Raw genomic sequence first — 141,212 nt, 5'->3', positions numbered from 1 at the left:
AGCCCCAATGTTAATGGAAAGTATCGCAGGCGGGGACCAACTTGACCGCCACACAAGGTGCACCTATCTAAGTCACATTCAGCTAAATGGTGAACCACTGCTGGTCCCCGCCTGCGATACTTTCCATTAACATTTGGGCTTGTTTTCATCTTTTTAGCGAGCAGTCGGGTTTTTTGTTTGTTTATAATTATTATTTATCTGTGGTCATAGTTTCATTCTGTACTTTTTTAGCAAATGAGCCGTTTGTAAAAAAAAAAAGTTTTCATTTTTGGAGAAACAGATGGCGTTGTCTGAGTTGTACTAACTGTCAAACCCTCAGAACACAGATTTTGTGTCAGCTCACATCTTATTTCCACGGAGGAAATTCTATATCTGCCCTCAGGCGTTCTCTACAGCAACGACACTTGAAAAATACACATTCTGAACATATATTCTTCTTCTTCTTCCTTACCTTATATTTAGGGTCGGCTTTGTTGGTCATGTCACATTCTGAACATATAAATTAGACTAAATAGAAGTACTATAAAAAGGAGTGAGTTCTTATTCTGAGTTTAATACTTCAACCTCTTTGCTCTCTGTGTGCAATATTTGACGTTTGGTACAACTCAGATGCACTATGTTTTCACGACATCTATCGGCTTTATACTCTAAGATCGGTTTGAACTCATTGAACTTGAACTGAACAAAAACTCAACTGACAGCTGTCAAGGAAAACGGCTCATCCTAACTATATCCTAACTATATAATATTATAAATGCGAAAGTAACTGTGTCTGTCTGTCTGTTACTCTTTCACGCCAAAACTACTGAACGGATTTGAATGAAATTTGATATACATGTGGGATGAAAATTAAAGCCGCCGATGCACTTAAACAATCTTTATTTAATTTATTTACACCCAAGAAACAGAGAACAATCTTTCGTGCTAGACGCCATATTTACCAGAGACAGTTTATAAAGGGAACACCATAACCAATAATAATTCTATAATCTATTACTCTATGTTCCTACTCCTACAACCCGGCCATCCTGCAGATAGTCTGCCCTCAGACTATTACAAAGATCGAAAATTTAACAACATAAAAATCTTTACTAACTACATTCTTAAGACAATATAACAACTCTATAATGTAAACTTCAGAACAAACAAATATACATAACATTACAACACCGAAACTAACGCAAACAACAACTTACATAACTTCTTTGAAAATAAAAATGTGCCCCAGACTAAAATACAACTTCAATAAAAATATACTCATTCCTCGTCATTCATTCATCGTCATCATCATCACACAAATAAAAACTTATAAAAATCACCTAGACCTTCCTCAGTGTCATATCTAGGCAATGGCTTCATGTACTCAGCGTAGTACATGGTAATCTTTTTCCATTGCGTCTTTCATAATCCTATCAGAGAAATTACAATTCTCGCCCACTCTCCTTGCTCTTTCTATCTCCATAGCTCTTGCCACCATGACTTCCTTCTCGATTGGCTGTCTTATACCGTTTATTTCAGTATGTATACACCTTCGTATTCATTATCCTATTATCGATATATCTCCTTGTCGAGCCATCTTTCTCCTTCACCAAACTAGGAAACTCGCCTGAAAAATGCTCCTTTTTAACTACCTTTTCAACTTTTTCTTCCACCTTTTCAACTTGTTCTTCCACAATCTTTGTCTCACATACCTCTTCAACTTTATGTTCAACAATCTTTTCCTCCTTAATACTCTCCAGCTCTATTGGTACTTCTTTGCTACTTTTCTCCTTTTTAGGGTTCCGTAGCCAAAATGGCAAAAACGGAACCCTTATAGTTTCGTCATGTCCGTCTGTCCGTCTGTCCGTCTGTCACAGCCGATTTACTCGGAAACTATAAGTACTACAGTGATGAAATTTGATGGGAATATGTGTTGTATGAACCGCTACAAAAATATGACACTAAATAGTAAAAAAAAGAATTGGGGGTGGGGCCCCCCATACATGTAACTGAGGGATGAAATTTTTTTTTTCGATGTACATACCCGTGTGGGGTATCAATGGAAAGGTCTTTTAAAATGATATAAAGTTTTCTAAAAAACATTTTTCTTAAAGTGAACGGTTTTTGAGATATCAGCTCTCAAAGTCGTAAAAAGTATGTCCCCCCCCCTCTATTTTTATAACTACGGGGTATAAAATTCTAAAAAAAATAGAGGTGATGCATGCTAATTAACTCTTTCAACGATTTTTGGTTTGATCAAAGTATCTCTTATAGTTTTTGAGATAGGTTGATTTAAGCTACGGAACCCTTTGTGCGCGAGCCCGACTCGCACTTGGCCGGTTTTTTATTCTGTAAAACTTGCTTATTATTTACATTATTTACAACTTCCGTCTGACGTTGACATTTCTCGTATTCGTTCTTTATCGCTGTCACTTCTGTTTCCTTCGAATAATCATTATTCCATTTGTTGGCCTCGTCCATCCTGACTTCGAACATACTCGAGTGCTGTTTTACCGACACCACCGACTTGTCTCCGCATCCGCTGCTCTGTTGCTGTTCGGGGTCCTGCTTTACCGACACGTCGTCTATCGGTCGTTCGCCTCCTGTGCAGCTGTAACACCATCTAGCTGGGCTTTCTCTTCTCGTTCGTGCACTCATCTCCATCTTTCTTTTCATATATTCGTAAATTTTCAGCTTTTCCTTCAGGTCCGGATATGTGGTGACACCATACAGCATGGCTTTGTGTAACACACAGTCTTCGATACCATCGACTATATATTGTATGGCCACGTAGTCTTCAAATCCACCGCGCTTCCCCAGCTCCTTCATCACCAGCATGTACTCATAACAGCTCTCCTCGCGCTTCTTCTTGCGGTTAGTCATGAGCTCGTGGATCACCTTCGGGTTGACATCGTAGGGAAACTCCTCCAGCAGAGCCCGCTGCAGTTCTTCAAAGGTCTTGAATGTATTCTCCGTACGGAGCCACAGACCTGCCACACCAGTCAGTGCCCGTCGCGCCATCAGCAGCTTTTGTGAAGGTGACCAGCCGAACACCTCCGCATTGTCGGTGATCTCCTCCACCCACCTTGCCGCCGGGTATGTCGGGTCTGCTCCCGAGAACCGTGGGATTGTCGCTGCCGCCATCATCATGTCGTCTTAGTAATAAATTTTTCACCTTTTTCTTTTCACCTTCACCGTATTTACATTATTATCACCTTCTATGTTTTCACCTTAATTTAATTCACCATTATTAATTTTTAATTTTCACCATAATTTCGCTTTAGTGCGCGCCGCCATCTTTTCCGTGTGTGAAATCCTTCACCAACATGAACCCGTATTTACAACGTTATTTACACCCTTATGTACATCTTCAGCACCTTTGGCTTATTTCCATCCCGGACGAGCCCCCAAAAGTTGTGGGATGAAAATTAAAGCCGCCGATGCACTTAAACAATCTTTATTTAATTTATTTACACCCAAGAAACAGAACAATCTTTCGTGCTAGACGCCATATTTACCAGAGACAGTTTATAAAGGGAACACCATAACCAATAATAATTCTATAATCTATTACTCTATGTTCCTACTCCTACATACATACGGTCTAGCTAGACCCTGGGAAAGAACATAGGATACTTTTTATCCCGGAATTCCCACGGGAAAACTTTTTAAGGCGAAGCGAAGCGCGCGGGAACAGCTAGTTTGGTATTAATGTGGTCTGTGGATAGCCTGAGAGCTTACAATAATAATTCCTTAGAACTAGTGCAGCCACTTACCGCCAGATGGCGACTCTCCCCGTGCTTTAAAGGTTCACGTTCATATTTATTTATTAACTAGATGAAAACCCGGCTTCGCTCGGGTGAAATTTGACTCATAATACACGTAATAGTTAATAGTCAGAAAAGTATTATAAAAAAAAAAACACGCACTCACGCCTTGTACTAATGTACCTACTCCCTTGCGGGGTAGGCAGAGGTGCATTGCTGCACCCACTTTTCGCCAGAGTGTTATGTTAGTCCCAATGTAATAGGGGGCGGGCCTATTGCCATTTTACGGGCACATCCAAGACCCGAGATCAAATATCTGTGTTTAAACAAATATCTGCCCCAGCCGGGAAATGAACCCGGGACCATCGGCTCAGTAGTCAGGGTCACTAACCACTACGCCATTCGGTCGTCACTAACCACTACGCCATTCGGTCGTCAAAAAAAAAGTACCTATTATGTAACAAAATATTTTAAACATTTATTTATTGATGTCAATATTTACTTAAAACTAAGTTAAACGCGCGGTTCCAAAGCGCAAGCGTCGAAGAACCGCAAACAAACTCCATCGCATATTTTTAAGGTTTACTCTCTAAAAATCTCTTTGTTCTAAACATTCAGTCTTTTTTCTACTTTAACAGGTAGGTAGATAAGTACACATCTGCTGAATTAATTGGAATTTTAAATCGCGAGTGTTCTACCACCATCTAACACTAACAGAGTTGCTGCAATACCAGAAAACGCTACGGGTAGGCATAATTTGTTTTCAGTAAAATATGTAAAATAGTTGTAAATACAAAAGTCTTGCCAGTTCCTCCTGAGCCGCCGGCCGTCCAGGTAAAACAGCTTTCTCTCTGTGGGATTATTCCCAGCATTTAGTATTGTATCGAGCATTTGCTTTTTTAATTTCAGTCATAAACGGGATCAGATAAAAACATACTATTTTCATCAATATCTGGCTTCCGAAGTCCGAAATCTGTTAGTCTCTTTCCGTGGAGTTTTAATGTTTCATCAATTTCTTGCAAAGCCAACTGTTTGGATAATATTAGGTCCTTACATATGAAATTGGCGTTTTCTATAGGAGGAACATGAAGTCGTTTTTTTTTTAAATGAAATATATTGTCCAAGAGATTAGGGACATGAGAAATAAGTAGATCATTTATGGTTTGATCCGTATATTGAGTACTAATTTCACTTCAATCGCGGGAACGTGCGTTCAGTAGCGCGATGGTTGGAGGTCTGCTGTTGGGTGAGGCTTGAGGTGAGGGGCCGGAGGGGCGGCCGCCGAACCGGCTAGCCGCGTCTACGTCACGGCGTAGACATCCTCCCGCCCGTTGAAGGCTCCTTGCCTTCAACACTCGTCGTCTGGTCGATGGAGAAGGCAGATGCGGTTTAGGGCCCTTCTCATGATCCCGTTGCTGGTGGATATGTCGGCCACACGTGGGATGCCATCAGGTCCAGGGAAGATCTGGTGCACGCGCCCGAGGCGCCAGTGGAGAGGAGATGTGTCTTCCTTTAGCAGGACCAGATCGTTGAGCTTGAGTTCGTTGGACTTGACTCGCCATTTGGTACGCTGTTGAAGTTGAGAAATATACTCATTAGCCCAGCGCTGCCAAAAATGTTGCCTTAGTTGTTCCAGGCGTTGAAATCGGTCTAGGCGATTGAAGTTGATGTCAATCAAGCTCGGAGTGGGTAAAGACGTCAGCGGCCTGCCTATTAAGAAGTGTCCCGGGGTTAGGGCTTGGAAGTCTAGAGGAGAGGTGCTTAGGGGACATAGGGGACGGCTGTTGAGTATGGCTTCTATTTGGGCAAACATGGAGGATAGCTCCTCAAACGTAAGGTGGTTATTGCCTAATATTCGCTGGAGGTGAAACTTGGCTGATTTGACACCAGCTTCAACCAGGCCGTTGAAGTGAGGAGCGTATACAGGTGAAAACTTGAACTCTATGCCCTTTTGAGCTGCAAAGTCAGCAATTGAGTTCTTGTTGGAATTGAGGAAGGTACTGATTTCTTTCGCTGCCGAAACAAAGTTTTTACCATTGTCGCAATATACTACGCTAGGTAGGCCTCGTCTAGCAATAAATCTAGACAAAGTCATAATAAAGGCATCCTTTGTTAGTTCACTGACCGTTTCTAAGTGGATACATTTAAAACGAAAACAGACGAAAACGCACAGATAACATTTTGTTATCTTGCATCCTCGGCCCTTACGATCAGTGATGTAGAATGGACCAGCGTAGTCGATGCCGACAGTGTTAAAGGGATAGTCCGCTTGAAGGCGCTCGTTAGGTATGTCACCCATAATGTTAGACATAGGTTGCGCGTTGAAACGACGGCAGACTATACATTGGCGAGTGACCTTTCTTGCTAGATTTCGACCACTAATAGGCCAATATTCTTCTCTCATGGATGCAAGTAGGTGAGAGGGGCCGGCATGAAAGAGAAGTTTGTGTTTTTGCTCAAAAATAAGTTTAGTCAGATGATGATCAGCCTTTAATAAAATTTGATGTTTTTTATCAAAGGGGTAAGTAGAATTTGAAATTCTTCCTCCAACTCGAAGTAGTCCATCAGTGTGGATAAAGGGGTTGAGGGAGAGAATTGAACATTTTGCATGTAAAGGTGTGCCTGATTTTAATTGATTAATTTCTTTTGAAAAGGACTCTGATTGAGCTATTTTAAGTAGGATGTCGAGTGCAGCTTTTAGTTCAGTAGATGTTAATGGATCAATAATTTTGTTGTTTGGATTTCTACAGTTATGTATATATCTCAAGATTGTTGCGTAGACTCTTAGTAAATGTGATAGATTAGAATACTTTGTAAATTCGATTTTAGGCGCTGAAGGCGCAGCCTCCCCCACGATAGCGGAGTACGCTTTCAGTTCAGGTACGTCTTTGGGTATAGAGACGACTTGAGTAGGCCAATGAGATTCTGGTTGAGATAGAAAGGTAGGTCCACGCCACCAAAGCGTAGATTCATTGCTTGACTGTGGATCGATACCACGTGATGCAAGATCTGCTGGGTTTTCAGACGTATGAATATAGCGCCAAGAAGAAGATTTGGTAAGCTCATTTATGGCGGCTACCCTATTCGCAACAAATGTCATAGTCGCGCGCTCCGACTTCAGCCAGGCAAGTACGACCTGTGAGTCAGTCCAAAACACTTGACTGTCAATAGTACACCTTAGGCCTTTAGTAACTGCAGCGCTTAACTGTGACCCAAGTAGTGCAGCGCAAAGCTCAAGGCGTGGGATCGTCGTCGGTTTTGTTGGAGCTACGCGAGCCTTAGCAGTTAGGAGTGCGGTATGAATCTGTGATTGGTCATTGTACGATCGAAGATAGATACAAGCACCATAAGCTTGTTGGGATGCATCGCAAAAACAATGCATTTGTATATTTATAGGGTTGTCAACAAGCACTCTTCTATTTATTTCTAAATTTGATAGTTCATGAAGTGGATTGGAAAATTTGGACCACGCGGTTTGAATTTCTTTGGGCACTGGAGTGTCCCAATCACATTTTAGTTTCCATAGGTTTTGCAAAATTATTTTAGGTTTAATGATATAGAGAGATAGTAATCCGAGAGGGTCGAATATTTTAAATGTAGTCGATAAGATAGATCGTTTTGTCGTTTCATTAGTTTTAGGTATGTGTTGAACTTTAAAATGTAGTTGATCTGAAGTAGGATCCCACCCAATCCCTAGTGTGCTAGTGGAGTTGCTTATCATTAATTTATCTTGCTCTAGAGCTTGTGATTTTGATGGAAAGAGATCAGGTAAGTTTGAACGATATTTTCTTAGGTGAAAGCGGCCTCGTTGAAGTTCTTTCGATACTGAGCCTTGAATTAGCCGCAGCTCTTCTTCTGTGTTTGCGCCAGTCAGTAAATCGTCGCAGTAAATATCGTTTTGAATAATAGTTTTAATGCTCGGATTCTCGCACTCTTCGCCAAGTTGCCAAATGCACCGGCTTGTTAGAAAACTAGCACTAGCGAAACCGTACGTTACCGTATTAAGGCGAAGAATTTCAAGTGGGTCGGTTTCATTATCACGCCATAAAATCAATTGATAGTTACGATCAGTATCCCTAACCAAAACTTGACGGAACATTTTCTCCATGTCTCCGGATAGGACATATCTGTAAAGTCTGAATCGTAACAAAATGTTGAAAAGTGAATCCTGTATAGACGGTCCTATCATTTGAAGGTCATTGATTGATAAACCGGAAGTGCTACGCGCGCTTGCGTCAAATACTACGCGTAAACGAGTGGATTCACTCTCTTCTCGCAAGACTGGGTGATGTGGTAGAAAATAGCATTGACTGTAAGGTGGGATATCGGTAGGTGATCTAGAGAGATGGTGGAGAGATTCATACTCATGTATAAAATCTGAATAGAGCTCTTTTAGTTGTGGCTGTTTTCTAAAGCGACATTCTAGATTGAAGAACCTCTTTTTTGCTAAGTTGTAAGAATCACCTAGACAAGTACTGGGATCAGTACGTAAAGGCAGAGCTACGCAGAAACGCCCATCATCATCTCTTGTAGTATTAGATAAGAAGTGCCTTTCACACAGCGCATCTTCTTTAGATATAGGTTTAGTTTCAGGTAAACTTTCCAGTTTCCAGAATTTTGTTAGGTTTTCATCAATTGATTGTAGTGAGTCATCTTGACGAAGAAAGTTACATAGGGTAGTTTTATGTTTTTCATTAGGTTTGGAATTAGATTTAATAGGTAGTGGTCCCGCGATAAGCCAACCCAGTTTAGAACTCCTAAGAGTTAAGTTGCTATTCGCTAGAGGGAGCTGTTTGGATCCTAATATGTCCCAAAACAAATCCGCACCAATGAGCATATCAACTGTTGATGGTTCAAAGAAAGTGGGATCTGCTAGTTCGACATTAGGTAGGTTTAGGTAGGATGTGTCCACTGCATTTTTAGGCAGTCTATCGGAAATTATAGGCAATACTAGGCAATAGGTCGTGACATTGAATTTGGAGTCACGAGATTGTAGGCTTACAGCGCATCGCTGTGTATTTAGGTTCAAGGGAGTGTTAGCGATACCAATAATATTTATATCGGAGCTTTCGGGTTGTAGGTTAAGTTTGTCTTGAACATGCTTGGTGATGAACGTTGACTGGCTGCCGCAGTCTAGTAACGCTCGAGCAGTTATGCTTTGGTTGGTATTAGGATTTGTTAATGTTATCATTGCAGTACATAACAATGTTTCGGTTGAGGAAAGGGCAGACATTGCAACTGATTGGTTAGTTTGTGTGTTATTATTATTATTAGGCGTTATGTGTAGAAGTGTGTTGTGTCGTTGTTTGCAGAATTTACAATGACCTAACAACTTACAAACATTGGCGGTGTGACCGCTCTTTAGGCAATTGTTGCATAATTTATTAGAAGAAACAATTGAGTTTCTTTCACTGGGACTCTTGGCCCTGAAGTCCGAGCACTCATGTAGGAAGTGCCCCCCCTGACACAAAATGCATGTCACGGAACCTTTAGACTGGGACTGAGATGGATCTTTAGTTGTAGTAACATTGAGTACTTTAGTTTGATTTTTGGAAGAAGGAATTATATTATTTGGTTTGGTAACTTTGTCCTGCCTACCTCTGTTAACTGTCTCGAGGACATCGGCCCGATTTTTCAGAAACTCGAAAAAGTCTTGTAGTGTAGGTATTTCAGGTAAAGAATTCTTTCTTTCCTCCCATTTAAACAACGTACTGTTATCTAGTTTAGTGCTAGTTAGGTACATAATCAAAACGTCCCAATGTTCGGTAGGTAGGCCTAGTGTTTTTAGAGCTCGTAGATTTTTATTTATGTGGTCAATTACATAACGCAATGATTTATCCGACTCACGAATGTTATCAATACTCAATAATGATTTAAGGTGGTTAGCTATCAGCTGTCTTTTGTTATCGTAGCGACTGCATAATAATTCCCACGCTTGAGAATAGTTTTGGTCGGTAACTTCTAAGTTGCAAACGACTCGAGCTGCTTCACCTTCCAGATAGGATTGTAAATATTTAAATTTGTAAATATTTTTTATGTTTTCGTTTTTATGAATTAAAGATGTGAAGGTTTCTTTAAACTCAAGCCACTTGAAATATGTTCCGTCGAAAACGGGAATATTAATTACCGGTAAACGGAAGCCCAGAGTGTTGTGATCATCGTGGTGACATTGGGAATGGGAAGTACATGAACTGGCTTGATCATCATTGCTAGGAGGAGTATTATTTTTTATAATATCTTGGGCAGTTGCAATACAATGGTAGAAATCTTGTTCCAACAAATCCCGGGTTGCTAGTTCAGCATCTTGACTACTATAGTTCAGAATCTCAATCTGACCCTGCAGCTCATCAAACTCGATAAATAAGGCTTCGAATTTTGATAGTTTCATCACTAATTTGTTTATTTCAATAGTAGAAATGTTTTGTACAGGTTGCAAAATGTCTAAAGTATTTTTAAATTTGGTAATGCGGCCTTTAATTGAACTACGTTTGGCCATTAAATCTTTAACATCGGTACTCATTGCGCCTTTTCCGTCCGACGCCATTATGTGATGAAACTATCAATAGAAAATTATTAGTTAGGTATTTAAAATTGTTACGGTACGCTCCTGACTTCAGCGGCACGGAGATCAGCTGGGGCTCGGCGGTCAAGGTCAGCGGCGCGTGGAGGGGGTCAGTCTCGGCGCGCGACGCGCGGAGTGCACAGCTCCAGGCTTGGCCCGCTGCGGGCTGATAGGTATGAGCCGACCACTGGAATAGAATGTTGTTCCGTCTAAAGCGAAGCAAAGCGAGCGAATAGAAAGGTGATTTGGTAGGATGCGAGATAAGAAGGTTGAATAAACTGTAGGTAACAAATTGAAGAAGATAGGTCAATGGATTGGGTTGATCAGCTGTTATAGATTATAGACATACAAGTTATAGGTGCATAGGTAGGCCTGTATGTGAAATAGTTAGGTAGGTTGGTAGGTGATAGGTTTAATTGAGTAGAATTTAGGCAAAGCTAGTGCAATGTAAATAGGCAATCGATATGGTCAAATACCGGTTGTAAGCATTGCATTAGATGTAAATAGGTTTTATTTAGTACGTAGGTACCTAATTGGGTAAGATAAGATTGAGTGTAGCTTACGCGTATTTATAACTAGCAAATAAATTGTGAAAGCTATGTACTTATAGGCAAAGTGAATTTTCTATAGGTAGGAAATATAGAAACGATTTATAATTAAGTTGAAAGCAAGGGTATTAGGTAAGTGCTCAGTAAATGTAATTAGAACTTAGCGTAATGGTTTCATTTGCTTACTGTAGACTTGTACTACTTTGTAGCTTGAAAATTTTGAATACTATAGGAAGTAGAATTTAGGTAGCAATAGTAAGAGAACCTAGCCTCCAGTCTGCACAAGTAAAAGCCACAGGGAAAGGAGTAGAAAGAAATAGAAAGGAACGGGCTCACTCGATTAGGCAGGCGAAGCGTTGTCTGGTAGTGGCAACTTCAACTCCTCGTAGAATGGCTCCGCGGGCAGGTAGGTGTGCAGGCGTTGCAGGTAGGTGTTCTCCAGGTATGCCTCTGCAGTAAGGTGCCTTTCCAACGTTCAGGCTCCTCGTGGTAGAAAGTTAGGTAGGTTATGGCTTCTCGTGTTCGGAGTTAGGCTCTGCGCCCAGGTAGGCACGTCAGCAGCAGCAGATTGGTCTTGATTGGTCTTCCTGACGACGTCCAGTGATTTAGGCAGTAGGTAAGTAGTGGTATCTCCACTGGGTGCAGCAGGAATCGACTCGAAGTGGAGGTTACAACGTGGTTGCTTGTTGCGTAACCAACGTGGCGGCTGCCGCGCGCTCTGGAATGTTCGTCTTGCTGCGTAGTTTATAGTTTGACCCGATGATTTCTAGTTGCAGGTCCTGTCACGGTCGCCACTTCATGTCCAGGAGATTAGGGACATGAGAAATAAGTAGATGATTTATGGTTTGATCCGTATATTGAGTACTAATTTCACTTCAATCGCGGGAACGTGCGTTCAGTAGCGCGATGGTTGGAGGTCTGCTGTTGGGTGAGGCTTGAGGTGAGGGGCCGGAGGGGCGGCCGCCGAACCGGCTAGCCGCGTCTACGTCACGGCGTAGACATATATTAAATTAATCAAAGTATGCACTTTTGCCATGTCATAGGTAGTTCATTGATCCCCTTACTAGAAAAACCATTCGGGCGGGAATCAATAAAATCTTTGAAGGCGGTTTGGACTGCCCCATCGGAGTTGAATTTTTAGGGTTCCGTAGCCAAAATGGCAAAAACGGAACCCTTATAGTTTCGTCATGTCCGTCTGTCCGTCTGTCACAGCCGATTTACTCGGAAACTATAAGTACTACAGTGATGAAATTTGATGGGAATATGTGTTGTATGAACCGCTACAAAAATATGACACTAAATAGTAAAAAAAGAATTGGGGGTGGGGCCCCCCATACATGTAACTGAGGGATGAAATTTTTTTTTTCGATGTACATACCCGTGTGGGGTATCAATGGAAAGGTCTTTTAAAATGATATAAACTTTTCTAAAAAACATTTTTCTTAAAGTGAACGGTTTTTGAGATATCAGCTCTCAAAGTCGTAAAAAGTATGTCCCCCCCCCTCTATTTTTATAACTACGGGGTATAAAATTCTAAAAAAAATAGAGGTGATGCATGCTAATTAACTCTTTCAACGATTTTTGGTTTGATCAAAGTATCTCTTATAGTTTTTGAGATAGGTTGATTTAACTGTAATTTTGCTGCTACGGAACCCTTTGTGCGCGAGCCCGACTCGCACTTGGCCGGTTTTTTTCCTTGCAAGTAGTTATCCAAATTGCGAAAAAAATGGTAATCTGTTGGAGCAAGGTCCGGAGAGTACGGTGGATGTCTAAGACATTCTAATTGAAGCTCCTCTAATTTGGTAGCCGTCTGTTGTGCAGTGTGTGGTCTAGCGTTGTCCTGAAGCAGCAGTGGCCTAGAGCGATTGACCAGCCTCGGTTGTTTAGCAGCTAGCTTTTCCATCATGGTTTGCAGTTGCTGACAATAGATATCTGCCGTAATTGTCTGGCCAGATTTAAGAAAGCTGTAGTGAACGACACCGGCACTAGTCCACCAAACACTTACAAGCAACTTTTTTTAGTCAATTTTCGCTTAGGGCAGGATTTGTCTGGTTCGCCAGGGTTCAGCCATTGCGATGAGCGCTTCCGATTATCGTAGAGGATCCACTTTTCATTACAGGTAATGATTCGATTTAAAATTCCTTCATTATTGTGCCGGTTGAGTAACGTAACGCAGCAGTCGACGCGCGTTTATCGGTTTGCTTCACTCAATTCATGAGGTACCCACCTTTCAAGCTTTTTCACCTTCCCAATTTGCTTCAAGTGGATTAGAATAGTTTTATCACTAACACCGGAGCCTGCAGCTAACTCGGACGTGGTTTGCGATGGATCCGCTTCCACAATAGCCTTCAATTCTTCATTATCAACTTTGGTCTCCGGCCGTCCACGAGGCTTGTTCTGCAGGTCGAAATTTCCAGAACGAAAACGTTGGAACCAAAAACGCACTGTGTTTTCTTTTGCGACACCGTCATCATACACATCATTAATCCTCTGAGCCGTTTCTGCAGCACTGGTGCCACGGTGGAACTCATACTCGTAAATAACGCGATATTTCAAGTTTTCCATTTTGTAAACAGAGTGACACAAAGAAAAAAACAAATGAATTAGGGGGTTTGAAACACAAATGCATGAGTAAATAGCTGTATGAATTTGAATTTGGAATTCCTAACCATAAAGGTAATATTTGAGATCAAAGTGGCCAGTACGACAAAACGCCAATTTCATATGTAAGGACCTAATATTTCAGGGCGGGATCTTGTAAAGTCTTTGATCCCATCAAAAACAATACTTGTCAAAAAAAACCAAGTCTCGTAACTCAGTTGTTCTACGGTAAAAAGTTGTGAGATCCATGTAATACCAAGTCTTATCCACGCACGTATCTCAATCTTAAAAATCTAGTCTTTACAATGCCTGCATGGTTAGTGAAAATTCAGTCTTCTAGTTTTATCCACAACGAAGTTACAGGGGGTCGAAAATGGCCTGAATTGCTTCGAGAAAAGGATGGTACGGCCGTGCCGCTTTATTGCTCGACTTGGTGGGGGCACTGCCGTGCCCCCAGATCCGCAAAGGATGGATTATACCTACCTACGGACAAAGCACATCAGGCTACCAGTGCTACCACTTATAGTCAAATTTTCTTAATGTACAATGAACTTTGTGTATTGGAAACTAAGGTTGAAATTTAATTAGGGAAATTTGATGCAGTACGAAGTATCAAAGTTACGTTTATTCATTACGTAGCCAAAAATAAAGATTCTTGATTCTTACCTCAAGTTTGCGATTTATGTACGTAGGTATCTAACAAACTAAGTTAACGCACCTACGTACCTAGAAGGTATCGAAAAGAAAAAAAAATAGAACTGTCTACAAAATACAAAAAGAAATTAGATCCCATCAAAAACAATACTTTTCAAAAAAAAACCAAGTCTCGTAACTCAGTTGTTCTACGGTAAAAAGTTGTGAGATCCATGTAATACCAAGTCTTATCCACGCACGCATCTCAATCTTAAAAATCTTTAATGTTTTTTTTTTATTGATTTAGTGCGATGACCAAGTCAATATATTTATATAAAACATTAAAGATTTTTAAGATTGAGATGCGTGCGTGGATAAGACTTGGTATTACATGGATCTCACAACTTTTTACCGTATTGTTCTTGATGGGATGACAATAAATACAAATACTTAGATATACCTAGTTCATTATTACAAACTAGAGACCAGAGCCACATTTGTAAGTTATAAGAAACCAGTGCCAGTGAGGCCCCTTATGTTTGCAAAATGTATATAAATAACTTAATCAGATATACATTTTTTTTCTATATATTACAGACAAATGATATGTTACCTATATATTTGTAAGTGTGTGACAAAAATAAAAAAAATAAAAAACCGACTTCAAAAAACCACTAAAATGTAAGTAATAATTTAAGGTTTACACAAATTATATGTGACAGTACAAATATACCTAAGCAGGAACTGTTCTTTTTAGGGTTCCGTAGCCAAAATGGCAAAAACGGAACCCTTATAGTTTCGTCATGTCCGTCTGTCCGTCTGTCACAGCCGATTTACTCGGAAACTATAAGTACTACAAACTACAGTGATGAAATTTGATGGGAATATGTGTTGTATGAACCACTACAAAAATATGACACTAAATAGTAAAAAAAAGAATTGGGGGTGGGGCCCCCCATACATGTAACTGAGGGATGAAAATTTTTTTTTCGATGTACATACCCGTGTGGGGTATCAATGGAAAGGTCTTTTAAAATGATATAAAGTTTTCTAAAAAACATTTTTCTTAAAGTGAACGGTTTTTGAGATATCAGCTCTCAAAGTCGTAAAAAGTAAGTCCCCCCCCCCCTCTATTTTTATAACTACGGGGTATAAAATTCTAAAAAAAATAGAGGTGATGCATGCTAATTAACTCTTTCAACGATTTTTGGTTTGATCAAAGTATCTCTTATAGTTTTTGAGATAGGTTGATTTAACTGTAATTTTGCTGCTACGGAACCCTTTGTGCGCGAGCCCGACTCGCACTTGGCCGGTTTTTTGATGTTGGTGCAGTGACAAAGTAATCTGAAGAAATATGGCACCAACTTCAAAAAAGAACAGTTCCTGCTTAGGTATATTTGTACTGTCACATATAATTTGTGTAAACCTTAAATTATTACTTACATTTTAGTGGTTTTTTGAAGTCGGTTTTTTATTTTTTTTAATTATTATTTTATTTTATAGTTTTTAGTTTATTTGCAATAATTTTTATGCAAATGATACCAAAAAGTCATACTAATCAATACGAATCATTCAAGCCTAAACACGAGGTAGTTGCTATATACCGTTGAGGAGTTCCCTTGACTGCCTTCCGTTTCCATCATCAGATTAGCTCAAGGTCACCATCATATTTTATTGTTATAAGAACTATATTTACGTTCTTAATTTCATTAGAATCGGTTAATATGTGTCCAAAATGGAAATTCATACCCTGTTTTTACCCCTTTACCCACCCTTAGGGGTGAGATAAAATTCTGAAAAAAAAATGGGACCACCTGGAAGCTCAACCCAATACAACAAAAAAAGAATTTTCAAAATCGGTTCATAAACGGCGGAGTTATCGGTGAACATACATAAAAAAATATCCCGACGAATTGAGAACCTCCTCCTTTTTTAGGGTTCCGTAGCCAAAATGGCAAAAACGGAACCCTTATAGTTTCGTCATGTCCGTCTGTCCGTCTGTCCGTCTGTCACAGCCGATTTACTCGGAAACTATAAGTACTACAGTGATGAAATTTGATGGGAATATGTGTTGTATGAACCGCTACAAAAATATGACACTAAATAGTAAAAAAAAGAATTGGGGGTGGGGCCCCCCATACATGTAACTGAGGGATGAAATTTTTTTTTTCGATGTACATACCCGTGTGGGGTATCAATGGAAAGGTCTTTTAAAATGATATAAAGTTTTCTAAAAAACATTTTTCTTAAAGTGAACGGTTTTTGAGATATCAGCTCTCAAAGTCGTAAAAAGTATGTCCCCCCCCCCTCTATTTTTATAACTACGGGGTATAAAATTCTAAAAAAAATAGAGGTGATGCATGCTAATTAACTCTTTCAACGATTTTTGGTTTGATCAAAGTATCTCTTATAGTTTTTGAGATAGGTTGATTTAACTGTAATTTTGCTGCTACGGAACCCTTTGTGCGCGAGCCCGACTCGCACTTGGCCGGTTTTTTATTTGAAGTCTGTTAATAAATAAATAAATGAATGCCAACATTGCAGATTTTCAAGTAGTAAGTGGTGTGTTTGTGTTGTGTGCAGGTCAGAACCGGTTCCCGGGCTGCCGCTGCAAGGCGTCGTGCAACACGAAGCAGTGCCCGTGCTACCTCGGCGTGCGCGAGTGCGACCCCGACCTGTGCGGCTCGTGCGCCGCCGCCGAGGAACTCGTTCTTGGTCGCGCCCTCCTTCAGGAAGATGCCCCAGCCCGCCACGTCCGACGGCGCCAGCAGCAGGTGCTTGTGCAGATCTCTGACAATCACACATGGGTTTACTATGTTAATTATTTGATTCTTTATTGCACAAATACTTAGACAAGTAAACCATTGGACACGAAGCGCTTCCCGATTTCGCCCTTACCCCTCTGCCACCAACGTTGCCATTTAACCAACGTGTTCACTTTCACTATGTCAGTGTCAATTCACTTCCCAAGGAATAACAAGCTATGAAAAATGGGCAAATGTGTCGTATTGTTTTGTAAATGTTATTCTGGCGGATCGCAAAATGTTTCTTTTCACGATTAAGTACCATTTCGTCTTATTTTCAACACAATTCTTCGATAAATTTATAAAATTAGGTTTGTAAACAAAGCAATACACGGCAAAATTATCTGTCATCACTAGTCATGATGTCTATGTATATGATGTATACGGGATACGTCTGATATATATGGGAGGTAAATGAAAGAGGTAGGTAAGTCCAACGAAAATAATTTATTAGTGGCCGCAGGCCACCTCAATCAGTAATAAACGGGTTGTGGTGTGTCGGCCTAGCATCTGATATCATTTCGTAATTTAAGTTAAAGTTAAATTATATAAAGTATTTATATAATATAACTAGTTTATATAATATAATATTTAATAGTTAAGTGTTAAAATTAAGAAAATATGCTAGTTTTAGTTTAAAAAAATAAGTTTTATTTAAAGACATGTACATCTATTAATATGATGGACAGGGTATAATGAATAGTTAAATTATACATAGGTATTTAATTTAAACTAAATAATTTAATTAACACGTGTTTCCATGCGATGGTTGAGTCAATATATTTATATAAAACATTAAAGATTTTTAAGATTGAGATGCGTGCGTGGATATTACATGGATCTCACAACTTTTTACCGCAGAACAACTGAGTTACGAGACTTGGTTTTTTTGACAAGTATTGTTTTTGATGGGATACTTATTATGAATTATCGAATCAAATTTCGTTACTGATAAATCAATATCTCTTTTAGCACCAAATACATTATTTATTCTACTAAAATTGCATGAAGAAAATGCACTTAACCACTCTAAATACATAATAGTTTTCTAACGCTTGGGATATACGACCGTTGCCGAACAATGACGAAGATTTCTATGCGCATTATCAATTTTGGGGAACTGTATGTCTATCGAATTACACAAGAAAATAATTATAAACAAACAAAAAACCCGACTGCACGCTAAAAAGATGAAAACAATCCCCAATGTTAATGGAAAGTATCGTAGGCGGGAACCAGGAGAGGGTTCACAATTTAGCTGAATGTTACTTAGGTACTTTGTGTGGCGGTCAAGTTGGTCATTAAACATTGGGGCTTGTTTTCAGCTTTACCTACAATATGCATATTTTTGTAATGCCCTTTCATTTGATACCCTATACGGCATAGTTGGAAAAATATTATTTTTTCGATCATCACTTTATGGCCTCTAGAGGGCGCTATATACATTTTAATGTAACGTAGCATAGCCTATAACCATCGCGCAATCAATACGATTCTAACAATACCTCATACATCAATATCTATCAAGCCGTTTAGGCTACAGGAGGGAACAAAGAAACAGACATACAAACATACAATCGAAAAACATTACCCTCCTACTTCGGCAGTCGGGTAAATATAGTCTTGAAGCAGATAAACATAAAAAAACAAACAAGATGTGCCTGTTGCACATCTTGCCACTAACGCCGCGCCATCATATGCAAATCATGCTCTCCGCCCGACAGTATTTCTCGGGGTGCCCGTACTGCTGGCATTTATTGCAGCATGTTACCCGCAGATAGTCATATACTTTTGCTTCGTCCCAGCCAATCAATACGGTTCCCATGGAGATGAGTTTATCACGCAGTGGATTTGTGCACTCTAATATCACCGTCGTCCTGGACAAGCCCTGCCTGCCCTTTTTGAAGGCGACTTTACAAGATGCGCGGAATTTCTCCATTGGCCAGTCCGGGTCGTCGCACAGGTTCACATTGTTAAGGGCCGCTAACAACGCCTCCGGGGTAGGGTCGTTCCGAAGATTCCGTAGGGCAACAAGTGGCAGCTTTTGCTTCGGCTCCGAGATCCTAGGAGATGCCGGGGCAGCGTCCTTAAGCTTCTGGGCAGCACTGCCATTAGCCGTTCTGACGACAACGCCAGAGTTACCCACTTTACGGACGCCGGTCACGGCAATCCCCATTTCTCCGGGATTCACCACCTTCTGCAGTTCATGTTTGGTCTCCTCTGACGACTTGATTGTCCCCTGGTCGTTCGGGTAGAAGACAAGCACTGGGCCCTTGTTGGCACTGATTGCCATTGGCTGTTGACCCTTAGGCAGTTTGAGTGCAGACGCATATGATGGCGCGGCGTTGGCAACAGGATGTCCAGCAGTGCAGGAAGCACTGCAGGAAGATGCAGATGCATAGTTGAGCTCCATCGAGGCAACCTTCAGCTTCATAGCGGTCACAGCGTGCTCTGCTTCTGCCAACTGCAGTTCTAATACCGCTACCACGGCCAAGATCTCCTGGCTGTGATTATTGATGGCGCTCTTGTCTCCAATATTTAATTTGTTGGTCCCCTGAGACACGGTAGCCTCCTTTTAACGCTGCGTGTACCTTATCTATTAAGGCTGCCTTGTTGAGAGACGACAGGTCGGAAGCAGGTGCATCGGGTACTTGTGCCTCTTTGGCCGCAGGTGGTTTATTGGCAGTCATGCGACGCCGCATAGCTTCCTGCACTTCCTCGGGAGACTGAAGTGGCCGTTTAGAATTATCGGTGCGCTGCTCTGGAGTGTTGAAGCGCTTTGGCGGAGTGCGCAGCAGCGAAGATGTCGGCGAAAAATGAGCCATAGATATATAGTGCATTGTGCAGCATGTAGTGGCTGGAGAGAATGAACCTTTCCACCTGGTTTCGCCGGTGTTCTGTGTCTGGGCCACGGCCCGTGTATTGAACCAGAGTGGAGAGTGGGCGTTTGAGTCCATCCCAATGATCAACTTTCTCCCGCGCAGCTGGTACACGATGCGTTCCAGTTGGTGCAGATGTATTGAAATGTCATGGCTGTATTGGCCGTAAACGGAGACGGTGTAGAGGTCAGCCTCCCTGCCGCTGATGTGGGCGCAGACTACGTGGTCAGTACAGAGGTGGTGCAGCACGGTGATGGCTACGCTCCGTTTGTACATGTATATGCCGGCCATCGCGTTGGTGCTGCTGGATATGACCAGGTTGACACCCCTGTACTGTTCCTGGACTAGTATGAGGTCCAAGCCATATTCTTCAGCTATGGCCTGGGAGCTCCATGGTAGCCTGTGCCATCCCTTGCAGGTTTAGCTGCCCCATCTTCAGTTGTTTGTTGGCCATAGTTCGTCATGCTCACCTGCCTTTGTTCGGCGTATAGGCGTGCGGGGCAGCTGGGTGCGGCCGTTTTGTGGGAGGCTGACTCCTTGCGGCCAAATTTGTGGCACGTGGCACAGACTTTTTCCGCTGTGCAGTCACTCCTGGTGTGGCCGTCCTTGCCGCACCGGCCGCAGGTGTCTATTGCCGCTTTGCAGTGCTTGACGGCGTGGCCATACATTTGGCACTTGGTGCAGCAGACGACCTTGATAAAATCTTCCACCGAGGCCACGTGCCAGCCGACGTAGATACGCTCCTTTGAAAGCAGCAACTCCCTAAGTGCTGGGCTGCACTCGACGACGTAAACCGTCTCCGTCCTGCGGTACCGCCACTTTTTGAAGGCCAGCTTAATGTTGGCCTTCATCTTGTCCATAGGCCAGGCGTCGTAGTCGGCAAGTATCTGGGTTTTGATCCCTTCCACTACCGTTTCAAACGGTAGGTCATCCGAGATGCCGACGATGGCCATCAGTGGTCTCTTTTCTGCGGTTCCACTGCCTTAAGGTTGGAGGGGATTGCCTCCTTGAGCCTGTCTGCGGCCGCTCTATTTGCCGCTTGAACCACGACGCCGGCGTTTCCAATCTTTCTTATCTACCTGCACCTGGATCTTTCCGGGGTCGGGGATGGCATGTTTCAGTGCCATTTTTGTTTCTTCCGCCGTTTTCAGGGGTGCTGAGTCCGCCGGGTAGATGACAATGGCCACACTGTCTTTATAGTCGGTGCCTCGTTTGGCCTTCACCGCCGACGAGTATGAAAATGCTGGTGCGGAGGTGGCTGCTGCTTGCACAGACGCAGGTGCCCTGGCAGCCGATCGAAGCCACGTCCGCCTTATTCATTTTAGAACTGCACCCTGTGACGGCCTTCATTATGCCGACTATACAGGTCGCCCCAAACTCCACCAAGCTTCCTCGGCTTGCCGTTGCAAAATTCCACCTCCCGTTCGTACCCTCCGGTTGGTCCTTGTTGGCAGCCGGTGTCGCGGTAAGTATTCCGCCTATGGGATGAGCCGTCGAGGTTGCAGGCCGTCTTCGCATGTTCCTGGCAGCCACCTCCTCGGGCGACTCCAGGGCTCTCTTCTCCGGCTGTGTCGGCACCACTGTCGACATGCCGCTCGGTGGGGTTCGTAAAATGGACGAACGTTCGTTTGGTGAATGGATTCTCCACCAGTTCGTCCTCAGCCATCACAGTAGGCGGCTCCTCCATGTCACCCTATTGTCCACGCGCACACAGTACACAAAAAAGTCACAAAAAGTCAAAAGAAAACAAATAAATAGCGTCTTTTCGCACAAGCACACACGAGCGTCTATTTCGCAAAAAAATTGTCAAACACTGGCGTCCATTTATCGCAAAAGTCTTACACGTGTTTACGCGTATCGGCCCCAGGGAAAAGGTTCCGCCCAATACGAAAAAGTACGCAGCTACGGCCTCTACGATGCTACGAGCTACGCCGTATGCTACTACGCCGTATCGAGCTACGTAGGGCCGATTTTTCGGACCTAGGGCGGTCGGGAAGTTGGGCGGGGCCCACGGGTGTGGGCGGGTTCTACGTGCTGTCTCACGGGGAGGAGTCACCGTAATAGAGCACGTCGCAGGCGAGAGCAGGAGGGTCCGATGTCCAGCACGATGAGGGCGGAGTCCAGACAGCCGTCCAAAATGGGCGTGAACACTATTACGGGCACACACGAGAGTGTTCGGCGTCGCAGCTCGACACCAAGTAGATAGGGACACTCTCCCACCACCTCCCATGGTCCTTCCCGCCTTCTCGGCATAACGGACCGAATCGCGGAAGAGGGGCGCAGTACTTGCTCGAAGCTCTTTCCCGCGCTCACCCTTGCTTGATCTTCCTACATACATTCTTTTGTTTTTTGTGTCCCCTCTGTCTTTCGCTTCTCCCCCTTCTGGGGTGCGACGTCACAGCACATTGACTTCGGCGTCGGCAGCTTTATTTAATTTCGTGCTCTTTTTCTATGACTTTCTACTTGCTGTGCCATTTGCTCGTAAATACTTTGAAAAGTTGAAAATTCCTCTTCGAAGCAGTCAGATCCTAATGGTAAACTGGTCCGTATTCCTTCCGCTCCAGTGCATTAAGCATTTCCTCACGCTCTTTCTCGTACAGCTCGCAGTGCCACAGAATGTGCTCCCGCGTTTCCACGGAGGTCCCGCAGTAGCACTTGTCGTCCTCCCGTAATGCGAGCTTCTTCAGACGGCCGTTGAAGCACCCGTGTCCCGAGAGCATCTGAGAAGACACGTAGTCGGGCTCAATCCATCCACACTTCAGCCTCGTGCCAATATTTGGAAAGAACATTTACAGCTCTCTGCCATCCTGACTCGCGTCCCATCGCTCCTGCCATTGGGTCACAACATCCGCTATCACTTCCCGCTTGAGTTTTTTGCGCTCCTTGCCTGTTAGCTTTGATCCCTCCACGGCGATTCGTCCCGCGCGAACTACTTCGAGATCAGCTGGTAGCATTCCCGCGAGCACACGCAACGCTGCGGTACTGGTGCTTCTGTAAGCTTTGGTTAGTAGCATTAGTGCCGGCCTCTGAGTGCGGAGTAGCGCGCTCCTCACAGAATAAAAGGACGAGCGTCGGTACCATACGGCAGCAGCGTAGACAACGGTGGCCACATAGGTCCCGATATACAGAACCCTCAGTATTCGGTATTTCACTCCCCAGGTCGATGTCGACACACGGGAGACTTTACCGAAGCAGTTCGACGCCTTTTCGCCAATAAATAGAGCATGCTGCACGTAGGACCTAGCCTCGTCAATGATGACACCTACCAATCGGGCTTGCGACACGTGTGGGATAGAGACCCCATTCATGAGTATCGCGGGGGATCGCTTGAACTTTCCCTTAATCGTCATTGTTAGAGACTTCGCCGGAGAGAAGCCCAACCGGTTGCGGATTCCCTAATCCACAGCCGCTGACAGGGTCGATGCAGCGCTACGTTCAATCTGCGCACGTGATGAGGCCTCTATCAACACCGTAACATCGTCAGCATAAGCCACCATGCTGACTCCCTCAGGCACCGGCATGCGCAGGAGGTCATCGAGGAGGAGACACCAAAGTGTTGGACCTAACACCGAGCCTTGTGGGCAGCCCATCGTAGACGTCTTCCACACCACCCGGCGGCCAGCGAACAGGCCAATGCGCCTCTGCAGGAAGTAGCTCACCGACAATCTATAGATGTTTGGTGCACAACCTACCTGCTTGGCTTTGACCAGGATCATTGGCCACCAGGCATTGTCGAAGGCGCCCGAGATATCGAGCATGGCCAGCTGGCAGTACGCAGCAGTGGTATTGTGGGCGGTATCCATCACGGCATTTATAGCCGTTACTGTTGATCGGCCACGGGTAAAGCCATACTGCGCACTAGAGTTCTGTTTGAACAGGCAAGGAGCGCAGTGAATAATCAAACGCTCCAATAGTTTCCCTAGTACAGGCAGTAATGTAATGGGTCTGTAAGCTTTTGGGTCGGTTAGCGGCTTGTCGTTTCCCTTTGGTATGTCGACGAGTTTTACCGGACTTCCAAATCTCTGGAAACACTCCCTCCTTAATGCAGGCCGCAAACACTATACATCTCGTGCGCAGTCGACCTCCAAGCATTTTTGAGGATTCGAGCTGTTATTCCGTCTAGTCCCGGCGCAGTGTTTGGCAGAGAGCGCACAATCCTATCGAAGGTTTCCAACGAGGGCATATCCACGTCCTGTCCGGACGGAGGACACGCCGCTGCAACTCTGACGGTTCGGTGGTACGGTGAATCCTTGGTCGGGTCGTCGTCGGGACACAGGGCCCGGAGTAATCCTGACATTGTGTCGCCTGTGGTAGCAGTGAACCCCCTGAGACAGATTGACGCTGTGGAGAACGTTACTGGGCGGGCGCACCCTGCCGCTTGCGACACGGTACGCCAACCCCCATGGGTCCTGGTTTCCCGACTCGGAGACAGTCTTGAAGTGGGTGATCTCAGCTTCCTTCATAGCATGCTTGTATTGAAGCCGAAGCTCGCGTAGCGATTTCAAAAGGTCTGACTCCACAACTCCGCCTACCTTTCGTGAATCTTGCCATCGGCGACGGGCGCACTGCACGTCTCTCCGGAGACTGTCCAACTCAGGGGTCCACCACTCGTAGCCGGCGGGCTTGCGGGTCTTCCGTTGTCCTAAGCATTCCATGGCTGTTCGTGTCAGAATTTCGGAATATTCCCTGCTGAGTACTTCCGCGGGCTTCCACAACCGAAGCTTACCCATGCGGGCGTGCATGGTTGACTCGAATTTGAACCAGTTTACTGCTCGTTCCCGAATGGCTAAGATCTCCTCAGCTTCTTCAGAGTCCTGAATTGTCAAACCGGCTCCTAACCTCACATGAAAGGTGATAAGCTGATGATTTCTTATGCTCGCACCCGCGTGCACTCTCCACTCGGAGACTGACAAACGTCTCGTGGACAAAATCGACGTTGGAATACCCATTCGGTCCAGAAAAGGTCGGCGGTTGTCCTTCCACATTGTTGATGCGCAGTCCACGGCTTGTAATGAAGCCTTCCATCTGGTTCCTCCTATATTCGGTGTCCGGTCCTCGTCCAATGTACTGGCGGCGTTCGCCAAACCAAAGTGGAGAGTGCGCGTTGCTATATAATATAGTAACCTGTGATTCCCGACGACTTGGTCATAAAGTACAGGCACTATACCTTCAGTCAGAGTCGCCTCGGGGTGGTGAGATAGATAGGGAGATCGAAAGGGACAGAACCCACCAACCTCTCATGGCCCCTCCGACATCTAGGTCATATGGACCGAATCACGGAAGAGAACACCGCTGTCATGCCAAGCCGGCGGCGGTGTTCCTTCTTGACTTCCTACTTTCCTACAAGTTATTTTTATCACCTTGTCCCTATTACTATCGCCACCCCTGAGGTAAGGACACCATAATTACGGCGACTTGGTGCCGGCTTCTGCGACGCGTTCTGCCTTTTCGTCTGCGCTTCTCTTGTCGTGCCATGATGCGGCGAATTTGCGCAGCCTCTTGAAATTTGCCTCTGAGGAGACGAGATCGCCGAAGTAAACCGGCCCGGGATCCGCAGTCCGCACGACATATGCCCTCCATCGTCTCCAGCCTATCCTCTTCATACAGCTCGCATTCCCACAAAATGTGGTCTCGGTCTTCGTCAGCCATTCCGCAGTCACACTCGCTTCTTTCACACAGTTTCATGTCATACAGTCTCTTTCGAAAACACCCGTGGCCCGTGAGAATCTGCGAGACTTTGTAGTCCGGCTCCACCCACGTTGATTGCAACCTTGTTGCTACATCCGGAAAGAAACGGTATAGGTCCCTTCCTTTCGTCTCCGCATCCCATCGCTCCTGCCAAAGGGCGACGACACTTGACCCGACAGCCCTCACCGCAGCCCTCAGCTCAGTTGGGGCGGCCCCCTCCTTCGCCTCGAAGCATTGGCCAGCACGACTTACCTCGAGATCTGCCGGCAACACCCCCGCCAGGACCGAAAGCACTGCGGAGCTACACGACCTGTAGGCCTTCGTCAGGAGAATCAACGCAGGACGCTGTGTCCTGAGAAGGCCAGCACGCACAGTGTGGAAGGATACCCGCCTGAACCAGCACGCAGCTGCATACGTTACCGTGGCCACGTATGTGCCGTAATATATCGCCTTAAGGGCTCGGTAGCAGACGCCCCAGTACGAGGCTGAAACGCGGGACATCTTGCCGAAACACTTTGTCACCAATCGACAATGCATGCGGTGCAAGACAGGCCTGCGTCGAGAACCACGCCCAGCACCGTAGCCTGCGTCCCGCTCTTCACCGAGTCGCCGCCCATGCGGATAGTTGGTGGTCTTTGGAACTTCCCTTTCACAGTCATAGATTGCGACTTTGCTGCAGAGAAGTTGAGGCGATTTCGCTAACCCCAGTCGGCGGCCTTAACGAGAATATCGTCAGCGGCTCGCTCTATCCCTGATCTGCTCTGAGACTCAATGAGAATCGTCACCTCATCCGCGAAGGCCGTTAGCTCCGTGTCCTGTGGAAGTGGCAATCGCAGCAGGTCGTCCATCAGCAGGTTCCATAGCGAGGGTCCAACCACCGATCCTTGGGCGCATCCCATGGTGGCAACCTTCCACTCTACCCGGTCACCGGCGAACAGGCCTACTCGGCGGTTAGTGAAGTAGCCCACCAGCATCCTGTAGATGTTTGGAGGGCAACCTTCACGTTTCGCCTTGACCAAGATCATCGGCCACCAGGCATTGTCAAAGGCTCCCGAGATGTCCAGAAGGATCAGCTGTACGTACTTGAACGTGGAGCTCCGCACCCTGTCGATTCAGGGCGGTGACGGTCGACCGACCCCGCACGAAGCCGTGCTGGCAGTCTGAAAGGCTTCTACGAAGTTGTGGCGCACACTCCAGGAGAACTCTCTCCAGCACCTTACCGAGGACCGAGAGGAGGGTGATCGGGCGGTATGCCTTTGGATCGTCCGGCGGCTTGTCGCCCCCCTTTGGCAGGATTATCAGCCTTCTTTCCTTCCATACTTGAGGGAAATCTCCCTCTATCACGCAATTATTATACATCACTGTCATTTCATTCCAGGCAACCTTCCATACTCGTCTCACAATCCCCGACCCGATACCGTCGATTCCCGGAGCAGTGTTTTGGAACGACCCAATAATCCTATTAAGAGTCTCACGGGTCACGGGTGGAGCATCCTCCCCTGATGGCACACACACCGCCATGGCGCGCACCTGCCGGTAGAATGTGGTGTCTCTGCTCGGATCATCGTCCGGGCAGAGGGCACTCAGGAGCCCTGCCATAGCGGCGCGCGTGTCCCCCGCGGAGGTACCGTCGGCAAGTTTGATACCGGAGATTACGTTGGGAGGCGGTCTACGTCGGCCGCTGGCCTCCCTGTAGCCCCAGTGGTCCTCGTTGCCGTAATCGGCCATTGCCTTAAAGAAGGCCAGCTGTCGCGCAGCCATCTCCCTCCGGTACGCCGATCGCAGGATTAGGTATTCGCTCTTACGTTCATCCAGGTCCCATCCATCCCTACTCTTACATCTCTGCCAAGCCTTACGTGCCTTTCCTTGGTTTTTACGCATCCTCTCCAAGTTTTCATCCCACCATTCATATCGCTTATTAACGGTTGCAGCCTTCCTCACTCCCAAACATTCCATCGCCGTACGCTCAATCAGTCTCGTGAATTCGCAACTTAATCTTTCAGCACCGTTATTAAGGTTCAGCCGTCCCGCTCTCGCATGCATGGCCGATTCGAACCCGGACCAGTCCACACCACGGTCCCGATACCTAATTGGCTCTATCACAGGCTCTGCCGACACCGCCCCGCCCGAATCTGTTCTTGATCCTGCATCGCGGACAATGAATGTTGCCAACTGGTGGTCCGCTAGGCTTGCTCCTTCATGGATTGTCCATTGGCTAACATGTAGGCTGCGCGTGGATAACGTCAAGTCAACGTTTGACTCGCCGTTGGGCCCTCGGAAAGTTGGTGGTTGGCCAGGTGCATTGTGCAGAATGTAGTTGCTGGAGAGGATGAACCCTTCCACCTGGTTTCGCCGGTATTCTGTGTCTGGGCCACGGCCCGTATATTGCCTCTTCGGACAGAACCAGAGTGGAGAGTGGGCGTTGGAGTCCATCCCAATGATCACCTTTCTCCCGCGCAGCTGGTCCACGATGCGTTCTAGTTGGTGCAGGTGTATAGATATATCGTGACTGTATTGTCCGTAAACGGAGACGGTGTAGAGGTCAGCCTCCCTGCCGCTGATGTGGGCGCAGACTACGTGGTCAGTACAGAGGTGGTGCAGCACGGTGATGGCTAGGCGCCGGTTGTGCATATATATGCCGGCCATCGCGTTGGTGCTGCTGGATGTCACTAGGTTGACACCCCTGTACCAGTATTAGGTCCAAGCCTTATTCTTCGGCTATGGCCGGGAGCTCCATGGTAGCCTGCGCCATCCCTTGTAGGTTTAGCTGCCCCATCTTCAGGTTCCTCCTATCCATAATTCGTCATGCTCATCTGCCTCTGTTCGGCGTATAAGCGTGCGGGGCAGCTGGGTGCGGCCGTTTTGTGGGAGGCTGACTCCTTGCGGCCAAATTTGTGGCACGTGGCACAGACTTCTTCCGCTGTGCAGTCACTCCTTGCCGCACCGGCCGCAGGTGTCTATTGCCGCTTTGCAGAGCTTGACGGCGTGGCCATACATTTGGCACTTGGTGCAGCAGACGACCTTGATGAAGTCTTCCACCGAGGCCACGTGCCAGCCGACGTAGATACGCTCCTTAAGCAGCAACTCCCTAAGTGCTGGGCTGCACTCGACGACGTAAACCGTCTCCGTCCTGCGGTACCGCCACTTTTTGAAGGCCAGCTTAATGTTGGCCTTTATCTTGTCCATAGGCCAGGCGTCGTGGTCGGCAAGATTTTGGGTTTTAATCCCCTCCACTACCGTTTCAAACGGTAGGTCATCCGAGATGCCGACGATGGCCATCAGTGGCCTCTTCTTTTGTGGTTCTACTGCCTTTAGGTTGAAGGGGATTGCCTCCTTGAGCCTGTCTGCGGCCGCTCTATTTGCCGCTTGAACCACGACGCCGGCGTTTCCAATCTTCCTAAGCTTGTCTACCTGCACCTGGATCTTTCCGGGGTCGGGGATCGCATGTTTCAGCGCCATTTTTGTTTCTTCTGCCGTTTTCAGGGGTGCTGAGTCCGCCGGGTAGATGGCAATGGCCACGCTGTCTCTGGAGTCGCCGCTTCGTTTGGCCTACACCGCCGACGAGTATGAGAATGCTGCTGGTGCGGAGGTTGCTGCTGCTTGCGCGGACACAGGTGCCCTGGCATGTGCCACTTTTATTTCGGCCATTTCGACTTCCATGCTGGCCAGGCGCGACTCTAGCGCCGAGATGAGGCCCGACAGCTGTGCCGTGTGTGAGCCGATCGAAGCCACGTCCGCCTTGTTCATTTTAGAGCTGCACCCTGTGACGGCCTTCATTATGCCGTCTATACAGGTCGCCCCAAACTCCACCAAGCTTCCTCGGCTTGCTGTTAAGAAATTCGGCCTACCGTTCGTACCCTCCGGTTGGTCCTTGCTGGCAGCCGGTGTCGAGGTGAGTATTCCGCCTATGGGAGGAGCCGTCGAGGTTGCAGGCCGTCTTCGCATGTTCCTGGCAGCCACCTCCTCGGGCGACTCCAGGGCTCTCTTCTCCGGCTGAGTCGGCACCACTGTCGACATGCCGCTCGGTGGGGTTCGTAAAATGGACGGACGTTTGGTGAATGGATTCTCCACCAGTTCGTCTTCAGCCATCACAGTAGGCGGAGATGGTGGGGTAGGAGGCGGCTCCTCCAACGCCATCTAAGGGCATCACAGACCTGTTATTGCTCAATCTCGTGCGGCTCGAAGCCGACGGTCCCTCTAAGAAGAATTTTAATACGTCGCCAGCGAGTTGCGCGACCTAAGTCACGCACACCTAAATAACGACGCCTATTTAGCAGGCTAGAGTCTCGTTCGTTACTGGAATTAACCAGACAAATCGCTCCACCAACTAAGAACGGTCATGCACCACCACCCACCGAATCAAGAAAGAGCTGTTAATCTGTCAATCCTTCCGGTGTCCGGGCCTGGTGAGATTTCCCGTGTTGAGTCAGCAGGCTCCACTCCTGGTGGTGCCCTTCCGTCAATCCCTTTAAGTTTCAGCTTTTCAATCATACTTCCCCCGGAGTCCAAAATCTTTGGTTTCCCGGAAGCTGCCCGCCGAGCCATTGTAGTAACGTCGGCGGATCGCTAGATGACATATTTACGGTTAGAACTAGGGCGGTATCTAATCGCCTTCGAACCTCTAACTTTCGTTCTTGATCGATGAAAACACCTTTGGCAAATGCTTTCGCGCACACTCCAGGAGAACTCTCCAGCACCTTACCAAGGACCGAGAGGAGGGTGATCGGGCGGTATGCCTTGGGGTCGTCCGGCGGCTTGTCGCCCCCCTTTGGCAGGATTATCAGCCTTCGTCCCCCGCGGAGGTACCGTCGGCAAGTTTGATACCGGAGATTACGTTGGGAGGCGGTCTACATCGACCGCTGGCCTTCCTATAGGCCAAGCCCCAGTGGTCCTCGTTGTCGGAATCGGCCATAGCCTTAAAGAAGGCCAGCTGTCGCGCAGCCATCTCCCTCCGGTACGCCGATCGCAGGATTAGGTATTCGCTCTTACGTTCATCCAGGTCCCATCCATCCCTACTCTTACATCTCTGCCAAGCCTTACGTGCCTTTCCTTGGTTTTTACGCATCCTCTCCAAGTTTTCATTCCACCATTCATATCGCTTATTAACGGTTGCAGCCTTCCTCACTCCCAAACATTCCATCGCCGTACGCTCAATCAGTCTCGTGAATTCGCAACTTAATCTTTCAGCACCGTTATTAAGGTTCAGCCGTCCCGCTCTCGCATGCATGGCCGGTTCGAACCCGGACCAGTCCACACCACGGTCCCGGTACCTAATTGGCTCTATCACAGGCTCTGCCGGCACCGCCCCGCCCGAATCTGTTCTTGATCCTGCATCGCGGACAATGAATGTTGCCAACTGGTTGTCCGCTAGGCTTGCTCCTTCATGGATTGTCCATTGGCTAACATGTAGCCTGCGCGTGGATAACGTCAAGTCAACGTTTGACTCGCCGTTGGGCCCTCGGAATGTTGGTGGTTGGCCAGGTGCATTGTGCAGCATGTAGTCGCTGGAGAGGATGAACCCTTCCACCTGGTTTCGCCGGTATTCTGTATCTGGGCCACGGCCTGTGTATTGCCTCTTCGGATAGAACCAGAGTGAAGAGTTGGCGTTTGAGTCCATCCCAATGATCACCTTTCTCCCGCGCAGCTGGTCCACGATGCGTTCCAGTTGGTGCAGGTGTATCGAGATGTCATGGCTGTATTGGCAGTAAACGGAGACGGTGTAGAGGTCAGCCTCCCTGCCGCTGATGTGGGCGCAGACTACGTGGTCAGTACAGAGGTGTTGCAGCACGGTGATGGCTAGGCGCCGGTTGTGCATGTATATGCCGGCCATCGCGTTGGTGCTGCTCGATGTGACCAGGTTGACACCCCTGTACTGTTCCTGGACCAGTATGAGGTCCAAGCCATATTCTTCAGCTATGGCCGGGAGCTCCATGGTAGCCTGTGCCATCCCTTGCGGGTTTAGGTGCCCCATCTTCAGTCGTATGTTAGCCATAGTTCGTCATGCTCACCTGCCTCTGTTCGGCGTATAGGCGTGCGGGGCAGCTGGGTGCGGCCGTTTTGTGGCAGGCTGACTCCTTGCGGCCAAATTTGGGGCACCTGGCACAGACTTCTTCCGCTGTGCAGTCACTCCTGGTGTAGCCGTCCTTGCCGCACCGGCCGCAGGTGTCTATTGCCGCTTTGCACTGCTTGACGGCGTGGCCATACATTTGGCACTTGGTGCAGCAGACGACCTTGATAAAATCTTCCACCGAGGCCACGTGCCAGCCGACGTAGACACGCTCCTTTGAAAGCAGCAACTCCCTAAGTGCTGGGCTGCACTCGACGACGTAAACCGTCTCCGTCCTGCGGTACCGCCACTTTTTGAAGGCCAGCTTAATGTTGGGCTTTATCCTGTCCATAGGCCAGGCGTCGTGGTCGGCAAGATTTTGGGTTTTAATCCCCTAAATTACCGTTTCGAACGGTAGGTCGTCCGAGATGCCGACGATGGCCATCAGTGGTCTCTTCTTCTACGGTTCCACTGCCTTTAGGTTGGTTGTGCCGTGTGTGAGCCGATCGAAGCCACGTCCGCCTTATTCATTTTCGAGCTGCACCCTGTGACGGCCTTCATTATGCCGTCTATACAGGTTGCCCCAAACTCCACCAAGCTTCCTCGGCTTGCCGTTGAGAAATTCGGCCTCCCGTTCGTACCCTCCGGTTGGTCCTTGCTGGCAGCCGGTGTCGAGGTGAGTATTCCGCCTATGGGAGGAGCCGTCGAGGTTGCAGGCCGTCTTCGCATGTTCCTGGCAGCCACCTTCTCGGGCGACTCCTGGGCTCTCTTCTCCGGCTGTGTCGGCACCACTGTCGACATGCCGCTCGGTGGGGTTCGTAAAATGGACGGACGTGAATGGATTCTCCACCAGTTCGTCTTCAGCCATCACAGTAGGCGGCTCCTCCATGTCACCCTATTGTCCACGCGCACACAGTACACAAAAAAGTCACAAAAAGTCAAAAGAAAACAAATTAATAGCGTCTTTTCGCACAAGCACACAAGAGCGTCTGTTTCGCAACAAGAGCGTCTAATTCGCAAAAAAATTGTCAAACACTGGCGTCCATTTATCGCAGAAGTCTTACACGTGTTTACGCGTATCGGCCCCAGGGAAAAAGTTCCGCCCAATACGAAAAAGTACGCAGCTACGGCCTCTACGATGCTACGAGCTACGCCGTAGGCTACTAGGGCGGGGTGCTAGGTAGGGCGGAATTTTCGGACCTAGGGCGGGCGGGAAGTTAGGCGGGTCTTACGTGCTGTCTCACGGGGAGGAGTCACCGTAATGGAGCACGTCGCAGGCGAGAGCAGGAGGGTCCGATGTCCAGCACGATGGGGGCGGAGTCCAGACAGCCGTCCAAAATGGGCGTGATCACTATAACGGGCACACACACGAGAGTTAGCGAGAGGTACCTTGACCAATCAGAGCGCGAGAAATTACTCGGAGTAGCGCGGAGACACACGTCTGTTCGGCGTCGCAGCTCGACACCAAGATAGATAGGGACACTCCCACCACCTCCCATGGTCCTTCCGCCTTCTCGGCATAACGGACCGAATCGCGGAAGAGGGGCGCAGTACTTGCTCGAGGCTCTTTCCCGCCTCACCCTTGCTCGATCTTCCTACATACAATCTTTTGGTTTTTGTGTCCCCTCTGTCTTTCGCTTCTCCCCCTTCTAGGGTGCGACGTCACAGCACATTGCCTTCGGCGTCGGCAGCTCTATTTCATATCGTGCTCTTGTTCCATGGCTGTGCCATTTGCTCGCAAATTGTTTGAAGAGTTGGAAATTCCTCTTCGAAGCAGTCAGATCCTGATGGTAAACTGGTCCGCATTCCTTCCGCCCCAGTGCATCGAGCATTTCCTCACGCTCTTCCTCGTACAGCTCGCAGTGCCACAGAATGTGCTCCCGCGTTTCCACGGAGGCCCCGCAGTAGCAGATAGGGACAGAACCCACCAACCTCCCATGGCCCCCCGACATCTAGGTCATATGGGCCGAATCACGGAAGAGAACACCGCTGTCATGCCAAGCCGGCGGCGGTGTTCCTTCTTGACTTCCTACAAGTTATTTTTATCAACCTTGTCCCCACTACTACAGCCACCCCTGAGGGAAGGACACCACAATTACGGCGACGCGTTCTGCCTTTTCGGCTGCGCTTCTCTTGTCGTGCCATGATGCGGCGAATTTGCGCAGCCTCTTAAAGTTCGCCTCTGAGGAGACGAGATCGCCGAAGTAAACCGGCCCGGGCTCAGCACGGCATATGCCCTCCATCATCTCCAGCCTATCCTCTTCATACAGCTCGCATTCCCACAAAACGTGGTCTCGGTCTTCGTCAGCCATTCCGCAGTCACACACTGGTCCACGATGCGTTCCAGTTGGTGCAGGTGTATGGAAATGTCATGGCTGTATTGGCAGTAAACGGAGACGGTGTAGAGGTCAGCCTCCCTGCCACTGATGTGGGCGCAGACTACGTGGTCAGTACAGAGGTGGTGCAGCACGGTGATGGCTAGGCGCCGGTTGTGCATATATATGCCGGCCATCGCGTTGGTGCTGCTGGTTGTCACTAGGTTGACACCCCTGTACTGTTCCTGGACCAGTATTAGGTCCAAGCCATATTCTTCGGCTATGGTCGGGAGCTCCATGGTAGCCTGCGCCATCCCTTGTAGGTTTAGCTGCCCCATGCTCAGGTTCCTCCTATCCATAATTCGTCATGCTTACCTGCCTCTGTTCGGCGTATAAGCGTGCGGGGCAGCTGGGTGCGGCCGTTTTGTGGGAGGCTGACTCCTTGCGGCCAAATTTGTGGCACGTGGCACAGACCTCTTCCGCTGTGCAGTCACTCCTGGTGTGGCCGTCCTTGCCGCACCGGCCGCAGGTGTTTATTGCCGCATTACAGTGTTTGACGGCGTGGCCATACATTTGGCACTTGGTGTAGCAGACGACCTTGATGAAGTCTTCCACCGAGGCCACGTGCCAGCCGACGTAGATGCGCTCCTTTGAGAGGAGCAACTCCCTAAGTGCTGGGCTGCACTCGACGACGTAGACCGTCTCCGTCCTGCGGTACCGCCACTTTTTGAAGGCCAGCTTAATGTTGGCCTTTATCCTGTCCATAGGCCAGGCGTCGTGGTCGGCAAGATTTTGGGTTTTAATCCCCTCTACTACCGTTTCAAACGGTAGGTCATCTGAGATGCCGACGATGGCCATCAGTGGCCTCTTCTTTTGCGGCTCTACTGCCTTTAGATTGGAGGGGATTGCCTCCTTGACCGACTGCAGACAGGCGTCTGCGGCCGCTCTATTTGCCGCTTGAACCACAGGGGCGGCTCCTCCAACGCCATCTAAGGGCATCACAGACCTGTTATTGCTCAATCTCGTGCGGCTCGAAGCCGCCGGTCCCTCTAAGAAGAATTTTAATACGTCGCCAGCGAGTTGCGCGACCGAAGTCACGCACACCTAAATGACGACGCCTATTTAGCAGGCTAGAGTCTCGTTCGTTACTGGAATTAACCAGACAAATCCCTCCACCAACTAAGAACGGCCATGCACCACCACCCACCGAATCAAGAAAGAGCTGTTAATCTGTCAATCCTTCCGGTGTCCGGGCCTGGTGAGATTTCCCGTGTTGAGTCAGCAGGCTCCACTCCTGGTGGTGCCCTTCCGTCAATTCCTTTAAGTTTCAGCTTTTCAATCATACTTCCCCCGGAGTCCAAAATCTTTGGTTTCCCGGAAGCTGCCCGCCGAACCGAGTAGTAACGTCGGCGGATCGCTAGATGACATATTTACGGTTAGAACTAGGGCGGTATCTAATCGCCTTCGAACCTCTAACTTTCGTTCTTGATTGATGAAAACACCTTTGGCAAATGCTTTCGCTGATGTTCGTCTTGCGACGATCCAAGAATTTCACCTCTAACGTCGCAATACGAATGCCCAAAGTTATCCCTATTAATCATTACCTCGGAGTTCTGAAAACCAACAAAATAGAACCGAGATCATATTTTATTATTCCATGCACGAAATATTCAAGCAGTATTTTGAGCCCGCTTTGAGCACTCTAATTAGTTCAAAGTAAAATTGTCGGCCCATCTCGACACTCACTGAAGAGCACCGCGATAGGATTTTGAATTATACTGCGTTTGGTTCATCCCACAGCGCCAGTTCTGCTTACCAAAATTGGCCCACTTGGCACCGTCATCAGATCTCCGGCTTCATCATTCGAGTAAGCCGGAGTTCTCACCCATTTAAAGTTTGAGAATATGTTGAGGTCGTTTCGGCCCCAATGCCTCTAATCATTCGCTCTACCGGATGAGACTGTTGCACATCGACGCCAGCTATCCTGAGTGAAACTTCGGACGGAACCAGCTACTAGATGGTTCGATTAGTCTTTCGCCCCTATACCCAGTTCCGACGATCGATTTGCACGTCAGAATCGCTACGGTCCTCCATCAGGGTTTCCCCTGACTTCGACTTTTTACCCGACTGCCGAATTTTCGATTGTATGTTTGTATGTATGTTTGTCTGTTTCTTTGTTCCCTCCTGTAGCCTAAACGGCTTGATAGATTTTGGTGTATGAGGTATCGTTAGAAGCGTATTGATTGCGCGATGGTTATAGGCTATGCGACGTTACATTAAAATGTATATAGCGCCCTCTAGAGGCCATAAAGTGATGATCGAAAAAATAATAATTTTCCAACTATGCCGTGTAGGGTATCAAATGAAAGGGCTTGTTGAGCACATAACAAAAATATGCATATTGTAGGTATTTAAATCACAAAACCAAAATTATTGAAATAAAAAATGATCATAAAATAAAACCCGACTACTGACATAAAATTTCATAAAATAAAAACAACTAAAAAGTTACAAATAAAAAAATAATTTTAAACAAACAAAAAACCCGACTGCACGCTAAAAAGATGAAAACAAGCCCAATGTTAATGGAAAGTATCGGAGGCGGGGACCAACCACCACACAAAGTACCTAAGTAACATTCAGCTAAATGATGAACCCTCTGCTGGTCCCCGCCTGCAGTCGGGTTTTTTGTTTGTTTATAATTCTTCTTCTATCGTGTAAAATGCACTAAGCTAACTTCCTCCAGTGTTTATAATTAAAAAAAATTAAAACCATTTAAAATATACAGTTTCTCCCACACCCTTTTATGAATTCTTGCAAACCACAGCTAGAATCTTATCAACTGATGCTGGTAATCTCACATTGTTATGTGCATACAGTCCACCTACTAATAACAACCAACGTAGGTTCTTAGGCTCGTAGGATTCTTCAAGGATTTTTTTTTAAATGATTTACCTAAACCTATTATGCTATCAGGCGACCTTAATGCACATCATGTTGCCTTTGGTTGCCTTTCCACTAAATCCAGAGGTAGTGAAATATACAATATTATAGATGAATATGACTTATGTATTCTAAATACTGGAACTCCAACCACAGTAGGTAGCCCTAATAAAAATACCCTCAGCAATAGATATATCCTGCATAAGTCCATCCTTAGCTTCACTCTGCCACTGGAGAGTTCATGATGACTCCATGGGCAGCTATCACTTTCCCACTATTATTGATATACAGACTTCAGTACATAAATATGAAATAGGTGTCCCATTGATCGTTTCGTGTACGGTCAGGTGCAGAGAAACCTGACCCCCCTCTCATAGTAAAAATGCTTCTGATCATCATACAGCAAAGCTGACTGGCTGAAGTACTTATCTGAAACAGAACATAAATTGGGAGACTTAGTAATAAATAATTCTTGTCCTCTTGAAAGTTACAATAAATTTTGCAATAAATTAAACGAAATCAAAGAAATTTGTATACCTAAATTTAAGAAAACAACACAATTTATATTTAAAAAAAAAAGCCTGTTCCCTGGTGGGATACTGAATGTAGTGAGGGCGTCCAAAAAAGTAATGAGGCTTTATATTTGTACAGATCAAACTCTTCAATAGATTCTTACATTTAATATTAGAAGACTAGATGCATTAAAAAAGAAATTACTAGCAGAAAAAAAGAAAATTGGATGGAGTGATTCAAATGAGTCATTCAATAGATATACACCAGTCAGTACAATTTGGAATTATATAAGAAGATTTAAACGTGTAGCCTTACCCAAAACACCCAAAAATTATGAGTGGATCCCCTCTGTTCTGGATAAATATGCACCTCAATCTCCTCCTGAGAAACAAATAGATGAAGCTTCATTAAATAAATACTTGAAATAATTTTTATAGTAATGATTTTCTCTCAGTCGTTCTCCTTCAATGAGTTCTTAGCAGCAAAACAAACCCGGTGAGATACTTCTCCTGGTCTAGATGATACTCCATACATACTTATTCGCCACATGCACATAACTGCACAAAAAACTTTACTTAACATTTTTAATTTGCTATGGATATCTAATTCTATCCCTGACACATGGAAAACACAGTGTGCTATCTGTTATACCAATTTTGAAGCAAGATAAACCAGAAAACGATTTTAATACCTACAGACCAATTGCACTTTCTTCATGCGTAGGTAAACTATTTGAATTCATGCTTAAAACAATATTAGACCATTTTGTAGAAACAAATAAAATATTACCTGAACAACAATTTGGATTTCGAAAGGGGTGTAGTGCTGCAGAAAGTTTCACTTCTCTTGTAGAAGACATTAAGAATTATTTTCATGGTCACTCAGCAACTGTTTGTGCATTTCTTGATGTCCAAGGTGCCTTCGACAACGGCAATCCATCTGTACTAATGCAAATCTTGTCCGAAATTGGCATACCAGGTCATATCTGTAAATGGATATTTAATTTTTTATATAACAGAACAATGTATGTCAAATTTAATAATAATATACATGGACCAGGACATGTGTACAAAGGGACAATGCAAGGGGCCACAATTTCCCCTCTCTTGTATAGCATATACCTCACAAATCAATATATACTTAACCCTAACAAATGTTAAATTTTTGCAGTTTGCAGATGATTTGTTAATATGCACTGTAAATAGAAATGTAAATATTGTTGTAAATAACTTGCTTGATGCCCTGGAACAGGTGCATTCTTTCTATTTTGGAAAACTCAAATTGAACATAAGTCGTAATAAAAGTGGAGTCATGCTATTTAGTAAAAAACATACCTTATGTAACTCTTAGTAATTTATAATGAAACATACCTTATGTAGCTCTTAGTAATTTATATGGTTAGAAGATAAGATTTTTTTTGGAATATGGTTCGATTTCAACCTCATTAACTATATAATTAAAAATGCTTGTAAAGGGCTCAATATATTGAAATCTCTTGTTGGAGTGCATTGGGGATCTGACCCAAAGATATTATCAATGTACTAAAGCATAGTTCGTAGTCACTGACTACAGTTCATTAGCTTATATGAATGCAAATATCACTAAGTACCTTAAAGAAATTGGATATCATACAAAATAAAGCATTAAGAATAATTTCTGGTGCTATGTGGTCCACCCCCATTAATGCTATGCAATGCGAAACCTGCATTCCCCCTCTGCATTTCAGAAGATTTCAAAAAGCTGAACGTTTTCGCCTTAAGATAATAGCATTAGATAATAGTTGTGCCTTAAATAGAATTCTTCCAACTCAACATAATATTTCATTAAATAGCTTGGGCTCATATATAAATAGATCTCAATTATTATTGGGTAATATCCCTGAATTACTTTGTACCATAATTCACTTAAAGTCTATTACTGTAAGTATGTACAACGACTCTTTATGGCCATTTTACAGACATGGCTATAATATTCATTTTAATAGTATTATTGTAAATAATCAGGCTGAGCTACTACTGCAATTTTTTTTTGATAATAATAACTTGTATTCTCTGTATACTGATGGGTCTAAGTCAGCAGATAGAGTAACATCAGCATTTTATGATCCTCAAATCTACCAAATGTTTTAGTTGGACAGTAAATGTAGCATTTTACAGCTGAAAGCTATGCCATTTATCAAGCTCTTTTGTATTCTAAAAATATTGTATATAAAAACTTTATTATTTTCCAAGATTCCTTAAGTGTTTTAACTGCAATAAAAAGTAATTGTTCTAAATATTCTGTAAATTAATTAGTAATTAATATTAAGAATGTAATTAACGATTTGAACAACACTGGTAAAACTAGTTTGTATGGGTACCATCTCATAGAGGATTCACTGGAAATGAGATAGTTGACCAAGCAACCAGAAATGAACACAATGAAGATCACTCCACAGACCTGAAGATTCCTTTTACTGACTACCACTCTCAACTCAAGCACAAAATAAAATTACTGTGGCATGATTATTGGAAAGAGACGAGCAAAGAAAAGGGAAGATGGCATGCTGATATACAAGGAAGCCCGCCCGCCCAACCTTGGTACCACCGCAATAAAACAACTGATTGTCGCAAATTCATTACCACCATAAAAAGAATGAGATTTGGCCATTGCCAGAAGAGCTCAATTCCGGAGGTTCGGAGATTCATCTCGGATGCCTAGATGACGTTTATCTCGGTAGAAAATTGAAAAATGCTATTCTAGTGATCTCGAAACATCAAAATCCCACCAGCAAAAGCACCGAAATTTCCACAAATGTGTCAAGTGGTCATGAGCAGCCGAGATGTCATTCTCCCTTGTGAGACGGTCAAATTGACAACATATTAATGTTTTTTACGTCACTTTGCGTGAATTGTTTGAGGTGTCTGCAGTGATATTTTATTGAATAATTTGACTTGGCTACGTATAACGGACTACGGACTCGATATTTCTCACAAGAATTCATTCTTGGCGAATTTTATCCCGGAGTTTGTCGAAGCAGCTGAAGCTGCTGTGGCGGCCCCTCGCCGGCGAGCTGCATGGCGAGTAAATCCTATGGACGTGGGAGATGCGGACTTTAAAAAGTCATATCGACTTTCGAAGGCATTAGCGGCTGACCTCATAAACGCTTTGGATCCGCTTGTGGCCACACATTCCATCGACATCAAAACTAAGGTATGTACATAAGTAGGTACTTACTAATTTGACTACTTTCAACTACGTAACTTAACTACGCGCTATAGGATAAATTAAATGCTTGTTGACTTCTTAGCTTTTGTATCTGGTTGTTAATTAATATCATAAGTAACATTAAGTATAGTTACTTACCTAAGTACTTATTTTATTTTTTCAGGTGCTGTGTTCCCTGAACCATTTTGCAACTGGTTGTTACCAAACTCCCATAGCCAAAAGTAACTCCATAAACCTGTCACAGCCAACGGTATCCAGGTGCATTGGAGAGGTGGTAGATGCATTAAACCATCCATCTATTGAAAATAGATGGATCCATATGCCAGAGTCAATACAACAAATAAATGAAACAGTGACAGGGTAAGTTGCCTTCAATTATATTCCTCCATTAAATTAGGTACTCTCTCAACTTACAAGTTTTTAACAATTTTCTTAATTTTATTTTAGATTTTATAGAGAGTTTGGTGTTCCTGGTGTCGTTGGTGCAATAGATTGCACACATGTTGCTATTGTACCACCCGCAGCCACACAATATGATGAGAGGAGTTATGTGAACAGAAAGTTGTATCACTCCATAAACACACAGCTGGTATGTATAATATGAGAGTTGCTAATTTTAAACCTTTGTATTTGAATACATGATAGGTTGGATTGGAAACAGAATGAAAATTTTAGTTAGATTGTATGTACATTACATTAATTATGTTACTTGTGTATATATACAGGGTGTTGCAAAAAGGGTATACTAAGCCGAAACCTACATGTGCAGCATGGTATATCTAAGCCTGAAACTAAAATCAGAATTTGAAAAATCGCGAAAAAAAAATTTTCTTTTCCATAGAAACTTTGTTGGTCACGTGAATTTTTACTATGGAAAATTACTATTATTTTTCGCGAATTTCCAAATTCTGATTTCAGTTTCGGGCTTAGATATACCATGCTGCACATGTAGGTTTCGGCTTAGTATACCAATTTTGCAACACCCTGTAGAAACTCAACTATTTCATGAAGGAATTATGTTTTTTTCAGATTTGCGACCACAACCTAAAAAAAAAATGCCCTGTTTCCGGGGGAAACCCATGACTCCCATTCATGGAACACCGGCATAATCAAAACCATACCAACTATCATTTGATAGGTAAGTTGTGATTAGGGAATACAAGCCCGGGATCCCGCTCCCCGGGATCCCGGGATCCCGGTCATTTTCCAGTCCCGATATTTTTGGGATTAAAATTTGCCAATCCCGGGATTTTCGGGATTGACAAAAAAGGGTAAATTAGTATGTAAGGGTATTCTCGTAGCTTTGTTGTCATTAGTTAAATGTCAAATGATTGTTTTCTACCCGTGTGACGTCACAGATGTGATAATTTATAAACAAATATGGCTGACACCGTTTTCACCTGTTTATGAAAAATAGAACTTTTAAGTTAAAGTTTTGCAATTGGCAAAGGTGGGTCTACGCTAGACGAACCGAGCACGAGCGGAGCATGAGCCGAACACAATTCGTATAGTGTGGACCGACCTACAAGCCTCGAACGAGCGCACTGCGAACATTTCGTTCGTTGCTCGCCTGCGTTCCGCCTGTTGTCGGTTTTTTGACGTACACAAAGGGTTTTGCTTCGCGCTCGCAGTGTTCGAGGACAGTGATCGTTGTAGGTTCGTTGTACATAAGTCCACACCTGACACCGTGAACGACGAAACCTTGAATGGCTTCGCTCTTGCTCGGTTCGTCTAGCGTAGACCCACCTTAGGTCCAAAAAAATAATAGATTATTTTGTTTGGTCTAATACAGAAATTATTAATCATATTAGACCTACTTTAAAAAAGAGTCAAGCAGCCTATTGTTTATCTTTTTTAAGAAGTATATATTTTTTTCAACTAAGTATGGTCTGACAAAGTTAAATTATAAATACTGTCCCCCTTATTCATAGAGAAGTTACAAAACGTTTTAACTAATAAACTGTTTTGTCCCTCTCCAACAAAGAACAATTTGTTCTTTGACAGAGAGGGACAAAACAGTTTATTAGTTAAAACGTATTGTAACTTTTCTATGAATAAGGGGGTGTGTCTCCAATAAACCTAAAAACGTTGATTCATTAGACGTGTTTTTGTTTGTGACCTTAATCCCGGGACTATCCCGGGATCCCGGGATTGTCTTCATCCAGTCCCGAAATCCCGGGATCCCAAATAAAGGCCGGGATTGTATTCCCTAGTTGTGATACAAATCCATTGTAGCATTAGATATCCCTAAACTTGCTGAGTGAATTCAGCATCCATGTTCCTGCATCTGCATCACCACAGACAGCACTGTATGATGACTTAGTGTAATATGTATAGTGCCACAATCTTATCTGTTCCGGTGGCGACTTCGCTGTGATCGAATCCAGTGATGCCATCGATTAAATTTTGCCTATTTCTGGTTTAAACGACAATGCATTTCTGCTATTACCTATTGTTATAATTAGGTACATTCCTAAGTATAGATAAATCAAAATATAGGGTCGATAGTAAATGAAAGAGGATATAATATATCAAACGACATTTGTTGTATGGAAAATTTGTCCACGGCGAACAGAAATAAAATTAGTTCTGATTAGGTATGTTCTGATATACGAGATTAAATCTAGATTACAATGGTATAGGAAATATATGTGGGTCGTGGGAATAACGAGATACGACCTAAAAAAAAACTATTAATTATTATTTTTGAACACTTTATTTAACATTTTTAAAGTAAATAGAAACAAGAGCATACAATTAAAAGAAATTCAGACAGTGTGCAAAGGTTAATTCATCATCATCATCATCACGACCCATCACGTCCCCACTACTGGGGTACTGGGGCACGGGTCTCCTTCCAAAGGCTAATTGCCAAAAAGCAATTTCTTTCAGCCAACTCTTGATAGGTTGGGAAAACAATGACTTGTCATAAATCATCATTATTTCGTCTAAAATCGCTGCAGGTGCGATAAATTCTTCTTGGTATACTGCATAAGATTTAAAGTATCATGTCATGTCCTCACACCTGTAATCAAAGAAAAATAAAGATTATATACTTTTCATCACGAGTATCACGACTATTCACGACCCATCCCGTCCTCACTGCTGGTGCTGGGGCACGGGCCTCTCCGCTCTCGGGAAAATATTTAATAAAATTACATGGAGTATATGGGTAAAATTATTCGTCATATTTGGCAACACTAACCTGTAGCCGCTGCAACTCGTTCATCCAATTTTTCAAACGGAATTAAAGGCGCCTGAATATGTTATTCTTCCTGCATAAAAGCCAATATATATAGTACTACTTTTCTTGCATCACATTACAGCGCTTTTGGCATTATTTCACCCAGAAAATCACAAAACAAATTAAATAACGTAGCGTCAGCCTCTTCGCAGAAATTGACAACTCAAATAACGCACAGAGTGCCACAGAGTATGAAATGACGTTTGACAATGACGTCTCGTTAGTTGCACTTTTTGACCACCGGAACAGATAAGATTGTGGCACTATATATATAAAATAAGAAATTGCTACCATATAGGTACTACTCTGTGTAAAAAGTATCGAGACTGATAAAACAAAAAATGTTTGTTATTCATCCAAATTTATTTTATCACCTTCAAAGTATGCTCCTTCAGAAACGATACACATACGCCAACGAATTATCCAATCATCACAACATTTTTTTAAACGCTGTTTCCAGAGTTGTGTTTAGTACTCGCGGCGATTTTTCCTTTTTGTCTTCCATCGATTGTTAGTCAAAGTCATGTTGACTGTTTTCTTTGACTACTGTGTTGTTGTGCACTCGGAATTCTTGCCAGAAAGTCAAACGGTAGGAAAAGAATATTATTTACGGGTTATGTTGAATTTAATACAGCAAATTCGACAAAGAAGGCCAGATTTATGGAAAAAAATTTAGAAAGATTTTCACCGCGATAATGCGCCTTCGCACAAGGATCATCATTGTGAATGAATTTTTGAGCAAAAACTCAACAAATACCATGGAGCATCCACCATATTAACCAGGTATCACAGCTCTAGCTTCTTTTTTTCCAAAACTCAAATTACCACTTCGAGGCACTCTTTTCAATCGATAGAAGACAAAATCGGAAAATGTAAGGAAAAATCGCCGCGAGTACTAAACACAACTCTGAAATATGCGTTGTGCGAAAAATGTTGTGATGATTGGATAATTCGTTGGCCTATGTGTATCGTTTCTGAAGGAGCATACTTTGAAGGTGATAAAATAAATTTGGATGAATAACAAACATTTTTTGTTTTATTGACCCAGTCCCGATACTTTTTACACAGAATGTACATATTATTTCCAGGTGATAGTGGTTATGCGCTTAGACCGTGGATGATGACACCAATAGCCAACCCTGAAGAGGACACTGCTGAGTCCTGCTACAACTAGGCATTTACCACGGCAAGGTGCACCATAGGACGGTGTAATGGTGTCCTTAAAGCAAGATTTAGGTGTCTGCTAAAAGACCGTGTTTTGCACTACGTGCCAATTAAGGTATAATATGTGCATAGCCCGAAATGATATTAACCAGGCGCTTTTAGCAAATCTCAACAATGATGAGCTTGGGATCATAAACGGGCTGCCGATGCCGCCACCACCAGCAGGAGCAGAAGGAGAGCAAAGGCAAAGAAATTTGCTGCTATTGAGAGGAATGGCAAAACAGAACAGAATCATTAATAATTACTTTTAATGATTCTGTTCTGTTATTTAGTAGTTAGTTAGTGTTTTCAGTGTTTGTTAGAATCATGAATACTTATGTATAATTTAATGCCTAACTAACCTAATTTCAAAAATTACTTATGTATGTAGGTACTAATTTTATTTGGCGATTCAAATTGTACAGCGAATAACGGCCGCCTCTGACTACCTCTTCAGGAATTACAATCGTGAGCATAATAGGTAGGTACTTATGTATGTAAATGATGTCGATTGCTTTAAGAAATTATATTGATAAAACAAGTCATGAATACTTCTTTTTATTTTACCTCTATATCACATCATTATCGCAAAATCATCTGAAATATTATATAAGAACTTACTAAATTTAAAGAACTTAAAAATAATTAGCATCATACTCTCAAGCCTGTCTTCTAGATGCGTAGGAGTTTCATAATCATCATCTCAGCCATAGGACATCCACTGCTGAATATAGGTCTCCCCTAATGTTTTGATAGGAGTTTAATAAAACACAAATTATCACAGAATCATCTTAAATATAATTGGCACAGGAACTTCAACGTCATTATCATAACTCAAGAATTACAAATAACTTGCAAATATATAGTAGTTATTTTGAGGTATTGTGTGTAATTTAAGTCGAATAATGCTCATTTAATTAGTTTATTAAGGTGTTACTTATGCAAAACAACCAAAAAAAATATTGAAGTATGGCTAGTTGTTTTTATTTTCGGTTTTAAGCATAAAATTTTGGCAAAAAATTAAAAAAAAAAACCTTAAAAATTCAATACCTTAGAAATGGTTAAGTTTAGGATAATGCATTATTGGGTTCAATCAACTGGAAATGCCTTCCTCTATCACCTCCTGAAAGGATCAGGTCTACTTACCAATAACCCTGTATAACGGCTCTTAAGCGATACTTACTTTGAGTTGTTTCTGAAGATGTTCCTGGTGCAGGTTCCATTGCAGGTGGTTCGGTCACTATAATTTGGACATTTTGGTCCAATTCAACAATGATTGGTTCTATGTCATTTGTTGGTTCATGGTGAAAGTCTGGAAATCAAAATACCCAAATGCATTATTTTTATTTAAAAATATCATAGTTTATCTATTTAATTTGAGTAAACTTACTTATGAGTCTAGCACTTGACTCTTGGCTGTCTGAATGTCCAGACAATGCAGACACACTCAGTCTACAATAGGTAACTATTCTATTGTAGACAATATTATTTGATCTACCGTCTCCGGCTGTACATCGGGGGGGGCCTCCACCCGTTCTTTGCATGGACCTTTTGCGGACAAAGGTCCACATACTTTTTTTTCGTGTAGGTTTTCATATCTCCCAAAGTCTGAAAAAACAAAATGCAATGGTTTCAAACAGTACAGGATAGTGAAGAGAAACATTGGTAAGAAACCTAACCTGCACATTAAGATAAAATCTGGTAAACTAAGTTCTGTTGTACTTACTGTGCGCCATTCTTTGATTTTTTAGCTCCAGTGAGCGAGTTTAGCTCCAACGCTATCGTCTCCCATCTTTCAGAGGCTGTCTTATTGGTGAAATTTGCCGTTCCGCAATTCCTCGTTTGCTTCCGCCAAGACCTGTGTGAGAGCCGTAATTTTTGTGCACCCGACGGATACTGCCGTTTTACTTTTTCCAGCGGCTGGTCCATGTTGACTTTGAAACCGCACACAAGAATAAGTCAAATTATTCGGATGAAAATGATGAAATGAAATATCCCGATCCGAAACTAAAACGAAATTCAACTTTCAACGTTTATTTGCTTTGACAGTCTTGTTCACAGAATACTATACTCTCTACCGGTCTTGACCACAGAGTAAAAAATACTAAGTAAGATGTAAATGTAAAGTATAAAAGCATAAAACTAACGATGCCATTAAAATCCTTGTTTGTTTTGACTGCTTTTTATTAGCGTTTTTGGTTTTGGATATTTTTTGATTGAAAACTGCCGTTATTTTAACGAAAAGAATAAATGAATATTTATCGATTATATAAAATTTAATCGATGGAAACCAAACGACTTTTCGGGTATGAAGTTCTATCTAGGTCGTGAATCATGAATGTATCTCCTTATTCTCCTTGTACCGCGAGAATACGGTTTAAGCCTAGTTCCGAGATTTGAAGCGGACATGTTAGGGTAGATTTCAAACTGAGATATATCTCGGGTTCTGAGATTTATCTCTGAACCTCCGGAATAGGGAATATGCATAATTTTTTTTAATACTTTTATTGGATAGTTTTACATCACTTTATTATAGTAAAAAAAAATTCAACGCCAAAATAAGTAATTTAAGCTATTTTAAAGAAAGTTAAAAAATTACAACCATCACGAAAGCTTTGAAATTCCCGTGGATGGCGGGCTGGTGTGACGTCATAAACTTTTAATTTCACGGCTCAGAATAATGAGTCCCGTCAGTCGGCATAGATTTTTTACCTAATCAAGTAATCACAGAGTACTTTTGTATTTTCAACAAACCAATGTTGTCATGGTAACAAAGGAAAAAGGAAGTGTATAGTGCCACAAACTTATCTGTTCCGGTGAGAGCGAACTAAATTGGTCCATATAATCTATGTCAATATGAAATTCATTTAGTAAGTAATGAGGTATGGACCAATTTAGTTCGCTCTCACCGGAACAGATAAGTTTGTGGCACTATATAAAGTGTGATCAGTGGCTGTTTTGTAATGGTAATAAAGTGTGACCAGTGGCTGTTTTGTAATGGGAGCTCGTAAATAGCTACTAGTAGCTCTTTTGAAATGGGAGCTCGCAAACCAGACGACCTTTGTGCACAATATTACGCTATTATGGCAATATGAATATAAAGTAATATTTGTATTGTATGTAAGTACTTACTGTAACTTTGGTTCTCAGTAAGAGAGACGAGGGTTAGTGGGTCATTCTATTCTATTATCTGTGGGGGTTTAAGTACATGCACCTGGCTCTCTCGAGTGGAACCTTTGTGCATATCCCGAAGGTCTAAACTGCCTTCCTAAGCTTGGACCTTTTCCCACCACGCTGGTCCACTGCGGGTTGGTGGGTTCACATATCTAGATGTGCTAAGTCTAGATATGCAGGTTTCCTCACGATGTTTTCCTTCACCGTAAGAGCGATGGTATAAATTGTACTTAAATTCAAAGAACTCATTGGTACATGTCAGCGCCGGGATTCGAACCCGCATCTCTTGCGTGAGAAGCGGGCGCTCACCCGACTGAGCTACCACCGCTCTCCGATTCCGATGTGGTAAATTATAGATTATAAGTACTCAAATTGCTTGAAACGAATATCAAAGCGTGCTATATGCGTGCTGGCGATCGGGGCGTGCGCTTAGCGGGCGCGTGTCGTCTGAACGCAGCCTTAGGCTATAGGTACTGATTCGAAAAGTATGAACTATTGGTCATAGTGTCATGTAACATGTTTCGTAATTTTGATATTCAATAAGTTAAAACGTAGAGGGAGTATGTATGGGAGATTTCTCTGTCTGAAGTCTGAATGACTTTAATACTTACGTTAAAGTGATCTTCACAACAATAAAAAGAAGTTGATGGAGATACCATGTCTCTGTTCATAATTTTACACCACTTTCTCTTTTGATCGGCATCTCTCGGTTCAAAAAAAATACTTTGTCGGGTCCACTTCTTCTTGTATTTCTGCAACTTGGCACAATGCAGTACTTGTAGGACTCTTTTTTGGATTTTTCCATATAAGTAGGAAGTTCCATGTTGTACAACCTTGTAAATGGCAGCACAGCTTGATTGAGAGCACAGACGGTACAAATTCGATGGAGAGCACATAAAAATTATTCAAATAGCCTCCTATAACCTCTCAACTTGTTCTATGCTTGTTTGTTTGCAAGGAATTTTTATATGTTTTGTTTGTTTGTTGCCATGACAACATTGGTTTGTTGAAAATACAAAAGTACTCTGTGATTATTTGATCAGGTAAAAAATCTATTCCCACGAACCGTAAAACTGAGCGTAGGCGCGACTGGCGGGACTCATTATTCTGAGCCGTGGAACTAGAAGGTTATGACGTCACTCTCAGCCCATAGTGACGGTCATTTTAAAGTGGTCATAATGCTTGTAAATTTTTAACTTTCTTTTAATACCTTAAATTACTTTTTTTGGCGTTGATTTTTTTTACTAACTATTAAAAAGTGATGTAAAACTATCGAATAAGAGTATAAAAAAAATATATGCATACTAGCTGTCCCCGCGCGCTTCGCTTCGCCTTAAAAAGTTTTCCCGTGGGAATTCCGGGATAAAAAGTAGCCTATGTTCTTTCCCAGGGTCTAGACCGTATGTATACCAAATTTCATTCAAATCCGTTCAGTAGTTTTGGCGTGAAAGAGTAACAGACAGACAGACAGACAGACAGACAGACAGACAGACAGACAGACACAGTTACTTTCGCATTTATAATATTAGTTAGGATTCCCTAATATTTGGGCACACGGCTCTCGACTTTTCAATAGTCTTTGCTGTCTTTTTCCGCAGCTGGCCACAGTTTACTCGTTCATACTGCGTAATTAATTTAATGTGTCCAGTTATTTTGATTACGAGAATTCTTCCATAACTTAATTTAGAAAAAAATAACAACTTTTGAAATATACTAACGACTGCTATTATAACCTAAAAGTAGAAAGAGCAACTTGTGTCATGTTCATATCATAATACTTACAATACAAATTTAATTTTATTGTGTTGCAATATGGAGTATATTTGAGTGGCACGTTGACTAGCGAATGGCTGTTCAGGCCTCATTACAATAGAACAACTAGTGGCAGCCCATACACTACCAACAAAAAATATAAAAATTCCTAAACTTTGCAAACAAACAAGCATATCAAACAAGAAGTGGAGAGGTTAATACTACAAAGTCCTTGAATACAATAAACAAACTGTGAAGTTAAGTGAACTAACAAGTGTTGGCTCAAAAGGACACGTATCCAGGGCCGTTAAACCTAATATAAAAAAATATATATAGGTATTATTTTATTATTTTGCTGTTTGCTTGCTAACCTAAAACGGTTTTCTAATAAAGTTTGAGTTCTGAGTGATACGCGTACATAGCGTTACTACAAAGTATATAAAACACAACACAAACGATTGTCGTCACATACATTTTGACACACATACGATGTCGGGACGAGGTAAGCAAACTTGGCAATTGTTGTTTGTTTGTTTATTGTTTATTTATTTATAATATTTCTTAATAATATATACAGTGCTCTTAAACCTATTAATACTTTATGATCAATCTTGTAATGTCGGGTCCGACCTAATGTGTATGATTGTGTGTCAGGTGGCGGGCGGCACCGGCAGCGCGCGCGCGGCGGGCGGGCGGCGCGGGAGGGCGGGCCTCCGGGGGCAGGCGGGCCGGTGGACGCGGCCGCCGCGGGCCCAGTGCTGGCGCAGTTCCGCGCCGCCGCCGCCGCGCTCAACGACCGCCACGACCGACACGAGCGCCTCGTCAAGCTCTCCAGAGACATCACTATCGAGAGCAAGAGAATTATATTCTTGCTACATTCAGCCATCAGGTCTGTCGCTGTCCCACTCCCATCTCCACCATTCTCTTACGTTCCTTCTATTCACCTCTATAGGTCATTGCTAAACCCATGTTTCTTTCACAGCGTTGAGGAGCAAGAGAAGGCCACAATGGATGCCATGGACAGACTGAATGCTCTCATAGCGGGCCCCATTAAAGCCATAGGTATAGAGCTCGAGCAGAAACCTGCATATCTGCATGCTCGAGCTGTCTCTCCTGGATTTCAGGAATTCTGTGAAGCATATACCTTCTGCTACCTAATGAAACATAAGGAGCTTCCACCATGGTCAAAACTTCAAAATGATTTTACATATCAGATTAAAAACATAGAAGTGGAGGAGCAACCAGAGAGAACCGTGGTGACGATGCTGACTCAGAGCGACTTCCTGCTGGGGCTGGCAGACCTCAGCGGGGAGCTAATGCGCCGCGCCATCAACAGCATCTCCCGAGGCATCGCCAGCGACAACCAGGAGTGCCACAGCTGCTGCCAGACCACCCGGGACCTGTTCACTGGATTTGTTGGTAATACTATATCCATACTCACATCATTTTATGAGCATGTTGGTGTGACCCTTAAAATTAAAATATTAGTTTCAAGTTGTTGGTTCTAGCATCAGACGTTTCTAGCATCAGACGTTTACTCCTATACCTAACCTGCTGGGGAAGGGTAGATATTATAGTGAAAATCATCCTCCCTTCAGAGAACCCTAATATAATAACACTAGCTGATGCCCGCGAGCTTAGCTTTGCCTTAAATTATTATTAAAGCCTATGTTCTTTCTCAGGGTCTAACTCTAGACCATATATGTATACCAAATTTCATTCAAATCCGTTCAGTTTTGGCGTGAAAGAGTAACAGACAGACAGTTCCGGACACAACCAACAGATGGCACTAAAAGCGCAATACAGAGAGCATGTATGGAACCGAGGCAAATTACTATGAAATCCTATATCAGTTGTCTGCAATAAATATAAAACCTATTATCTTAAATTTATTCTATACTAAGAGAGTCAGACATTTACTTTCGCATTTATAATATTAGTTAGGATAACATTGATAATGAAAGTACAGTATGAAGGGGTTGTGTGTATGTGACAGTGTGTTGTTGTGTGCAGGTCTGTTCGGCGCGAGCAAGGAGGTGTCGCGCAAGCTGTGCGTGACGCGCGCCAACGTGGGCAAGGTGGAGGCGGCGCTGTACGCGCTGGCGCTGCGGCCAGCGGGGGCGGGGGACGCGGGGGCGGGCGGGGCCGGGGGCGCGGGGACGGCGCGCCTGCGGGACTGGGCCGAGCCGCCCGCGCTCTCCGACGACGAAGGCTTCTACTGATCTCATTACTGCGAAGTGTGTGTCCTCCAATTGGAATGGAAGAATGATCCAAATGATTGAATATCTAAAACAGGGATATGATGTCGGCGGATTTGGAGCGTCTTCAGTGGCCATCCTTATAGCCTGAGTACATGTTTATGATTATCGTTCTTTAATCCTTGAATACATATTTTTGTTTGATTTTTATGTTTTTTTACCATTATAGACCTAATTACCCTGTCGACAGAGGCGCGCGCTAGCGCAATGGAAGTAATAAATACTTACGTTAAGTATGGACACTGTATACTTATTTGCCGCTATCTACAATGTCGGGAACATAGGATATTTTTTTGAGGGGTTGTAGTAGAAAAATAATTAAAATTGTTATGATTTAATCTGAGGGCACGGCAGTGCCCCAGCCAAGTCTCGAGCAAAACGGGCACGGCCGTACCATCTTTTCTCGAAGCGATTCGCGGCAGTTTCGCACCCCCCATATCGTCGATGTGGACAAAGCTAGGAGTTTAGGTTTTCGGTGAATAATAGTAGGCATTATAACAAGCTTAATTTCGAAATTACATGCCAATTGAATTAATAGTTTAGGAGTTACGGTCGATCAAAGGTACACCATTTTGTCACTCACTGACTCACTGACTAAGTGACAGATCATTAAAAAGTTTAAGGTACTTCTAGCAGACTTAGAAACTTAAAATTTTGCACCAAAATAGGTCATTAGCCACATATAAAGGAAAAATAATAAAAACAAAAAAAATATGTACCACAGAAAACAATTTTATATTTGCGGTTTGGCAAGAACATTGTGTATGGATTTCGACTGCAACTTTGTTCGTTGTTTAAGTATTCAATTGAACATAAGAATAGAATATAATAGTATAATTCATGTAATACATATACTGTCATCATCAGCCAAAATAGGCCATAATTAATGCAAATTACCAAATACATAAAGTTCATAATTTATAATTTATTACATTAATAAACTTAAACTAGATGACATTGCCGGATGCATTCTACATCGCGGTATGGTTTCGTTACAGAACGCAGTCTAAGTAGTACTGTCAACACTTACAAAAAATAAATGAGATCCCACCAAAACATTAATGTAAAAAAATGCCAAGTCTCTAGATGCAGTCGAGTAGTAATAGTCAATTAGTAATGTTATCAATAGTTTTCTTTTTGGCAATGAGTAGTGGTGGGAAAAACGGCTACATTTTGATAACACGCTACAGACGCTATGTTACACATTTATAGCAGGTTATTTAATCCACTACGTTATAACAATATTGAAGAGCAAAAAAAAAAAATTTATGAAAAAAAGAAATTATGAAAAAACCAATGAACTTTCCTTCATACTTTACAGGCTTAGGACTGTCTATAATGGCACATCACTGTTTCTCTTCATTTTTATGAATTATTGTCAAACGTTCTTTAATTGCAATAACTATTTACACAAAACACTTTAAAACCACAAAGTAATATCCTTTCAATGTTTCATCCACTTACGAAAACACACGTAAAGTAAAGATAGGTAAATTGTCCAGTCAAAGTTCAATCACACACAATCACAAAACATTTAAAATACGAAATTGTCCTCAGAACCAAATTGTCCGTTAGAAAGTACCTATTTACACTTACACAAACACTATTTATTTTCAATTTTACACTAAACCTAAATAAACACTATACCTATTTTAATACGTTACTATTTAAACTATTTATTATTATGTATATTTATTTACAGCACGCAAATGCAACAAAACAAACAACGCGATCGTAATTCGTAACGTTGCGCGAGGCACAATTAGCATAGCGGCCACCCGTGGCCGTTGCCAAATCGCGACTGCGGAGCTAATTTCAGCAGATAGCGGAGCGCTATTGCGTAGTGAAGCTTGCAGCTTCGCAGCGTCTCGCTCTCTCACACGCGAGTCGCGCGACGTTGCACCGTTGAGAGAGCGAGACGCTACAAAGCAAGTGAATATCGCCTGCACGGTTATCACGCGCCACGTCTCGCGGCTGCGAGAAATAGCGGAGCCGCTCCGCTATTTCTAGCAGTAGCGTCGTGGCAACGGCCGCGGGCAGACGCTGTCCAATTTTGCGAGCTAAGATCGCGAGGGCGCGTCGCGTTATAATTATAGCAGCATTTGCGCGTTCATAAAGCGAATGCTATTCGTTGCGAGCAAATCACTTGCTATGTTTTTTAGCTATATGTTATATTAACCTCCACTAGCAATGAGCACAAACTAAAAGCTGCAAGGCTGCAGGCAGCAAGCCTGGAATTATGTGCAAATGTTACTACTGACGATCTGTGATTAGATTAAGTATACTTATTTATTTTTTATGTTTATCATGATGGTCACTACCGACTTACCGACTACACATGCCCTAATACAGTAATTAAGATTATGTACTAATGTTTACGTATGCGGTTTGAGTAACCTAAAATGCCGTTCTATTTGTTTCATCTTGTGCTCATTGCCAAGTCACTGTAATAATTATAATATAAAGAAAACTATTGATAAAATTACTAAATGTTGATTTATAACTAACAAATAATTTGAATAGGACTTGGCTTCTATGAGATCTCATAACTTTTTACGATGGAAAGACTGCATCGAGAGACTTGGCATTTTTTTACATTGAATGTTTTGGTGGGATTCATTTATTTCGATTCGCTGTGTGTGTCACGCGGGCAGCCAGTCGTCCTCGTCGTCCGTGTGGAAGGGGTCCTCGGCGGCGCTGTCGGGCGAGGCGGGGGCGAGGGCGGGGGCGCGCGGGGCGGGGCGGCGGCGAGGAGGGGGCGAGGCGGGCGCGGGGGAGCCGCCCGGGCTCGGTGGGTCGCTGCTCGACGAGCGCCGGGGGCGGCCTCGCGCGCCCGGCTTCACTTTTCCTGCAACACACATAAACACTGATATTGCACGAGAAGAGAATGGGTAGGGCCCTAGGGGATCAGCTAGAGGCTAGACATCGATATCATAGTTCAGTCGACGCTTTATAATATTGGAGTACTAATGGTGCACAGTGGAAGCTATGCTAATGGTATGTTGCGGTGTTCACCTTGTGGCGAGTGGTGGCGCTATGATGTCGATGCTAGAACTCGTAGTCCTGGTCGACGCTGCGGTCGAGGCCGCTCTCGTAGTCGAGCTCGTCCTCGAACTCGTTGTCGAGCTCGTCGTAGAGCTCGTCTTGCAGCTCGTCGCGTGGGTGGATGTGCAGGCAGACGGCGTGCACGCGCAGCGCGGGCCGCGGCCGCGACGTGCCTAAATCACAGAAAAATCGAGACAGTAAGGGTCAATTTATACTGGGGCAGAGTCGAAGCGCAGCGAAGCGTCAAATTCTTCACAAGTAAAGCAAAGCCGCACGAATGGTTGGTTGCGTTGGTCACGCGTGGACGCGCGAATCGCGAAGAATGCGCGCGACTTTTTAAAATCTCGTAGCAATGTGTGCGTTATGCTGTGGAGTAATGTTCAGTATTGAATAGACGCTTCGATGCGCTTCGACTCTGTACTAGTATAAATTGACCCTAAGCGTGGTGCTCGCTGCGCACTGAGAGAGTGGACAGTCGGCGTCGTAGTCGCTCGCGGAACCCAGACGAGCCCCGGCATTCTAACTTATCCCTGAACGAAACCAAATATTTTTTTTAGTAAGTGAGATGTAGTGGTGTGCCCACCTGGTGGATGATGGGCCTGCTCCCAGTGCCGCGGGTCCCGGCGCCGGCACGCCGCGCCCCAGCGGCACGGCTCGCCCCCCGCGCCCGCGCCCGCCCAGTCCGCGTCGCCCGGGTGCCGGTACGTGGCGCGGTGCACTGGGTTCTTCCTGGAGTTGCAAACACATTAGTAGGTATTTCATTGTTATAATGTTCAAGAACTCGTTCTTATGTCTATAGAAATTGTTTGGATACATATGTATGCACAACGGGTACACTACATAAATCCGAATTACTTTTTTACGAATATGAAAATAACGATTTTTAAAATTAAGAATTTCATAGTTCCGAATAATTCACAATCCCGAATTTCAAGTTTCCGAATAACGAAAATCACGATTAGTCAATAAACGAAATTTCAAACAACATATTTATTAAAATCACGAAAGTCAATTTTCCGAATATTATTATTTCGATGTTTTAAAAGTACGACCTTTTATTATAACGAATTATTAAAATTACGAATCCCGAAGTTTTTTAATATTCCGAAAATACAAATTCCCGAATGTATCTTAGTTAACAAGAAATAGTTACTAAGAATAGTGTGTTTATTAACAGCATAATCCGTATACAATTAAACAATATTTTTTAAGCTATATTATGTGAAACGCTCCGCTCCGCTTCGCTGCGCTCCGCTTTGTTTTTCGATATCTATGTGCACCTAACACGCTCCTCCTCGCTTTGCTCGTCGTCGCACCTATCTTTAGATTTAGGTCCTAAGGTTTTTAAGGTTCATCACCGTAAAAATCCGAGCAATTTCATTGCTTTGTTGTGTTACTTAACAACAAATACTACAAATAGTTTTCTATTTACAATATTTTTACTCTATATTTGAAACGCTCCGCTCCGCTTCGTTTTTCAATATCTATGTGCACCTAACACGCTCCTCCTCGCTTTGCTCGTCGTCGCACCTATCTTTAGGTTTAGGTCCTAAGGTTTTTAAGGTTAAACACCATAAAATTCCGAGCAATTGTTTTGCTCTATATTTGAAACGCTCCGCTCCGCTTCGCTGCGCTCCGCTTTGTTTTTCGATATCTATGTGCACCTAACACGCTCCTCCTCGCTTTGCTCGTCGTCGCACCTATCTTTAGGTTTTGGGTCTAAGGTTGTTAAGACGTTTACGGTTTTTTTGTCAAAATCACGAATAAATCGGTATTTTATTTTTCGTATGCTTGAGTAATCGTATTTTTTAACGTTCGTGTATTTGACAATCGTAATAACAAATCTTCGTGATTATAATATTCGAAATTATAATTTACGTGATTTTTAGAATTCGGCATTTAAAAAAATCGGTATTGCAATATTTCGTAAATTACATATTCGGTGTTTTCAAATTCGGAAAAAAGTTTTTCGGAATATTTGGGTGTTCCCATGCACAACACTTTTGATACTTTTACAGGAATAAAATAGGATAGCATGCGGAATCCAGTCAACTAATCTATCTATCTATGTATAATTTGGAACTGTTAAAAAACCTGTAGCAGTCAGCCCCGTAGAAGCATCTCTCGCGCGGGAAGCCGTCGTCCGGGGGCGCGGGGGACGCGCCGGCGGGGGGCGCGGGGGGCGGCGCCGCTGTCGACGGACCCTGCAACAGATAGTTTACCATTTACAATGGGCATCGACTTATATGCAAAGTGTTAGGAAAGGAATTACAATAAAATAATTACTGGAGCAGACGCGCCAATGTCGATTTTGCTCACATCTGGCTTGACATCGGGAGAATCAGGCTTTACGTCGGGAGCGTCTAACTTGGCTTCCAGAACATCTGGCTTTAGTTCAGGGACATCTGGCATTCCGTCTGGCGGCTCAGTCTTGACTGGCCAGTGACTGCTGGCGGTGCGCGGTCGCTTGCCCGCCGCCTCCTCATCGCTGGTCGCGTGCCGTCGCTTGCCCGCCGCCTGGCCGGCTTCGCAGTCACTCTCACACGTCACAGCAGCCGCGCCTGCACTTTGCTCATCTCTACCTGAAAAAAAAGAGTAAATTTCCTATACTCCAAGACAAAAGATACACAGATAATAAAGCCACTGTAATATGGAAAAAAATCTAAATGAGAATGCTGCTTTGCTTTAGCGTCAATTCACAGGTACCACAACCACACCATGTCGCAGCGACATAATGTGGTCAAGCTGTGGTTACGTGTGAATAGTGTGGCAGCAGCTTTTTGTAGTTGCATTGTGGCAGTGACAAAATGTCGATGTGGTTGTGTTGTCGCTGTCGTTGAGATGTGGTGACCACATGTTTGTATGCAGTTAATAGGGAGAGGAGGTGGCCGCGGTGCCGACGCGATGTGGTCGTATTACACAGGTGGTTGATAACAACGGCCAAATGTGGCACGTGTGAATTGGATTATTCATTTTCAATACAAAATATACGCCTGACCACACGGCGTGGTTGTGGTGTGGTTGTGGTACATCTAAATTGACCCTTAGTGACATCTAGTGACATAATTCCCATAAATACTTGTGTTTTCCGTCAGATTTATCTAAAGGCTATACGGCCATTGGTATCTAATGGATTTGGGATAATCTAGAGTTCTTAAGTTCGAGTTATTAAGATACTGACCAAGTAGTGATGGGGAGCCCGGAGCTGGGTCAGCTTGCAGAGTGTCATTGAGCTGGAAGTCCAACACGGCAGACTCATTGGGGTCGGCGGGAGCTTCAGTGCTGCTCTGTGTGAGGGTGGGGGACTCCTTGTGTGGCTCACCAACAGTGTGGCCACACGCAGTGTCCGTGGGACTGCCAGAGGTGGTGAGGGCTGGAGTGGTTGTAGGCTCCACGGAGTCCGGCAGCTCCAGCAGCTCATACCAGTAGGAGCCCGGCAGTAAACCAAACCTGTCACCATTACTCAAATTCACTGTCTCATCTTTTCTTAAAATTTCTGTATCTTCTGTCTCTTTCTTAATGTAAAAGCATGGGTTTTGGTGTAACTGAAAAATATAATATAAAATTAGGTAGGTAGGTAACACAGTAGTACAAACTTAACAGATTTCCCACACAGAATGTATGTGTTGTACTGACCGCGTGCAGCGCCACGGCGCCGGCCGCCACGCGCAGCTCCCCGTGCCGCCGCGACACTCGCCGGTCCTCGCACTGCAACACACAACACACTATCATGTACAGTCGGCTGCATAAGTAGGGAAGGAATCTTATCAGGCTGGTAAGCAAGAAATGGGTGGGGGAGGGTACTACATTCCTCCGTGAAGGGATTAGAAACTCTAAACCTGAGTAATTAGAAAATACATACTCACATCAAGGAAAATACCACGTCCAAACTTATGAACGCCATCTGAAAGTTGTATTTTGCACGGTTCGGCGCAATCCACTCGCAGTAGCCTAAATACCATTTTCATTCCGTGTCAATTTGCACTGTCGTGTCGACCGGCAACTCACGATTCCAGGCAAAGGGACACACTACGAAATTAATATTTTTATTAACGTTAACGTGAATTTATTTAATGCAATGCAACTGAAATGAAATCTACTTAATGACAAACAAACATGGAAAATGTCAACAATAACATGCCTCTTTGACATTTTGCACAGAATAAATACTTAAATACACTACGAAATGCTACGAAAAGAACCCATTACAAAGAAAGTTACATTAGACTAAGGTTGGATTTTGTTTGTTTAACTCATGTTATTTGATGAAACGCTCTATAAGTCAGGCGCCTCAAACAAAGAATAAAACTGAGTGCATCGATTGAGAGTTTAGATAAGAGAGGATGAGAGTGATTGAATGACTTGGTTTGCGAAACACGTTATGAAAAACGTTAGCACGTTTGGATCGCAGCCTGGGATATAGACTGACACGTGACATTGAACATGACAAATCTACTGTCACTTCTGTCTGTCACATATCACAGCAACATTTCATCCAAAATTCCAAAATAATGTAAACAAACACACAAAAATCAATAGTTTTCTTTATCTCAGTTTTAAAAAACTGCACAATAAAATAAAAATGATAAAAAACAGTGCCAGTGTAAGCACACACCGGCCTTTATCAGGACAGTTGTATAAATATACAAACGTGGTGAAAGGATGGCAGCAGCGGTGGTTCGCAGTGGACCCTGAGACGGGGGTGCTGTCGTACTACCTGGTGGACGGGCCCGGCGACTCCGTGGCGCCGGGGCAGCCCGCGCGCGGCGAGGTACCTACCACACCCGCACCGCCAGCATCAAGCTTCTCTTCAAACTATTACTTAACTCTTAAGTAGCATTTATTTGTGTATGTTGTGTAGGTGGGCCTCGCGGCGGCGGTGATCTGCCCCAGCGACGAGGACTCGCGCACGTTCAGCGTGAACTGCGCGTCGGGCGACCTGCTGAAGCTGCGCGCCGCCGACGCGCGCGCGCGCCAGGAGTGGGTGGACTCCCTGCGTGCTGTCGCAGAGATACACACCAAGGTATATTATCACTGTAGGCATACTTGAGACAACAACTACTGTTGGTGTTTAGTGGTTAGTGACCCTGACTGCTATGCCAAAAGTATAGTGTTTGATCCCTAGTCAAGACAGATATTTGTCCTCAGGTCTAGTGTGTTAAGTATAACCCACTGGCCAACCATGGAGATTATTGCAATAACACTTCAGTTTTAGAGAAGGCCCATGCCCTACACTCCTGAGGAGTATTAAACGGGCTGTGTAGTAGTAGCCAATCATAAAGAATCAAATGAACTGCTTATGGTTATGTATTAACTTGAGACTGGTTGGTTGAGTAACTATATGTTGGTCTCCCCAGGCGCTGGGCGGCGTGCGGCCGCGCGACCAGCTCGCCGTGCTCGACGCCATGAGCCGCGCGCGCCACCAGCTGCAGCAGACTGAGCTCAGGTAAATGCACACACACACACACACACACACACACACACACACACACACACACACACAAGTCCATGGGCCTGACACTCCCACTCCATTTCACACTCCACACTGGTCCACTCCCGTTTCTTGGGTTCATATAATTATTTAGATGTACTTAAATTCCAGCAAGCTCATTGGTATATGGTTGTTTATTAGAAATACTAGTAACGAGCGCTTGAGTGCGAATGCCATCTATATGTATGTATAATGAGTGGGACAGGTTAGGAACAAAACATTATCAAAGAAGTTAAATACCTACTCTTTTTGCCATGATACAACTAATTTGGCCTTATTTAAAACAAGTTACACCATCTATTGAGCCATCTCGTAACCATTTTTCTTAAGGACCCCTACATATAAGGTATAGGTTATATAAGGTATGCAGTAAGCTCGCCCTGGATTTAGACATCCCGAAATTCCCATGGCTGCAACAGTTATTAATGTTTTCGTTGTTCCACGCGCAGCGACGCGGCGCTGGCGCGCTGCGTGGAGGCGGCCGAGGCGCCCTTCAGCCACACCGACACCGACTTGCTGCTGCTCAAGGTACGACTGTCTCTTTACTGCGCTCTAGTCTTGGCTTTCTTATGCTCAGTTTTCTATCTTTGCTGTTGAATAAAGAAAAAATTGCTTACCAATATATTGCAGATACATTACATCCGCTTCATATGTGTAAGTAAAGGTGAAATCAATTACTTTTCACTCCATGTCCTCTCACTCCATGTGAAAAGTAATTACTTTTCACTCCATGTGAAAAGTAATTGATTTCAATGCTCACTACTGCTCACTACTTAGTAGAAATGACAAAGAAAGGAAGAAAGGAACATTCATCTATTATTTTCAATAATATATCGTTGGGTGATGTTGTGCGTCTCGGAATCAGTTAAATTTGTGATGGGCTCGAGACAAAATGGCCGTATCCGAGTGAACGTTAGAGAACTGGTAGAGAATGCTACTAGCATTAAGTTCGCGTTTGTACTGCGTTTGTTTGGGTGTTGATATTTATATTTAGTATCTATCTATCTATGTATTTGTGTAGATATATCAGCTGTCCGACACCCATAACACAGGTTCTGCCTAGCTTGTAGCTGCCCATCACAAATTTAACTAGCTTGGGGTCGGATGGCCGTGTGTGAGATGTCCCCACATATTTATTTATTTATTTATATTTACTAAGTTTTTATGACCAATAAAGAATTTATAATAATAATAAGTTCTCTCCGTGTGTGTGGTTGCAGGCGACGTCGGCGGCGACCATGCAGGTGCTGCTGCAGTGTCTGGGCGTGCTGCACCGCCAGCAGCACGCCGCGCAGCGCGCCGCCCCCGCCCCCGACCAGCAGTAGTGCCCCCCCCCCCCAGATCACACACATTCCTGATGGTAGCCACTTTCATACAGCGCTATGTGTCCCAATCTTAATAGGCATGTTTTAAACACATCGACGCCCAGAACGTTATAGAAAAAGATGAGGACTGTCTTGTTTATTTTTCCAATTCTGGATAATACCTATGTAGTAAAGTGAGTTACGTACCACATAAGGCGCATAAAATAAAAATATATTTTGAATTCGTATCACCGTGAATACATTTTATTTCTTCATTTTCTTTCATTTTATTAATTCATAAAATTTTATCTCCACATGCGCATTGTTAATTAAATCCATCATCAGCCAATAATCATCCACTGCTGGACATAGGCCTCTCCCAAGGAGCGCCACAACACTCGGTCCTCGGCCTTTCTCATCCAACCACTACCCGCCACCCGCCTAAGGTCGTCAGTCCAGCGGGCAGGAGGGCGTCCCACGCTGCGTTTGCCTGTTCGTGGTCTCCACTCGAGAACTCGTCTACCCCAACGGTTATCGGTTCTTCGGCAGATATGACCAGCCCACTGCCACTTCAGCTTGCATATGTTGACAGCTATGTCGGTAACCTTAGTCCTCTGACGGATAACCTCGTTTCTGATACGATCCATCAGAGAATCCCCAAGCATAGCTCTCTCCATAGCACGCTGAGCGACTTTAAATCGGTGGACCAGTCCTACCGTCAGTTAATTAAACACATTATTTTAAATACCTAAGGTCAATAAATATCGGAAATGTTTATCTTGTCTCTTACTAACTATACATACGAGTCTCAGATACGAGTAGAGTGCGACAAACTTATCTGTTCCGGTGACAGTTCACTAAATGAGGCGTTTGTTAAAAAGAAAAAAAAGTTCCTTTTTGGAGAAATAGATGGCATTGTCTAGGGTTGTTCCAACTGTCAAACCCTCAGAACACACTCAGATCACATGTTATTCTGTGATGCTAACGAAATGTGAAAGTGACGTACAGTGTGACAAATTTATCTGTTCCGGTGAGAGCGAACTAAATTGATCCATATCTCATTACTTACTAATGAATTGTATGTTTTAAAAGATTAAATGGGTTTATTAACACCGCAAGAGCGAATTAACAATACGAGCAAACTTAAAATCTTATAGAATTAAGAAATATTAGACATTTACGTGAGCTGTCACCGGAACAGATAAGTTTGTGGCACTCTAGGTAGGTAGTATTGTAGTATTATTTTCTCTACGATGATAATATATCATGTTATGTAACAATGGTTAATTTACATTACCGCGAATGATTTAACTTACTTACGTGAATGAAAATCACTTGGTATGAAATGATCCGAACACAACCATGATTCTTTTCGCAGTTTCCAATCAATTTTTCGCACATTTATCCGAGTCGCCTTAATCCATTGTTGCGCCTGGCTTCCATCATTTGGAAATTTATGATGTCCTTTATTTTTACAAGTTGCGACGGCACACATTCTCATCTTGTCTTGTAAGTATTTCTTTGGGATCTTATTTAGGATCATACAATAAATAAAAATAGAAAATCAGTTCTCGCACGCAGCACCCGTTCAAACGGCGCGGGTAGAACTATTCACAGATTACTTAGCACTATCCCAAGCCACATGCAGTCTGAGCCTCGGAAAGATGGCTCGCGCTACCATACCACCCGACATTTAATCACAACTAGTGAGTTCTTATTCTGAGTTTAGTACTCTTTGCTCTCTATGTAATTTTTGACAGTTGGTACACTGCGTTTTCACGCCATCTATCGGCATACCCAAAAGCTCAACTGACAGCTGTCAAGGAAAACGGCTCATTGGTCCATATCTCATTATTTCCTAATAAATTATATATTGTTATAGATTAGATGGGTTTATTAAAACCGCAAGGGTAAATTACCATTACGGGAAAACTTAACATCTTAGGCCGGCTCCACACGTTGGTCCCAACGTTCGTACCAACGTTGGACTGCAAATTGGGTAAGGCGTACATACGTTGGCTAACAAACTAGTTCTGTCCCGGCAGGGCCAACATGAAGATGTCCGATACAGAAATATTAACTGCTCTTAGGCGATAAATATGTGCTCATTAATGATTCCAGCTTTTTTTAAATCTTCAATTGAGAAGATCATGCCCATATTCTGTTGAATCCTACGCCATGCATGCTAATACATTTTGATTTTTATGTTCCTTTCGAGTTGCATCCTATATTATTGGATGTGCTTGTTGTTAAGTTCAATAAAATCTGTAACTATTTAATTTTTCCGTAAATGTGACGATTTTGTGGATGAGAAATCCATTCTCGCTTGACGTCCGCACTCGTTGCGTGTTGCAACAGCACTGAGCAAAGCGCCAACGTGTGGCCGTGATCGCCAGCGTTGGCGCAGATTCCTTTGATAAAACCGACACGAGCCGGCCAACTACCAACGCTCGCCCCAACGTTGGGGCCAATGCAATTTTCTAGATCCATACGTTGGACGAGTAGCGTTGGGACCTGCGTTGGGGCCAACGTATGGAGCCGGCGTTAAAGAATTAAGAAATATTAGACATTTACGTGATCTCTCACCGGAACAGATAAGTTTGTGGCACTGTATTATTACTTATTCCAAAATCAAAATCGTATTATCCATTTCAGTAGTAAGTCAGGTACAGTAGGTATAATGACTAACATCACCAAAATATTAGTAGGTAAGTACGTACTTATACCCTAAAACTGAGTGGCTTACCATCTTACTTAGGTACTTACTCTTAATGCTCCCACAACTTATTAAAAATAATGAACAACATAATATTGTACAATATGTAGTTATACTAATGCAAAGGTTTAAAACAAAATAAATTGTTATTGTTGAAAGGTAACTTTGATATTGAGAGTACACTCCTAGCCACAACTTCAGATGACAATCAACAGATGGCGCTCGGAACTCAATACTCAGAACACCACTGTATGGAATCGAAGCCAATTACCATGAAATCCTACATCGCGGTATGGAAGCTTCAATGCGATATTATAGAAATAGGGAATATGCATAAATTTTTTAAATACTTTTATTGGATAGTTTTACATCACTGTATTATAGTAAAAAAAATTCAACGCCAAAATAACTGATGTTAAGTAATTTAAGGTATTTTAAAGAAAGTTAAAAAATTACAACCATCACGACCACTTTGAAATTCCCGTCAGGATGGCGGGCTGGTGTGACGTCATAATCTTTTAATTTCGCGGCTCAGAATAATGAGTCCCGTCAGTCGGCATATATTTTTTACCTAATCAAGTAATCACAGAGTACTTTTGTATTTTCAACAAACCAATGTTGTCATGGTAACAAACGAAAAAGGAAGTGTATAAAGTGTGAGCAGTGGCTGTTTTGTAATGGTAATAAAGTGTGACCAGTGGCTGTTTTGTAATGGGAGCTCGTAAATAGCTACTAGTAGCTCTTTTGAAATGGGAGCTCGCAAACCAGACGACCTTTGTACACAATATTACGCTATTATGGCAATATGAATATAAAGTAATATATGTATTGTATGTAAGTACTTACTGTAACTTTGGTTCTCAGTAAGAGAGGCTAGGGTTAGTGGGTCATTCTATTCTATTATCTGCGGGGGTGTAAGAACCTGCACCTGGCTCTCTTGAATGGAACCATTGTGCATATCTCAAGCCCCCCTCTAAGCTTGGACCATTTCCCACCACGCTGGTCCACTGCGGATTGGTGGGTTCACATATCTAAATGTGCTTAATCTAAATATTAAGGTTTCCTCACGATGTTTTCTTTCACATGCTACATGATTATCCCCTAATTTCATTCTACAAAAATAATAACGTATAACATACATATTATCTTTTATTTATAATAAAAACTTTTCCGCAGCTGGCCACAGTTTACTCGTTCATACTGCGTAATAAATTTAATGTCTCCAGTTCTTCTGATTACGAGAATTCTTCCATAACTTAATTTAGAAAAAAATAACAACTTTTGAAATATACTAACTACTGCCATTATAACCTAAAAGTAGAAAGAGCAACTTGTGTCATGTTCATGTCATAATACTTACAATACAAATTTAATTTTATTGTGTTGCAATATGGAGCATATTTGAGTGGTTCGTTGACTAGCGAATGGCTGTTTACGCCTCATTACAAAAGAACAACTAGTGGCAGCCCATACACTACCAACAAAAAATATAAAAAGTCCTAAACTTTGCAAACAAACAAGCATATCAAACAAGAACTGGAGAGGTTATAGGAGTTTAGGATCTATTGGAAGAATTTTTATGTGATCCATCGTATCTGATCACAACGAGCATCACAAACACTCGGTGACATTAACATTTCTTTGTTTACACTTGGCATTTATTTAACTTCCGCCGTAAACGCAAAGAAGTTATTATTCTGAGATTGATATATAAAGAATTTTGACGTCACATCCGCCCTAAGAAAATGGGTGACGTTTCTCTGAAGTTAGAATTTACCGAAGTTTATTTGTACTTTAAAACTTCATTTACTTGCTCAAAAATAAATTATAATCAAAAATATTGATGGAAGCGTAGTTATAAAATAACAAAGTTTATTATAAATAATATTTGACCTTTATTTGAACCTCTTGCATATTCCCTATTCCCAACTCCAACCGTAGGGTAGCTTCCCGCCAGGCCACACCACCCGGCGTCGGAGGATCCTCCCTTTGCCATGGGGATGCGCCACTCCAGCATCTCCATATTACCAATCCGAAATTTGCTACCCTGAAAACCTTGTGCTACTGACATGGTGCTGAAAATGCTATTTTAGAGGCGCGAAGTGTGGCTTATAATCTATCTATATATAGAAAAATGAATCCCATCAAAAACAATACTTGTCAAAAAAAACCAAGTCTCGTAACCACAAACCTGTATTTGAGTAGACAACGCAAGTGCATGTACTTCGCGTGTAAAAAGGGAGTGAAATTATCTTCCTTTAGCGCAGTGTCATTAGGGACGTTCCTAAACTAAATCGTTCAAGTGACGTGACTGAAGTGACAGTAGGTATAAAAATAATGGCACGCTTGGTTTCTATACAAGGAATGAGACAAGCGTTGTCTATTGAAATACAGGTCCTGTGCTCGTAACTCAGTTGTTATACGGTAAAAAGTTGTGAGATCCATGTAATACCAAGTCTTATCCACGCACGCATCTCAATCTTAAAAATATTTAATGTTTTATATAAATATATTGACTCGGTCATCGCATGGAAACACGTGTTAATTAAATTATTTAGTGCGATGACCAAGTCAATATATTTATATAAGACAACGCTTGTCTCATTCCTTGTACAGAAACCAAGCGTGCCATTATTTATATACCTACTGTCACTTCAGTCACGTCACTTGAACGATTTAGTTTAGGAACGTCCCTAATGACACTGCGCTAAAGGAAGATAATTTCACTCCCTTTTTACACGCGAAGTACATGCACTTGCGTTGTCTACTCAAATACAGGTCTGTGGTTACGAGACTTGGTTTTTTTTGACAAGTATTGTTTTTGATGGGATCTCATTGCTTTTTGTATTTTGTAGACAGTTCTATTTTTTTTCTTTTCGGTACATACCTTCTAGGTAGGTAGGTGCGTTATCTTAGTTTGGTAGGTTGCCTACCTGGGAACACCCAAATATTCCGAAAAACTTTTTTCCGAATTTGATAACCCCGAATATGTAATTTACGAAATATTGCAATACCGATTTTTTAAAATACCGAATTATAGTTAATAATCACGAAAATTATAATTTCGAATATTATAATCACGAATATTGTTATTACGATTGTTAAATATACGAATGTTAAAAAATACGATTACTTTAATATACGAAAAATAAAATACCGATTTATTATAATCACGAAAAAGTCAAATCCCGATCGGAAATAGGTATGATAATTCGTGATTTTGACAAAAAAACATAAACGTCTTTAAAACTTTAGAACCAAAACCAAAAGATAGGTGCGACGACGAGCAAAGCGAGGAGGAGCGTGTTAGGTGCACATAGATATCGAAAAACAAAGCGGAGCGCAGCGAAGCGGAGCGAAGCGGAGCGGAGCGCAGCGAAACGGAGCGAAGCGGAGCGGAGCGTTTCAAATATAGAGCAAAACAATTGTTAGGATTTTTATGGTGTTTATACTTAAAAACCTTAGGACCTAAACCTAAAGATAGGTGCGACGACGAGCAAAGCGAGGAGGAGCGTGTTAGGTGCACATAGATATCGAAAAACAAAGCGGAGCGCAGCGAAGCGGAGCGGAGCGTTTCAAATATGGAGCAAAACAATTGCTAGGATTTTTATGGTGTTTAAACTTAAAAACCTTAGGACCTAAACCTAAAGATAGGTGCGACGACGAGCAAAGCGAGGAGGAGCGTGTTAGGTGCACATTGATATCGAAAAACAAAGCGGAGCGGAGCGTTTCACATAATATAGCTTAAAAAATATTGTTTTTATACGCATTATGCTGCATTATTCATAATAGATAACCATTTCTTGTTAACTAAGAAACATTCGGGAATTAGTATTTTCGGAATATTAAAACTTCGGGATTCGTCATTTAAATAATTCGATATAATAAAAATCGTACTTTTGAAACATCGAAATAATAATATTCGGAAAATTGACTTTCGTCATTTTAATAAATGTGTTGTTTGAAATTTCGTTTATAAACTATTCGTGATTTTCGTTATTCGGAAACTTAAAATTCGGGATTGTGAATTATTCGGAACTATGAAATTCGAAATTTAAAAAATCGTTATTTTCATATTCGTAAAAAAGTAATTCGGAATTATGTAGTGTACCCTGCCTACCTACATAAATCGCAAACTTAAGGTAAGAATCAAGAATCTTTATTTTTAGCTACGTAATGTACGTGTAATGAATAAACGTAACTTTGATACTTCATACTGCATCAAAAATTTCCCTAATTAAATTTTAACCTTAGTTTCCAATACACAAAGTTCATTGTACATTAAGAAAATTTGACTATAAGTGGTAGCACTGGTAGCCTGATGTAATTTGTCCGTAGGTAGGTAATCCATCCTTTGCGGATTTAATTTGCATGACGCGAATCTTTTGCTCGATTTGGCCAGGGGCACTACCGTGCGCCTATATTTACTTGGTGGGGGCACTGCCATGCCCCCAGATATGTGATTATGAAATTATTTAAGCAGTTATGTACCTATCTAGAAAACTGGACCAAAAAAGAAAAATTTTACTCGAGTTGGTGGGGGCACTACCGTGCCCCCAAATATTTTAGTTTTTCTTTGGTTCATACACCAAACACTACTTATATTCCAAATTTGAAGCTTCTAGGTCTGCTAGAAGTGCCTTAGAATTTTTATGATCGGTGAGTGAGTCAGTCAGTGACAAAATTAAGAAACTTTGAAGCGTTAAAATTTTTAAACTACTGGTTCAAATTGAATGAAATTTGAAATATACCGTGTCTTTACAATGCCTGCATGCTTAGTGAAAATTCAGTCTTCTAGTTTTATCCATAACGAAGTTACAGGGGGTCGAAAATGGCCTGAATTGCTTCGAGAAAAGGATGGTACGGCCGTGCCGCTTTTTTGCTCGACTTGGTGGGGGCACTGCCGTGCCCCCAGATTGCTGTTCGTTAGTCTCGCTAAAACTCGAGAACGGCTGAACCGATTTGGCTAATTTTGGTCTTGAAATATTCGTGGAAGTCTAGGGAAGGTTTAAAAGGTAAGAAAAGTAGGGTAGGGTAGTGTAGTGTAAGGTAGGTTAGTGTAGGGTAGGGTAGTGTAGTGTAGTGTAAGGTAGGGTATATACTATATAGTGTAGGGTAGTGTAAGAGTCGGTATGAAGTTCGAGGGGTCAGCTAGTTTAATATAAAACAAAACAAACTAAAAACTTTGCACTGAATCCTCCATGGATCATAAATACCAAAGACTGCAATATAATAAAATTTTCATAGAGAATATATAAAAAATTGTCTTGTAAAATTTCAAGCCAACTTGACAAGTTAAGCTTTTATTTGTTTATAAAAAAATACCTAACTATTTTGACCTAAATATTTATAGATTTACGAAACATGTGTGATCAAGAATTTCGAACGCTGCGGATCGACCCTCGATACCCGTTCACGAATCAAACCAAGTGAGTGCCTTTCATTACTGTTGATGTCCGCCTACGCATTCTGGTGTACCTACTCCTGTTCTAGGTTTGTGTACCTAGCTACTAGCTATATACCCAATTATACTTGCAGGGCATGCTTCGACAACTACGTGGACTTCTACCGCTGCCGGCGTCTGCTGGGCGAGGAGGCGGACGACTGCCGGCTGTTCAAGCGCTACTTCGAGACCATCTGCCCCGCGGCGTGGACCGAGCACTGGGACGAGCAGCGCGCACAAGGCACGTTCCCCGCGCCGCTGTGACGTCACACCTTCCACCAGAGCGATGCTTCTAATTAAATATTTACCTTCTGGAATTTATCTCAGTTTTACTGTAGAGAATCATAGTGCCGCACATGACCGACATTTTGTAGGAGGAAAATAGTAATAGTGTAACCGACAACCAAAACCTCCTACAAAAGGTCAGTTACAAAATAGTAATGAGAAGAAGAATCCCGCCGGATTATCTGGCCTAACCACATAAAGGCGATAGTGTGCGAGAAATACTAAATACCACTCTTGCTTGCAAGTAGTAAGCAAGCTTGTATCATGTGATCGATCCTACATTCATGCAACGAAAGTAGTCCATGACTACTTCACTAGATGGCAATAAAATCGCTTTCCCTCATCGAGTCCTCGTGTAAGATAGCCGCGAAATACAGAGAAAATAATAAAACAACCAGGAAATAAGTGATAATCACTTTATTAGACTACAACAATATCGGGCGACGTAACACATACGGGAACATAAATACGGCAGGCGGTGCGGATAGCCTAGATGCGGCCGGGGAAGTTGCCGGCGGCGCGCTGGTCGTCCCACTTCTCCACCCAGTCCATGGGGCACATGGACTGGTACACGCGCTTGAAGTACTGGCACGGCTCGTACTTCTCCCCGCGCACGCGCGTGCAGCGGTGGAAGTCCAGGTAGCTCTGGTAGCAGTATCTGCAGAAAAAAACAATCATTTTAGATCCGTCGTAAAAGGAATAATTACGTTATTGACATAAGCTAACTAAAAAAACTACACCCCATTCGGAAAGGAGAAGAGATCTTTGTAAGCACCGACCGATATGGTTATCTATATATTATGCACAAGACATTATAAAACAAAAGTACAAAGGCGCACATATTGTACGTAAGATTATTCCAGTTACCCAGACGTGGGGTCGTGCTACAGCCTCTATTTTGCATGGTTCGTTTGTCTGAGCCTGACGACATTCAAATAGACAACGAGAATAATAAACTTCACATCATAAGCAAACGCACCAGTACCGTGCGCTGCTCCAACTCTCTTAATAATTCATGTATTGAATCGTCTAGCTGACTCTAAATAGGTCACAATAGCTGGTTGCCTGTGCGTTGGTCTGAGAGTTGCTTTGGAAATTATTATAAACTAGCTGTGCCCGCGAGCTTCGCTTCGCCTTAAAAAGTTTTCCCGTGGGAATTCCGGGATAAAAAGTAGCCTATGTTCTTTCTCAGGGTCTAGGCCATATGTAGTTATACCAAATTTCATTCAAATCCGTTCAGTACTTTTGGCGTGAAAGAGTAACAGACAGACAGACAGACACAGTTACTTTCGCATTTATAATATTAGTTAGGATTACGATCTTAATAGGTAATAGGTCGCCTGCCACCCCTGGAGACTGGACCAACGACTGGAGTCAGGTCTGGTGGTTGATGAGGAAGGCCGAGGACAGTTCTAGCAGCGCGGGGCGGGGGCGGCGGCGGCGCGGCGGGGGGCGGGCGGACGTTACCTGGTCTGGTTGGTGTTGGGGAACCGCGGGTCGAAGGGAGCGGTTTTGATGTCGGCGGGCGATTTGATCATCTCTGGCATTTTGACTGCAAACAACGTAATATATTCTCACTTACACGATCTTTATTCACTTTCATACAAAACTTATACATACAATGATTGTAATAATAATAATCTTCTAAATACCAATAATACAACAGATACAAAATAAAACAAAAGATTTCGACCTCATCCTATTTATATGCATATTTCAAAAATGTTAGTCACAAGATCTTAAATAAGAAAACTTATAATTATGCGTACAAAATGATAATGGATGTGTAATAGGTATAGATGAGGGTGAGGGCGGGCGCGGCTACTTGACGAGCGGGCGCGTCTTGCGGTCCTCCTCGCACGAGGTGTCGCGGTACTTCTTGACCTCCTGCATGTACAGCGCCCAGGCGTCGCGCGGCGCCGCGGCCGTGTCCTCCGCCGCGCGCGCCTTCTTCACCAGCCCCGTCTTCAGCACGCGCCCGCCGCGCCGCTTGCCGATGAGCGGCATGACGCGGCGCCGCTCCGGCCCCGCGCCCCCCGCCCCGCCCGCGCTCGCCCCTGCCGCCGCCGCCGCGCCCGCCGTCTGCTCCTGCATCTTCTTGAACATCTCGAGGAAGCTGCCGTCGTTGCGGATGGGCAGCGCGGGTGCGGCGCGGGGCGGGCGGGCGGCGCGCGCGGGCAGCGCCGCGGCCTGCGCCGGCGTGGGGATGAGCTCGGCGAAGTTGGGTCCCTCGACGTCGGGCGGGTCCCCGTACTGCACGTCGTCGGCGCGCGTGGTCTCGGCGGCGCCGGGCGGGGGTGGGCGGGGCTCGCGGGGCGGGGAGCGCGCTCGCTTGTCCCCCTGGTTGTGTATCTTCCAGTATCGCTTGCGGTCGGCGACGGTGAACTGTCCGCGGCGCGCGTCCTCGTCGCTGACGGCGGGCGAGGCGGAGCGCGCGGGCGAGGGGCGGCGGCGCGGGGAGCGGCTGCGGGGGGAGCGGCGGCGCGCGGGGGGCGGGGTGCGCGCGGGGCTGGACGACCGGGACCCGGACGACGACGACCTGCGAGCTTTAGCATAGCTCTTAGGAGGAGTCAGGGAGGTGCGGCCCTTGCGACTTCTAGAGGTTGATCTTTCTTTAGTTTTGTAGCTCCTTGGAGGTGTGAGATCTTTACTTGGAGATCTCTTGCGGCTACGGGATGTGGCTGAAGTGTTGCTAGATTTCCTGTAACTTTTGGGTGGAGTGACTGAAGATTCAGTTCTTTTCTTATTTTTAGGAGGTGGAGTGTTGATTGAGCGCAGTCTTTTATCTTTCTTTCTAGAGCTTCCAACAGGAGACTTGCTGTGCGATCGGCTCGGAGTTCTAGTGGCTGATCTACTCTTGCTGGTTGAAGTCCTTCTCTTTGATTTCAATGCCTTGTCCCGGCCTCTTTTCCTACTGGAACTTCTGTATGATCTATCAGATGTATATGAATGTGAGGATGACTTCCTCATTCTTTTTGACCTCTTGGGTGACCGACTCCGGGAACTGGAGCTGGAATGGGAGGAATATTTCCTCGGTCGAGAGTGGATAGATCTACTTCTGGACCTCCTCGATTCCTTGTAACTCCGACGATCTCTATCATAGCTGCTATCTCTCTTCTTAGAGTAGGAGCGGCTGGGTCTCTTGAGGTAGGGAGAGATGCTGCGGGACACGCTGCGCGAGGCGGTGCGGTAGCGGCGGCCCGGCGGGGAGCGCGCGGGGGCGGGCGGCGGCGCGCTGTAGGCGGGCGGTGCGGGGTAGCCCGCCCCGTAGTAGCCCTGGTAGTACGAGCTGTCGTAGTACGCGGGCGCGTAGCCCCCCCCTGCGGCGGCGTACCCGCTGTAGTCATAGCCCGGGGGGTACGCGTAGCCGGTCCAGGGGTCGGTGGCGGGCGGCGCGGGCGGCACGGCCGGCTGGTACTCCGCCTCGGCGCCCGGCGGTCCGCCGTCCCACGGGGTGCCGCTACCGCCTGCTCCGTGGTACGCGGACATACTTATAAGTGCCTCTTCGCATAACCTGCGGCAGTTTGTGGGTATGCACACACCTACAAACAGAACAACTTCTTGGTGTAGACAACAATTCTACTACGACCCTCGAGCGCGTGGATCCACAACGCTTATGTTTTCATGTTGAGAACCGACCACAGTAATGTGACGAGGATCAACATAAATTACGTAATCCTTTGAAAAAAATGGCATGAAGTATGTAAGGAAGCATGTATATGTAAAGCAATGATAAAAGTAACAAGATTCACAAATGGTATACCGTTCATGGTATGCTCACCTTTTCCTGTTTAACTTTTTCGTCAAAATTTATCCAAATAAAAATGGCAGCAGCAAACACATTCGCCTTTTTACGTCACTTCAAGTAATATCATAGACAACACATAAGTTTTTAAAAAAAATTATAGGCCCATTCACTGTCCAGCAGTACCAGCAATCCACCATCCAACAAGGTATAGCATGGCAAATATAAAATACCTAGTAAAGATAACTGAAAATAAGAGACCGTTTGATTATGTCTATTAATTAATTCTTCATGTCTATTAATATAGTAAGGAATTAGGAGTTTCTATTAGCTGTGATCATGAAAGTAATAATACAACAGGAATAATACGCGCACTGCACCGAAAAAACGAGCCGATAGAGATAGTCAGCACGGAGCCCTCCATCTCTTTCTATTTTTGGTGACCATAATTTTAGGTAATTCATGAGACATCACTTCTAATCTATCATGTCGCGAATAGGTGTCGATGGTCTCAAAGTCACCTATTATTCGAATAATTCGATTGCAATGTACGAATGTATTTTGGTGATATGACAATTGAGTAAACAAATGGGGTGAAGGTAAAATTTGTATAGATGTGTTGTTGCAGCGCAAACTGCAAAGTAATATTGATATGTTTTTTTCCATATCAATTAGATATTCCCAAGGTTTGAACTAGCAATAACAATCTGTCTTTTTACCAAATTCTACTAAGATGGACTGGTTTTAATTAGAGAGTTAGGATTGACGTAAATAATAAGATGAGCGAAATCAAACAAGACACATTTTTATAATAAGTATAATACAATGTATTTATTGGATCTTCTTTATTTACACGTTACTATTCTATTCTATTTTCTGTGGGGTAAGTAGGTACCTTATTAAATTAAATCTGTCCTTCAATACGCTCCACAAAGTTGAATGAAACAGGTCCTAATCAATGGAAAGTGATTCAAAAGTACGAATGAATGGTCACCCTAACCATAACGTCTCTCACAACAGTATAAACGTCATCCGTCATCTTGACAACTTCGGTCTTGTCGTAAAGTATTTAGAAAAACTACCAATATTTTTTGTGAAATTATTATTCATACAAATACCAAATATTTCATTAAAATTACATGTTTATAATGATTTATTATAAATTTGTTTTTGAAAATGATATGATATACAGTAGTCTATGAGTTAATTTAATATTTTTTTGCATAGCTCTCTTCGTACAAAATCTACTAAAGTTTACACAACTAAATCGGCTGTCCAATTTCAAAACACAGTAACAGCCAAGAGACAAAATGTTCAGGAGAGCCATAAAACGTTTTTGTCCCTTCATTTCAATGCCCTGGAAAAACTATGATACATATCTAAACGAATGTAAGCTTAAAAGAACCGGCAGAATCTAGGCTTTAAATACAATACTATTTCATTTAAATATGACTAATATTGTTGCTGTAATGCACAAAAGAAAACACTAACTAGGTTTTAAATGGTTTTCTCACCCTAAAACCGCCCTCACTGACCATTTTATAACCTAGTGTTGAAGCACAACACTACGTGTGCGCCCCATCACTAGACGAGTGACGGCGCCCCCCCGCGCCCCGCACCCTCGCAGGCGAAGACGCAGACTACGCGCCGCCATTCTGAGACTGCAAGCCATTCGATCAACATAACCAATATTTCTTTGATTTGAAACTTTGATAAAGTCAATATATTTCTTGTAAAACGGATCTCCAACCTAGTTCTCATTGAGTAGATACCTGCGCCAACAAGTTTTCGAGCCGGATACGGGCTTTTTGGAAGATCTGAAGACCAGGCGAGACGAAAATCGGAATCCCGAGGCACGTATCGGCGAGGTCGTTCAAGGGCAAGGTAGAAGATCCACGCGGCACCAATCTGCTATTCGCCGCGATCTCCACGAAAATAATCAAGATACAACATTCTACGGCCAGTCTCGAATCTCAAGAATCACAAGAAAAACCAGAAACCACGACCAGAATCGAAAAACCAGGAAAAGAGGTTACAGTGTGGTATTGCTGTGAGTTCGTTCCAATTTCAATTATCCCCTGTGTGCACAATTCAATTCACTATCCTTTTTCCTAGTAAAAATCACGTAACAATAATAATTATCCCGTTTTAATCATCAATTCATTTTGTTAAAATTACCATTTTGGGTGTCATAACCTAATTATCTCCCATTTCTCCCGTCACCTGTCTATTTTTACACAATCGAAAGCGCATATTATTCATAAATAATCGAATCTATTCCCAATTTTAACCTACGTGTTTGCGTACCCACGTCATTAAATTATTGAAATCCATTTGCATCTGCCAATCCATTCAAGTTTATTCAGTTCAAAGGCCATATTTGTTTCAATGAACAGCTGTTTTCCCCAACACAGTGTATATTTTTAACAAATTGCATATTTTTTCTCGTTTTTTAACATATTGTTTTTATCTCATACATTCCAGTGAATCCGTCAGCATCGCTGTCGCGCAGGTGGTGCGTGCGCCGAACCGCCTCTAACCGGTTACGCAAGCTGAGGTGGCTTCGATGTTTGCATTGCTTGCGTGAGCTCTTCTGCTGACCCATAGTAGCTGCCTGTTAAAATTTAAGTATCGCTTCATACACTTCGAGCTTGTTTCACTATTTTGCACAAATTTTACTTTATAAACAAAGTGTAAAACAGCTATAAACATTGATCGAATGGATTGCACACGGCGGCTTCTGCGGCGCGGGACAATCAGTCGGTAACGGGTTCTAGTGCATTCTCAGGTGGGCCAAACCTTAAATTACCTACAATTAATTTACCGACATTTTCTGGTCGCTATCAGGACTGGTTAGAATACCATGACACATACAAGTCACTAATACACACAAACACTTCAATACCAAAAATCCATAAATTTCACTATTTGCGGAACACTTTAAAGGAAAGTGCTTCTATAATCATAAAATCATTAGAGTTTTCAGCAGAAAACTATGATGTTGCATGGGATTTGCTGTGTGATCGATACAATAATGATAGAATTCTAGTAAACAATCACATACAAGCTTTGTTTAACATACAACCAGTTGTTCAAGAATCCTCAAAGGCGTTACGTAGCACAATAGATAGCATTAATAAAAATCTAAGAGCCTTGAAAACACTTAATTTACCTACAGAACACTGGGACATTCTCATCATCCACATGGTGACTAGTAAACTGGATTCACACACAATGCGTGACTGGGAAACAGAACGCAATCATATAAAGTCTATACCTACTTTAGAAGAATTCAACTCATTTCTCAAAAACCGCGCAGACTTACTAGAGACCATGGAGGAAGCACAATCACAAAAACACACACGCAGACACAGCGACATCTCTCACAATCGTCCAAAAACTTTTGTCGTAAATCATAACCAAACACAAAAACAATCACAATATCATTGCCCTGTTTGTAAAAATAATCATTCCATTTACCAATGTCTAAAATTCAAATCAATGCCTATCGAGGCACGCATTGAAAAGGTAAATAAATTAAACCTTTGCACTAATTGTTTACGGAGTGGTCATGACGAACAACGTTGTAGATTGAGTTCATGTAGGTATTGCACAAAACGACACAATACAATGTTACATAAAACGGATTCTGCATCTACACAATCACAAACACAAACAAAATCAAGTAGCTCGCAGTCCCCCTGCCATGGGTCAAGTGACTGTGTTGTCTTACCGTCCATAGTAGGGCAAAATCAATCACAAATACCACAGAGTAGTCAGAACAGTATGGTAGTACAGTCAGACAACATTACATTGTCCTCTACTCATAACAGTCAAGTTCTACTTTCAACTGCAATCATAAACATAACCGATCACCACGGTAACAATCACAAAATTCGTGCACTTCTAGATAACGGCAGCACGTCTAGTTTTATTACAGAAAAAATACAAAAACAGTTGCAAATACCCAGTTATTCAACTTCAATTTCAGTACAAGGGCTAAATAAACAGTCTTCAAAAATAACACAAAGATGTGACGTGACTATATCTTCACTCACCAATAGTGGTTATACAACAAACGTCAATTGTTTCGTTGTTCCACAAATCACCCAGTTGATACCTACTACAAGAATAAATTGCGAGGCTCTCAATATTCCTTCGCATATCAAACTAGCAGATCCGACGTTCTCAGTTCCTGCGGAAGTGCATATGCTGTTAGGCGCGGATTTGTTTTGGGCGGTCCTATCTAACAACCGCATCAATCTAGGCAAAAATAAACCAACCTTAGTTGAAACAACACTAGGGTGGATAGTTTCAGGATCTATACAAGTTCCTTATTCTAAACACAACAAAATGCAATCCTATAATACAGTCCACTGTCATTTTCTAAATAACATTGAGCTTGAGGAAAAACTCGATAAATTCTTTGAATTTGAATCAGTTTCCACCACTCAACAATCCCGAACTAAAGGTGAGAGTGAGTGTGAACAAATATTTACACAAACAACCACACGCCACCCAGATGGCAATTTCATTGTTACAATACCATTAAAAGAATCACCTGAATGCTTACGCGACTCATCACATCAAGCATTAATTCAATTTAAATCATTAGAGCGCAAATTCAATCGCAACAGTGAGTTTAAACAAAAATACACAGATTTTCTTGAAGAATATCAGACCTTAGGTCATATGTCAGAAAACACTAACCCACAAGACGACAAAACTTCATACATAATGCCACATCACGGCATTCTGCGTGAAGATAAACTCACAACAAAGTTGAGAACAGTTTTTAACGCATCGAGTATAACTAGTTCAGGCAAGTCATTTAATGACATTCAGTACATAGGCCCCACTGTACAAGATGATTTATTAAGCATACTGATTAGATTCCGTCAGCATAAGTATGTAGTGTCATCGGACATAGAAAAAATGTACCGACAAATTTATGTAAAGGAGGAACAGCGAAGCTTACAACAAATTTACTGGCGATCAGATCCCAGTGAGCCAATCAAACTATACAAGTTAAATAGGGTCGCGTACGGTACAGCATCCGCGCCATATCTAGCTACCAGATGCCTAATGCAGTTAGGGCAAGAGTGTACAGACAAAAATGTAGGTGAAACAATCTTACATGACTTCTACGTCGACGATTAAATCTCAGGTAATGATGACGAGCAAACCCTCATACAAACATGTAAGGGCGCCATACAAACACTACAAGGAGCTCATTTTCAATTACGAAAATGGCGTTCTAACTCAGCCTCAGTATTAAACTCTCTAGACAATGAAAACAACAATGACGAACTATTATGTCTAAAAAATGACGAGTATGCAAAAACATTAGGTTTACTTTGGGCCTGCACAAAAGATTTATTACTGTTTTCAATAAACAACATCAAACAAAAACACAAAATAAATAAACGCATAATTTTATCAACTATAGCACAAGTATTTGACCCATTAGGATTAATTAATCCTTGTATGTTACAGGCCAAAATTCTCCTACAGAATTTATGGGCGAAAAATGTTGACTGGAACAGTCAGTTACCAGCCGAGGTTGAGTCACAGTGGAACACATTTGTAAAACATTTACCGGAAGTAACCGAAATTCAAATTCCTCGTCGAGTTTTATGTGATTTCTACGTCAAGGTAGAATTACATACATTTAGTGATGCTTCTATAAAAGCATATTCAGCTTGCGTATATGTACGCTCACTGTCTAACAATGGCAACGTAAGTGTCCACTTACTGTTGGCAAAAAGTAAAGTTTCTCCTCTAAAACAAAAAATTACTATGCCCAGACTTGAGCTGTGTGGTTCTCTTCTGGCTACTCAGTTAGCAAAAAAGGCAATAGAATCATTACGTCTACATATAGACGCACAGTACTTCTGGTGTGACTCAACTATCGTGCTGAGCTGGATAAAAACATGTAAGCTAAAACTAAAACTATTTGTACTCAACAGAATAAATGAAATCACCAAAAATTCAAACCCTCAGTCATGGAATTATGTTCCCACAGATATGAACCCTGCCGATATAGGGTCAAGGGGTTTAAATGCAGCAAAACTTAAATCATCACTTTTGTGGTGGGGAGGTCCGCACTTCCTACACCAAGCAGATATGCAGTTGCCTACTCAACCGCAAAACACAAATAGTGAGGAATTGCCAGAGATTAAGTTTCAGTGTCATTTATCTACTACTGAACCTCATGAAAATAATTTAGCACTTAACTTTTCCAATATTTGTTTATTACAACGTGTAATAGTACAAATTAAACGTTTTAAACATAACTGTTTCAATCGTAATAACAAAATGGTAGGTCTAATTACAGCATCAGAACTTGAAGACGCTATGCAGGTTTTATGTAAAATAGTGCAGAGTGATATGTTTTGTAAACAAAAATCCATTTTAATTAACAAAAAACCATTGCAATCTAAAGATAAACTTTTAAGTCTTAATCCCTTTGTTGATGATGCAGGTATAATCAGAGTTGGAGGGAGACTGTCGAACACGAACTACGCCTACGACACAAAACACCCCATCTTACTACATGCATCACATCACATCACTAAACTTTTAGCCCAACACTATCACAAAATACTTTTACATCCAGGGCCACAACTATTATTGGCAACACTACGCCATAAGTATTGGATTATCAATGGGCGTAATTTAACTAGAAAAGTAACTCATACTTGCATAACTTGTCTTAGATTTTCAGGTAAAACTTACCAACCCATCATGGGTAACCTCCCAAAGCAGAGGCTACAAGCTGACTATCCATTCGCAAACACAGCAGTCGATTATGCGGGACCAATCCTGATAGCGAACAAAAAGGGTCGTGGCAGTCAGCTGAAAAAAGCATACATAGCCATTTTTGTATGTATGGCAGTACGAGCTGTGCACATAGAGCTCGTCACCGACTTAACTTCCCAGGGCTACATGGCCATGCTTAATCGTCTAATTTGCCGCAGGGGCAAGCCAGCCTCCATAACATCCGATAATGCTAAATGTTTTATTGGTACCTTTAATGAATTACCTAAATTTTTGAAACAAAATTCCAATAACATAATTAATGAAGCAGCTAAGATTCAAATTGAATTCAAATTCTCTCCACCATACAGTCCGCACTTCAATGGGTTAGCAGAAGCGTCAGTGAAGTCAGTCAAACATGACCTAAAACGAGTTTTATCAATGACTCACCTAGATTATGAAGAAATGTACACTGTCTTGGTTCAAATAGAGGCAATTCTTAATTCCAGACCCATAACCCCTATTTCATCTGATCCATCTGATCTAGTAGCTCTCACTCCTGCACATTTTCTGATTGGACGAATGCTCACAATGCTACCTGCACCTCAGGTCGACAACGCTCCAATCAACACACTCTCTCGATACAAACGAGTCCAAGCATTGAAAGCACACTTCTGGAATCGCTATTATAAGGAGTATATTTTTTCAGCATTACAGATTCGCAGCAAGTGGCACACCAATCGAGGTCAACTACAGCTTGGGCAGATGGTCCTCATCAAAGATGACCGGCTCCCACCCAACAGATGGCTGCTCGGTCGCATCACAGCCGTCTACCCTGGCACCGACGGCATCAACCGCGTGGCAGACGTCCTCTCCACTTCGGGGACCTTGAGACGGGCTTACAACCGGCTCTGCCCTCTACCCATGACGTTGGACCAGGATACTCCAGCTCCAAGGGGCCCAGCTTGTTGAAGCACAACACTACGTGTGCGCCCCATCACTAGACGAGTGACGGCGCCCCCCCGCGCCCCGCACCCTCGCAGGCGAAGACGCAGACTGACTACGCGCCGCCATTCTGAGACTGCAAGCCATTCGATCAACATAACCAATATTTCTTTGATTTGAAACTTTGATAAAGTCAATATATTTCTTGTAAAACGGATCTCCAACCTAGTTCTCATTGAGTAGATACCTGCGCCAACACCTAGTAAGAGCCATTATTGTGTAATTTAAGACAAGTAAAGTATATTGAAATTGCAATAATAACGTAATAATTTATATGTTTTTTATTTTTTATATGTTTTGGATATAAATCAAATTTTGCAGCACTTTTACACGACCGTACTAAGTAATAGCTGAAATACCGGCATATTTTTAAGTTTTATCTAAATGAACCAAATCGCCATATTAAGAAGGCATGTCTGACACGAACATTATTTATGGCTGCCTTAAATTAGACAATATTTCCTAAATTTTGAGCTAAATTTAGTTAACAATGTTTGAGTTTTTTTTGGTTTATGCAAAATAGGGCTAGTAGAAAGGTTCTGACGAGAAAGGTCTCTATGGCTTTTATAAAGAAGACAAAATTTCCTTATGTTCTACTTTTAATTCACCTCTCTAGGTCTCATTGGTTCAAAGATACAGGTTCTGAAATATCTGATATTTTTTCGAAAAAAGTGTTTGTAATAATGTATGCCATTTGTGACTTACTAAAATTAACGGGCAAAAATTGACCTTTGCTGACCATTTCAAAACCTAGTAAGCTTCATTGACAATTTTAAAACCTAGTAAGTCATTTTCACTTACTGTGTTTTAAAATGGTTGGTGGCTCTTACTGTGTTTTAAAATGGTTTTCGTGGCATTTTTGATTTCGCAGGGTGGAGTTACTAGGTTTTTAGAAATTTTATTTTCGTTTCTAAGCCGTTTTTTGATATTTTGACAATGCAGGAATGTGCGGAATCGCTTAAAATAATGTATAAATCAAAGACCCGTTTTTTTTTAAAGTTGGCGCTTACTGTGTTTTGAAATTGGGCAGCCGAAATCCTGGCAATTGTTAGAAAGAGAGGAAGGGCTCTGTGGTAACCCTCTCTATCGGCTCGCGGCCTCTTTCACTTCAAATATAAATCTTAAGGCGAATTCGTTAGGTCTATTTTTGTTTGCACCATTTTGGTGAGTGCGCATTCCTGTTGTATTATTACTTCCATGGCTGTGATCAAGGAACATTCCTATGTGATTATGAGCCGTTTTCCTTGACAGCTGTCAGTTGAGCTTTTGGGTAAGCCGATAGATAGCGTGAAAACGCAGTGTACCAACTGTCAAAAATTACATAGAGAGCAAAGAGTACTAAACTCAGAATAAGAACTCACTAGTTGTGATTAAATGTCGGGTGGTAGCGCGAGCCATCCTTCCGAGGCCCAGACTGCATGTGGCGGGAGGGAGGAGGAGCAGATAGCTCAACTACAACTCAATTAATACAGGAGAAACACAAGGAAACTGAGAAAACTTGAAAAGAACGGCTGTACGCACAATCGCACTGAACGCTGAAGCAACAGTGACATCGACATCATAGAGAAAATAATACTACAATTCTACCTACCTACGTCACTTTCACATTTCGTTAGCCTCACAGAATAACATATTGTGATCTGAGTGTGTTCTGAGGGTTTGAAAGTTGGTACAACCCCAGACAACGCCATCTATTTCTCCAAAAAGGAACTTTTTTTTTTTTTAACAAACGCCTCATTGCGGTAAGGATTAATGTGCCTTGCAACACCGTTCCTAGAAGTCCAATGTCAGTGTCATAATGTGCAGACATAATTCACAGATTACGTGACAGTTTTTGAGATTCGCGTTTGAAATTTTTGAATGTTTTCAATGTTTTGCATGTCCATTGTTCCAGTCTAATTTAAAGTTTTGTTTAATTTTACGATAAAAGCGCGTCAGTTATGAGTAAGGCCAAAGTTTCAGCGGAATGGAAAAAACGAGTAAAGACCGAGTATATGAGGCTTCGACAAATCAAGGTAAATAACACCTATTTACTTAATAATGTATGGTTTCCACTTATCAAAGTTAATAATGAGTCTTTTAATAATGAACCATGATCGAACCCTTTTTCACCGAGTTAATTAGATATAAATGAAAGTGTTGGTATCTGTGCAGCGGTTCAAGCGTGCGGACGAGGTGAAGGTAGCGTGGGCGCGCAACCTGCGGCTAATGTCGACGGCGCTGGAGCCGGCGACGCCGCGCGCGGGCGCGGGGGCGGTGGCGCGCGCGGGGGGGCGCCCGCGCTGGCCCGCGCCGCCGCCGCCGCAGCACCACGAGGCGCTCATGAAGCGCGCCGACGTCTCCATCACCGACGGTCAGTGCTCCACCACCACTACATGCAACACTTCCAATTCACTGAAACTATAAGCCATCAATACGCATTGTAATAGCATGACCATCTACTACAGATATTATCTATTCTTGGACCAATTGGAGCGCCTATCTCAGCTACTACAACAACCAGGCTTGCTGCTGCTGTTTACATGGTATAATAGAATCCATTAATTCAGTTAATTCCAATTAAATGTGATCTGATACATTCCAGCATGTGGTGTGGTGCGGACCCAGCAGGTGCCCATCCGCATCATCAACTCGGTGAACCCGATCCCCACCATGTACACGTGGGCGCCCACTCAGAAGAACTTCCTGGTGGAGGACGAGACGGTGCTGCACAACATCCCCTACATGGGCGACGAGGTGCTCGACACCGACGGCTCCTTCATCCAGGAGCTCATCAATAACTATGACGGGAAGGTGCACGGTAATGTCTTCCTCTCTCTTCTACAGAACTTGATCTAGCTCCACTCAAACATTATTTATTATTCCCAATCACATAACCAATCAAACACAGTCATGTGACCAAACTAAGCACAGCTAAGCAGCAACTAAATCATGTAAACCAGGAATGTGGAAACTAGATTTGTTTAGATGAAGTTCCTCATCTACCTATATCTATTGTGTTTCACTAGTTCATGTCTGTGTGTGTGTGTGTGTGTGCAGGGGACAAGGAGGGCGGGTTCATGGACGACGCGCTGTTCGTGGAGCTGGTGCAGGCGCTGAGCGCGGAGCCGCCGCCGGGCGCGGGGGGCGAGGCGGGGGGCGCGGGGGGCGACGCCGCCGGCCCCGACCCGCCGCAGGAGGTTATTATAATATGTTTTGATGCATTTTTCGGGAAAAAATTAAAAAAAACTGTGAATTTACTTACATACCCATTTTTTGGACAAACTCTCTTTGAAATAAGTTTTGATTTTTTTCTACAATGACACTAGTTAATAATACTAATATCCTTGACATTTTATATCAGGAGTCGTCGGCGGAGGGTGCGGCGGCGGGGGCGGGGGCAGGGGGCGCGCCGGACTTCGCCATCTTCCAGGCCATCAGCTCGCAGTTCCCTGACAAGGGCACCGCACAGGAACTTAAAGAAAAGTATGTTTATATGTCTTGCATGAGGGTTACTACTACTTCTAGAGAGTGCTCTAAGCACTAACGGTTCAGACGAGTGGGGATGTCAGTGTCACACTGTGCTCCAGTTTTGTGACTTCACTAATATTTGTGCAAATTGGAGGCGCAGATCGATTCGTTGTTAGGTACCTAATCTCTATTATGATCATAAATATCCTTCACACTCTAAGGTTGTCTTTAAAAAACTACTTCTATTAATTATTACTTATTTCCCTGTGCATAAATAAATAATGTAATATTTAATTTTGTAAAAGCTCGACAGTTAGTAGCGAATCCTAGACCTTCAATAACATTTTTCAATATATTTATTGTGCAATAAGATTGAATTGCGTTTTGAATCCAAATGAAGTTTGCGCAATCTTCAATACTAACCCTGGACGATGAATTATATTGCACAATTTTCAATGTGCAATATAGGTAGTTCTTATCGTGTCGATGACAAACCGACAAAGTCGCTAAATAATACATGCCCAGAACTGGGCCACTGATACTGCACCGCTGGTAGCGGTCATGAGCTCTTCCCGCGTACAGGTGTAGGGACACGCGGGGCATGAAGTAAGGTGCACCATAGTTTGTGGCGCTTCACGCAAACAGTTCAGATTTTGTGCATCCGTGAATCCCCACCTAGCCATATTATCCTTACTACGACCAACCTGTGTTCGAATTCGGTTTAAAGACTTCCAGGTCTCCCAAGGCAATTTATGTCCAGGTGGGAGGTTCTCTGACAGCTGCACAAATGGGGTTGGAAGGGACACTGTTTGACCCCAGAGAGCACACCTCGCTTGCGCTTGGCCAGTGTTCAGTGGACCAACACATTTCATAAAGCTGCGTCGGCTTGGCAGTCTTTGCGGCGCAAAACTAAAAGAATACTACAAAAAATATATATGAAAAAAACAGAAAATAATACAATACAAACAAACAAGGTTGCTGTCCAGAGCAACTATACGTTGCACAATTTTCAATGTGCAATATAGTTGATGGTGAGTAACAGACGTGTGGTGCAGGTACGCGTCGCTGGCGCTGGGCGGCGCGGGCGGCGGCGGCGCGGCGTGCAGCAACGTGGACGGCGCGGCGGCGGAGGCGGCCCCGCGCCACGTCGCGCTGCACTCCTTCCACGCGCTGTTCTGCCGCCGCTGCTTCAAGTACGACTGCTTCCTGCACCGTGAGTACCCACAGCTACACAACCACTCTGTAACCTAACCAACGTTAACAACGATATTCAACCATACCATACCACATAAACTTACTGCCAGTTTCTATAACTCTATCTATCCATAACTGGTAGTTACTTTCATACGATTTTGACATAATCAAAGGTAAACAATCTGTCAAAATCGTATGAAAGTAACTACCAGTTATGGATAGATAGAGTTATAGAAACTGGCAGTTAGACAGTATTTAATAGGTGTTTAGAGCTGTCAAACGCCTACAAAATCTGTCAAATTTCGTTTTAAACACTCGCTAAACAGTGTCTAAAGTTTTTGTGTTAGTGCAGTTAAAGTTGCATTTACCTATGATCCGAAAAAACTAAACAAATATCTGTTTAGAAGTTTGGGAGGTACGCCACCACTATCACAGATAAATACACTCACACATTCGTATGTAAATTGTTATGTAGTGTATTAATAGCGATGTTCTGGTAATCTATAAATTATTAGTATTATTGTTTTCCATAATGTTTAAAATTAAAATAATGGTTTTATAATATTTAAGTATATGCAGTTGTAGGTGTATGTACCTAAGTATGGGTTTTACGGTTTTTGTACCAAAAAATATATAATAATTATTATTATAAGGTGTATTGTATGATATGAGTATTTGTCTGTTTGTGCAGGCAGCCACGCGGCAGGTAAGCCCACCTCGTGCCGAGCCAATGTGCACCTTGCGCCGCAGTACACACGGTGCTATTATGAATATTATGATACAGTTACTGTTATAAACTATTCACCAACAGCAATGGTTCAATCTCGATGGATTTGATAATACAACTGTTCACTGCTGAGTGGGTCTTCTCTTGTATGAAGAGTGTGTACTGCGGTGTCTCGAGCCATTTGGATTTGCTTTCTCATCAATACATTCATTTGTTATTATTTTATTTTACACATTGTTTTTATTATTTATAGTCATATTTATATTTGTGTTAAGCTACGAACGGATTTCGTTGACCTTCGTTGCTGCAATCTGCCCTGTATGATCGCCCAACGATGAAATATCCATCGTTGGGCGTTCGTTGGGCCGGTCTGTACGCAGCTTAACGCTCCTTTCATATACATTATTATATTGTTACTTTAATTTTTGTCAATAAGTACTTATTAATCAGCACCAGCTCTTAACTGTCCACTGCTAGACATAGGGCTCTCCCACAAAGGCCGCAACACTCTGTGCTCGCCTTCCTACTGTTGTTCCAGCTTCGCTTACAAAAAAGTTTTCCCATCGGAATTCGGATAAAACGTAGCCTACATGTTAATTTAGCAAATTCCAGCCTATTCCCCGTTAAAGAGTAACAATCGTCCATACAAACTTTCTCGTTTGTCATGTTTATGCCATGTATTCATTAAGAACATTTGTTGATAAACTGTTTTTGACGAATGTGAAACAAGTTTACCATACCCAGGTTTCTGAAACTCGGCCGACCACACTTGTTCTTTACTAATAGCTTATAGCGGAGAGCACGAAAACATGTATTACAAACAATGTTTCATCATCTATGTTTATGAACGGTTTATCTGCAGAGATGATGAAACGTTTATGAATAAATGTAGTCTAATAATTACACGCTACGAGTGTGTCGGTGTGTTGACGTGTTGTTGCTGCCAGGGCTGCAGGGCGGCGGCGGCGGCGCGGCGGCGGCGCGGCGGCGCGGGCCCGACCTGCGCGCGCCCACGGAGCCCTGCTCGCCACACTGCTACATGCTGCTCGTGAGTACCTACACACAGACAAATAAACCGTGAGTCCTGTCACGCGATTCACAGTTGCTTATGCCTGGTGGAATAAAGTTCGTTTAAGAAATAACGATTGATTTAGAGTGGACGTTCCATTACATCTGAGTGCACCTCGTTTTCGGCAGGACGGCATGCGTGAGAAGCTGGCGCAGGAGGCGGCGGCGGGCGGCGAGGGCGCGGCGGAGGGCGCGGGGGGCGGGGAGGGCGCGGGGGGCGCGGAGGGCGCGGGGGGCGGGGAGAGCGGCGCGGGGGGCGCGCGCTCGCTCGACTCGCCCAACGACGCCAGCTCCGAAGATAGTAACGATAGCAACCGCTTCCAGAAAGGTAACACATATTACACTTGTTATTCGCCAAATTAAAAGATTATTTATTTTCTATAATTTGGCCCCGTTCTTCTACTAAAACATAAGAGCCCTTTTCTTTGGGATGGAGAGTAGTTTATAGATGTATATCGTCAACATTGTTTTAATTTGACGGCTAATAAAAGTGTTTTATTTGTGCGTTCCAGGCAGCAACTCCGGCGCAAGCGCGTGGCGCGCCGCCCCCGCCGAGCCGCCCAGCTACGCACCGCTCGGTGAGTCACTAGCACAAGACTAGGTGCATAGAATAACAAGTACAATAGAATGACTATCTCCTCAGCAGAACTGTACCCAGATAGTTTAGTTTTCAATCATCCGTAAGATGTCGTTAGTGGTTTTTTGGTGGAATTTTGTCGAAATCTTAAATTATTGCATAATCCATTTTGATAGAAGACGTTGCGAGTTTACTTGCTAACGTAGTAGTACTACGAAATGATCACTAGGTGGCAATAGTGAGCGCCACTAGCTCTAACGAGGTACTTCGCACTTACAACTTTGTACTTTTTATTCTATGCTAGGTGTTAGTGCTGTACCTACCTGCCCCTGGCTCTTTCTAATGGAACCTTTGTGCATATTCTTTATGGTCTAAACTGCCTTCCTAAGCTTGGACTTTTTCCATTTGGTGTTTTCACACATCTCTAGGTGTAAATCTAGATGCGCAGGTCAGGTTCACGATGTTTGCCTTCACCATAAGATCACGAGGTATCTACCATGATGTGTGTGTTTGAAGTGATAATTCATCTGGACCATCAGTCTGTTAGTCAACCGGTTACACGATAATTTTCCCGTCATTCAGCGCAGACTGAGAGACTCAGCTGTTGCCAGCATTATCGTGTAACCTATGCTATTTATCACCTAAGTCCTCGGCTTTGCCGATGCCAATCAGCCTACTCATTCTGTTCTTGTCCTGATGTTTACACAAAATCCACATTATGTTTATAAATAGTGTATTATTTTAATTTTATTCACTGTTTGTTTGGTTTTCTATTTACTGGTTTATGTTTAATGCTATCCTAAGTATATTCTAATAGCGTATCCTCTTTTATAAATATTGATTCTTTGTAACCTGTGGACATTGTCGTGGGTTGTACATTTATGTGAGTTCTTAAATTTAACAAAATGTATTACACTTTAATGTACCTATAACTGTTTATTGTCCCTAATAAAGTAAAATAAATAAAGTACTCAGGCTCGTCAGTGCCGTGTACCCGGTCCCGTGCCTGCTCGTGTTCACATCGTGTGTGTGTGTGTTGCAGAGCTGGCGCCGCCGAGCGCGGAGTGGACGGGCGCGGAGCGCGCGCTGGCGGCGTGCCTGCAGCGCGTGTTCCCCGGCCACCCCTGCGCGCTGGCCCGCCTGCTGCTCACCAAGACGTGCCAGCAGGTACCCGCCACGCACACTACAATACAATAAATTTCAACCCCCCATTCTCTAAAGCCTAGAGAACCGAGTGAAGCGATAAAATCCTCAAAATCAAAACATGCAAGCAATGCAATGTAGGTACTTTTGGAATCGGACCAGCATGGATTTCCGTGCCTCTATTCTATTATATTCTATTCTAAAAAGATACATAGGTATAATAATTTTGCTCACCAAGACGTGCCAGCAGGTACCCACCACGCACACTACAATACAACACACAAAATACAAAATCATTTATTTCCTTTAACAAAATAATCATAATTTACAAGTAAATGGGGTCTCCTTTTAAGTAAACAATGTGTCAAATATACCAAGAGTCATGTGACGTTTTATTGACAGATACTGGAGCCTGGAGAAAATAGTTCATTCTCCCTTAAAAACTAACAAATCCTTACTAATATTATAAATGCGAAAGTAACTATGTCTGTCTGTCTGTTACTCTTTCACGCCAAAACTACTGAACGGATTTGAATGAAATTTAGTATACAGATAGTCTAGACCCTGAGAAAGAACATAAGCTACTTTTTATCCCGGAATTCCCACGGGAAAACTTTTTTAGGCGAAGCGAAGCGAAAGAATTCGAAAAATATAATAATACTTAGTGCCTAAAATATTTAACAGTATACCATTGTTAAAAGAAACCATAAGTTAAGTAAATTTGTCATAAAGCAAAAATTAAAAACTAGTATGTTGGATTTGTTTAAGAAAGAACTGAATGATGTAGGTATATTATGAAGTCGAACTGTTTAGATATAATGTAGTCATTAATATGTTGCATAGCTTAACTTAATTATATACTTAAGTAACTATATATGATATGTTGTGTCGCGAATTTATCACCATAAAGTCAAGTCACTAACATGGGTAGATATAGCAGGTAATGTAGATATTTAATGTTTATGTTTAAGAGAGCTCTCTCCGCCAACAAACTATGTGTCTATAGTTTGGCGGATTTATATTGTGTAATGTAATATGTATGTATTTGAAATAAATAAAAATAATAATAATAAAGCTCGCGGGAACAGCTAGTAACAAATAAAATGTATGGATTTGACAACTGTCCGCCTTATAACATGCTATATTTTAGAAAAGTATAGTGTCGGCCACTGACTGCCCGGGGTGCGCCGGTCGTGTATGCTTATACCACGTACTGTTGACGAGGACGCTGGCCGTTACTGTATACCATACCATTTACCATATGCGAAAACTATTAAATGGCTCTTAGATGCATCATATAAATGTTAACTAGTTTAAGATAGCTGTAAGTTTTCCAAATATAATAAAATAAAATAAATAAAATACTTGTGTTACCCGCGGCAGGTGTACTTCCACTGCGCGAGCGCGGGCGCGGTGCGGCGGCCCCCGCCGTCGGCCGAGCCGCCGCGGAACAAGAAGAAGAAGCACCGCCTGTGGTCCGTGCACTGCCGCAAGATACAGCTCAAGAAGGACTCCGCCGCACACCACGTGTGAGTATAAACACACATCCAAATACTTCATCGTTTGTACGAGCAACGTATGTACATACAAGTAGGTTGCACCGTCATCAATTACTTACACGCGGAACATTTTAGTTATGAATAAATTCAGTAATTTTACATCATTCAATCCGAACGGTTTTCTTTATCACTTTTGAAAGTCTATCACCCCCATCCATAATATCAATTACTCACCCCTACTTTTTTATGGTCCTCCGAGTCGGATTATTATAATAATATGTGAGGACATCTAACACACGGCCATCACCCGGTACTTTTGTTGGTACGGTCAGGTGCAGAGAAACCTGACCCCCCTCTCATAGTAACAATGCTTCTGAGGGGGTCAGGTCTCTCTGTACAGCAGTCAGGATGACGTTCCCACTCGGTTGTCCTGAAGGTCTAGTACGGGGCGCATTTAAGACGTGACAAGAGTTTTGCATCGCGCGCACTCACATCGCGCAGCCTCAAGCGCCACGGAGAACTTTTGTCACGTCTTAATAGCGCCCCGTACTAGCCCTTCTGTCTGAGCTCGCCCCCCCCCCCACAGGTTCAACTACACGCCGTGCGAGCACCCGGGGCGCGCGTGCGACGCGCTGTGTCCCTGCGTGCAGACGCAGAACTTCTGCGAGAAGTTCTGCCAGTGCGACACCGACTGTGAGTACACTGTACTGTGCTAATGATAATAAATACAAATACTTAATATAGTTCATTATTACGTTACAAACTAGAGACCAGAGCCTCATTTGTAAGTTATAAGAAACCAGAGCCAGTGAGGCCCCTTATGTATGCATTTTTTTTAATTATTTTATTTGGGGCTCTCTCACACAAATAGATACATAAATTAAATATAAATATCAACACCCAAGAGCCCAGTACAAATATCTGTCTTTAAACAAATATCTGCCCCAGCCGGGAATCGAACCCGCGGCATAGCAGTCAGGGCCACTAACCACTACGCCATTTGACCGTCTAACTATATAACTTAATAAATCAGATATAAAAAAAAATCCTATTACAGACAAATGACATGTTACCTATAGATTTTCAAGTTGTAATTCGTGTGTTTGTGTTGTGTGCAGGTCAGAACCGGTTCCCGGGCTGCCGCTGCAAGGCGTCGTGCAACACGAAGCAGTGCCCGTGCTACCTCGGCGTGCGCGAGTGCGACCCCGACCTGTGCGGCTCGTGCGCCGCCGCCGCCTGCCGGAACAACTCCGTGCAGAGGTACCGAGTTGCATCTATAACTTAACTTACAGGGTGTTGCAAAAAGGGTATACTAAGCCGAAACCTACATGTGCAGCATGGTATATCTGAGTCCGAAAGTGAAATCAGAATTTCAAAATTAGCGTAAAACAATATTCATTCTCCATAGTAAAAAGTCAACTAACTAAGTTTTGACCAACTAAGTTTCTACATTCTAAGTTTGCTGCACATGTAGGTTTCGGCTTAGTATACCCTTTTTGCAACACCCTGTATATTACATTTGTTTGTGCTTGTACTTTCATTTGCACACGATACAAGTAGCGTGCGCATATAGAGGCCGTTGCGCGGGTATATGCATCGTAAACAAACGTCGTAATAACACGTGCTTGGTAAACTCTCACAAATAGTTTGTGCATATTACTCGCGCGTGTAACCCGCATCTTTACTTGATCCAGCTACTTGCACCGTGCACAAGCACCCTTATCTTGATTAACATTTAATTTTTCACAAATGAGTGACCGCTGATCTTCATCGTAAAGGTTTATGCCTAGTTTGAGACTGCCAAAAGGTTCTTATTTGGTATATAATTATGTATTGTGTATTTATATCACCTGGGGGTCACCGACATATACATACAAAGGTTATCTGGAAGAGATCGCTTTTAGCGATATGGCCGCCTATTGTGATTACTCTTTCTTTGTAATTTTACTACACATGATAAATATAATTCCTCTTTCCTGTGCGTCGACTTTTAGAAAATTCTCTAAGCATTAATCCAGCCTTTTCACACTTAGTTATGCGTAATATTTGTGCAATAAATAACATAGTAAACTCATGTAGTTAAGTAAAACTAAAACTCATTAGTATAGGTTCACACATAAGTTTTTATTAGAAGTATAGGAAGTCTTATATGGTGGTTGCTAAACACAACCATACCGCGATGTAGCATGTGTCACACCAGCGCCATCTAGTGAGAATCACTGTTAACAATTTATTTAAACCCATGTGTGATTGTCAGAGGTCTGCACAAGCACCTGCTGCTGGCGCCGTCGGACGTGGCGGGCTGGGGCATCTTCCTGAAGGAGGGCGCGGCCAAGAACGAGTTCCTGTCCGAGTACTGCGGCGAGGTGATCTCGCAGGACGAGGCGGACCGGCGCGGCAAGGTCTACGACAAGTACATGTGCTCCTTCCTCTTCAACCTCAACAACGGTACGCAAACGAAAACCAACCTACTTACAAGATATAAGCAAACGTTGTGACGTTTCCTACCTATCTACATATGGTGTCTACTGGGAGGTAAATGAAAGAGGTAGGTAGGTCCAACGAAAATAATTTATTAGTGGCCGCAGGCCACCTCAATCAGTAACGGGTCGTGGTATGTCGGCCTAGTATCTGATATCATTTCGTAGTTTTAAGTTTTTATTTATTTATGTAATATAATATTTAATAGTTAAGTGGTAAAATTAAGAAAATAAGCTAGTGTTAGTTAAAAAAATAGTTTTATTTAAAGACATGTACATCTACAACGTTACAACGTCAAAAAACGATTAATAGGATGGACAGAGTATAATGAATAGTTAAATTATACATAGGTATTTAATTTAAACTAGGATTGAAATTACCTACTATTATTTTAGCAATGATGTATGGATTTAAAATAAACCCATACTCAATAACGATGCTGATGTTTCAGACTTCGTGGTGGACGCGACGCGCAAGGGCAACAAGATCCGGTTCGCGAACCACTCCATCAACCCGAACTGCTACGCCAAGGTGATGATGGTGAACGGCGACCACCGCATCGGCATCTTCGCCAAGCGCGCCATCCAGCCCGGCGAGGAGCTGTTCTTCGACTACAGGCAAGTCGTTGTATACACCTGCAGCTGACGAGTGCAATGTTTGCTAATTACAATCTCCGAAGCGAAAGCGAAGAGTCCGTAGTCGAGCTAGCTTCAGTGATTTTAACTGATCACTGAGGTTAAGCAACAACTGACACGGTCAGACATTGTTTGGGTGACCGATTTCAAGTGGTTCTTTTCTGGACGCTTCTGTGCTTCGGACGGCACGTTAAGCCTTGGGTTCCGGTTGCTGCTTCGGCTTCGTCGTTAAGCTTAGTCAGATGCCTTCGGGTAGCTTGAAAACATCTGACAGCAGTAGGGACGTCATGTTCACCTATCATCAGGTAACAAAAAACTTTTAAACGAAGTTAAGTTACTGGCGAAAGAAAAAAATTGGCAATACGTGTGGGTAAAACATGCCAAAATCCATGTCCGCAAAAACGAAATGTCTCCCGTTTTGGTCATTAAATCATTGAGTGATTTAAACAAATACAAGTAGTCAGTTACCATATATATAAAATCTCACTATTTCTATTTAAAGTTAACATTTGTAATTGTTCCAAATTGTTTGCAACCTCTGTCTGCCTATCGCTTGACCAATTTTTTGTGCCGCTTCTTATCTTTTGTGCTCGCCTCGAAACCCTTTTGTTCGTGATCGCTACCTGCTACCGCTCGCCCATTACTTGTTTTTTAACAAATCATGCCAATAGTATATTAGCTTCAATTGCATTGCGTATTACGTGTTATATTAGCTTACTTGCCGTACTTGATATTTTTTGGTGTACTAATGCTGTTTTGCCGAACTGTGATTATAATAATTTTACCGACTTTAGTTGTGACTTACATCAATCTTTTTATGCGTTTTTAGATGTTCTGCGTTATCATTTAAGAATATCACTAGGAACTTTAATTTGCGTTTATTATAGTATTTCTGTAATAATCTATCCCCATGAATAATTTATGTGTTTATTATCAAAACGCCCGCGGGCTTCGTACTAAAACTAACACTTTTAAACACAATGTAAGACTTAATAACTATGATATTATAACTATAACCGAATCGTGGCTGCTGGATGGCATATCAGATAGTGAACTTTTCGACGAAAGGTATTGTGTTTGGCGCCGTGATCGCGACTATGCAGCTACTGGGCAGACCAGGGGCGGGGGGGTCTTGATCGCAGCTAAGAGTGAGCTCCACGCATCTCGGCGGGTGGAATATCAGTCCTCAGCCGAAGATATATGGGTGACGATTCGCTCCCCCGACACACGGCCGCGCGGTGGTTCACCTAATATCCAACTCTGTCTGCTGTACCTATGCTCCGACAAAAAAGACTTATCTTTCTCAGCGCAGTTACATAACTATCTCACGAAATTATCAGATGTTATTAGTGATAACGAAACGGATATTTTTTTGGTTGTAGGCGACTTCAACATGAGTTCCATAACGTGGTCCCCTTCGCATGATGGTTTTATACCGAGTAATTTATGTGCTGATTATATGGTAGATTTCATAGATGCTATTAATACTTGCAACCTACAGCAGTACTGTGATATCCGTAACGCGCATGGCCGTATTTTAGATTTGGTCTTGTGCACCCGTACGGTGTCGGTGCAGGCCTGTTTGGACCCGCTGGTGCCCGAGGATCCCCACCATAAGGCTCTAAATATCAATACATCATTCGGCAACTTTAAACCGTTAGCTAGTGTTCCGCATAAACGGTATTCGTACAACCGGGGGGATTATTCGGAAATTAAGAAAATTATGAGTAATACAGACTGGACCACGCTGTTGAGCGCACCTGATTTGAATAACGCGGTTGAAGTGTTCTATAAACTTATTTTTGATTTAAGAGATATCTACATTCCTACCCATAGTCAGTCTAGGTTAAAGTACCCGCCATGGTACAACAGCTCCCTCATAAAGATGATTAGAGAAAAGTACAAATATTTGAAAAAGTTTAAAAACTACAATAATTTATCAGATTAATCATCGTTTCGCCTTCTGAGAGACCGAGTTAATAAAACCGAGCGACATTGTTTCTCAGCCTATATTTCTAACATTGAAAATTCTATCAAAACTAACCCTAAGGCATTCTGGTCGTACTTAAAAAGTAAAAATAATAATAGTACTTTTCCCTCTTGCATGTCTCTTGCTGGAGTAACCTCTGACACTGGCCAGGGTATTAGTGAACTTTTTTCATCTTACTTTCAGTCAACTTTTTTGGACCACTGTAATTCTAGCATTGCTAAACAGAATTTTTTGAATAATATAGCCCCTTCTAACTCAAATTGTGACATTGGCTCAGTTGAAATCATTGAATCTGAGGTTGAAAGACTACTGCGGTCATTAGACCTGACCAAATCAGCAGGTCCTGATACCATACCAGCCGTTTTCTTAGTAAACTGTGCATCAGAGTTAAGTGTACCGGTCGCATTACTTTTTCAACGCTGTATTAATGAAGGTATTATGCCGTCCCGCTGGAAAGTCGCCTTTATTTCACCAGTACATAAAAAGGGCTCCAAAGACTGCGTCGAGCACTACAGGCCTATATCCAAACTATGTCTACTGTCTAAGATACTTGAGCGCATTATCTACACGCAGCTCTACAGCGCTCTGAAGCATACCTTTAGTCCAGCCCAACACGGTTTTCTAAAACAAAGATCCACGGTCTCCAACCTTTTAATTTTTAGTGACTTTGTTACAAGTAAGCTGAATAATGGTGATCAAGTCGACGCAATATACACGGATTACAGCAAAGCGTTCGACCGAATAGACCATTGTTTACTCCTGAACAAGCTTCATCTTGCTGGCATTAGAGGTAATTTATTCAGATGGTTTACATCCTATGTTAGCAATAGGTCTCAGGCGGTAGTACTTAATGGTTACACTTCTGCTTGGAGAAACATCCCTTCTGGAGTACCACAGGGTTCTCTGTTAGGTCCATTGCTGTTTATTGTTTTCATCGGCGACATTGACTCCTGTTTTAAAAATTCCTCCCACTTACTTTTTGCAGACGACATGAAAGTATTTGCGGTCGTCAACAATGCTGCTGATGCCTTACGTCTCCAAGAGGATATCTGTAGACTTGACCACTATTGTGCGAGTAACAAGTTAGACCTAAATGTCGCCAAGTGCTACTGTGTTACCTTTTCTAGAAAGAGACATTTGTTCGAAGCTTCTTACACAATCAAGGGTCATAACCTAGCAAGGGCGCTCTCATCGCGTGATCTAGGTGTCACCTATGATAGCAAATTGCTATTTGACCAGCACATTGACAATATTGTTCGTAAAGCGTCCAAATCTCTTGGCTTTATCATGCGAGCCTCTAAGCCTTTCAAATCAATGAAGACTGTAAAGCTGCTGTACTGCGCGTATGTTCGAAGTCATCTTGAATATGCCAGTCAGATTTGGAACCCTCAATACGAGGTTTATATTAATAGGCTGGAGAAGATACAGAGGAAGTTCACACGCTACATCGGATTTAAATTTAAGATTCCCTACACCGACTACGAACACCGCTGTGAACGCCTCCATCTCCTTCCTCTTAAACTCCGTAGGACAGTAGCCGATGTCATTTTCTTTTTTAAAATAATTAGAGGCTACGTAGATTGTCCGGAGCTGCTTCAGATGGTAAACTTTAATGTCCCAACCAGACCATCCAGAAAATTCAAAACCCTCCACATACCCGCTTGCAGCACTAACTTCCGGCAAAACTTCTTTTCTATACGAACAAGTAATGCAATTAACAGTCTCTGCAACTCAAACGAGGTCGATATATTTGGCAGTAGTTTAGAAACGGTTAAAGCCACTTATATACGCAAATTTGTATCGTCTTTGGCGTAGCGGCAGTAGTAGTGCTATCTTATCTTTAAACCATGATGTTTTGTTTGTGTCATGTTGCTTTGTATAATTGTTTTATGTATAAGTTCTATGTATGAGTTTAGTAGGTAAGTATACATTTAGACTTGTTTTTAATATAGTAAGGTACAACCTACCACTATATTAACTGTTGATTAATTAAGTTAATTAGTTAAAATTTAGATAGTTATAATCATATTGTAGTGTACTAAATTACTATTTCAGTCTAATAACAGAATCAAGTTAAGTTATTGTTAGCATAATTAAGTATGAGTGTACAATCTTGTGCTCTTTATTATTAAGTTTTGTATCAGTGAAAACTGATAATTGGCTTTTAGCTATACATTTTAATTGCTATCAAACTATTAATAGCTGTAAGTTTTCCTTAAATGTAAAATAAAAATAAAATATGTATGATGTGGCTTGTATAAAGTGCAGTTTAATACATCGTTTGGGGAGGCTTCTTTAGAATAGTACTTGGAATTAATATTATGTTTGTTTTGATTGACAGATACGGTCCGACGGAGCAGCTGAAGTTTGTGGGCATCGAGCGGGAGATGGAGTTCTTATGAGACCACGTTGTGTAGAGATCCCGCGCGCGGCGCCGGCGGCGTGACCGCCACGTGTGTGGGATTTCACATTGTAGCATTTAATGTTCCTGGACAATGTTAACTGCTTATATTTTACGAGTGATAGTTTGTAAGTTTACCTTGACATTTACATGAAAATGTAATTCCAACTATGTACTCTACTGTTTAGGTTAGTTAGTGTTAAATGAATTCATTGATTAATCATTCATTACATACAATGTTAGTATTTTTTTTAATAAATGATAAAATTAAACAACAGATTATTTACTCAAAAGAGTAATAACATTTATTAAAGAAATCACAAGGTGGCATAAATGCTATAAATGTACAATATTACAGATATACAAGATACTGTAAGGTGATACTCAACTAAATCCACATATCTATCCTTTGGCTATCTATCTTTAACAGAGACCTTGTTGTTTGTAGTTAAGTACTTAACTAATGCACTGGAAATATAGTTGGGGCAATGTTTGTCATCCTGCACCTCACATAGACTACACTTCAAACTATGGCTCCCCCATTGTCCTAATCACAAGAGCCGTCGAGCCAGCCGTCCCGCCACCTCTCGTTCACTTTGCTGCAATCAAACTCGGGCTTCCCTAACTTGACATTCACAGTGTTGTGTCGCTCACATAACCACTGTGATAAAGCTTCTCTGCTCTTGGTCTGTGGAGGGTTTTCTTTTATACTGAAAATGAAAAAAAAAACACTTGTTAATGGAAGTAGCAGTCAAATGCAATATGATGAAATTTGATAGCAAGTAATGAAACTTTTTGAAATTCATAATAATCAACTTACTCATCTTGGAAGTCGAGTCTGCAGGGCTCGCACGGGTAGAACTGAGCGAAGATGTTGATGAACTTGCACATGCGGTAGGACTCGGTCTCAGTGGGCTGGCGGGGGAAGTGCGCGGCCAGTGTGTGCAGGAAGCCCCACGTGTAGCGGCCCAGCTCGTCCTTGGCCAGCGGACAGTCCTTAGGTTTAGAGTTTCCCTAAATGTGAAATATTATGTTAGTGCAACATTCACTTGTAGCAACTACAAAATTATATTGTTTGTTATGAACATAACCTCACCGGTTTAGAAGTGGACAGTGTGGTTTTCTTCTGATCCTTGGCCCAGGTCTTGAAGTCGGTGCAGGCGCGGCACGGCCGGTCCTCGTCGTCACCCTCGGGGTGGTGCGCCGGCATCCTCTACTAGTCTGCATGCAGCTCCGGGCTGCTAACCAAATGTGGAAATAATTGCGCAATTTATTTTTATAAAACTCTAGCCGTGGCACAACAATTTAAGTACTTTGAAAATACAAGGATATCTTTGAAAATTATCGGTCAGTGTGAATCTTTATTAATTCGGGCTAAAGATCTATTGGTTTTTTGAAAAATATCGAATGAATACCGACGTGAAACTTGTTATGATTTTTCATTGACTGTCACTCAACTCATATGTCAAAAACATATGACATTGACATTATTTCAGAACTACCAACCACAGCGTACCGCAAAGCTGCGTTCATAAATATATTTTTTTACTAGCATCAAGTTGAACATTCTTATGTTGATTCTTAGGTTTTCTGATAGCTTATTAAAAAATAACTAAATCGCACAACAATGCATTTTTTACCCGACTACCGAAGGAGGAGGGTAATGTTTTTCGATTGTATGTTTGTCTGTTTCTTTGTTCCCTCCTGTAGCCTAAACGGCTTGATAGATTTTGATGTATGAAGTATCGTTATAAGCGTATTGATTGCGCGATGGTTATAGGCTATGTGACGTTATATTAACATGTATGAAGCGCCCTCTGGAGGACATAAAGTGATGATCGAAAAAATAATATTTTTCCAACTATGCTGTGTGGGGTATCAAATGAAAAGGCTTGATTAGCACATTACAAAAGTATGCATATTGTAGGTATTTAAATCACAACACCAAAATTATTGAAATAAAAAATGTTAATAAACTAAAACTCGACTACTAACATACAATTTCATAAAATAAAAACAACTAAAAAGTTACAAATAAAAATATATAATAGGGAATATGCGTAATTTTTTTTTATACTTTTATTGGATAGTTTTACATCACTTTATTATAGTAAAAAAAAATTCAACGCCAAAATAAGTAATTTAAGGTATTTTAAAGAAAGTTAAAAAATTACAACCATCACGACCACTTTGAAATTCCCGTCAGGATGGCGGGCTGTCGTGACGTCATAATCGTTTAATTTCACGGCTCAGAATAATGAGTCCCGTCAGTCGGCATAGATTTTTTACCTAATCAAGTAATCACAGAGTACTTTTGTATTTTCAACAAACCAATGTTGTCATGGTAACAAACGAAAAAGGAAGTGTATAAAGTGTGATCAGTGGCTGTTTTGTAATGGTAATAAAGTGTGACCAGTGGCTGTTTTGTAATGGGAGCGCGCAAACCAGAGGACCTTTGTACACAATATTACGCTATTATGGCAATATGAATATAAAGTAATATTTGTATTGTATGTAAGTACTTACTGTAACTTTGGTTCTCAGTAAGAGAGACTAGGGTTAGTGGGTCATTCTATTCTATTATCTGTGGGGGTGTAAGAACCCAGGCGCGGATCCACCCATATGGGCAAGATGGGCATGCCCATCACCTAAATGACTTGCCATATCACCCCACAGGATTTTGAATAAGTATAACCACTTTCGTATTGCTGATTTTTATAATTATGTTGGTGGTGATGATTTCGGGTTATGCTAAATATATTTTTTCCACCTCGAAAGCCCTCCGGATAGTTAAAGAATTCTAAAACCATAAAATTTTTGGTCATGCCAACCAAGAGTCTGAGACAGTCTGAGTTTTTTTATTTACGTATAACAACGAGACACAACGAGACTAGTTTGATCTCAATAATCCAAATAGTTTTTATCCTACAGTTTTTTTGAAAAACGTATAGATTTTGATCAAATAAAAAAAAACAATGTGTTGTTTTTCGAACCCGACAAACGTTAAGGGTAGATTCTACGAGTGATTTCATCGAGAAAAAACCCCCATATGTGGGGTCAAATCTCAAGATTCTAGAAATGGCGGCCATTTTAAAATTTTAGATACTTAGTTTTTTCGTTTTCTTCATAAACATCATATCTCGAGATTTAAACGCCTTACGGATATGAAATTAATTGCTGTTATCCGCAAAAAGCCATATCTATCCAATAAAAATATCCACATTTGCTAAAAGTTACATAAAATAAGTTAAAAGTACCTAATCTATTCTACACCTAATTAATACTTGACTGCCTCGACGTAGAGATACGGTTTTGGTATCATTATTTAGCTTAACTCAAATAACTTTTAAAAGAATACATAAAAATACCATCAAAGGGGGGCTATTTTCAAAGCAATTCAAGTAAATGACAATTTTTACTGTTTGCTATTGCCTAAAAAACTAGATTAGGTGCTTTTAACTTATTTTATGTAAGTTTTTAGCAAACGTGGATATTTTTATTGGATAGAGATGACTTTTTGCGAATAAAACCATTTATTTTATGTCCGTAAGGCGTTTAAACTCAGATAAAAATAAATCTTAATTCTTTCCTTATATAGCTACTTAAAAAATTTATTGAAATATTGCCTCAGCCATAACTCATAGCGCGGTCATTTGGAGGAGTTCGATCCACATAGTTTTAAGGCAATTTCTGTTGTCTTTAGATACACCTTTTTAACAATACCCCACGCGATGTTTTTTATACCACTTTAAGCCAAAACTAAACGGGTAATGATAAAACTTAAAGCTTAGAATTATCAGAACCTACTTACGGGCTTATTTTTTACGCAGGTTTCCCACGGGAAAATCTTTCAAGGCGAAGCGAAGCTTGCGGGAAATGCTATTAATTAAAATACATATTTGAATCCAAATTGAGGAAATCGGATACATTGTTTTTATTTTAAATAGCTGTAGGTATCGTAACTATTTGGCCTATCAGAATAAAATAAGCCTCAAATAAATGAGAATTTAGTCTAGTGGTATACGTTGTATAGAAACTTTTGCCGTAACAAATTCTGTTAAAAAACATTATCTGTCTCAATAGTTACTTACCTACTTTCGAGATGTTGTATGAATATAGGTATTTATTGTATATATATAGGATGTATGTATGTTTGTATGTATGTAAATAATGGTATGTAGGTATATTAGTTAGAATATGTAACTTATGTTAGTATTTATGTAGCTATAGTATGTATGGTTTATTTAGCTATATTATAAGTAGTTAGGTAGTAGGTACACCGCCCTCAAATTTTCTTTAGTTTTATTTCTTTATGTTTAAGGTTACCTGTAAGAGATCGCTCTAAGCGATAAGGTCGCCTATTGTTCATTGTTCCTAGTTTATAAGTTCTCTTTTTTATATTTTAATTTGTGGTGTTCAATAAAGATATATTCTATTCTATTCTATTCTAACACACTTATTTATTCGTTAAAAAAATTCAGGGCTTTTGAGGAGGAAAACTTGCATTTAGTAAGCATCATAATATTATGATCGCTACCAACATACAAAAAAATCTGCTATCAGTACCTCAAAGCGAGGCAAAGGCAAAACCACCTTTTTTCAAACAGATATTTCGCATAGATAGGTATACAAATTTTATAAAAAAGTATTTTTTTTTTAGTCCAGTCAATAAATGACTCAAAATTAGGTGTAGAGTGCGTGAGCAGGTAACTCAGCGATTCCTTCAGAAACTTATTCAGGGGGCTTAGGTTGTTAACATACCAAAAGTCCTGACTCCTAGGTGATGAGCGGGGGGGAGGAGGGGGGGATAAATATACGAATTTTTGGTTTTTAGCTTATATCTCGAAAACGGTGCATCGGAGAGAAATATTTTCAACTAATGAAATAAAGTTCTTAAAATTATCTAAAACTTTTATATCATATGTTTTTTTCTAATTCCTAACCGTTTTCGAGCTATTACCCTCGGAAAAAGTTGAAATTTACAAGAAAAATGTATTCATGTCAAAACATTCATAAACATTGCATCATATTGTCTAAAGTCTAAACCTATTGATAAATGAAAAAAATGAATAAAAAAGAAGTTGTAGATTTTTAAATTCCCTTTTAGAATATATATACATATGCTGGTTAATGTCCAACCCACCTAAAGGTACAGCTATTTTACTCACACTTTACCTTACTAATTCGGTGAGCTATGTCAGTGACTTTACCAAAATGCAAGTTTAAAATAGGTCTAGCTTTAGGCGGGTTGGACATTGACCAGCATATGTAATATATTCTAAAAGGGAATAGACGCATTTTTCCTGAAATAAAAATGACATATTATGTATCTAGCCTATCTGAAACCTAGTTAAACATTGTGAGATATGGCGTTTCGACTTTCTCCGTGTTCGGCATCATAAGGGTCACAGTGACAGTTAAATAAAGTCCATTTTTCTCTCCACCTTTAATTTGCAAGGTGCGGGTGCCTATATAAATAGAGTGAGTCGCCCGCGCGCCTCAGTTGTAATATCACCATGCAGAAATGACTAGGTTTCAGATAGGCTAGATACATAATATGTCATTTTTATTTCAGGAAAAATGCGTCTATTATGTAGTCTGAGCCTATCTGAAACCTAGTTAAACATTGTGAGATGTGTTTATTATCGCATGGTGGAGAGAAAACCAACTGTGACCCATAAGCTACTGATGAGTATATCAGTAGATAAATATTTGAATCTATAAATTTATAATGCATAGATTTCTAGGTAGTAGATATACTAAAATGTAAGGTATAAGTATACATAAGACTTAAGTACTTCCTTATTATTCCTGACTTGTCAGAAAGTTATGGAAGGTATGTACCTATACATATAGGTAGGTATTATACATATGGATACACACAGTGCCTCTTCGAAAGCAATACTTATAAGTAATTATTAATCAAAATCTTGTTATTGTCAAGGCAATATTTTTAACATACACTAGCCGAATGGATGGAACCAGTGAAATACTTTGCAACAATATTTAAAAGCTGTAAAATGTATAATTTTGATCCAGGCCGCTGTGGCTCAGGCCAGCACATGCTGACTAGGGTATGTAATTCTGGACTGACCTCAGAAATGCAGCAGCCGACCCTGGAGCCTCGTGGACCTGCTCAGTCAGCCCCGTACGACGACACGGCCTGCAACACCTGGCGCGGCATCTAGTCCTTGGAACGAGGAGTGGTGCTTGAAGAGAAGATAATTTTACTAAATATCACAGCCTCATCAGCTACTGGAAAAGATTAGATGAAGGCTGTGACACTGGCGGATAACTAAGTATTCAGTTTTTCAAAACATGATGCAGGTCACCATATTCATATTCTAGATTGACAAGTAACACACAGTCTAATTTTGTATTCTAACTAACTCGGCGGTTAACGAGTTCCTGTGCAGTCCTACTAGGAAGGAAAGTTATTTTATAAGCCTTTGCACCGATTTTGTTGGCTACTATCATTCTGTATCATGTGTGAATATTATGAGCTCTGGCAGCATTCCTTGGTAGATGACATCAATTAATAAAGATTGATTAACACAACAATAACAATTATAATAGTTGATAAATGAAACTCGGCTAAAATGTCTTAACTGCGTAAGTAAATGATCAGTCATGCCACCAGGATAAGTAAAATGTTCAGTACTTCATATGAAAAACATTAACAAGGTCGCCTTTAGGTATGTTCGTCAATACCAAGGGCAGGTCCCGGCCAAAACCTTAATTTAGGCTTCGCCTTGTTGCAACTTCAAAGGTACGTAGGTACCTACTTAATGTTGAAATGTTAAGTAGAATACACAAAGCTTTCTGGTTGGCTCGATTTTAAAACCATTAAGTCAACCAAGACAAAACAAAATAGAATAGCTCGATTAAATAAAGATGGTACGTAAAGATGTTAGTTGTACCTGATCAGACCTGATGCTACGACAGCCAACATAGATTCTCTAATCTGTGGAAGCAACAATCATGGTGGCGGGTACATGGACAATTGGACGAGCCACCTCGAGCCTGACTTATCAATCAGACTCAACAGCAGATAGCTTGCGGCTATCTATAGGTAAACTTAGGTAGTTAGCTATACCCAAGAAAAAGTCTTTGCACATCGATATGACAGTGGAACGGCGAATAACTGTGACATTCTTTAAAACAAAAAGGCTTGTTGTTGTTGTCCAGCTAAGGAAGGTTACCTACTTCAGCGACCTGGTATTGCATTCTGAAAGAACTGCGAAGAGTTAATATTATGACTAATAATTATTACTTATTTAGAAAGTTTTCAGCAAACTCTAATAAATCAAGCAGCTACCACGTCACCGCTGCCCGGTTATAACTCTGTACTAACTTAGTAGGTATATATACCAGTCCTAGCCATCAGCTAGGGACCAGAGAGCTCCTAAATCAGATGCATGACACAAGCAATTTTTTACTTGGTAACCAGTTACGTAACTAACTGAAAGATCCATAACACAATTGAAGATTATTCAAAATGGAATTGTGAAAACGGCACGTCTGCATCTTAACTAGTCAGTCTAAGTAGTTTCAGCAGATACAATGTTGAAAAATAGTTATGAAACGTTTGCGCCAGAATAGAATTAAAAATACATTTTCATTAGAGAAGCCGTTTAGGCATGAATAGGTACTTTCTCCCTTTGAATTGTGCTTCAAATGATGACCTTCGAAATTCATAGAAATTTAATGACGACTGCCATTGTTTATTATCTAGCTCCGTACATTGAGTAGGGCTACGGCTACACGTGATGTGATACACAGTACACAGTAGGTATATGCATGTTCCCAGAATAGTGGAAGTTATAATTTTACCAAAAGGTAGTCGTCTCGTGCAAGAGCACCGTTACTCGATTTATTCGATACACAGCTAAGTAATCTAAGCCAAATAAAGTTTTTCTTTCTTTCTTTCTTTCTTTAACTAGTAGACAGCTGCAGGTTCACCCTTTTTTCAACGAAGAGCTCGGACACACACTCACAATCCACTGGGACATAAGGAAGACAGTTAATATGGTGCCACTCAGAAACCGCGATGACACTCTGATCATGATCACCCGACAGTAGGATCATAATAAATTCTGTAACTTGTGAAGCGGTATGGTATAGCAACAGCGACTTTCACGAAATCAGGAATTAGCTCAGTGCTTTCAGGTTGAACACTCGCCGGTGGGATTCACTTTGCTCACAGCCGAGAAAAGAAAAGACTCAAAGCTGGAATCTGCCGATGTGTCAAGACACTTAAAGATAGTGTCTGGGGGGTCACTTTATATGACGAAAAACGAACTTTCAGTGCACTGCGGCGCGAGCTATCTGTATGTATTAAACGTGCCGATTGCACGACAGCTCTCGTTCGTCCGTTTCTCGTCAGTATAGAGTAACGCTCCTGTACTTACCGTGCGTCACCATTCCCATGAGCAGTCCAATGATCTTTAGGCAGTTTAGAACAAAAGCTGCATTAGACAGTTTCTTCAGCAGAGACATCGAAATAAAAATAAAAAAAAAATTGCACAACTATCCCCAGGAGCAGTCTACAGGTCACTTTGGGCAGTTTAGAAGAAAGCTGCTTTAACAGAATACCCTACCTCAGCGGAGGCATCAAATAGAAGTGCTATAACACTTGTAGAAGCGGTGCACGTTACCCAATTTGTCGTCATCCATGCCGATGCGGCTACGGCGACTGCAGGTGGGTACTCAGGCTTCGTTGGTGTGCCCTTGTATGGCTAACATGACCAACCTTGGCAGTAAACGTTCGTCCGCATATGCCGTAATCACTGATGAATAGCGCACGTTACCCGATACCTTCTAAAGAAGTCACTAACAATGAAGGGCTGATGATGATGATGATGATGATGGTGACCGTGCTAGCAATAGTGCAGGCGGTTCCGCTGAGCATAAAATCTCTTCCCAGACAGGGGGTGTTTGGATCTGGCAACCAGAACAGGAGTGCCAGGTGTGCGCAGCGATGCAGGTGGGACAACACAGCCGCCAGGGCAGGAGTGCATGGCTGGGTCTATGCAGCGGTGCAGGTAGTACAAACCGATGGCCAGGGCCAGGACCGGGTGTACGCTGCGACGCAGTTGGCACGAGACGGCGGCCAGCGCAGGAGCGCAGGGCCGGGTGTACGCTGCGACGCAGGTGGCACGAGACGGCGGCCAGCGCGGGAGCACAGGGCCGGGTGCAGGTTACACGAAACTTCAATTTCACCGAATCGGCCTGCCTACCCTTCAGCGGGTAGGTACCGGCGGATCACATTACTCGCCGCACATGCCACAATGTCCCAACATACTGAAACTCGGAGCCACGTGCTTCCTGTAAAAAATCCTATGACGGTCCTGGAAAGTTCCTGTTTGTAAAGCCTTACATAAGCTATAACCAAGTGCATTATTGTAATAGCAAAGTTTTTATCAACTGTTTTCTAAAAATATTAGAAATTGAGGGTAGAAAAATATATTTTTATTATTTTTTCTTGTATAAAATAAACATTATGCTTTACTTAAAGCGGTCATTAATGTAAGTATCTAGCTCAAGCGCCACTAGTAGGTCCGGAATATGTGATCAATCATCACCACGACTATTGAATCGGACCCTACTGCGTGGGATAAAAACCCCAAGCGCCGGAGCATTATCACCAGTGGCTGAGCTTTTAAAAGCAGTAATTAATAGCATTTTACTCACGGCTTATCCGCTCAAACCTTCGTTGCGAAATCCTCAGCAATGGCTGCGTGCGCAGCAGCCGACAGGTCCTGCTCCCGCTCCCCGACGCCACGTGTCGCGGCGGCCGTGCCCCGCGCCGCCTGGTCCGCATCACGCTACAGCTCCCGGCAGCGAGGACTCCGCAAAATCAATATTATATTTTTCCCCGTTCGGAACGAAGCCGACGAGAACCGTGGCTACATTGAGCCATTTTGCCGAAGTGTTCACTTCAAAAGTCAAAAACCAACTGAGGCGCGCGGGCGACTCACTCTATTTATATAGGCACCCGCACCTTGCAAATTAAAGGTGGAGAGAAAAATGGACTTTATTTAACTGTCACTGTGACCCTTATGATGCCGAACACGGAGAAAGTCGAAACGCCATATCTCACAATGTTTAACTAGGTTTCAGATAGGCTCAGACTACATAATAAAAAAATCTACAACTTCTTTCCTCTTCATTTTTTTCGTTTATGAATTGGTTAAGACAATATGATGCAATGTTTATGAATTTTTTGACATGAATACTTTTTCTTGTAAATTTCAATTTTTTCCGAGGGTAATAGCTCGAAAACGGTTAGTAATTAGAAAAAAACATATGATACAAAAGTTTTAGATAATTTTAAGACCTCCATTTTAGTAGTTTATAATATTTGTCTCCGATGCACCGTTTTTGAGATATAAGCAAAAAACCAAAAATTCGTATCTTTATCCCCCCCTCCTCCCCCCCGCTCATCACCTAGGAGTCAGGACTTTTGGTATGTTAACAACCTAAGCCCCCTGAACAAGTTTCTGAAGGAATCGCTGAGTTACCTGCTCACGCACTCTACACCTCATTCCTTGACTGGACTATTTGGGTAAGAACCTAACGTGAGGATGATTTTTTTTCCATTGTTTTGATGGTGTGGGGTATCGTTGAATAGGTATTTCAAAAATATTATAGGTATAGGTACTCATACACTTTTTGATTCAGTGATTGGTTTACGAAATATTAAGCTTCAAAGTGCTAATTTTTGTAAGGCTTAAGTGTCACCCCCCTCCCCCCTGCTGGCTAAACGGTTGGTCCAAAAAATAGGTACGAAAAAATTCACGGATGTAGTATATATGACGATATTAAAAGGAAAACTATCTCAGGTATGTTGACTTGTACGGAACCCTCAGTCCAACTCGCCCTTGGCCGGGTTTTTTTTACTTGCCCATCACCTATTTTGAGGTCTGGATCCGCGCCTGTAAGAACCTGCACCTGGCTCTCTTGAATGGAACCATTGTGCATATCTCAAAGGTCTAAACCCCCTTATCTAAACTATCGAATAAGAGTATAAAAATATATGCATATTCCCTAATATTTGGGCACACGGCTCTCGACTTTTCAATAGTCTTTGCTGTCCTTTTCCGCAGCTGGCCACAGTTTACTCGTTCATACTGCGTAATAAATTTAATGTGTCCAGTTCTTCTGATTACGAGAATTCTTCCATAACTTAATTTAGAAAGAAATAACAACTTTTGAAATATACTAACGACTGCCATTATAACCTAAAAGTAGAAAGAGCAACTTGTGTCATGTTCATGTCATAATACTTACAATACAAATTTAATTTTATTGTGTTGCAATATGGAGCATATTTGAGTGGCTCGTTGACTAGCGAATGGCTGTTTACGCCTCATTACAATAGAACAACTAGTGACAGCCCATACACTACCAACAAAAATATAAAAAGTCCTAAACTTTACAAACAAACAAGCATATCAAACAAGAAGTGGAGAGGTTATAGGAGGCTAGGATCTACTCGTATTGGAAGAATTTTTATGTGATCCATCGTATCTGATCACAACGAGCATCACAAATACTCGGTGATATTAACATTTCTTTGTTTACACTTGACATTTATTTAACTATACTCAAACGTAAAGAAGTTATTATTCTGAGATTGATATATAAAGAATTATGACGTCACATCCGCCCTAAGAAAATGGGTGACGTTTCTCGGAAGTTAGAATTTACCGAAGTTTTTTTGTACTTTTCAACTTCATTTACTTGCTCAAAAATAAATTATAATCAAAAATAATGATGGAGTCGTAGTTATGAAACAACAAAGTTAATTATAAATAATATTTGACCTTTATTTGAACCACTTGCATATTCCCTATTATAAACAAACAAAATCCCGACTGCACGCTAAAAAGATGAAAACAAGCCCCAATGTTAATGGAAAGTATCGCAGGCGGGAAAAACTTGACCGCCACACAAGGTACACCTATCTAAGTCACATTCAGCTAAATGGTGAACCCTCTGCTGGTCCCCGCCTGCGATACTTTCCATTAACATTGGAGCTTGTTTTCATCTTTTTAGCGTGCAGTCGGGTTTTTTGTTTGTTTATAATTTTTTTTTTATTACAGTCTCCAATCAACTACCACTGTGTTCGTCTGTTCGTAAATCGTGATCTAATCACCCCCACAGAGATATGTATCGCAGGCGTACGGCTGTTTCTTCAAAGCTCTATCGCTTGGGCTTAGCTTCTATTCCATTTATCGTCACCATAAGATATTTTTGGGGTCGAGGTGAATACATGAAAATAAGAGTCAGAAATAATTTGTTCTACATTTTTATTTGATTTGTTGTTTAGGAATCTATCCTTACATTTTATGATAGTGTGGTATTTACATTTTTACATTGACGCTATGTATAAACACTTTCGCCTATTTTTATAACATTTCCATCGTGAATAGCACCACATATACAGTTTTTTTTTTATATCGGTTATGTAGATATTATGTACAACCCAAATAGCAGCCGCGTCGTCTAGCTGGGAGGACCCTCGCACTCGGCGATGATTTCTGCAACAAACATAACAACGGTTAGAGCTCATTCACACGAAGACGAATCGTGATTTTTCACGAATCGTGTTTTTTCACGATTCGTTATTTTTTTTGACGGGAGCAATGCTTTTTATATACCCATGTTCACACGCTTCACGAATCGTGAAAAAAGACGTAGACGGATACGTCGGTCACTACGGTCATTAGAATGACGATTCGTTAAAAATCCTTGAAAAAATTCGTGAAAAAACACGATTCCGTATTCAATGTGAACATCTATCCGTCAAGGCGAATCGTGTTTTATACCGAATCGTCAAAGACGTATCCCGTGTGAATGCGCCCTTAGATGGACATACCGTTTACAATAAAATAATACACTAACTTTAGCTCGATCTGACTGGATCTAACATCGTAAATAGCGTAAGGCAGTATACAGAAAGAAAACTAGAAAGTTATAAGCTCTTACTTTACAATATATATTTTTTCTCTCGCCTACCAACGCTGGTTCGGAAAAGTAAGAAGTTTATATAAGCTTCCAGTTTCCTTCCTGTATACAGGCTTTATTCATAGTTTGATAGTATATAAGTAGTATAGTTTGACAGTGGTCACTTCTAAATGACTCGCTGTTACTATAATAGTGGCTACCAAGTAATAAATAGTTGTTAGTGATCCGACAATATTAAAATAAAAATAAATAAATAGTAGTATTAATGTGAGTAAGCGTGGTACACACGGTCGACAATGGGCGCCAGCGCGGCGGCGGTGGCGGAGGCGGGGTGGGCTTGCAGGAAGTCTGTGCCGGCGTCGCACGCGCGCGCCAGCGCCGGCTCCAGCGGCAGCGCGCCCAGCCGGCGCGCGCCGCCCTCCGCGCACATGCGCGCCGCGCCGCCTGTCTGCGCCGGGAACAGCGAGCTTACCACCTGGACAATATAGAAAGAAAGAAACATTTATTTGACACACTGAACAATAAAAACCGGCCAAGTGCGAGTCGGGCTCGCGCACAAAGGGTTCCGTAGCAGCAAAATTACAGTTAAATCAACCTATCTCAAAAACTATAAGAGATACTTTGATCAAACCAAAAATCGTTGAAAGAGTTAATTAGCATGCATCACCTCTATTTTTTTTAGAATTTTATACCCCGTAGTTATAAAAATAGAGGGGGGGGGACATACTTTTTACGACTTTGAGAGCTGATATCTCAAAAACCGTTCACTTTAAGAAAAATGTTTTTTAGAAAACTTTATATCATTTTAAAAGACCTTTCCATTGATACCCCACACGGGTATGTACATCGAAAAAAAAAATTTCATCCCTCAGTTACATGTATGGGGGGCCCCACCCCCAATTCTTTTTTTTACTATTTAGTGTCATATTTTTGTAGCGGTTCATACAACACATATTCCCATCAAATTTCATCACTGTAGTACTTATAGTTTCCGAGTAAATCGGCTGTGACAGACGGACATGACGAAACTATAAGGGTTCCGTTTTTGCCATTTTGGCTACGGAACCCTAAAAACAGAAACAAAAAAGAAAAAGAATACTACAAAAAATATAATAATATGAAAAAAAAAACAGAAAATAATACAATACAAACAAACAATATACATGATTATTCATTCATTCAGACAAATAGGTACCTCACAACGGACAGGGTTTTTCTGATTGCCATGACACTGCCACTTCGCTGTACACTGTACAGTAAACAATAAGTATACATATTTGAGACAAATCAATCCTTTAATCTACTAATATTATAAATGCGAAAGTTTGTGAGTATGTATGTGTGTATGTTTGTTATCTTTTCACGCCGTAAAACGGCTGAACAGATTGTAATGAAAATTGGTATGGATTAAGTGCGTACCTCGCACTTGGGGCAGACGAAGGCGGCCATGTTCTCGACGACGCCGAGCACGCGCAGGCCCAGCTTGCGGCAGAACGCCAGCTCCTTGCGCACGTCCAGCAGCGACAGCTCCTGCGGCGTCGTCACCAGCAGCGCGCCCGTCGCCCCGCCCCCCGCGTCCCCCGCCCCGCCCCCCGCCTCGTCCGCGCCCAGCAGGTACTGCACCACCGACAGGTGCTCGTCCGATGTGCCTGCACATGTGCACATGTTTCAAATCCTAACTAATATTATAAATGCGAAAGTAACTGTGTCTGTCTGTCTGTTACTCTTTCACGCCAAAACTACTGAACAGATTTAAATGAAATTTGGTGTGCATATGGTCTAGAATCTAGAACCTGAGAAAGAACATAGGCGACTTTTTATCCCGGAATTCCCACGGGAAAACTTTTTAAGGCGAAGCGAAGCTCGCGGGATCAGCTAGTATGTCATAATATGAACATTTAGGTCTAAGATTTGTCGAACTTATAGATACAAATGTAAATAAATACAAAAACTTTGAAAACCTCTATTTGCAAAAAAAAAAAACATTAGGTACTAGAAACCATTAGTATAAAGAAAGTTAATAATTAATTACAAATACATAGTTTATTTACCAAATCAGTTGCATAATTGGAATAAATCTAAAAATAAAAGCTCTCAACAAAACTCGTAGTGGGTACTTTGGTTTTACTCCAGTGGTTATTGATTTTAAACTCTGCACTAGGCGAACCTGTATCGCAGAGATCTATTCTATTTGAAACTCCAATTACTTGGATTAATAGGCAGTTTGTAATCCTACATACCTGGTGGTGTGTCAATCAGAAGATAATCCAGATCGCCCCAATCCACTTCAGATAAGAACTGCTTGATCATACCTGGAAAAAACATTATAATAATTATCATTAGGTACTGATGTATAAAAAATATAAATATAAACACTCACACCTTTTACTAATGTACTCCCTTGCGGGGTAGGCAGAGGTGCACCCACTTTTCGCCAGTGTTTATGTTAGTCCCAATGTAATAGGCGACGGGCCTATTGCCATTTTACGGGCACATCCAAGACCCGTGAACAAATATCTGTGTTTAAACAAATATCTGCCCCAGCCGGGAATCGAACCCGGGACCTTCGGCTCAGTATTCAGGGTCACTAACCACTATGCCATTCAGCCGTCTCGTTCGCTAAGGCTCGCACCTATCACGTGAGTGCAAATGTACAGCGAAAAGCAGGTGAATGGCTTGCGACGTGAGTACGGTCAGCTGCATAGGTCGTTATACACTTTTGGACCTTGTCAATCTGAAACCGCCTATCCATCTATTGAAATATTGACGGATCGTCAGTTCGACAAGGTACAAAAGTGTATAACGACTTATGCAGCTGACCGTATGTATGTTGGTGCATACCGTTCTTCTTGGGCCCGCGCCAGATGACGGCGTCGTCGGCGCTGGCCAGCAGGAAGCCGATGGACATCACGCACAGGTTGTCCGACACGTACTGCGACACAAACACACCAGCGTTCAATTCTAAACAAGTAAATTAAGAGCCACCATTCCAAACAATTTTAGTAAGAGTAATTTTAATTCATAATTAAAAGCCTCGTGTGGAACCAGTGAACCAGTGTTGTTTCCACGTTGTTTCTGTGTTCGACTAAGGGCTGATGTGAAAATGAGTAAAAGTGTGTTAGTGACGTTTGTGTGTATGTGTGTGGTTGCGTGTGTGTGTGGCTGCGTGTGTGTGTGGGTGTGTGTGTGTGTGTGTGTGTGGCAGTGTGTATGTGTGTGTGGCTGTGTGTGTGTGTGGCTGTGTGTGTGTGGCTGCGTGTGTCGTTTGTGTGTATGTGTGTGTGGCTGTGTGTGTGTGTGTGTGTGTGGGTGGCTGTGTGTGTGTATGTGTGTTTGTGTACTCACGACGGGCGACCAGCCGGAGCCGGAGCGGTGCACCTGCTCGCCGGCGGCGCCCTGCACGCGCGGCTGCGACGGCCCGCAGATGTCCGCGTCCAGGATGCCCACCTGCAACACACAACTCCACGCACTCACTACCCTCCACTAACACTTAAGCATTGACGGGCTGTCAAGAACATAAAAATATGAAAAAGTCGCATATTAGCAATGTTGAATTTTGTACAAATACCTATCTCCATATCTATCACACTCTCCATTATAAGAGCAGCCTAACATCGGCGTGGTTGAGCTCGGGCAAGTGCCTCCTAGTGACCCACATCCTGCAGTGTAGGTACCACGGCGGCGGCGGCACGCGCCGGCACCGCGACCTCGCCACGCCACTGCCGGGTCGATATCCGCGCGAATCTTCCACTTCCAATCTCACTTCTCTACACGTGTTCCCTAAATGGAGTTTGGCAGTTCTAATGAGAGAAGATCGCGGTATAACAGGGTAAGTCCCGTTCATGTAGTCATACTTTGCGAAAAAATTAGGTATTTAGGTAAAATTAGACAATACCAGTGATTGTTTCAAAAAACCTACTGTACCTTCATTCTGTGTGAGTGTTGTACTAGATATTACAGGTACCTTAAATTGTTTTATTTTATTTAATCAATTAAGTTATAATTGTTGCATTAAATGGTAAATGTGCAATTTAAATTAAGTGTATATTCTTAACATCAAGTAAACCATCTGACCAATGCTGATTGAAACCAAGGGTGGAAACTAAGAATGAAACAGAACTAGCATGGTCCAAGCTAGGTCAGCAAAGCCAGGGCTTTGCTGACCAGCCAGGGCCTATGGTCTATTGGTAAACCATACCATTTCCTGTCTCTACTGAGAGGATTGACGGAATGGCTACTACAAAATACCTAAATATTATAATAATAATAATATAACAAACTATGTTTTTCAGACTTTTAGCTAGCTAGATTGCAATTGTACCTAGTTAGTCATTCTTAAACAAATAGCTGGGAATGAAGGTGCACAGTCTATCTTTAATGTTTTAACTTGGAAACACATACCTCACATAGCCGCTCTACAGAGTTGCCATGGCAACGAACCAAGAGAGTGAATTGAATTGAGCAAGGTTAGTCCATACCATCCACTGTAGGATGATAGCTGCGGTGGTCAAAGAACTAATTTCAGATAATTAAAAGGGCAGGTTAGTTCCCGATTTTACCGTAAGACTTTAGTGGTGGCAGGGACTGTATACAAAAGCGAGAGTATACTGACGTTGATGTCGGGGCTGCGGGCGGCGAGCGCGCGCGCCAGCAGCGAGGTGACGGTGCTCTTGCCGACGCCGCCCTTCCCGGACAGCACGAGCACGCGGTGCCGCACGCCCGCCAGCCGCCGCCGGATCTCCGCCAGCGCCGGGTCCGGGCCCGCCGGGACACCTACCCACCACACACACATATCTTTAACTATCTATTCAATCATGATTATTTTAATAGAGAACCAGAGGTCAAGGAGAACATGATAAAAGTTTAGATCTATTTTACAATATCATTGAGTTGTGGATAATTATAAAAAAAACATTTTGTTGTCATGGAAATTACCTGAGGCACATATATTCTGGTTCGGACACCCTGCGCAGGCTGAAGCTTTCCCTGCATCTTCACTTTGAGTCCCAGGACAATCTAAAATAAAGATAAAAAGATAAGTATTTTTGCATTAAAGTTATAAACTAGGTTATATGAAAAGGAAAACTTACGTGTCGGAGCGTTATCAGGAACTGAACTCATGGCTGCTTCATAGGTAATCCGTATTTATCGAAAATTAAAACAGTCTCTTCAGTTAAATATCATAAAACACACTTTATCTTATTTTTTCGCCACAAACATGAATTTTGTTTTGAATTTTTGATGGATATCTGACGTTTTTCGTTCGCGTTTTATGACGTTCACTATGTAATAATATCATCTGTGTGCCATTTCCGTTATTATTCTGAGTATGGTATGAAATTTTAAAGTTTTCTCTATTCAGCAAATAGAATCAAGTATTATTGTATTTTCTCTATGATCTTTAATACACAAATGTTTATTTTTTTTATTTACCTACTATTTTAAATTAATGTTTACCATTATTTAGTAAAATATATAATTTTAAAGTAATTTTTTAAATTTAAACGGGTTTTTACTTGCTATACACTACCATCATGGCTAAGGAAGTGACTATGTGCACGGTAAAAACCAGTGACCTCCCGTTATTGCTACATGCACTTGGCAGCATAAGGACTACCTAGTTAGATGTAATGCGGGGCTAGCAATCGAACCCCACTTTAAGCAGGATGTACGTATAAATAAGTTACAATTATAACCGATCCGTCCGCCCCGCAGCAACTGCAGCAATGGAGCCCGGTGAAGGAGACGGCCGGGACGCCGCCGCCGCCGCCGCAGACCGGGTACTGCTACCACACGCCCCGGAAGCACCCCTGGAGACCCATCATGGGCTACGAGGAGATTGAAGTCACACCCATGTACGTACTTTCCTCGGTATAATGTGATCTCAAAGTCATTGCTTAGCTACCTACCTACGGATTGTTAGGTATAAGTATGGGTATTAAGGTACTTACTAAATTCAGTAAGTAGGTATGTTACCATTATAATCATTTTTTTTTTACTTTTTCAAACTACATACCTTCCTGACTGGGTATATTGGCAACGCTAGGTTTAGACAACCGATAGCACTGTTATCCTTGATGATATAGGTGCCTAGGTACCTACAAGGATCGTAGTTGCGTAACGGATGAGGTCCCGACTCACATTTGTGAACCCGTGGGTTCGAATCCTATATGCATTGCATAATGTATGTAGGTACCTACCAATGCAGATAGAGCCGTGAAATCGTTTTCGTAAAGCTGCGTAAATTAGGTACCTAATTCTTCAGACGCCGCGCCGTAGGTATACTTCATGAATGACGTTCCCCCGTATTGCATTGCAGGCCGTCGCAGCCCATCACCAACTCGCTAGTAGACCCGTGCTACGCGGCGTCGGGCGCCGGCGCGGAGCCGCTGCGCTTCCCCAACCTGGTGACGGGGTTCGACCGCAGCCCCGCGCACGCCGCGCGCGCCGCCCTCTACACGCGCTACACGCCACACGAGTGGGCGCAGCACAGCGTGCGCAACTACAACGACTCGGACGCTAAGAGGAATTACAGCGAGCGCGTGCGCAGCGATATCTTGAGAATGTTGCGGTCAGTTTTGTGTGGTTTTTGTCGTCATCTTAAAGCCGAAGTATTTCGTAAGTAGATAGGTAACTGCCAGGCATATATGTGCTTACTTGCTTTAACGGAAAAATAGTTATCTCAGGAGGCGAGTGTGTTTCCTTTTCTGTCGAGTCTTCCGGGGAAATAAAATGACTGAAGAAGTGATATGGATAAACCACGAATATCAAATTAATTTAAACTTATTTCTACTAGTTATTAAATTTTGAAGGCGACATGGTTTGTGTGGGGAAGCTAACAACAATAACCCAATGGTATATTGGCAGTGAGACGGACGAGGTGGGCACGGCGGGGCAGCGCGACGCGGGCCGCCGCCTCGGCGAGCGCATCACCGACACCACCTTCTGGAGAAACGAGGTAACACCAGTTTTAACACACTGCTCCAACTTTACCTACTTTACTTACTTACTCCGCTGGCGCAGCGACCCAAAGTGAGTCTTGGCCTCCGATACAAGAACTCGCCATTTTCCTCGGTCCTGTGCTGTGTCCTGCCAGTAGCTAGCCTGAAGCTCGCGCAGGTCGGCTAGCACCACGTCACGCCATCGATACCGGGGGCCGGGGCCGCCCGACTGGGCGTCTACCCGACGGCTGACCTTGATAGGCTCTCTTTGCGCCGCGATCCTCTCCCATTCGTTCCAAGTGACCGAGCCAGCGGAGTCTGTGTGCTTTGGTCTCTCCAATAATATTTGGGCCCTCCACCTTTACCTAATACCCATTTTATTTAGTACCGTAAAGCTGACCCATGTTGAGAGGGCTTGTGTGGCGGCAGGTGACACTGGAGCTGGAGCGGCTGGTGGGCGTGTGCGAGCGGCTGGGGGACGCACGGCGGCGGCTGGAGCGCGCGCTGGCCGGCGCCGAGGGGCCGTTGCACGTGGCGCAGGAGTGCCTCTACCACCGCGAGAAGAGACAAGGTGCGCCCCCACCACACCATTTACATAGACTTAAGACCCGAGTGGAGGGCTTTGGTTAAAACCAAAGTCCGTGATTTTGACTAGAAGCGCGATGAGTTAAAAGCCCGACCACCTGCGCTAACTCAATATAATTATGAGAATGGTGTGCTCACATGCCCCAATGTGCGAGGATCTTCACGAATAAGATAGGCTACACAAGCTACATGTGAGCACACGAGCGACGAGTCTGATCCTCGAAGCGGTCGCCGTGACCGAAATCGGTCGGACCGCATCATCATCATCAGTTACATTTACTTGTTCCAATTAATTACTTACATACACCACAAATCATTAGTACAGAAGAAGCTGAATACTGGGTAGTACCTACCAGGCTATAAAAGAAGTCAGATGAGTACTTAATAAATGTTGTGTAGGTACCTATCTATCTACTTCTTCCTTTTCTTCTCTTTAGCTTTGACCTTAATTAGGCATGGCTTTGTGCGTCATATGTCGCGTTACCATGCATATCCTGTTCTGTCTTACTCTGATTTACTCTCTATCATATCATTGTTTTTTACCATCCAGCCACGTCTTTTTTGGTCTTCCTCTCTATTACCAGTAACCTACATATACGGTCAGCTGCATAAGTTGTTATACACTTCTGTACCTTGTCAAACCGACGAACCGTCAATGCTTCAATGAATGGATTGGCGGTTTGTTAGATTGACAAGGTTCGAAAGTGTATAGCTACTTATGCAGCTGACTGTACCTATGATGTATCGGCTGCAGGCGTGGAGCTGGTGCACGACGCGGTGGAACAGGCACTGCTCCGCGAGGTGGCGCTGCTGCGCGCGGCACAGGACCAGTTCCGGGACATGCTCGACAAGGTACCACACATGTCCACAACAAACAGGACATAGCGTTTGTATAATATGTACAATACAATACAATACAATCCTCTTTATTTGCACCAAAAAAACAGAATCAAAACAAAATAAAACTTAAAAATAACAACAGTACAAAAAGGCGGCCTTATTGCTTATAGCAATCTCTACCAGACAACCTTTGGATGGAAGAGAGTTATATAAATAAAAACATAGGATTAGAGGTAGTTGTGGTGCAAGAGTATAATACACTTCTTAAACACTACGTAATATAATAATATATAATAATATAATAAACTTTATTTCAAAAATGTTACACAAAAAGTACCACAATACTAGTTACAATTGCTAGAATGAACTTATATTATAGAAGTATAATAAATTACTTAATAATTAATTTAATCATGTAAATATTCCTTGTAACAATAAGGTTTTTAGATAATCACATAATGTAATAGTCCGTATGCGGTAATCCTCTGATGTCTAAACTAGGGAAACCCTGTAATATAGACATCAGTGACTTTCTCAGAAATAATCAATGATGCAGTTATCTATCAGATGTTCACACTCTTAGGGCGGATTCGGCCAACGTCGAGTAACTGTTTACTCACGAGTAAAGTACCAGTTACTCGCGAGTAAGCAGATTTTGCATTCTACCAAACCTGAAACCAAGATAACTAGCTTATCCCAAGAATAAAATGTTATACCGCCAAAATTGACCGTGTAACGAGCTTATCCGAGAGTAATTTTGTAATGGCGGCAGCACATCAGCTGATTAGAAAACCGTCATAATGACATATAAACACATCTTTCAAAACATAAACAAAAGTACGTTAAAAGGCAAAGTCTCAGAATAACAACAGCGAATAAAATATTAAAACATAAACAATTTCATACTTTTATAATCCATTCAAACTAAGTTGGCATGTCATTTCTATTGCATGCTTTGAAACGCAGCTATTTTTATTTTAGTTGCATTACAGTTTCGTTCCTCGTTCATTCAATTTAATCATGGTATAACTTGGTAGAATGCAAATGTACTTATCCTAGATATTTACTCGCGTATAATTTTAATCCCGGTATAGTTATTCTCGTGTAACGTGATGTTTGGACGAATTCACTCTAAGGGTGGATAGTAAATATCTAGGATAAGTACATTTGCATTCTACCAAGTTATACCATGATTAAATTGAATGAACGAGGAACGAAACTGTAATGCAACTAAAATAAAAATAGCTGCGTTTCAAAGCATGCAATAGAAATGACATGCCAACTTAGTTTGAATGGATTATAAAAGTATGAAATTGTTTATGTTTTAATATTTTATTCGCTGTTGTTATTCTGAGACTTTGCCTTTTAACGTACTTTTGTTTATGTTTTGACAGATGTGTTTATATGTCATTATGACGGTTTTCTAATCAGCTGATGTGCTGCCGCCATTACAAAATTACTCTCGGATAAGCTCGTTACACGGTCAATTTTGGCGGTATAACATTTTATTCTTGGGATAAGCTAGTTATCTTGGTTTCAGGTTTGGTAGAATGCAAAATCTGCTTACTCGCGAGTAACTGGTACTTTACTCGTGAGTAAATAGTTACTCGACGTTGGCCGAATCCGCCCTTAAACAATTAATCAAACAATGTACATTCAGTAAAGTAGCAATAACAGTTGATAATAATGAAATTGTAATATAAACTTGTACTATATTATGGGTACTTACTAATTTAAAATTAAGATTAAGGCATGCGTACAGAAAAATGAGAATTTAATAATTAATTTTAGCTAGTTGATGTTAGGAGACTTTCAGTTGATAATGAATATGTAATCCATTTGTAAAGAATGAAGTGTGTGTAATTTCCATTACGTTGTGGCTTGTGGTTGCAGGTGCGCGCGCAGGCCGGGCGCTGCCGCGCGGCGCAGCACGAGCTCGAGGCGGACGCGCGCGGCAAGGAGGCGGCGCTCGGCATCGACGCCATGTGCCACCAGCTGAACAACCACAGCCGCGGCCTGCAGTACTACGCGGGCATCGAGCGCTACGACCCCAGCACGGGCGACACGGCCTCCTGGGCCGCCGCCGCCGCCGCCGCCGTGCAGCGCGCGCAGGCCGAGCGGGCGCGCTCCGTGCAGCTGCTGTCCGGTCTGTACACTGCATTATAAGCGACTGACGCTGGTCTGTCTGGCTATTCCTTACATTATGAAGATTAATCTAACTTTGGCATTTGTCGACGATAACGATAATGTTTCATGATGCCTGCTGGTGATACATGTATATATAAGCCAGGTCCAGACAGTAGCTGACCGCTCACACTGTTCGCAGACGCCGAGAACCTGATCAACGTGCAGGCGGCGGAGATCTGGGAGCAGTGGAGCAGCACCAACAGCGCCCTCACGCGCCGCGTGGCCGAGACCAGCGAGCTCAAGAACAAGCTGCAGCTGCACCTGCACAAGGTACCACTGTGGGACACACACCCTGAGTAGTCAGTGGGGTGTTAGTACCTTCACCTGACTCTCGAATGGAACCTTTGTTCCTAAGCTTGGGCCATTTCCCACCACGCTCTGGTCCATCTTTTATTTACTTCTTGAACCTTACGAATGGAAATCGGAATCTTATCCTCTACACCACCATGGCTCTAAACGACCAATGGTTAAGTATAAAGTTGTTTGGTTTCCCCCAGACGCAGCAAGAGATGTTCGAGGTGGAAAAGACGCTGGAGCTGCTGCACAAGGCGGTGGAGGACAAGCTGCAGCCGCTGAAGGTGGCGCACACGCGGCTACAGGCGCGCACCAACCGCCCGCCCGCCGAGCTGTGCCGCGACGACGCGCACCGCAGGTATCAACTACTCGCTCATTCCTCGCGAGCCGTCGGCAACCAGTCGATGCGGCGGCTCACTGAGACAACTCCTCCAACAAGACGCCAGGCCTGACTGAACACGCGGCCCCCCGGACCCAGTCGCTGGAAGGCCCTGGAGCTGAAGCCCGGGAACGCCTTAAGGCCCGAATCCAACGACGACTTGCTCATTTCTCTAACAAACATTGCATGTTATGTTCTCATCACCAGCCCGTAATCGTCCGCTGTTAACAAGCACTACAACACTCTTTCTTCGCCCTTCCTGGCCAGCCACTACCGATTACCTTTCTATTGAAGGTTATCAGATATTTAGTAAAACTCTGGATTTATGTACATATTTTGAACTGACAAGCTAAATATTGCATCCAGTGTAGTGCTTTGGGAGAGGCCTGCGAGCCCAGTGGACTGTTAGGCTGAGAGTAATAACCACAAAGCAAATACATAGTAGAGCTGCCATATTTCGTTTTCTATATAGGATGAGATGAGGCCACTAATCGGGGTTGAAGGCTGAGGTGCGCGGGGGTGCGGGACGCGAACTCCATCTTAGTTCAAGTAGATGAACTTTTATGTAAAGCTCAGGTTAACGCCATCTAAGTTCAAGTAGAAAAAGTAGCCTCTGTGGTTATACATTGCGTAGCTCATATATTATGATATCTGAAGGCCAAAGAAGAATAAATGCCGTAATGTATTTCAAATTTATTTGTCATTGCGAACTGGTAGACAGGGACGGACTAAGGCATAATATAAAATGGGGCGCTAAATGGTCAGAATTAAATACAGTATGAGAAAAGGGAAACATGAAAAAAATATTTTAATATATTTTGTTTATTAAATAGTTACCTATTTAACAGTTATTTTTTTTATTATTTATATATTAACACTTATTGTTAATTAAATGGACAGTACTCACTATCGTTATTACTCAATAGTTTTACTCGAAGTCGAGTAAAAATCTACGTATGGACCGCAAAACTCACCTCAAAAAACAGCTCGAAGGCACGCGCCGAGCCGGCCCGATGGAATTAAATGAAAGTAATTTTCGTCGAACCTACTCGAAGCCGCTCGAAATATGTGTATGTGAATACTAAACGACGCGCCCCACTCGATAAATCAAAGCTGAATGGGTGGACGAAAGTTCATGCCATGGGTTATATTATACTCGACAGTTTAGCTCGATCGAGTAATACCGTACCTATGTGAGTACGGACCAAAACACCAGATGGCGGGATCGACAGCTCAACGTGACCTCCAAACACGGAATCGTTTTCATTTCGGATATTCAGGTGATTAAAATCAGGTATAATATTAATCACCTGTAAAAAGAACAGTCTTATTAAAATGCTGTCGCTTTGTGACTGTTGTGTTTGGAAGTAGCAATATGCCTGAATCTAATATTTATATATTTCTCTATAATTTTTTTGGAGAGGTGTGTGATATGATTAAATAAAGGTGTCTGTTCTTGGATATGTGCATTTAGTGAATGGAGCCAATCCTCATTTATGGCTGATAACCATAATCACGACGCACCCACACACTCCCATGTCGCCGCCATTGTTGTGCCTCAGTGTTTAGTTAGCGAGATTCCTTCCGCCTTTTTTCAACTTCGATGGTTTTAGTAATTAATTTAAGCTTTTCTTGTGATGGAATGTTAGGGTAAGCGCCTTCTCTTATTTTTTTCAAACCTTATTTTCGTGTTTAGTAGGTATGTCCTCCGCATTAAAATGTAGAGAACATACTTTGCTGTATTTTGTTGGACTCAGCCTGTGGATTAGTTTAATTCATTGCTGCTTCAATGCAGTGTCAGGAAATCTAAAAAAAACTAAATATTTAATTCATAATAAACATGACGCCCCCTATTTATTTTTTATCCGGCGGCATCCGGCCTGAGTACATCCCTGACTAGTATTTCTATTTGACACTAGATGGCGCTTCCAGCAATTTAGAATGTTCTAGAAGTAAAATAAAATATAATTTAAAATATTACTACGCGTGAAAATATACTTTGCTTTCGTCCACAAATCTTCTATCATCACTGTAGCTCTTACATCCAACAATGCAACAACTTCATTTTGATCGAGAAACACGTAAAATAAAAATTATTTCAAGACTCAACTGTACCGCTCAAGCTCGGGACCTGTCACGCACTGATTTCAGCACCCCAAGCGTGGAGTATCTGAACTACAGACCGTGTGACGACAGGTCGAACTTGGCTACGTCACGGCTACGTTGCTTACAACAGCTCTACTATGTATTTGCTTTGTGGTAATAACCGTGTGCGTCCCGCAGACTGGTGCAGGAGGTGTGCGAGCTGCAGGCGTGCATGGAGACGCTGCGCAGCCGCACGGCGGCGGCCGAGGGCTCGCACCAGGCGCTGCTGGGCACGCGCGCGGCGCTGGAGGCGGACCTGCGCCACAAGACGGCCGCGCTGTTCATCGACCGCGACCAGTGCCTGGGCCTCCGCCGCGGCTACCCCGTCACCGCCGCCATCAAGTCATAGACCCACCACACTTTCGCCGCTGTTGTATGCCGCCAGTGACATGTTTAATACTGTGCAAAATATAGCATAACTTGAGTCCTATGACGTTTGATTGACAGATCCTTATGACTGGTAAATAAAGTTGGTTTTCTCTGGATTTCGAACAAATAAAATGATTTGACAGATGTCATAGGGCTCATGGTATATTTTACAAAGTACCTATAGCTAGGATTAGGAGCATAATGTGGCCTAGCCAGAGTTATGTCAACCGCGACTTAGCATATAGATTTTGATGTCACTCGCCCATAATACGGCATTAATGGTGTATAAACAATATCGATACTGACAGAATTAATTACCTATTACCGTTTTTTGTTTACAATATACCTGTTGAATTAACTCAAAAGCCTATTTCTTAATTTATAACGTTAAAAGTAATAAAAATAGGGTGACTAAATAGTCAAACTCAGCGATTACAAGTGATTTTGCGTGGGAAACTATAGATAAGCTTAGTTCCCACCGGCAGCTTAGGATAAGGTTGTCAACCGTCTTTTCACCCCCTCTCCATAACCCTCAACTCCCAGTATTAGCGGTCCCAGTATAAGTATTTCCCCGCCCACTTCATGTAATACGTGCTACTCTTTACCGTGTAAGTACTTAGTACAAATTATGATTCTTACAATCAGTTATTTTCACATATGTTACAAACTATTTGTGTATGTTTTATTGTCTATAATTAATCCAAAATGTTCGGTTATTTTTGCGACGTGTTTTGTGTATAAGTAGAAAGTTGCTATCAATGGACCTGGAATGCTGGACACCGAATAAAGAGTTTTTATCTTTATCTTACCTGCGTAATATGTAAGCCGACTTTTTAAATAAAATTATTTATTGGTTTCAGCATGCCAACTTCCTATACATATAATGGAAGAATTGAAGTAACAAAAACCCAAAAATATTTCAAAATTATATTTACTACTTAAAAATATATCAACAAAATAATACCTTAACTAAGTATATGAACATAAGTTGATTACTGTCTCGCGTAGGCGGGCATGGGCAGGCGCAGCCCCTCCTTGGCCTCGAAGAAGGTGTAGGAGAGCACGATCTCATCCACATGCTCCATGCGCGGGTCGGCCGTGAACTCCGGGTCGATGTAGAAGAACACCGGCATGTCCACCTGGCAACAATAAATAAATATGTAGGGACATCTCACACACGGCCATCCGACCCCAAGCTAGGCAGAACCTATGTTATGGGTGTCAGACAGCTGATATATCTACACAAATACATAGATACTAAATATAAATATCAACACACAAGACCCGAGTACAAATATCTGTCTTTAAACAAAATATCTGCCCCAGCCGGGAATCGAACCCGGGACCTTTGGCATAGCAGTCAGAGTCAACAACCACTACACCATTCGGTCGTCAATCAATGTAGGTATAGATATGGTATAGATAGATGAATGTCATGATTCACAGAAGGCTTAACTTTATTATAATGTGGCAAGTTACTTGGCGACCCTCCTTGCGGGGAGAAAGAAGTGGCGGGGGCGAGGTAGCACGACATGCTACACACGTAGAAAAGTGTGCCCGGATCAATCTCGCGATAGCTTGTAACTATTTCTGACGTAAGTAAAATTTTATTCTTTGAATGTTCCCGTAAATGTCATATTTAGCTTAAAATTTATAGTTTGACAGCATTAAAATTTGGATGTTTACCTTTAGAATATCTACCAATTTGAATTTATTTATGTAAAAGTATTTTATTTTATAAATCAATTTCCATGTCACTTTCATGTTCACTCTCTGTTTGAACTTGTTCATCGTCGTCGTCATCCTCATCTTCATCATCGCTTTCATTAACTTCAATTATAAATCTAAGACAAAAACCAAAAAACATTATACCTACTTTGAAGTATAATGTACTAAAGTACGCCAGTCATATTAGTTCAGTGTACACTTATAATATTTTATGTTTAATTTACATTAAATTATAAATAAACAATAACATACCTGTCCAATACATCGTCAGATTACAAATACTCTATCAGATTTATAATATTCGTCTTAATTTTTTATGACATGGTCGTCACAATTTCTCCACTTTTCAGGCGAATAATTAGAGAAAAGCAACTCTAAGTCTTTTATCTCTTTATCTAAGTTAGAGTCAATCGACGTCCTTGCGAGCTCGCCTTTCACGTACCGCCACACAAGTTCAATAGGATTTAATTCCAGGTGGTATGGGGGTAGGCGAAGCACGATATGACCATTTTCTTTCAAAATTTCATCAATTTTGTAATTTTTCTCTGTGTTTTGCTCATTAATTACTTTCATTAAATCACATAAATTTTGGTTGCTTTCCTAGTTACAAGAACTGACAACTGACGCACTGTCATATGGACTCTTCGTCTTTGTTGTTTACTTTTTCGTATCTGACTGCGCAGTACCAACCTTTAGCCGCGTAGCATGACTGATCCGGTACGCTGTTCTACAAGAAGCCCCTATATTGAGACATTATACGATTTTTTGTTTTTAACGTTATTTTGTTGACGAATTATAGATACCTAATAATAATATAATGATAATATTAAAAAGGCCTCAACACTCATCCTAAGACTAATGGTCTCAGGATCAATGATCTCATGTGGGTCGCACTCAAATTATGACAGACTATATAAGACATGTGGCCGCCTCGGCTGCGCGGCCGAGACTGCCCTAAGGGTGCTTTTCCACCAGAGATGTGCTATGCTACGATGCTATGGATGCGTTTGATATCCACCAATCATATTATTGGTGCACATAGCTTAGCACTGGTGGAAACGGATTCAACTAAGATAATGTTTTTTGTATGGAATGATGCGTGCTATGGATGTGTGCTATGGATGCGTGCTATGGATATGTATATTACACCAAGCACATAGCTTAGCACTGGTGGAAACGGATTCAACTAAGATATGTTTTTTGTATGGAATGATGCGTGCTATGGATGTGTGCTATGGATGCGTGCTATGGATGCGTGCTATGGATATGTGCTATGGACCATCGCGAGTGGTGTAGCCGCCCCCGTCGTTTCCCCACTATCGATACATAGCATAGCTCGAGATGCGCATCTTTCTCGCACAGCTACTTTGCGGCGGCGCATCTTCGTAGCGCATCTTCCTCGCACAGCTACCTAGCGTAGTATTGGTGGAAACGGTCACATATTTTCGTAGCGTAGATATCACATCTTCGCAGCATAGCTGCATAGCACATCTCTGGTGGAAAAGCACCCTAACAATGACATGCAGTGCACGCCAGTGACTTCACCGCTACCCCTCCCGCTACCCGCTGTCGTCTTGGGTACCTCGTCCCCTCCGCGTCTTTCACCCCGCAAGGAGGGTCGCCAAGCAACTTGCCAATCTATAGGGTCCTTTTGACGGGTGCGAGGCGCGGTGGAAATGGAAATGCGTCATTGGACTGCTATGCACTTCTTATGTTTGTATTGTGCCCTGATGCTTCATGCAGGTCATTTATACCCATACAGCCACCTTTTACTCTTCTTTTCTGAACCAAAGTCAATCTAATTCTCAATTACAATGTAAAAAATGTGTTTTGTGTTACCTTCTCATGTGGGTTGAGCTGTTGTTCCTCGAAGCAGAAGCACTGTATCTTGTTGAAGTACTGTCCGGCCTCGAAGGGGATGACGTTGTAGGTGCTGATGCCAGTGACGGGGCGGTCTGTGGGGTTGCGCGCCGTGTAGAACGCCAGCGCAGTCTCGCCCGGGAGGACCTGGTCGAGACAAGTTTAGTGATAGTGAATAGTGGTAGTAGCTGGGGACCTTCAACATAGCATAGCAGCATAGATCGCTTCTCATTCTTTGACTTTACTGATCGTCCTCAACGGTCAAGTCGAAATTTGCACTTTCGTACCCCAGAGCATAATGCGGCAGGGTATTCGGATTCTTTCACCGTGTCAGCGGTTCGCCTGTGGAACGAGTTACCATTGCATATAAGGCAATCGCAGTCCATAGAAACCTTTAAGTCTAAGGTTCGTCTGCACTACCTCCAGAAACAGAACAATCAGCAGCAGATCTAATATATGTGTGGGAGTGGAACAGAACGCAAGGTGAAGTATCCATGACGACGAATAACAGAGGAGCATAGAGTGAAAGCAGAGTGTGAAAAGACGTAAAGACGTAAAGACGATTAAGTTTGGTATAAATAAAACGACGTGATACATCATTAAAATACTACTTTTTATTTATCCCCACAAATTGGGGGCTCGTCCGGGATAAATAAAATTAAAAAAATCTCGGAGATTACGGCGGATGAAGACGGATTTTTATAAAAAGAACAAGACTGACAGTTGCAAATTTTACAAGAAAATTTTTCTTCGCATCACAACGCCTTCAGGTCTGAACATATACCATTTTAAGACGTAACGACGACGACAAGAAGATGCCACGGACGACGACGGGAGATGACGGGGAGGCAGTCGGAACATCAGGACCGCTCACGTACACGGAGGAGCTGGTAGCTAAGTTCAGTGGGTGCGACCAGACCGATTCCGCAGCACGGTGGGTGCAGGAGGTCGATGACAACGCCGAGATCTTCGGGTGGACGGAGCTGCAGCGGCTGATCGTGGGGCGCAGGTCACTGACCGGTACGGCGGCACTCTGGCTGCGTTCAGAGAAACCCTTCAAGACGTGGGAGGCTCTGAAGACGGCGGTCACCAAGGAGTTCCCAGACACCGTAGATTCCAAGACGATCCATGAGTTAATGAGCAGCCGGAAGAAGAAAGCAAATGAGACGTGCCTAGACTACATGCTGTCAATGAAAGAGCTCGGCAAGCGAGGCAAGATGCCCGACTACGTCGCTATAAAGTACATCGTGGACGGAATACTAGACGACGAGTTACATAAGGTGATGCTGTACGGCGTGACGACCTATGGGGATCTGAAAGATAAGTTGAAAGTGTACGAGACCATCAGGCAGAAGTCGAGCGGAAGACGGGCACCGGTCTTCAATCGTCTACCTACTGCAACTACACCCGCAGGCCCCGCAGCAGCTGCATTCGCGCCAGGCAACAGGACGACGGCCGTGCGACTGTGCTACAACTGTGGAGAGAGTCAACACATGTCAGCAGATTGCCCGTACAGACAGAGAGGTATTAAATGTTTCCGCTGCAACGACTTTGGACATATTGCTACGCAGTGTCAACAGCCAGGCGGAAGCGGCAACTGGCGGAGCAACGACGCGTTTGGACGAGGACGACCTGGTCTGCAGCAACCTCAGCGTGGGCCGAGGCGTTCAATGTTCAACATGCCTACGGAGTCAAACAACGAAAATTCAGCAGCGAGTCGGAGCAACCAACGACGTGAGAACGTGACAGCCAGTGACAGTTCAAACTGTATGGACGTCAACGTCAAGATGACAGATGCGAATGCAAATGTAAACAAACAGACGGAAAGACGAAAGCCGATGAAGACTATTGAAATTTCAGACTGCAAAATGACTGCTTTAATAGATACGGGTAGTGAAGTTAACTTGTTAACCGACGAATACTACAAACTGATAGGTTCTCCTAAGTTTGACGAGGGACATATGAGTGCTTTGGTGGGACTCGGACAATTGGAAGTGAAACCCCTAGGGAAAGTCACTTTAAGTGTGAAGATAGATAAAGAACATTATAATAACGTATTGTTTCATGTTGTGAATAGAAGTTGTTTACCTTACGACGTGATAATTGGTCAAGATTTTTTGAGAAGAGTGGTATTGATTATGGAAGACGGACGCGTGAGTTTACGTATGAAAGATGACGAATGGATGAAACAAGTGGGGTGTTATACGTGTGATTCTGTGGTTGTAGATTACATTGGTGATATCCAGTACAAGGAGCAGCTGACGGAGATGGTAGAGAACTACCAGCCCCTACAGGTCAAGGAGGCTCCCATACAGATGAAGATTGTGCTGAAGGATGATATCCCGGTGACAAGGGAAAAGACTAGGACAAGGATGATGATAAAAGTGGGACCGGGGCTAAGAAGGATTAGAAGGCGAGTTACACATGAGAGAAGAAAGATAAGAAGAGAAGAGATACACGAGATAAAAAAGATGAAAAGAAAGAAGGAAAAGAAGATGAAACAAAAGAAGACAAGAAAGAAGAAAAGAAAGGAAGTGATACTGGGGGAAAGAAAGATAAAAGTGATGATGAATGAATGATGACGAATGTGTGTGTTTTAAAATGTAATGCCGTATTTGTTTTTTCTTATTGTTTGTTCTTATTAGTATTATTAGTTAAGGTGTTAATATATTGTAATTAATAAGGCTGAGGGCAGCCTTAATGTCAGGATGGCCGAGTGTGGGAGTGGAACAGAACGCAAGGTGAAGTATCCATGACGACGAATAACAGAGGAGCATAGAGTGAAAGCAGAGTGTGAAAAGACGTAAAGACGTAAAGACGATTAAGTTTGGTATAAATAAAACGACGTGATACATCATTAAAATACTACTTTTTATTTATCCCCACATATAGTTTATCTGTTTTGTTGTAGTTTGTAAGTGTGACGATGATATTATTATTTTTTGTTATAGTAACTATATATTTTATTTACGTATGTAGGTATATATATATTATGTATTTATAAGTATATTTTTTACGTTTATTTTATGATATTATGTATAAGTAAGTATATATTCTAGTGTTAAACAATAGATATTAAACAGAATTAAACTTTTCTCATTGTCTTTCGCACTACCTATCATTTTCTCCACAACGCCCAAGGTTAACTGGAAGAGAATGCTTTTAGCATTAAGTTCGCCTATGTACAAATAAATTTATGTGCAATAAAGAATTTAATAATAATAATAATAGCAGTAAGGGCTGTAAGCAACTACATCATTCAGTATGAATAATAAGTTGGCTGGTAGAAAATGATTTTAGCATAAAGCCCACCTTTTGTACACTTATATCCTATAGGTCAGTGTTTTTCAACCTGTGGGTCGCGACCCCCTAGGGGGTCGCGAAGCCTCTGTAGGGGGGTCGCCAGAAGTCGAGAAAACTGGGTAATTTCGTGAAAAAAAAAAACATAAAGATAATTACCTAATTTAATTAATATATTTTTTTAGATAGATCAACGATCATAAGCATTTTACTATATCCTTGCGAGCATGGATTTTTATAGCAAATTACTACTAAATTTGGCCAAAATCTGTAGTTTTCCCGAGAAATCTTTTGTTGATACCTACATACAGAAGAAGAATACAATTAGTCTCTCTATTCTTCTTGCCTCCCACCGTAAATAATTAAATTAGAAGAAGGTTTTTTGATTGATTCAGGTCATCTTTGCTTCCAATGAGTGCAGTAAATAATAATAAATAATATTAACTTTATTAAAATATAAAGGTTTTCAAAATTACGTCTAAATTAACAACTCTTTTCAGATTTTTCAAAGTGAATCCAGAGGCTGTTAATAATAACAGAATTGAATTATACAAGGTGTTGCAAAAAGGGTATTTTTTTCGCGAGTTTTGAAATTCTGAATTTTGAATTTCATTTTCGGGCTTAGATATACCATGATGCACATGTAGGTTTCGGCTTAGTATACCCTTTTTGCAACACACAATACAGGGTATTTAACTTAAATTATAAGAAACTTGGACTATATTTAGGACCTTTTAAATGGTAGCGATGAAACAAAACCCAAAATTTTTTTTGGCCCCTTTATACTACTTTGTGTGAAAAGTATCGGGACTTTATCAATAAAACACAAAATGTTTGTTATTCATCCAAATTTATTTTATTACCTTCAAAGTATGCTCTTTTAGAATCAATACATATATGCCAACAAATTGTCCAATCATCACAATTTTTTTTATACGCTGTTTCCAGAGTTGTGTTTAGTTAGTACTCACGGTGAATTTTCCTAACATTTTTTACGTTCGATTCTAAAAGAGCATACTTTGAAAGTAATAAAATAAATTTGGATGAACAATTTGTGTTTTATTGATAAAGTCCCGATACTTTTTACACAGAATGCCTACATACCTACATGTCAAAAAAACCTAAGGGTCAAGGGGGTCGCGAGATATTTTTTAATACCAGGGGGGTCGCGTCATGAAAAAGGTTGAAAAACACTGCTATAGGTATTTGTGCAATCAATAAATAAAATAACAAGTACATAATTATAGTGCAGTGCATTATGTTAAAGATAGAACAACAATCATAGTGCACATAGAAATGAAGAGTAACAACGCACCGTGATGTCGAGCTGCTGCGGCTTGAAGTTCCACTGCATGGAGGAGGCCACGTCCGCATTGAACCGGATCTTGATGGGCCGGTGCTTCACCACACTCATGGTGCCCACCCTGTCGTCCAGCTCCGCCTGGCCCACCGTGCCTCCGTAGCTGTATGCCTGAAATATAACTAAATTGTGTAATCTAAATTGCGTATGGCTTCAAAAGATGTGATAGTACAAATGAAAGATGTTCTGATAAGACTACAATATGTATGTTTCTGATTGTATTCAGTAGCGGCCTCGGAATGAGCTCATGTCCAGCACATCAGGATCTGCGATTACTAACGATGAACATAGCCCTACTATTACTTACACACATGAGAGGTTATAATCATATAACTGTTGATATTTACCTGGCAAAATATTCTATATAGTGGCACGGCTGCGTAGCTCAAGCCCACAGTCATCACTCCTAGTGCTATTACATAGTTAAGTGTAGATCTTATTTTCTTCCTTTGATCATGTAATCCACGAATTAAAATATTTACATTTGGTTTTGATTTCATAGGATTCAATAACTTTGGAGAGCTCCGATTGACTATATTTCTTAAACCTAACACATTATGTGCATGAAAAAATGCAAATCGATACATAGTGCCGGTTAAATTAAATATTGTTTAAATATATATTATTTTGCTCATTTTACAATAATTCATGTTTACATCACGCTTAATCTGTGTGACACAGTGATAGGCGTGACAGCCACCTATTTTTTAGAAGCACACAGATCAAATATTTTATTGCACATGTCTCAGGGGCTTTGTTAAAGTCCTTGGTCCTTTACTTGGAGATACTCAATATTTTATTGCATCCATAAGTAAGATATGCTATTATTTGCAGTACTTCAGCCATAGAAGCAAGGAACATAAAGATGTAAACTACCTACTAGCTTTAAGTCAATTTGCAGTGCCCAATATGCGTATCAAGTTGTAAGTGCCTACTATTTTATTTAAGATCAATGTACACTTGATGGCAATAAAATATTTGATTTGATTACCTATACTTTTATATTTAGGTCATGGAAGTAATAATACAACAGGAATGCGCACTGCACCAAAAAAACGAGCCGACAGAGATAGTCAGCACGGAGCCCTCCATCTCTTTCTATTTTTGGTGACCATAATTTTAGGTAATTCATGAGACATCACTTCTAATCTATCATGTCGCGAATAGGTGTCGATGGTCTCAAAGACTGACAATGATAAAAAGTCTTAGCAAAATCGCACTTTTTATTGTCAGGACTTTATAGTTCGACTGTAACGATAATAAACACTTGCGATGAATCGGGATTTATCATCGGGTTTAAAATGATGAAAATTTGTGGGAATTACTTGGAACCACCTTTGCTATTTTTCTTCATTGGAAGGAAAGCTGAAATTTGGGAAAATATAATTTTAAGTAAATAAAATTAAGTTGAGTGTAGTGTTGACAAGAAAATGTCAAAACAGGTTAACATTAAACGCAACTATGTACCCAAAACGTGTTTACTCTGTGGGTGTTCCGTTTACATAGTCTAGCTGATGAAAATCATAAGATTTAAAAAAAAATATCTCAACCTAAGTGCTTCCGCCGGTTTTAAGCTTGATAAATTATATTATAATACTCATATCTAACACCAAAAAAATCAACAGCTCATAACTCTTTACCAGCCTTATAAGATAACAGCCACAATAATACCTAATAATGATACTTAGGTATAAAATAAAACAAAAAGTTGAATGAAACAGGTCCTAATTAATGGAAAGTGATTCAAAAGTACGAATGAATGGTCACCCCAACCATAACGTCTCTCACAACAGTATAAACGTCATCCGTCATCTTGACAACTTCGGTCTTGTCGTAAAGTATTTAGAAAAACTACCAATATTTTTTATGAAATTATTATTCATACAAATACCAAATATTTCATTAAAATTACATGTTTATAATGATTTATTATAAATTTGTTTTTGAAAATGATATGATATTAAGTAGTCTATGAGTTAATTTAATATTTTTTTTGCATAGCTCTCTTCGTATAAAATCTACTAAAGTTTACACAACTAGACTAGAACCACGATATCTCCGACTTTTTTTTATAATCTCATTTATTTTATAAGCCATACATCCTAAGATTAAGTCGGCTTAAAAACTAACAAAAAATAACAATTCTTAAATAATAACAAAAATAGTACTTAGTAGTTCAACTATGGGAGTAGAACTTAACCTACAGATTTATAATAATCTTGTCTTAAGGTTAGGGAGTAAATGATAAAACTAAGGAACCGGCCACTGTGATCATGAGTGAGGTTTGAGCTGAGGATGCCGTGCACGAGGAAGAGGAGCTCCCCGGCCGTGCACTGAGTGTCGTGTAAGAAATCAAGTCGGGGTTGTTCGTTAATTTTACACTCGAGAACAAAGTGAACAAGATCCTCTTCCTTGTCACATAAAGTACAATTCGGACTGTCCCTTTTTTTCATGTTAAAACTAAATTTATTAAATGGCATATGCGATGTTCTGATTCTGAAACATAAAACCAACTCTTTTCTATTCATATTTGATGTGGAAAACCAAGGTGTGCGCGGAGGTTCGCTTACAATGGTTCTGTACCAAATTCCCTTAGTTTTGGAACATTCATTGAAATATGTTTTAAATTCACTATGGTTGTTCTTTTTAATCAGTGGGAGATGATCCATAAAATGTGGTAGTATATTAAGCGGAATACCGTTTCGTAAAGCGTCTGACGACAGTGAGTCAGCCGTCTCGTTTCCCGCAATACCTACATGGGAAGGAACCCATTGTAAGCGAACTTCAGCCCCATTACGTATCAACCTTGCGATACATTTAATAACGAGGTAAGCTTCTTTTCTACCGATAATGTCGCCTTTTATACACCTTAACAAATGTTGAAGACTGCTCTTGGAGTCTGTAAAAATTACAATCTTATGATAATTTGTCGAACACATATAATTAACTGCTTCATTAATTGCTGCTAGTTCCACTCCCATAATAGGAATACAAAAGTTTTCAATACGAAACTTTGCCCCAAAATCGGCATCCTTATCGTAGAATGCGCAACTAGAACCGTCCGTTGTTTTAGACCCGTCGGTGAATATGTGAGAGAAATTTCTATACAACTGGTTAATAGCCTCTTCGCTACGTTGTTTAAGATCTCGTATTGATAATTTAGCTTTAGGTTCGTCAATAGTGTGAATTTTTGTCATAATAATTTGGTCCCAGGGAAGTGTTTTATCAGGGAAAGGAAGCTCGAATTGCGGCAGAATTTCGAATTTTGACATAGGCAGGTTAGAATATTTTCTGAAACTTTCCAATAACAATGGAAACTGATTTTTACGCCAGTACTTTAGACCTACCTTTAACATATTATCTAAGCGTTCTAATTGTTTTGTAAGATAATCACATTGTCTTGCGGAAAGCTTCAGGAAATATTTATCACTAAGATATGCTCTTCTATATTTTAGATGCGGTATACACAGTTCACTCTCCATTGTGAAAATGGGAGTATCTTTTATGAATCCTCCGCAAAAACGAAGACATTGATTTTGAACCACATCTAACTTATTTAAGAGACGCGGGCTGGCATTACCATACATCGTACTTCCATAATCAAGTCTAGAGCGTACTAGAGCGATATATAGTCGTCTAAGCTGGACCGGGTGTACGCCCCATTTAGCTCCACTTAGCGCACTGAGAATATTGACGTAGGCTGTACATTTTTGAGCGATTTCCGTGATTTGCCTGGTCCAATTTAGACGACTATCCACCCAAATACCCAAGAACTTGACACAATTGAGAACTTCTATGTGGATGTCATCCACTTTAACAATTATATCAGGAATTCTATATCTTCTTGTAAGTATGCATAATTTTGTTTTGGAGAGTGCTAACTCTAAACCAATTTTATCTAACATGGATTTAAAGATATTGAGGCTTGACTGGATCGTTTCAATACAAATATTAATATTTTCGTTGATACAATATAGGGCAAAATCATCCGCATATTGAGATACCTTAACTGTTTTTACAAGGGTGTTGCATATTTTAATTGTGACGATGTTAAATAAGATTGGAGACATAGGGTCACCTTGAGCCAAACCCTGTCTGCATATTCTTTTAATTTCAGTACCATCATGAAGCCTATAAATCAACTCGCGTTCTTTAAGAAATTCCTTGATATATCTGCATAGTAAAGTATCGACACCTAATTCTATAAGCGATGAAATAAGAGGTTCTATTGCTACATTATTATAAGCATTACTTATGTCTCCATAGGCACACATAACGTATTGCCTGTTTATAAAAGCAGTCTCTGTGTCTACTATAAATCTGCTTAAATTATCTTGACAAGAAAGTCCGCGACGGAAACCTAGAGTACTGGGATTGAAGAGTTTATTTCTTTCAAAGTAATATTCTAAGCGACGTGTAATCATTAAATTAAAAGTTTTACAAAGGCAGTTGATCATTGAGATAGGGCGATATTTTAGGGTATTTGGATTTCTTTTGGGAATTGCTATAAGTTTGATCTTACGCCACTGATCCGGTACCTCACCTCCTTTGTATATATCATTAAATATTTGTAATAATAATTCCTTCGCATTATTTGGCAAATGGGTAATCATGGAATATGTAATGTTATCTACACCGGTCGAAGTATCCGTCCTTTTAACAATCACGTTTAATTCTGACAAGGTGAAAGGTTGCAGAGAGTTGGGATCATGATGAGTAATCTGACCTGGATGTAAGGAGACACTGTCTGGTGCAAGTTCGGTTAAAAAAGGAATGGCTGCGCTCTCTTGTAAATATTCTTTAGGGCTACGGTATCCTTTAAGCCATCTGAGTTTCCTCCAAACCTCACGCACCGACATATTAGAATCGATACTGTCACAAAAGCTCCGCCAAGCGTTTCCCTTCATCTGTTTTATTAATTTACGAGCAGCAATAATCTTTTCTTTGTATATCATATAATTTTCAACAGTGCGAGCTTTCCTAAAATATTTTAAAGCTAGCCTTCTCTCTGCAACTGCTTTGGACAGTTCAGGATTCCACCAAGGTTTCGGCCTGAATTTGTTAGGATTTGGACTATACTTAACAAACGGGATATTTATATTAGCACTATCTTCAATTACATGTAAGAGTTGATTGTAGTTACTTTGTAAATCGGCTACTAATTCTAGATCCTCACATGCTGATTGGATATGTTGTGTATACTCGACCCAGTTTGCTTTTTTTATATTTCTTCTGAGTTCGGTATTGTTTGGAGTTGTGTCTAACGTTTTCATGGAGATTATAAGATGATCGCTACCCAAAGATTCGTTACTCACATTCCAGTCAAAATCCAGTGCAAGATCAGCACTACAAAAAGAGATATCAGGTGAAGTACAAATTATACGATCATTGACTTTAACGCAACGGGTAAAGTCTCCATTGTTAAGAAAAACATAATTATGTTTGAAACTTACGTCTGAAAGGAGTCTACCCCGAGTGTCGGTTGCATATGACCAAGCCGTATGGTGAGCATTAAAATCTCCTAATATTAAAGTTTTTTCTGAAAAATGACTAAAAAGCTCATCATAATCTTCTGTACCTGCATGAATATTTGAAGGAGAATATACGCCGATTATATGTTGTAGTTTACTACTGTTAAGGATTTCAACACATATGGTATCAATATTATTGTAAATAGAAGGAAAAGTTTTAAGTGAACAACCAATAGATTGGTGGACTAGAATAGCCAAGCCTCCATATCCATCTGTTCGGTCATTTCTGAAAACAGTGTAGCCCGTCACATTTATATGTTTGTCATCATTTAACCAAGTTTCAGAGAGAATGCATATATGTACCTTTTCCTTTTGTAAATAAGAATCTAAATCACTTAATTTTAGAAGCAAACTTTGACAGTTCCACTGAATAATGTTGAGTTTAAAATTTATCTTATTATTAGCCATTACTTAATTTATCTTAAATAGAAACAGGTACTTACTACGTATTTTATACATGAAAAGGTGATTAGAAATATTTGTACCTATACTTTAAATTTAAACAGTAGGATTGACAGAAGCTTCTTCAGTACACTTTACCTTTGCCTTTCTAGTTATAATTTTAAGTTTACTTACAATACGGGACAGTCTATTCTTCACGCTACGGTATGAGATGTTGGGTATCAAGTCAGTTAACAATTCAATTAAGGTATCAATCTCTTCAGTGTACCTAAACGTGATGTCTTTAATGTTTTTCACCCCGTATGTATCTTCTAGGTATTCTTTGACTTCTTTTCCTGAGAGAGGGTAATTTTTAGATGAAGTTGCGATAAAATCATCAATTTGGTCCCACTTAATCGAGTCCAAGTCACTATGGGGTGTTCTTTTAAGTTTTTTCCCACTTGCGGTTTTGTAAACCTCGTCTGAACTGGAAAGGGAAACGTTGTCTAAGTCATCGCCACTGTTGTCGATAGATAATGCAGTCTCTTCATTTATACTATCAGACTCCATACATTCTTTCGTGGTAGAAGATTCCGTCGGTGGGTGCGGCCGTTTAGGGATAAGAGTGTCCGTATTCTGAGTCTCCATGTTGTTTCTAGAACTAGCTTCATTGTTTTCTGGGCATTTCGACGCTACGTGGCCATCATTTTTGCAGATAAAACATGTCATAGTATCTGACGAGAAATATATCCAGTATGTTGTCTCATCAAAGTCTATCGATACCTTTTCAGGGAGACGGTTGAAATCTTCGGGCGTTACATAAAGTTGTCGTCGGAAACTTAAGATATGATTGTAACCGTTTTCGTTAATACCAGCGCGAAGGAAAGAGATAGGTGACATTGGCGTGATTTGAATTTCTTGAAGTCGCTTTTCTATTTCACTGTGTGGAATTATCGGGCATACGTTAGAAATAATTATTCGTTTATTTCTGTTTATGAGCGGTCGGATAGGCAATCTTTGATTTTGTATGGTAATGAATTGCTTATTTTCCACGATATCATCAGCAACAGACTTCGAAGATAAATAAACGCACACCCTGTTGTTTGATATTCTTGACAAGAATCGAATCTGGGAAGGGTCAACTATCTTTCCAAGGGCTTGCGCATAATCCTTAATCTGAACATTTTCTAATGAATCCAGGATGACAGCCTGGTCTTTCTTTGGGAACATTGTTGACTGAGTTACAGTAGCGTAACTAGGGTTTTT

At 42.2% G+C, this 141,212-nt stretch overlaps 12 protein-coding genes and 1 long non-coding RNA gene across 18 annotated transcripts; 6 read left to right on the top strand and 7 right to left on the bottom strand.

Annotated features, from left to right (window-relative positions):
- Positions 1 to 1,514: 1,514 nt before the first annotated feature.
- On the bottom strand, positions 1,515 to 3,461 carry LOC125491014. Its single transcript, XM_048631780.1, has 3 exons — positions 2,619 to 3,461; positions 2,312 to 2,582; positions 1,515 to 1,761 (listed from the first exon to the last, which is right to left on the bottom strand). The coding sequence occupies exons 1-3, from the start codon at positions 3,127 to 3,129 to the stop codon at positions 1,515 to 1,517; spliced, it is 1,029 nt and encodes a 342-aa protein (XP_048487737.1). The 5' UTR covers positions 3,130 to 3,461.
- Positions 3,462 to 36,589: 33,128 nt separating this feature from the next.
- LOC105383962 lies at positions 36,590 to 46,503 on the bottom strand. The gene is made up of 5 exons (XR_007268040.1): positions 46,323 to 46,503; positions 46,116 to 46,244; positions 38,068 to 38,263; positions 37,594 to 37,659; positions 36,590 to 37,194 (listed from the first exon to the last, which is right to left on the bottom strand). It is a non-coding gene; the product is annotated as an uncharacterized LOC105383962 (long non-coding RNA).
- LOC105383961 (putative nuclease HARBI1) lies at positions 40,248 to 45,481 on the top strand. Its single transcript, XM_038119140.2, has 5 exons — positions 40,248 to 40,470; positions 40,649 to 40,845; positions 40,933 to 41,074; positions 41,515 to 41,623; positions 44,818 to 45,481. Exons 1-4 carry the CDS (start codon positions 40,351 to 40,353, stop codon positions 41,566 to 41,568), a joined length of 513 nt encoding a protein of 170 aa, XP_037975068.2. The 5' UTR covers positions 40,248 to 40,350; the 3' UTR covers positions 41,569 to 41,623; positions 44,818 to 45,481.
- Positions 46,504 to 49,980: 3,477 nt separating the features above from the next.
- LOC119693432 (translin-associated protein X) lies at positions 49,981 to 52,260 on the top strand. The gene is made up of 4 exons (XM_038116788.2): positions 49,981 to 50,360; positions 50,513 to 50,747; positions 50,841 to 51,277; positions 51,872 to 52,260. The coding sequence occupies exons 1-4, from the start codon at positions 50,348 to 50,350 to the stop codon at positions 52,078 to 52,080; spliced, it is 894 nt and encodes a 297-aa protein (XP_037972716.2). The 5' UTR covers positions 49,981 to 50,347; the 3' UTR covers positions 52,081 to 52,260.
- Positions 52,261 to 54,303: 2,043 nt separating this feature from the next.
- On the bottom strand, positions 54,304 to 59,494 carry LOC105383964 (aprataxin and PNK-like factor). Of its 4 annotated transcripts, XM_038116781.2 has the most exons (8): positions 59,028 to 59,494; positions 58,798 to 58,869; positions 58,343 to 58,706; positions 57,448 to 57,743; positions 57,256 to 57,365; positions 55,745 to 55,890; positions 55,132 to 55,334; positions 54,825 to 54,964 (listed from the first exon to the last, which is right to left on the bottom strand). In XM_038116781.2, the coding sequence occupies exons 1-7, from the start codon at positions 59,127 to 59,129 to the stop codon at positions 55,165 to 55,167; spliced, it is 1,260 nt and encodes a 419-aa protein (XP_037972709.2). In that variant the 5' UTR covers positions 59,130 to 59,494; the 3' UTR covers positions 54,825 to 54,964; positions 55,132 to 55,164. The 4 variants fall into 4 exon arrangements, with proteins under 4 accessions (XP_037972707.2, XP_037972710.2, XP_048487678.1 ...); XM_038116779.2 differs by lacking the exon at positions 55,132 to 55,334 and having other exon boundaries at positions 54,304 to 54,964; XM_038116782.2 differs by lacking the exon at positions 55,132 to 55,334 and having other exon boundaries at positions 54,304 to 54,964; positions 57,481 to 57,743.
- A 121-nt stretch (positions 59,495 to 59,615) lies between these two features.
- Positions 59,616 to 62,204, top strand: LOC105383963 (oxysterol-binding protein-related protein 11). The gene is made up of 5 exons (XM_038116802.2): positions 59,616 to 59,932; positions 60,023 to 60,184; positions 60,519 to 60,607; positions 61,102 to 61,180; positions 61,873 to 62,204. Exons 1-5 carry the CDS (start codon positions 59,744 to 59,746, stop codon positions 61,975 to 61,977), a joined length of 624 nt encoding a protein of 207 aa, XP_037972730.1. The 5' UTR covers positions 59,616 to 59,743; the 3' UTR covers positions 61,978 to 62,204.
- A 7,721-nt stretch (positions 62,205 to 69,925) lies between these two features.
- LOC105397331 (cytochrome c oxidase subunit 6b-2) lies at positions 69,926 to 70,432 on the top strand. Its single transcript, XM_011569348.3, has 2 exons — positions 69,926 to 70,101; positions 70,211 to 70,432. The coding sequence occupies exons 1-2, from the start codon at positions 70,037 to 70,039 to the stop codon at positions 70,377 to 70,379; spliced, it is 234 nt and encodes a 77-aa protein (XP_011567650.1). The 5' UTR covers positions 69,926 to 70,036; the 3' UTR covers positions 70,380 to 70,432.
- A 370-nt stretch (positions 70,433 to 70,802) lies between these two features.
- LOC105397340 (cytochrome c oxidase subunit 6b-2) lies at positions 70,803 to 74,669 on the bottom strand. Of its 2 annotated transcripts, XM_038118122.2 has the most exons (3): positions 74,182 to 74,338; positions 71,868 to 71,952; positions 70,803 to 71,058 (listed from the first exon to the last, which is right to left on the bottom strand). In XM_038118122.2, exons 2-3 carry the CDS (start codon positions 71,945 to 71,947, stop codon positions 70,890 to 70,892), a joined length of 249 nt encoding a protein of 82 aa, XP_037974050.1. In that variant the 5' UTR covers positions 71,948 to 71,952; positions 74,182 to 74,338; the 3' UTR covers positions 70,803 to 70,889. The 2 variants fall into 2 exon arrangements, with proteins under 2 accessions (XP_037974050.1, XP_037974047.2); XM_038118119.2 differs by lacking the exon at positions 70,803 to 71,058 and having other exon boundaries at positions 71,898 to 73,942; positions 74,182 to 74,669.
- A 9,049-nt stretch (positions 74,670 to 83,718) lies between these two features.
- LOC119690327 (histone-lysine N-methyltransferase E(z)) lies at positions 83,719 to 99,353 on the top strand. 2 transcript variants are annotated; one of them, XM_048631713.1, is made up of 17 exons: positions 83,719 to 83,924; positions 84,064 to 84,262; positions 84,494 to 84,709; positions 84,949 to 85,088; positions 85,253 to 85,374; positions 86,415 to 86,572; positions 87,245 to 87,259; positions 88,228 to 88,328; positions 88,478 to 88,676; positions 88,861 to 88,926; positions 89,968 to 90,092; positions 91,452 to 91,597; positions 92,154 to 92,260; positions 92,686 to 92,827; positions 93,825 to 94,015; positions 94,500 to 94,665; positions 99,015 to 99,353. In XM_048631713.1, exons 1-17 carry the CDS (start codon positions 83,850 to 83,852, stop codon positions 99,073 to 99,075), a joined length of 2,229 nt encoding a protein of 742 aa, XP_048487670.1. In that variant the 5' UTR covers positions 83,719 to 83,849; the 3' UTR covers positions 99,076 to 99,353. The 2 variants fall into 2 exon arrangements, with proteins under 2 accessions (XP_048487670.1, XP_048487671.1); XM_048631714.1 differs by lacking the exon at positions 87,245 to 87,259.
- Positions 99,354 to 100,537, bottom strand: LOC119693186 (FAD-linked sulfhydryl oxidase ALR). Its single transcript, XM_038115931.2, has 3 exons — positions 100,171 to 100,537; positions 99,895 to 100,088; positions 99,354 to 99,784 (listed from the first exon to the last, which is right to left on the bottom strand). The coding sequence occupies exons 1-3, from the start codon at positions 100,282 to 100,284 to the stop codon at positions 99,622 to 99,624; spliced, it is 471 nt and encodes a 156-aa protein (XP_037971859.2). The 5' UTR covers positions 100,285 to 100,537; the 3' UTR covers positions 99,354 to 99,621.
- Positions 100,538 to 111,371: 10,834 nt separating this feature from the next.
- LOC105382608 (cytosolic Fe-S cluster assembly factor NUBP1 homolog) lies at positions 111,372 to 117,312 on the bottom strand. The gene is made up of 9 exons (XM_048631725.1): positions 117,137 to 117,312; positions 116,982 to 117,062; positions 116,659 to 116,819; positions 115,392 to 115,493; positions 114,888 to 114,978; positions 114,287 to 114,358; positions 113,466 to 113,695; positions 112,335 to 112,521; positions 111,372 to 111,619 (listed from the first exon to the last, which is right to left on the bottom strand). Exons 1-9 carry the CDS (start codon positions 117,165 to 117,167, stop codon positions 111,585 to 111,587), a joined length of 990 nt encoding a protein of 329 aa, XP_048487682.1. The 5' UTR covers positions 117,168 to 117,312; the 3' UTR covers positions 111,372 to 111,584.
- A 135-nt stretch (positions 117,313 to 117,447) lies between these two features.
- Positions 117,448 to 126,144, top strand: LOC105395517 (tektin-3). Its single transcript, XM_048631716.1, has 10 exons — positions 117,448 to 117,607; positions 117,762 to 117,901; positions 118,366 to 118,617; positions 118,914 to 119,004; positions 119,417 to 119,558; positions 120,327 to 120,424; positions 122,306 to 122,558; positions 122,739 to 122,869; positions 123,097 to 123,251; positions 125,556 to 126,144. Exons 1-10 carry the CDS (start codon positions 117,581 to 117,583, stop codon positions 125,764 to 125,766), a joined length of 1,500 nt encoding a protein of 499 aa, XP_048487673.1. The 5' UTR covers positions 117,448 to 117,580; the 3' UTR covers positions 125,767 to 126,144.
- Positions 126,145 to 126,699: 555 nt separating this feature from the next.
- On the bottom strand, positions 126,700 to 134,718 carry LOC105395514 (cytochrome c oxidase assembly protein COX11, mitochondrial). The gene is made up of 4 exons (XM_038115922.1): positions 134,382 to 134,718; positions 133,990 to 134,145; positions 129,354 to 129,521; positions 126,700 to 126,925 (listed from the first exon to the last, which is right to left on the bottom strand). The coding sequence occupies exons 1-4, from the start codon at positions 134,619 to 134,621 to the stop codon at positions 126,779 to 126,781; spliced, it is 711 nt and encodes a 236-aa protein (XP_037971850.1). The 5' UTR covers positions 134,622 to 134,718; the 3' UTR covers positions 126,700 to 126,778.
- Positions 134,719 to 141,212: the final 6,494 nt, after the last annotated feature.

Source organism: Plutella xylostella, chromosome 29 (genome assembly GCF_932276165.1).
Source record: "Plutella xylostella chromosome 29, ilPluXylo3.1, whole genome shotgun sequence".
Taxonomy (NCBI): domain Eukaryota; kingdom Metazoa; phylum Arthropoda; class Insecta; order Lepidoptera; family Plutellidae; genus Plutella; species Plutella xylostella.
The sequence above is the reverse complement of the archived record's forward strand: the minus strand, read 5'-3'. Positions and strand labels throughout refer to the sequence as shown.

What these genes read in the sequence shown, in the direction of transcription:
- LOC125491014 (XM_048631780.1), bottom strand. Translation starts at nt 3,129, where the DNA reads ATGATGATGGCGGCAGCGACAATCCCACGGTTCTCGGGAGCAGACCCG. An exon ending in GATGAGTGCACGAACGAGAA is followed by an intron (nt 2,583 to 2,618) that starts GAGAAAGCCCAG and finishes ACAGCTGCACAG; the next exon opens with GAGGCGAACGACCGATAGAC. An exon ending in CAGAATAAAAAACCGGCCAA is followed by an intron (nt 1,762 to 2,311) that starts GTGCGAGTCGGG and finishes AAAGGAGAAAAG; the next exon opens with TAGCAAAGAAGTACCAATAG.
- LOC105383961 (XM_038119140.2), top strand. Translation starts at nt 40,351, where the DNA reads ATGGACGTGGGAGATGCGGACTTTAAAAAGTCATATCGACTTTCGAAG. An exon ending in ATAAATGAAACAGTGACAGG is followed by an intron (nt 40,846 to 40,932) that starts GTAAGTTGCCTT and finishes ATTTTATTTTAG; the next exon opens with ATTTTATAGAGAGTTTGGTG. An exon ending in ACTCCATAAACACACAGCTG is followed by an intron (nt 41,075 to 41,514) that starts GTATGTATAATA and finishes TGTTTTTTTCAG; the next exon opens with ATTTGCGACCACAACCTAAA.
- LOC119693432 (XM_038116788.2), top strand. An exon ending in TTGCTACATTCAGCCATCAG is followed by an intron (nt 50,748 to 50,840) that starts GTCTGTCGCTGT and finishes TTTCTTTCACAG; the next exon opens with CGTTGAGGAGCAAGAGAAGG. An exon ending in CCTGTTCACTGGATTTGTTG is followed by an intron (nt 51,278 to 51,871) that starts GTAATACTATAT and finishes TGTTGTGTGCAG; the next exon opens with GTCTGTTCGGCGCGAGCAAG.
- LOC105383964 (XM_038116779.2), bottom strand. Translation starts at nt 59,129, where the DNA reads ATGAAAATGGTATTTAGGCTACTGCGAGTGGATTGCGCCGAACCGTGC. An exon ending in GACGTGGTATTTTCCTTGAT is followed by an intron (nt 58,870 to 59,027) that starts GTGAGTATGTAT and finishes TGTGTGTTGCAG; the next exon opens with TGCGAGGACCGGCGAGTGTC. An exon ending in GGGCTCCCCATCACTACTTG is followed by an intron (nt 57,744 to 58,342) that starts GTCAGTATCTTA and finishes CTTTTTTTTCAG; the next exon opens with GTAGAGATGAGCAAAGTGCA.
- LOC105383963 (XM_038116802.2), top strand. Translation starts at nt 59,744, where the DNA reads ATGATAAAAAACAGTGCCAGTGTAAGCACACACCGGCCTTTATCAGGA. An exon ending in CTGCAGCAGACTGAGCTCAG is followed by an intron (nt 60,608 to 61,101) that starts GTAAATGCACAC and finishes TTCCACGCGCAG; the next exon opens with CGACGCGGCGCTGGCGCGCT. An exon ending in CCGACTTGCTGCTGCTCAAG is followed by an intron (nt 61,181 to 61,872) that starts GTACGACTGTCT and finishes GTGTGGTTGCAG; the next exon opens with GCGACGTCGGCGGCGACCAT.
- LOC105397331 (XM_011569348.3), top strand. Translation starts at nt 70,037, where the DNA reads ATGTGTGATCAAGAATTTCGAACGCTGCGGATCGACCCTCGATACCCG. An exon ending in CCGTTCACGAATCAAACCAA is followed by an intron (nt 70,102 to 70,210) that starts GTGAGTGCCTTT and finishes TTATACTTGCAG; the next exon opens with GGCATGCTTCGACAACTACG.
- LOC105397340 (XM_038118119.2), bottom strand. Translation starts at nt 73,889, where the DNA reads ATGTCCGCGTACCACGGAGCAGGCGGTAGCGGCACCCCGTGGGACGGC.
- LOC119690327 (XM_048631713.1), top strand. Translation starts at nt 83,850, where the DNA reads ATGAGTAAGGCCAAAGTTTCAGCGGAATGGAAAAAACGAGTAAAGACC. An exon ending in CACACTGCTACATGCTGCTC is followed by an intron (nt 88,329 to 88,477) that starts GTGAGTACCTAC and finishes CGTTTTCGGCAG; the next exon opens with GACGGCATGCGTGAGAAGCT. An exon ending in CTGCCAGTGCGACACCGACT is followed by an intron (nt 92,261 to 92,685) that starts GTGAGTACACTG and finishes TGTTGTGTGCAG; the next exon opens with GTCAGAACCGGTTCCCGGGC.
- LOC119693186 (XM_038115931.2), bottom strand. Translation starts at nt 100,284, where the DNA reads ATGCCGGCGCACCACCCCGAGGGTGACGACGAGGACCGGCCGTGCCGC. An exon ending in CACTGTCCACTTCTAAACCG is followed by an intron (nt 100,089 to 100,170) that starts GTGAGGTTATGT and finishes TTTCACATTTAG; the next exon opens with GGAAACTCTAAACCTAAGGA. An exon ending in AGACTCGACTTCCAAGATGA is followed by an intron (nt 99,785 to 99,894) that starts GTAAGTTGATTA and finishes TTTCATTTTCAG; the next exon opens with TATAAAAGAAAACCCTCCAC.
- LOC105382608 (XM_048631725.1), bottom strand. Translation starts at nt 117,167, where the DNA reads ATGAGTTCAGTTCCTGATAACGCTCCGACAC. An exon ending in GCTCCGGCTGGTCGCCCGTC is followed by an intron (nt 114,979 to 115,391) that starts GTGAGTACACAA and finishes TTTGTGTCGCAG; the next exon opens with TACGTGTCGGACAACCTGTG. An exon ending in TCTGATTGACACACCACCAG is followed by an intron (nt 113,696 to 114,286) that starts GTATGTAGGATT and finishes GCACATGTGCAG; the next exon opens with GCACATCGGACGAGCACCTG.
- LOC105395517 (XM_048631716.1), top strand. Translation starts at nt 117,581, where the DNA reads ATGGCTAAGGAAGTGACTATGTGCACG. An exon ending in CCACCTTCTGGAGAAACGAG is followed by an intron (nt 119,005 to 119,416) that starts GTAACACCAGTT and finishes GTGTGGCGGCAG; the next exon opens with GTGACACTGGAGCTGGAGCG. An exon ending in CGCGACGACGCGCACCGCAG is followed by an intron (nt 123,252 to 125,555) that starts GTATCAACTACT and finishes TGCGTCCCGCAG; the next exon opens with ACTGGTGCAGGAGGTGTGCG.
- LOC105395514 (XM_038115922.1), bottom strand. Translation starts at nt 134,621, where the DNA reads ATGTATCGATTTGCATTTTTTCATGCACATAATGTGTTAGGTTTAAGA. An exon ending in CGCAGCAGCTCGACATCACG is followed by an intron (nt 129,522 to 133,989) that starts GTGCGTTGTTAC and finishes TGTCTCGACCAG; the next exon opens with GTCCTCCCGGGCGAGACTGC. An exon ending in AGCTCAACCCACATGAGAAG is followed by an intron (nt 126,926 to 129,353) that starts GTAACACAAAAC and finishes TATTGTTGCCAG; the next exon opens with GTGGACATGCCGGTGTTCTT.